This window comes from Notolabrus celidotus, chromosome 16, assembly GCF_009762535.1.
Source record: "Notolabrus celidotus isolate fNotCel1 chromosome 16, fNotCel1.pri, whole genome shotgun sequence".
Taxonomy (NCBI): Eukaryota; Metazoa; Chordata; class Actinopteri; order Labriformes; family Labridae; genus Notolabrus; species Notolabrus celidotus.
Genome location: NC_048287.1, coordinates 10669607 through 10811072, shown reverse-complemented (window position 1 = coordinate 10811072; position 141466 = coordinate 10669607). Strand labels below are relative to the sequence as shown.

Below are 141466 nucleotides of genomic sequence, written 5' to 3'. Positions count from 1 at the left end.
ATTGGGATTAGCAATGTGTGGAGATTCCCTTACTTGTGCCAAAGTAATGGAGGAGGTAAGCAAGGATGGAGAGTGTATAGAGTTATCTTATGGCTTAGTTGTAAATTTTCAAGTGGATTTTCAAGCCTTTCATCATCCTGAGAAAAACTGACAGTGTTATATTTTTTACCCTTTTTAGTAGAGGAAGATGTTTAGATCAATCTGTTCATTCAAAGACAATTATTGGATAATTGTTTGAAAGATTATGGTGTTGTTAATGTGTTTTATACTTTCCTTTGTTTGAAATATCATTGTCCAGGAAGGAGGCATATTTTTAACTGGTGTTAAGTGTATTTGAAATCTGAGTTATATACAGTGGGACAGCTTTCTAATGCTAATGAAAGAGTTACATCAGCAGATACCTTTAACTAGATGTTATGCAATCTTCTAAATGCTTAGGAGTAGTAGAAATTGGATAGATACACATAGGACTGAACACAGTTTTGCATTCTGAGCAGATGTGGCATTGCATAATGGCTTTGTGGAGTTAAAAAACTAGTGCACCTGATAGTGATTTCGATCAGCAAGTAAACAATTTCCCTTCGCTCTCTAACACTGTATGTTGTAAATAGTGTCTGTTCTCTAGGCGATCCGAGAGAGACAGAGAGACAAGTCTTTCAGGGCGTTGCTCCTTTAAATGCAATTAAAGAGGTCAGCATCTAATGTTCAGTGTAAATCTTCCCATAACATTGTTTCAACAGTGTTGTACAGTTGATTGTTGCACTTCCAGTTTAGGTTAATCATTAGTGATCTTTATCCATACACTAGTGTGATAATGCGGCATACAAACGTGTGCTGCTGATGAGTATTGTCAAAAGAGTCGACAAAGACAGCCATAAAGAAATGGTCGGAGGTGAGGAATGACCCATTAAAAGAGTGCAGTGCCAGTGTCAGGTACATGGCTAGAAAAGCCAGACGAGGAGCTGCACTGCAGGCAGACTCAATCTGGTAACCCCTTGATGAGTCACATGTACTCTGTGAATGTGTATGTGCTATTTCATCTATCATAAACCCTTCGACCACTTTGTGCTGCTGATCTAACACCAACCCTGGCAAGAAACATTGGATCAGTGAGATCTTGGATCTAAATGGAGGCCATTTTTCCAAGCCTAAAGTGGCCACAGTAGGACCAGAGGCAGAATTCATATCTCTGATGTCATGCCCCAATAATTTGAGAAGGTTGCACTTCAACCTCCAGCTTTTTTGGAAAGCATGGTCTGGCTCTGAAAGTGGAGACTGTGACAGCAATACCTTGGGATTAGTCAGGGTAAGCACTGACATTAGTCTGCTATGATCCGTAATAACACTGGCAAATGCCTGCAGAAATGCATCACTTAGGTTTTTGATGGTAGCATTCATGCCGGAAGATTGCAATGCCTGTACTATAACACATCACTAGAAAGTCATCTGTAATGCAATACTGTGGTCTTTAATAGCAAGCTTCAGGTCTGAATACCTCACCCTTGACACACCAAGGGTGGCAGTAGTTGCCTCTGCAGTTGGCATCTGGCCCAGACCATAAATTATTGATTCAAGCATTTAAGCAAAGGCTCTTCCACCAGCTGGCAATATAGGGACTTCAGGTCTGTCCAGCTTTTTTGGAGCTTCTGTATAAATGGTTTGGAGGGGCAATATAAATAACAATAATAAATAGAGTTTCCAACTCAAATCATGTCACTCCTCACTGTCTTTTAAATGCACAGTGCAATTTTATATTTATGTTATTTTGTCTCATGGGCCATTGCAGTGTGTTTGCACTTGACAGTCTAATAATAGTGATGTTGAAAAGCTTGATTAGTATAATTATTCATTGTTACCAGGGAGGGCGTTTACTGCGTTGAAGCTCTAACCAAACATTATACTCAACATTTTGTATTACCCTTTATTTTAACATTTTTTAGGTTAAATCATGCTGCTGGTCATTAATTTTCAGGTGCGTTTATGATCCTCTACTTGATCCTGCTGGTGCTGGAAGGAATGCCTCTCTTGCTGATGGAGTTTGCCATTGGGCAGCGTCTGAGGAAAGGCAGTGTTGGAGTTTGGAGGGCTATCAACCCTTATTTGACTGGTATTGGTAAGAAAATTACACTCTTGTGCAGTTTCACTCAAATTTAGAGGCTAAAAGAACAATTCACACCCAGCTACAAAAAGCTGTAAATAAATATTTGGCAACCAATGAGCTGAATATGTCAATCATTGTCTTCATTTATAAAGCGCCAAATCACAACAAACAGTATCTCAAGACGCTTTTGCAAATATAGCAGGTCTAGATGGGCCGGGTCCAGGCTTCAAAGCTGATATCATTAATGTTTTCAACCAGGAAAAGCCGGGGCCCTGTGGAATTCAGGTAGCCTCCTCAATTCCTCTGTTGGCAGGAAATAGAAAAAGGGTAAATCTGCTAAGAAACAGAAGATACTCGACTAAATCTGCCAACTTATTAAATTTAGCTCCACTTCCTCGTCAGCCACAAACAGCTGTAAAAAATAACACAACTGGTTTTAACTCACTAAACTTAGCTTTATTAAATATCAGGTCTCTGGGAGGCAAATCTTTTTTAATAAATGATTTTATTATTAAACACAATCTTAATTTTATGTTTTTAACAGAGACTTGGTTAGACCAAGATAACAGTGCAGCTGTACACATTGAATCATGCCCTCCAAACTTCTCTTTTGTGAGTGAGACTAGAACGCATAAAAAAGGAGGAGGTGTTAGTATAATTTTTAATGAGTTATTCAAATGCAAGCAGGTGTTTTATGGAAATTTCACTTCTTTTGAATATGTGGCTCTTCAGTTAAATACATCCTCTCGGTCTATATTTCTTAATATTTACAGACCACCTAAATACTGTACTGATTTCTTTGATAACCTTGTTGAACTACTGTCTCTTATCTGCACTGACTTTGATTCTGTTTTAATTGTTGGTGATTTTAACATCCATGTTGACAAACCTGAGGACAGAGTGACTGAAGAACTGTGTTATGTCCTTGACAACTTTGGACTCACTCAGCATGTGACGCAGCCCACACACAACAGGGGCCACATCCTAGACTTGGTTATCTCCAAGGGTCTAAACATTTCCAAGGTTCTGGTATCTGATGTTGCTCTCTCTGATCACTGCTGTGTTTTCTTTGAAAGTGATTTATCTGTGAACACTAATGTTCAAACTGAGGTTATCTCAAAACGTTACATTACTGAAAGTGCCAGTGATATATTTATTCAGGCTTTCTCTTCCATAACCCCCCTCTCTAGGTTCTCTGCAAATGAACTTGTAGAAGATTTCACTTTAAAAATTACAAACATTATTGATTCCATTGCACCAACTAAATTAAAAGTGGTCTCCAATAAGAAAAAATCGCCTTGGAGGAATACCATGCAGGTCAAACATGAAAAAAAGGAATGTCGAAAAGCTGAGCGCAGGTGGCGTAAAACAAAGCTTCAGGTTCATTATGACATTTATAAAGAAAGACTTCACATGTTTAATCTAGAACTGAAAAAGTCAAGGCAGACCTTCTTCTCAGACATTATCTCCAAAAACAAAGATAATGCACGCGCCCTGTTTGCTACAGTCGACAGGCTAACAAACCCCCCTGTGCCAGTGGCCTCTGAACACTTATCTACCAAGGCCTGCAATGAATTTGCATTCTTCTTCACCGCCAAAATTCAGAAAATCAGACAAGCAGTCAGCACTACTGTACGAGGTACTGGGAATGTGTTATCTGTGTGTCCACCAAAAAACAACTCAATCACTATGACACAATTTAATCCAATAAATTACAAAAACCTACAAGATATAATACAGCATTTGAAATCCTCATCCTGCTGCCTTGACATTCTACCATCACCATTTTTCAAAAAGGTTTCAGACTGCATGACCTCGGATCTGCTTCAAATTGTCAACATGTCTCTTCTTACAGGTGTCTTCCCCCAGGCCATGAAAACAGCAGTAATTAAACCCCTCCTGAAGAAGAACAATTTAGATGCATCAGAAATGAACAACTATAGGCCGATATCAAACCTCCCTTTTTTAAGTAAAATTATTGAAAAAGCTGTTTTTCAACAACTGAACAATTATCTAATGATAAATGACTGTTTTGATGTCTTCCAATCAGGATTCCGATCACATCACAGCACAGAGACCGCTCTAGTCAAGGTCCTCAATGATATTCATTTAAACACAGACAACGGCAAAATCTCAGTTTTGGTATCACTTGATCTCAGTGCTGCTTTTGACACAGTTGACCACAAGATACTACTGGACAGACTTGAAAACTGGGTGGGAATCTCTGGTGCAGTACTAAATTGGCTTAAGTCCTATTTAAATGACCGGGACTATTTTGTGTCTATAGGTAAATACACATCTGAGCGGATGAAAATCGTATGTGGAGTACCTCAAGGATCCATTCTGGGGCCTCTACTATTCAACATCTACATGCTCCCCTTAGGTCAGATAATAAGAAACAACCAAATAAAATACCATAGCTATGCAGATGACACACACATTTACATCACCATATCACCAGGGGATTATAGTCCCATACAAACACTGAGTAAATGCATTGAACAAATCAATGACTGGACGAGCCAGAACTTTCTTCAGTTAAACAAAGAAAAAACTGAAATGATTGTTTTTGGAGCCAAGGAAGAAAGGTTAAAGGTTACTGCTCAGCTCCAATCTGCAATGATGAAATGTTCAAACCAAGCCAGAAACCTTGGTGTAGTCATAGACTCAGACCTTAATTTCAGCAGCCACATTAAGACAATTACAAAGTCAGCCTACTATCACCTTAAGAATATATCAAGGATTAAAGGACTTATGTCTCAGCAGGATGCAGAAAAACTCGTCCATGCATTTATCTTTAGCAGACTAGACTACTGTAACGGGGTCTTTACAGGACTCCCTAAAAAGTCCATCAGACGGCTGCAGCTCATACAGAATGCTGCTGCTCGAGTCCTAACAAGGACCAAAAAAGTAGACCACATTACTCCAGTTCTTAGATCTCTACACTGGCTTCCTGTCTGTCAGAGAATAGACTTTAAAATCCTGCTGATGGTTTATAAAGCACTGAATGGTTTAGGCCCAAAATACATTGCTGATCTGCTACTACTTTATGAACCACCTCGACCTCTGAGGTCATCAGGTACTGGTCTGCTTTCAGTTCCTAGAGTCAGAACGAAACATGGTGAAGCAGCGTTTAGTCATTATGCACCACATATCTGGAACAAGCTCCCTGAAAGCTGTAGGTCTGCTCAAACTCTCACCTCTTTTAAATCAAAGATTAAGACTTTTTTATTTACCTCTGCCTTCCTATCTTAGATTATTTTAACCCACTTTAAATTAAAATTTTAATGTAATTTTTAATATATTTCTAATTTTCCTTTTCTTTTCTGTTTTATCATATTTGTCATTTTAATTATGTTCTTTTATGCTTGTCTGAATGTCTCCAATGCTTTTAATGTGTTAATGTAAAGCACATTGAGTTGCCCTTGTGTATGAAATGCGCTATACAAATAAAGCTGCCTTGCCTTGCCTTGCCTTGCCTTGCCTAGACCATACTCTATGTTGAATTATTAACATATGTGTTCATGTCTTTCCTTCTCAGGTATAGGCTCTATGCTGGTGTCATTACTGATTGGATTGTACTACAACACATTAATAGCCTGGATCCTGTGGTATCTCTTCAATTCCTTCCAAAGCCCGCTGCCTTGGGCCCAGTGTCCTCTCAATGACAATAGGACAGGTACTTGTAAATATATACAAAGACACTTAAGCACTTTAACCCTTAAAATGCCATTCATGGATAAAACATTTACAGAGGACTGTTATTTGCCCCTCCAGGCTTTGTATCAGAGTGCCAGAGGAGCTCAACAATGGATTACTACTTTTACAGAGTGACTCTGAATACCTCGCCCTCTATAGATGACTCTGGTGGGATTCATTGGCCCATAGTGGTCTGCTTGCTAGCTGCCTGGTCAGTCATCTGTATCTGCTACATCCGTGGGATCAGTACCTCAGGCAAGGTTTGTCAAACGTTTGCAAAAGCTTGCAATAGTTTGTAATATCTTACTGTTTCATGATTTTCAATTCTTGTCATGATCCCAGGCAGCATACGTCACGGCCATCCTGCCGTACATAGTGCTGTTAATCTTCCTGATCCGAGGGCTGACTCTTAAAGGCGCTTTAAGTGGACTACGGCATCTCTTTACTCCAGATGTACGTTTTGAATTTGAACCCTTAAAGACCTGATACATCTCAGAAACACAGAGACATTACAACATAGTCCTCTCTCTTGCAGGTGCATATGTTGACCAAACCGACAACTTGGCTGAATGCAGGCGCCCAAGTGTTTTATGCCTTTGGTTTAGCATGGGGAGGCCTCATCTCCTTCTCAAGCTACAACCCTGTTCAGTAAGAAACATTTACACATGCCCCCTTGCATTTCATAGCTACAAAGCAGTTCAAGACATATTTTGCTTAATATCAAATATCTATCAAATATATGGTGTGTCCTTTACTTTTGTTTTTCTTGTCCTTTACCAAGCAACAACTGTATGCATGATGCTGTGATCCTGACAGTAGTAACTGGCTTGACTTCAGTCTATGCTGCCATGGTCACCTACACCATCATTGGCTTCAGGGCCACAGAGAGATATGACAACTGTATTAGCAAGTGAGTATTCAAAAGGTCTGGTTTTACCTCTTTATTCTAACAAATACACAGCAAATGTACACTATCTTCATATTTTAAAGAACATTTGAAAGCCACAATCTGCAATTAAAACATTAACAAAGGAGAACCCCTCTGACTAACTACTGATGAATCTATATGCCCTCCTATCCATGATTTAAGAGACTTATATTAAGTTTTAGGTTCATAGGTTCAAACTCTAGTGGCGCCCCCAATGCTGTCCATGAGGAATAAAGACAATTAATTTACTTATATTAAGTTTTCTTATCCACCTGCATTTTGTTCTGTGTTCAGTTATTAATAAGTAACATATTTTGTCCACAGTAACATCATGACATTATTAGATGCATTTGGGCTTCCTGAGGACAGCATCACTCCAAGCAACTACGAGGCAGCCTTTACTCACCTCAACAGTACCTCTCCTGATATTATATTTGGATTGGGCATTAAACTCTGTGACTTGCAGAAACATCTCAGTGAGGTGACTGTATTGATGTATTGACTGTTCATGTTGCTATTATTTTATCTTCTACTTGCATAACAACAACAGTTTGTGCGTTTGTGCAGGGAGTGGAGGGAACAGGTTTGGCCTTCATCGTCTTCACAGAGGCAATCACCAAGATGCCCGGATCCCCTGCCTGGTCTATCCTATTTTTTGTGATGCTTGTCTGCTTGGGAATGTCTAGCCAGTTTGGGACCTTTGAAGGAGTGGTGGTCCCTCTGAAAGACCTGAATGTTTTCCCTAAGAAATGGCCCCAAGAAGCAATAACAGGTAGTCTTTTTTATGGTGAAACAGATCTACATATTAGCTTTTAATCACAAAAAATGGTTATAGGATTTTTCTTTATTATGCAACCTGAATTGTTTTTGCGCATGTGTGTTTCAGGAGTAACATGTTTTGTTGCCTTCATCATCTCCCTCCTGTTCGCGCAGAATTCAGGGTTTTACTGGGTAACTCTCTTTGACAACTATGCCGGATCTGTTCCACTTCTCATCATTGGATTTTGTGAGATGATAGCTGTCATTTACATCTATGGCTTGGACAGGTTTGTAAAGCTAATATATTTGCTGAACAGGGTTTTCTATGTATGTATATCCTCTATAGTGCTATAGAAAAAAAACACATTTTTAGCTTAACATTACAATTCATTCAAAAGGGTAAAACATATCTTTCTATTAACCAAGACCAACTTTGATCTTTTTCACCTTAAACAATGATAAATGTTTTATTTCAGAGGTCCATTGCTAATAAGGTGATAAGAATTATTAATAGTACACTCTCATAGATTTAACCATTTATTGCTGAATGGAAATACCGTTATGCATTGTGCTAGAAGCTCTGGTTTAGCGCTACCCGGGTTAGCCAAGCAGCCTGCTTTGGCTTTCCAGTGCATTTACAAGGGTAAAACGGACTAAACAGGAGGAGGCTGGGTTGGAGGAGGCAAAGTTTAACCAACAGCAGCAGAGTGTGGGTAGCAAAGGTGTTGTAAGGATTAGCAAGAGGGAAGAAGGCCCAATCTCAATGTCCACACTCACACACTCACTGACTTTTTGAAGTCCATGAGGCCTTAGGTCTGTCCCACTGTCAAATCATCAAGTGCATGAGGGATCTCTCTTAGACTTTTTGAGCCTTTTCTGCCCCCTTTCTGTAAGTGGGCATTTTTACAGAATTAGCCTAAGGGAATTACCCAGGGTTCAAAGCTGATGTGAAACGGGGTATTCCCAGGGGAAGCCTGTGAGCATGGAAGGCTGAACAACACCGCAAAATTTACAAAAAGAGAGATGGTAAACAAGAAGCATGAAAGGTAGATTACATTACATTAGATTACATTACATTAGATTACATTAGAGAACTTTATTAATCCCCTATGGTGGAAACTCATGTGCCACAAGGGTCTGTTCACAAAATCAACAGACAATAAGAACAATACAGTCACGAAACACGACAAATAAATAAATAACACAGTCACACCATTTGAGGCATGATTAACAGCTGGTTCAGATCCATGACTACAAGTGTTCACAACCAATGTTGGCCTTACAAAAAAGTTTGCATGTAAGTATAATTGTAGAAAAGAGTCTTAATCAGCCAAAGTCTATTTATTTTCACATACATGTGTATAAACAGTATAATTTATATATTTATGTATTTCTATATTTTAAATTGTGTGGTCAAGCAATCTGTATGGTAAGAGACTGGATCACATGGCGGTCAGTCAGTCAGTTCCTTAAGCGCCTTGAATTTGAGGAAAATAAAAAATCCTAATGCTGCTAAGGTGAGCTACGTGATGTCATGCAGGTTATGTGAGAAGTCGTGAAGTGCTGTCCCATTCCCAATTATACAGTTTTGAGCCCTTACAGCCTCTTGCCCTCAATCACTGTACAGGTGATGTCAATTAAGTCAAGATGGGAGCAGGTCTTAGGGTTAAGGGAGGACATTGAGATTGTGTGTCTTGCATGAACTAACGTGAAGCTTCATTTGTCACAATGGGTAAGAATTGAGGAGGACCCCAAACATTTTTTTAAAGAAATACCAAAAGCAATTGTTAACTCTACATTACCGAGGAAAAATAAAATCCAAAATGTCCAAATGAAAACACAAAGGAACTGCAGGAAACAGTAAAGGTAATAACAAAGAACACAGGAAGCAGGTAAAAACAAGTAACACAAGAAGACCTTACTATCCAACAACACAAGGAAAACAGAGTCTAAGGACACTAACAAGCAACAGGTGTGGACACAGGAGAGAGGTGTAACTAATGAGAGTAATCAAAATAAAGGGAAACACAACAGCAGGAACTAAAACCAAACCATACACTCAGTGATCAATAACTTCAAAATAAAACAAGAAACAGAATACATTTGACAAAGAAACACAAGTGAAATATATACAAAAGCAATACAGCACAAGCCATGCATCACTAATAATCAACACAAGGAAGACATGGATTACTCATAACTACCACAGACAGGAAGGAAACAAGACATTAAAAAAACACAAGGTACATCTACAAAATTAAACAGGAAATTAAAGACAGATTACAACACAAAGAAATGAAAAACTAAACAGAAGCAACTCTTGACAGCTGTAAACTAAAACTTTGACTGTGTTGCAGGTTGAATGAGGACATAGAGTTCATGATCGGATATAAGCCCTCCATCTACTGGCGGATTTCATGGAGATTCATCACTCCTTTAATCATTCTGGCTATTTTAGTTTTCTACCTGGTCACACTAGGACAAGATGAGCTCACCTACTTAGTCTGGGATCCAGAGTCTGTAAGTAAACAAACCATTATCTGTTGTTTAATCATCTTGAGCATCCTTTCATCATGTTGGCTTTTCTCTCATTTTAAAATGCGCTAAGTGCTTGTCATTGTGAGATCAGTGATTAACAACTTGTGAGTAGATAACCAAAAGCACACCACTGGATAGCCGTCTCATATACAAAACAATACAGATGGATCTAATGACACTCTTTTGTGATTCACAGGATACTTTCCCAACCCTGGCATTAGTTCCTTACCCTGCATGGATAAATGTGATCATCTTTATTTTGGCTGGGATCCCAAGCCTTGCATTGCCTGCATATGCATTATATAGGCTGGTCTTTGATAAGTATGTAAAAAAAGAAGACAACTTTCCTTAAGACGTCTTTAAAATGTCCATATTTTGGGTAAATTACCGTTTGTATTTTAATTTTTTATTGTTTCAAAAGTCCTTATTTAAATGCAAAGGTTTTTTTCTTTTTATATACCCATGAACATATTTTCAAAGCTTGGTACTAATTTCTCATGAATACTTGTATTTCTGCTGATGTTTGTTTTGCACAAATTGTTGCTTCTTTATAAATAAATTGTACGTAAAGACTACTAATACGACTATTGAGCCTGCTCATATGTTTTGTTGTTATAGTATAACTTTCTAAATAAAGAAACTCTAGAACACACTGTTTACCATTCAGGTTTCAAGTTGTTGCAATATTTTTCCCAGTCAAGTCTGGTTTGAGTTAAACTTTACAGTGCCTAAATTGCAAAATGCCTTGCAATAGCTGGACATCTAAAGAAGTCTTTACAGCTTAATCACACATCAATTTTACTTTAAAAAAATGGACGACATTAAAGTGTTGTCTGAAATCTAGCTCTAAAGGCAGGAAGTTGCTTCTTTGAAAACTGGAAGAAAAAATAAGCATTCCTAAAAGACACAAAAGACAATGTGGCAATACAACAGCTCTTGATATCACTTGTGTGCATGTGTCAAACCTACCCTTAAAGAATGTTTTATGAAAGAGAGGATGTGTTTAAAGAAGGAGAAAATGCAGGGAGGCACATTGGCCAAGAGAGGGAGACCTCGCAGCGACAGATCATAACGTCAGTGAATGGGATGCCTCAAGCACAACCACAGCTGCTGTCCACACGTTCTAGATATGCAGTCCATGGGCTTTACTTAAAGATGCTCAGTGGTACAGGAGGGTCACAAATTTGACTTTCCTGGGACCTCTTGAGAACCACCTGTAGTACCTTGTCCACACTTTGGGAAGCACTTTCTGAATACTTTTAGTATTGTTTAGAAAAACATCTGATTGATTGAATGGTTGCTGAAGTATTGATACTATGCAGAAGGAGACATATAACTGACATTTTCAGTTGTATGAAGTTACTTAAATAACTGGGAATACCTAAAACACAGTTTGCCATATTCTTTCTGGTATGTTTTGGGTGAACTATGATAATTCTATACCGGGGTACAGTCTTGAAGTAATAGTCGCATGCAGGACCTTGATTATATCTGATAAAGAAAGATAGGGTTTAACCTCAGAGATCATTTGAGATCACTCAAATTTTAGAAACATGACTGTACACCTTTCCTAACTTCAGTAAAGTAAAAAAAAACATTTAATAATAATACATAGATAATAAATGATGAGCAAAGATAACTTGCACTTTAAAGAAACGCAGTATGCAGTACATACTGCATACTATATTCGTAGTTAGTATGTAGCAGGCGGTTTTGAATACAGCTAGAGACTAAACACACATAAAGTATGATACAAGACACCGATGACACTTATGAGGTTCAATCAAAATGGAGGGAAACACACAAGTTCAGGAGGTAAATCTAAACCAGACACACAGGGAGCAAGAATAATAAAATAAAACAGAAAACACTCTAGACTTAAGCAAAATGGATGAAAATACACAAACAAGGAATACAGTACAGAGTTCTTGCCCTGTCTTTGCACTGACCCCTAGTTGTCACTTTACAGTGCTCAGTCGTTCTTGTCCTTTGGCCTGCATTTTGTTCCTTTCTGTTCCCTCTTCAATACAAACCCCCATCAAACCATCCAAGTGTTGTTGGCATGGAAGTCTTGAGGAGGTTGTTATGACTTTGCCTCATATTTTCATGTGTGATCATACTAAGCACTGTAATCAACTTAACATGATGATTTATTAATTGAAAATGCGCAGAAGTGTAAGACTAGATTTGACATAAGGTCATATATTTGACATAAGTTCTTCAAGGTAATGAATGCCTCAAGATAAGATAATAGCAGGACCCACCTCAAGGTCTTCATCAGTTAAGCTGATATGGTGTTTCAGTGCTAAATTACTAAACAAAGCCGCAGATAGCTTAGCATATACAGTAAGGGTAAAGTAAGACCGTAAATCTGGATTGCCTAGGAGCCAGTGGCCTTTACGAGGTTCCATCTTGCTTTCTAGGTACAACCCTGCTTGGAGAGAAAGTTGTGAACCCTCTGTTCAACAGTTGCCTACCTGTGATCTCATAGTCATCATGACTGACAACACTCAGCAGTGTTTATCTAACCCATTATCTGGCTTAGGGTCATACAATAATATGACTACTCCATGGGAGAGTTAGTTTCAAAATGGACAAAAAATCAGTTTCTCCTTGGACCTGTTGATTCAAACCTTTCATTTTCTTGCCTTTAGGTGACTGTGCTCTCTATAATGCTGCTGTTTGTTATTTGAAAAGTTTGATAGATGTTATGACTGCATGCCTGTCTGAAAACATAGTGCAGAGTATGCAATGACTTATCATTTCCCGGCACTAGATAAAGAAAAGGACCATAAACTCGTCAAGGCACTGCCATGTGCATACACTAAGCCTTCACTTTGCCTTCAAAGAAAGATAGTGTAACATCTCTGCTTCAGCAGTGGAACAATGAAACTGGTAATCCCCAACCCAGGACTGGATCATAGGATCCCTTCTTTGGATGATCTGGAGAGAATGGATAAGGAGGAAGCAGGAGACAGGCCCAAGTGGGACAACAAAGCCCAGTACATCCTCACCTGTGTGGGCTTCTGCGTTGGGATTGGCAACGTGTGGCGATTCCCTTACCTGTGTCAGAGTCATGGTGGAGGTAAGCTAAATGAAAAGGTAGAGACATCATATGACCTACTGTCTGTCAATTCTTAAATGCCTTTTTGATAAACTATTGGTAAATGGACTTGTACTTATATAGTGCTTTTCTAGTCTGTCTGACCACTCAAAGCGCTTTTACATACTACTCGTTGCATTCACCCATTCATACCCATTCACTCATTGATGGTAGAGGCTGCTAATGCTAATGTAAGGAACCATCAGTATTAGCTGTACACATTCACACACTGCTGAACAACAGCGGGAGCAATTTGGGGTTCAGTGTCTTGCTAAAGGATACTTCAACATGTGACTGCCAGAGCTGGGATTGCACTGTCAACCTTCCGATTGTAAGACGACCGACTCTACCCACTGAGCCACAGCCGCCCCTAATGTAGTTTTGGTAGCTAGGACTAGCTAACCTGGGGAGGCAGATATGAACCTTGCTAAAACAAACAATAAAAGGCTATTATTAGATAAATAATCTGCAAGCCATTCTCTTTCAAAATCCCCCTATCCTATGTGCATGAATTTATGTTTCTTTTCAAAAAAAGGTTCATTTAGGTGAGGTAGGAACACTTGAAATGCTGTAAACTGAGATGGTGTTCCAAGGCTTATCTACCTGAATCTCTTATTCTTTTTTAAATCAGTGCTGAAGTGTTGTTTTTTTTTGTCTATTGAACACGATATACTCAGAGAATTGCACACAGTGTAAGTCCAGCAGAAATTCAGTTAAAGGAAAACTTAATGTCGCTGGAAGCTCAGCACATGTGGCAAATAACAAACAGCCCATCCAACCACCTGCAGGGTGAAAACAGACCAGCCTAGCAGGAGGAGTCATTATATACTAACACCTATTAATATTAGTATGAATTGTGCAAGGACATGTGGGACAGGTTTACTGCTGGGATTACACATTGATTTGCTTGCAAAGCAATTCAATTGTCAGCAAGGTCAGTATTGTCATAAATGAAACAATATATTTGCCTGATAAGGCTTTTTATCTTCTAAATTCCAGGTGCTTTTTTGATACCATATTTGATCCTGCTGGTGCTGGAAGGAATGCCCCTCTTGCTGCTGGAGTTCGGGATTGGCCAACGTCTCAGGAAAGGCAGTGTCGGAGTTTGGAGGTCCATCAACCCTTATTTAACTGGCATAGGTGAGAACATTATGTTCAAGCTTAATTTGCCAAAAGCAACAACTAAAAAGACACCAGCCTTATGTGGCATCACAGCCACAGTTAATAAACATCTTGCTTCCTGTGGATGTGATAAGTCTGTTATTCTGTCTTTCACAGGTATAGCATCCATGCTAGTGTCCTTATTGATTGGGCTGTACTACAACACATTAATAGCCTGGATCATGTGGTATCTCTTCAACTCCTTCCAAAGCCCGCTGCCTTGGGCCCAGTGTCCTCTTAATGAAAATGGGACAGGTAATGTAAATTATCACAGAAATACTCAAGCACCAAACCAAACTCCATCCATGATTGAAAGATTTGCAAATGACTGCTTTATGTCCCTCCAGGATTTGTACCAGAGTGTCAACGTAGCTCAACAGTGGATTACTACTATTACAGAGTAACTCTGAACAGTTCTACCTCCATATCTGACTCTGGTGGGATGCATTGGCCCATAGTGGTCTGCCTAGTAGCTGCCTGGTCAGTTATCTGTATCTGCTATATAAGGGGGATCAGTACCTCAGGCAAGGTTTGTCAAGTCCGGTCAAATTATTAGCATCCCTGAGTCACCACTGTTAAAAACATTTGATGATTTTAATTTCTTGTCATGACCTCAGGCAGTGTACATCACAGCCATCCTCCCGTACATAGTGCTGTTCATCTTTCTGATCCGAGGGCTGACTCTTAAAGGTGCTTTAAGTGGACTAAAGCACCTCTTTACACCAGATGTATGTATGTTTGATGAAAAAGAACCCCATTCTTAAGCCTCTTTCACATATGTAATCCTGAAAATGTATAGAAATGTTCTGCCCCTAAAGATTTCCAAAGTTGTTTGCCAAAGGATTCTGGATAAGCCCACCTAAGAATCTCATGACATTTTTGGAGTTTTGTATGCGAATACATCTGTGTAACTTCAAAATCATTAACACATCAGAATGTGTTCCTCCCTCTTGCAGATTGAAGAGTTGACAAAACCAACAACGTGGCTGGATGCAGGTGCACAAGTGTTTTATGCCTTTAGTTTAGCATGGGGAGGCCTCATATCCTTCTCAAGCTACAACCCTGTTCAGTAAGAAACATTCATGAAGCATTTACTAAGCAATTAAACCCTTATAGTAATAGAGGTCTGATTCTTTTATGGTGTGTTTATTCTCTTTCTTTGTCTTCACAAGCAACAACTGTGTGAAAGATGCTGTCTTTCTGACGGCGGTGACTGGCTTCACTTCAGTTTACGCTGCCACTGTCACCTACACAATAATTGGCTTCAGGGCTACAGAGAAATATGACAACTGCATCAGCGAGTGAGTGGATTTTTTTAATTAAACACAACATACTTGGACTCTAATGAAAATAATTTGAGCTGAATGAGGAACTGCTACCTTGGCCAGGCCAATGGGACTTCCTGCTTAAATAAAGGTTAAATAAAAAAAAAAGTGAGTACTGAGTGTTTCAAAATACTGTCTTGTTTTCTCCTCAGCAACATCATGAAGTTATCAAATGCATTTGAGCTTCCTGAAGACAGCATCACCACGAGCAACTACGAGGCAGCCTTTACTTATTTCAACAGCACCTCTCCTGATGTTGTCCTTGGATTGGACATCAGACTCTGTGACATGCAGAAACTTCTCAGTGAGGTGACAACGCTGATGACTATCTATCACTTATATTAGTTATCACTGCTAACCTGTATTTGTTCAATCATATATTTTGCAGGGAGTGGAGGGAACAGGTCTGGCCTTCATCGTGTTCACAGAAGCCATCACCAAGATGCCTGGTTCTCCCATCTGGGCTGTCCTCTTTTTCATCATGCTGTTTTGTTTGGGAATCTCAAGCCTGTTTGGCAACATTGAAGGAGTGGTGGTTCCATTGAAGGACCTGAAATTGTTACCCCAAAAATGGCCCCAAGAAGTAGTAACTGGTAATCTGTCTTTTTAGTTAGCATACTGCATATTTAGACCATGCAAGATATGGTAGTTAAATCATTTTTGTGTCTACAAAAATCAAATTTTTTTATGCTTGTGTGTTTCAGGAATAACGTGTGTTGTGGCCTTCATCCTTTCCCTCATATTTGCGCAGAATTCAGGGATTTATTGGGTTACTCTCTTTGACAACTTTGCTGGATCTGTTCCACTTCTGACAATTGGATTTATTGAGATGATAGCTGTTGCTTATATCTACGGCATAGACAGGTGAGTGAGTTCAGATAATCTGTGCAATGGGAGGTTGTAAGTAAGGCGAAGTATACATTGTGAGCGTGTTTTTATAGCAGGGATGCCACTTCATGGTGAGACTGGACCCCTCTCCTTTACGTTGGAGTCTGTCAGAGTTTCACATTTTAACAACCCGTTCAATATACATAGTGTCATACTTAACTAATCAATAGTTCTCCAGAAACCTTGTTTTAGAATTTTTTTAATTAGTTTAAATGTGATTATTAGTTAGAGCTGCTTCCATATGGCTAACTTCACTGTTGTTGCTCACATTCAACTGAATATTTCTTCAAATGAGCTTACATATCTATAAGTTATGAAACTGAGGGCCAGGCTCACAAAATTATTGCACGGCTTTTGCTCCCATTGGACCTGTGCCAATGAGACAAACGGAAACTAATTCTAATTCACAAAGCACTCACTGAGAGTTAAATGTAACTGGAACAACAAATAGTAACTCTTTATTCTGATGCTCCTTTGAATGCAAATGAAGCTCATTGCAATCAACGTCTCATCCGCCAACACCTGCACTGACAGCCATGCAAACAGAGTGAGGTTTTCACTGCCTGCTGAGAGTTGAGGGCACTAGTGCTGCAGTATTTATATGGGAACAATTCCATCCAATGATAATATCTCCAAATTAAGTCTTTTAAAGTTATGTTTACCACCAGTATTATAAAAGATGAGGGGTTAAATTAGTTCTGGGCTGATGGAGACTAACCTTAAAACCTACAGGAAGCATGTGCATTGCATTTTGTCAGCGCCTCACACTTCAGAACTGTCCTGGACGTCAAACATGGCATATGCCATCCATCTGATTTCCAAATACCCAATGAATGTACTCCTGATCTCCTGATCTGACTACTGAGTCCAGTTGAGTCCAGCTGCTCTGGGTTGCCCTAGCTTCAAACTTGCTTCCGGTGGGCCAATGTGCCCACTGTTGGACAGAGCAAAACCATGGCGCCTCCTTTTGATTTTAGAGGTCAACCCTGGCACAACCACAGTCACACTTTGTCCATGTGTGGAAATGGTCTGGTCATGGTCTGGTCCATCATGTAGGATTGGTGATGGGAGGGGGGGGGGGGGGGTATTTTTTTTGCAATCTGGTTAGCTATTCTTGCTGACTACACTTTCAGAGAGGCAGCTCTGTTATACATGGAGAAAATTCAACCAAATCTGTCATTCTATTCTATTCTATTTGTGGACAGATTCAAGCTCTGTGAGGAGAGCTCATATTAGATGTATTAATGTTTATTTTCTGCCCCCTATGTTGATCAGGATGTCCCTGTAAGAAACATAACAAGATTCTTTTATGTGGCAGGTTCAATGAAGACATCAAGTTTATGACAGGGTATAAGCCCTCCATCTTCTGGCAGGTTTCATGGAGATTCACCAGTCCTTTAATCGTTGCGGTCATTTTAGTTTTCTACCTGGTTACACAAGGTCAAGAGGAGCTCACCTACTTAGTCTGGGATCCAGAGTCTGTAAGTTCATCAAATCAATCTGTGTGCATTTGAAATGCAGTTATCTCTCTGAATTCAATGCCATCAAACATTGTTGTCCCTTGTTTTCACATATCTCTCAGAAGTAAGACAAATTAACAGTGTGGCAAACATTTTTCATTGTGACTGTTAATATTTAAGCAAATAGTGGTTATAGATATCCCTGTCCTTGTTTTACAGGAGGAGTTTCCAACTCTAGCATCAGTACCTTACCCGTCATGGATCAATGCAGTCATCTTTCTTTTGGCAGGAGTCCCCAGCCTAGCAGCACCTGTGTATGCATTATATCGGCTGGTCTTTGAGTGCTGCAAAGACAAAATAAAACCTAAGGAAAAAATGAAACAAGTTGCTTAAGTCAGTTTGAAAATGTATAGGTTGTGAAGAGGACATGTCGTCATAATTTTTGCTTGTAATAATCCTACTATTTTGAAGGTGTCTTCTTATCAGAAGTGTGTTTTTCTAATGTCCAGATCCCTAAAGTTTGTTAACTCGTACCTATGTTTGTCACTTCAGGCAAGCTATATTCGTACTTGAAAGTTGTAGTCAAACAAATTTACAAACACAGCCAATGGCAATCTAAATCTAATCTAATCTCTGTTTTAGGGAGAGCGGACTTGTGCCAGAGGTAGCACTTGCATGATAAAACTTCTGGCGAGAAAAATTACAAGTGTGCAATTTTGGCTTCCCCACTCTTCCCCCAAGACTTCCAAACTCTTTAACATTATTATGGATATTGTAGTTGTCAGCCACTGTGCCTCTGTTACAAGCTAACAAGCTAAAAAAAAAACAGCATAAGCTGCAAAGCACATAACCCTCTGCTACCATTCTGATAGAATAGAATAGAATGGAATATACTTTATTCATCCCTGAAGGGAGAAATTCCGGATGTTCTGACGCATCCTAATGTGCATCTTTGTCTGATAGAAGCTCAGACGTGTACAAATATTCATGTCCTCTGTAATGCATCCTGTATATTTGTGCCCTGCTCTTTCACTGGTTATCTGAGTCCGTTGATCTACCTTCAGCCACTTTAAGAGTTTTTTTTAAATGTATAGGATGAGATGTTTTGTAAGTAAATATTCACTGTAGAGTTATTTTCCCACACTGTAATGTGTGTCTGTAGAGGATTTTGAAATTATTGATACAAATATTTCTGTTTTGTGATATTTCATAACAAACCTTTGGTCTATATTAGTGATGGGCGGATGAAACCTATGAAGCTGTGAGGCGCTCTTTCAATGTGTGCTGAAAAGCAACAGTGATATCTGGTGGCATGGAAAACTTTCTGATATTCATGGTTTTCATCTAAAAGTTGATAAATAAAAGTCTGAGAAGCCTGTGCGTTATGAAATAAAACTTTAAAATCTGTATGTCTGCCAATTTTTGTTCAGATGTACTTTATGAAATATATACTGTACTTGCGTGTGTTTGTTGCAAATAAGCTACAAACTCATCATTGTCACAATATTCTAGTTTTTATTTCTAGTTAAGCGTTTCATCCACCCATCTCTAGTATATCTGAATAGTGTATTTCATTACTTGTGATTTAAAAAATGTACTCTGTTTTCCAGGTTTCCATCTTTACTGGAGTTATTAGCAATAATGATATATTGATGTAGCCTTGTTTTGAGCTTTGCAAATAAATAACTTTTGTTCCACTGGAATGTTACATTTATTTTTTTTACAGCGACTCTGCTTGAAGTGTCTGAATTGTCTCCTGCACGGAAACCTGATAAATTAAGGGCATACTCATAAATGGCTGAAGAATGCATGGCTGAAGATGGCTTAAGTGTCTGAGTTAAGCAAGGGAGCAGCTGTTTTTACTTTGTCATCTTAAGTACCTTTACTGATTTGAATCCATCTTCTACGAGGCTAGCAAATGATTTACGTTGATTATTGAGTTTGTTGGACTTTCATCTGCACTGAAACTTCACCAATGCTGATGCAAAGTTCTCTGAAAGATGAGTGCTTCAAGTCCACATAACACCAGTAGATGGCAGGAACAGATTACTATTAAAACTGTATCAGGACAAAAAGAGAGGAAAAATGTTGATCATATTTATAATTTGCTTTCCGTCTCCGAATAATGATAGTGATAATTATATCAGCTAAAGAAATGTTTTAAGGCAACACTTAGTTTTAAGGGGTGAATCAAACTCATGTAAAAGCATCTCTTTAGACTGAAGCATCTACAGAAAGGCCAAACAAACACTGAAAGAATATGGAAACTTAAACAGCCATACATGTAAATACATTTGTTGACCTGTTCATAGCAAAAACAGGTGCAGGTGTTTCAATTGTCAGAATTAGTCCAACAGGCACCACATTAAATCAAAATGTAACTTCTTTTTGCTTAACTAACAGCCATCAGTGTAATTATTAATCATTTGCAGGATAGACATACAGTTTGATCATAATAGTTCAACCTGTCAGTCATTTGTAATTTCTCTATTAGTCCTTACAAAACCTGTCATTACACAGTACTTTTTGAATCAACTGTATAAGCCTCTAATGTACAATCCTATAATTTCTGTAAGTCCTTGCTTCCTCTTGGTAAATTCAATAACAGGCACAATTATCAACTGAAAAAAAAAGTTTTGCAACAAAAAATGTATATATATATAGATATATATATATATCTATATATATATAGATATATATACATATATTGTTTAATTTAAAAAAAAAAATCTCTCAATTGAAATTTGATGCCAGCAACACATTTTATACAAGTTGGTACAGGGACAGCAAAACACTGAAAATGTTGTATGACACTGGACCTCTAGAGGAACATTTCCCAACACCCAGAAGATCAGAAGAGGTTTGTCACTCGGAGAGACTACGTGTGCAATAGCTCAAGAGCTATACACTAACGCTCCTCAGCGTACAATTAATAAACTATTGGGAATTTTTCCATCTACAGTATAGCACATAATATCACTCAAAGATTCAGAGAATCTGGAGAAATCAGTGGGCAAACGGGACGGCGCTGAAACCCAATACTGGATGGCTGTAAACTTTGTTCCCTTTGGTGCCACTGCATTAAAAACAGACATGACCCTGTAGTGGAAATCACTGCATGGGCTCAAAATCACTTAAAAAAAAACACCTGTGAACCCTGTTTGTGGCTGCATCCACAAATGCAAGTAAAGCTGTACCATGCATAGAAGAAAGCACGTTAACGTGATTCAGACGTTTTGGGTCCTCAAGCACATTTAAGATGGACTGAGGCAAAGTGGGGGTCCTGTTGTCTAGCAAATTTAAATTTGATATTTATTCGGAAAAAATTGATGGCATGTCCTCAATTCTGAAGAGAAGAGAGGCAACCTGGCTTGTTTTCAATGCACAGTTCAATAACCAACATCCATGATGGTCTTGGGATACATAAGTGTCTGAGAAGGCACTGTATCAATAATGATGATATACAGGTTTTGAGGAGCATTAGGCTGCCATACATAAAATGCCCTTTTCAGGGAAGTCCCTACATAATTCAGCAAGAAAAAAACAACTGACCTGCCTGCAGTCTCTATTTGTCATCCACATAAAACATTTGGTGCATCATGAGACAAGAATGGGGCATTTCACTTTCAATTTCTAAACTCCAGAAACTGATCTCTTTGGTTCCCAGGCATTTACCAGAGTGATGTAAAAAGAGAAGTGATACGACACAACGGTAAACATGTCCCTGTCCTAATTGTTTTGAAACATCTTGCTAGCATCAAACTTAAATTGAGCATATATTTGTCATACAGCAACACCATTTTCATTGTATATGTTATCTTTGCAATATTCAATTAAATATATGGTTTTATTGATTTGGGAATCATACATGGCTTGTCAACTTTTTGGGAATTGGGGTTTTCATATTTTCATATTTTCACGAGGAATCATCATTAGAATTAAAAATACTAGCTTTAATTTACATTGTCGTCCTCTTCACAAGAGCACTTCCGAAATTCAGATTGCTTTTATTGTTTGAGTTTTCACACCTACAGACTTGATAAGAAAAAAATTGTGACATTGCCTTTTGCAGTTAGGGACATTGACTCTGGAATGGTCTCTGTCTAAACTACTATTTTTACTTCATTTGCAGCTTTTATTTGAATATAAATCATCTTTTTTCTTTTTGCATGGCTCTATTTCCAGTCCTATCTGGATTTAATTTGAATGTTTGAGTGTTTTTAGTCTGTATAAGTGTCTTTCACTATTTGTAATAAAGAATTGTAACCAACTCCGTGATGTTGTGTAACATCCCAGCAGCTCCAATTAGGTCAGTGTACCATTAAGCATCACCAGGTTATCCATTATGTTAGGCTTATCACGATTCTCTACAAGCAGGGAGGTTTTAACCACTAAATTATAATGGTTTCATTATCATCTTGTTGGACTGGTTTAAAAAAACAAAAACACAATAAAATCAGTATCTCTGACTTAAAGCTGCAGCTGATTGGATATTGAAGGACAGCCCACAAAAAAAGAGGGAGCCAGAGGACAAGAGAGGAGATCTGGACATCACTAAAAATTAACTGATCTAGACAGCACTTATTTGGACGTACATCAAGGTTCGATTAGTTGGAGAATTCTGGACTACATAGAAATAATACTGCCTGACTGAAGTATAGGAAAATAACAGCTGCATCCTCGTCAAAGCTTTTCACCTTTTGCTACCTTGGGATGGCAAAAACAACTAAATCTGATGTGGAGGAGAGACCTCAGTGGGACAACAAGGTTCAGTACCTGTTGACATGTATTGGCTTTGCAGTGGGACTTGGAAATGTTTGGCGTTTTCCATACTTGTGCCAAATCTATGGAGGAGGTGAGATGCTGTTTTATGTTGCATTTATTTAAGCTGCATTTTATTCCCCACATCTTACATCGCACTAGAGTTTAATAAGGTTGCTGTTTCAGAGGTTTATCAATGTGGTATTTTTTCACCACATGGCATTTTTTCAGGTCATTTGATTAAGTCAAGAGAAACTGCAGTCTTGCCTAGTTTGTCTTAAGTTCAGTCATTAACAAATGAACTATATCAGTTATTGCCACTGTGCTGGGAATGGTGAGTCTTATCTGTACTTTCTTGATAACAGTGCACATCAATGCCGTACTTCCTCATAGCTTCCATTGTGATATCCAAAAGTACCAAAGCCACAGACTCCTAATCTGGGTCTATCAACTTCAGATATTGACTCTTGGATTCCTGATTCCCACAGGCTGGTACACTCAGCAGAGCCTCTATTTGACCTCAGCTTAGTTACCTTAAGGTCTAGATCTCTGTGATTTTTCAAACACACATTTTAATACATTTATCTGAATAGATATATAGGTAGATAGACGCGCTTAACTCAGCCAAATCCTGAAGATTATACTGTTACAGTAACGGGAGGTTAAGCATGGAAAATATAGGGGTAATACATTGTCAGTTAAATTTACAGTATGTAGAAATTAGCAGCACTTTGTACAACAGACTTGGTAGAAATGAAATATAACATTAATAAGTATGTTCAAATGAGTGTACTCATCTTGCACCACATGTTTCTACAGTAGCACAGAACAGACAAACTAGGCCACATATGACGAAGTAGAAGAGAGGGGTTGTTGTGCACAACTTAATTTGTAATAATATAAGTCAGGGGTGTCTTGTCCTCAAAGGCCACCATTGCTTCTGGAATTTCACAAGAGGGTGGGGTGAGCAAGGGAACATTTCAGCCTAGCCAATCTATATTGCTAAATATATCCATTTACACCCTGTACCTTTAAAGCCCCTGTAAGGAGTTTTTAACTGGTTGAGAAACAGACTGAAATGTGTCATGATGCCTCTTCATGTGCTATGGAAGTAAATGAAACCATCAGAATAAAGACTATTTCTATACTGTCTAATAATGTAATACCCATAAAAAAGAACCGCCTTTTCTAACAACCAGAAGGAAACAATAAAATATGATGATAAAACTATATAGTGAGGGGACACTGGTTTATCTCAGTTGTTAGAATAGACTCCCCATGTACTGAAGCTACAGCCCTGGAGGAATTTGGTGCATGTCATACCCCACTTGCTCCCAACATTTCTTATGTCTCTCAATCTATCCTAGCTGATAAAAGCTACCCCCCACCTCCAAAAAGACAAAAAAAACAACAACACAGATGTTAATGATGCCATGTGCATTGTTACTGATCTATCTATCTATCTATCTATCTATCTATCTATCTATCTATCTATCTATCTATCTATCTATCTATCTATCTATCTATCTATCTATCTATCTATCTATCTATCTATCTATGTCAGTATGTCAGTTTACAAGCATGTATTTAAATTTCTGATGATCTTAAAGTATGTCAGTTTACAAGCATGGCCTTAATATTTACTTATTATGTCTTCATTTATACAAGGGATTTTCTCTTGTATTAACCATCTTAATAAACGTTGACTGATATTTTAATCAGTCATCTCACATTTATTGAGAGCTCAAATAGTCCAATACTCATATTCATAAATTCATTTATTGTAAGATTTCTTTGTTCTTTGTTTTTTAAGTTTTAAAGACATCCTAATATGGGTTTAATCTTACTGAGGGTCACAGGAAATGTTTTTTCATGTCTCTAGGTGCATTCCTCATCCCCTACCTGATAGCTCTGGTGTTTGAGGGCCTCCCCTTACTCTACCTGGAGTTGGCAATTGGACAAAGGATTCGCAAGGGCAGCATTGGTGTCTGGAACTCCATTTCTCCATGGCTGGGTGGAGTTGGTGTGTGAATCCTAACTGCAATCTATTTGAGTTTTGTTTTTTTAATCAGATGTTATTCACCAGCAGTATTTCCTCTCTGCAGGAATTGCCTCCATGTTGGTGTCATTTCTGGTGTCTATTTTCTACAACACCATCCTGGCATGGGTGCTCTGGTATTTCTTTCACTCTTTCCAAAACCCCCTGCCATGGAGCCAGTGTCCGCTCAATGACAACCATACAGGTAACAAAACAACCCGTCATTCCATCCAGTAGTGACATGTTCATTGTCGTCCAATGTGATATCTACTAATATTTGCAAAGACAGCAGCTCAGTGCAACATGTGAAACTCTAATACATCAATTTGGTTTGACAAATTTGTGCACAAAAAAAATCATGCAAAGTACAATGACATCACCAAGAGGAGTTTATAAGCTTTACCTGACCGAGATTTCAGGTCAATTTTAACAGGGAAATAAAAGGATTGTTTTATGGCACTGGAAGATACTGCAGCACTTCATGAAATAAAAACAAGTGTGCTGTTTTTCAAGGTGTGTTCAAAAATCTTCCACCAATACTTCTGCTAGTTATGATTTAACTGTTTCCAAGGGTAGAGCTCAAGTTGGAACACAAATTCAAGCTCTCCCATAAAATGTCATAAACATGGACTGTATAAAACATGGACGTAGTGAGACTATGGCCTAGTCTCCAGTCACCCATTGTTTTAGGTTTTTTTTGGTGGGACAGGGAGAAGGGGATTGAAGCCCATCGAAGGCAACCACCCTGTTGAAAATTCTGACTCAGCCAAACTTTTGGTCAACTTAGCAAGAAACAGACATAGAGACACATTAAACGGTTCAGTGAGCTTGCTTTTCAGCCAAGTCAGCCATGTCCCTTAATATGAAAGCTTCTAACCTTTGCAACCTGTGTTAACATACAAACATGTTTAATTTTGCTGTAAAGGTTGGCTTTATTGAATGGTTGTGTGGACACTCGAGGAACTGCAGTTCAATTTTAAAAAACAGAGGTTGCTGCTTGGTAAAAACCTGTTGAGGTAGTTTGATCTTATTATGCTCAATTTTTCTCTGTGTAAGACAGAGGAACCTCAAACTCAAATTTAAGAACACAGGTTCATTTGTTTTCTACCCCAGTTGACATATGACAACCAAAAAACATATTTGTTTGTATTTGTTAAAAGATAAAAAAAACCATGTTCTTTTGATAGAAAAAACTTAATTCTTCAACTTCATAATTTCTAAATGTCACTGTCTTTTGTTTTTTTAATCGATAAAGGTTATAATGTGGAGTGTGAGAGGAGCAGTCCAGTAAATTATTTCTGGTACCGTGAGACCTTAAACATCACACCTGATATTGAGACCAGTGGCTCCCTGCAGTGGTGGATGGTCATATGTTTGGCCAGTGCCTGGTGTATCGTCTACATCTGCTTCATCAGAGGGATTAAGTCAATGGGAAAGGTCTGTTTACCTTGTGAAAAACATTAACTCATATAAGAAGGAAAGCGAAACAAACATTTCATGAATATATATGCTGTGTCTAAGAATCTATGTGTTTGCATGTTTCAGGCTGTGTACGTGACAGCCACTTTCCCGTACCTGGTGCTCACCATTTTCCTGATCCGTGGCCTCACTCTGCCTGGAGCCACTGATGGACTAATCTACCTCTTCACTCCTAACGTGAGTTCAATACATTTTGGTCCAACACATGATGGTATCTGTAACTGTGTCTTGATACCAGCTGAAATTATTGTGCTTCTTGTAGTGGGACACTCTCAAAAATCCACGTGTGTGGCTAGACGCTGCAACCCAGATCTTCTTCTCTCTCTCTGTGGCCTTCGGGGGTCTCATAGCTTTCTCCAGTTACAATGAAGAAAGGTAGGGACTAAAACTCCTTCAGCTGAAGATTCTGTATATCTTGTGTGATGAGTTTTAAAGATGTTTTTTTCCATGAATGTGTCTTTTAGAAACAACTGCGAGAGGGATGCTCTCTTAGTGGGAATAATAAACAGTGCCACATCTCTCTATGCCTCCATTCCTATCTTCTCCATCCTGGGATTTAAAGCTACAACTGCCTACAACTCCTGCCTTCAGGAGTACGTGTACATGAATATTCTATGTAATTCTAAAGCTTCATTCTCTTGCTGATAAAATAATGCAGTTTTTTGTCTTGTATCCCCTCTACAGTAACATCTTGACTCTGACCAACCACTTTGAGATTTCAGACCAGAACATAACACTTGAGAACTATGATCACTGGTTCCAGTATCTAACTAATACAGCCGCAGATGAGGTTGCTAAGTTGCCCTTGTATACATGTGAACTGCAAACATTCCTTGACCAGGTAAGGTCATTTAAAATCACCTTGAAGCTTGTACAATGCATTCTTTTGACCATCTTTCATATTTCTAAAATCCCTCCTCTCTTACATCCTGGATGTTCTGTGCTCTCTCCTCTTTCTTCTCAGTACACTGTGTTCCGCTCAAACATTTACAAACAGTTTGTTATACCTTACTCATTACTTTCTTGGCTCTCTTTCATCTTCTTCCTGCAGACCGCATCAGGTACGGGTCTGGCTTTCATTGCGTTCACTGAAGCAGTGATAGAAATGCCAGGCTCACAGGTATGGGCTGTGCTATTCTTCGTCATGCTCTTCAGCTTGGGCCTCTCCTCCATGTTTGGGAACATGGAAGGAGTTCTGACACCCATCCATGACCTCAAACTATTGCCGAAGTGGATCCCTAATGAAGTTGTAACAGGTACCTGCAAAATCAGCTCATTGTAAAGTCAAATTGATGCTTTTTTTTGTTTTGACTTCTCTCACTGAAAAACCTTTTTGTCCCATCCTCAGCAATCGTCTGCCTGATATCCTTCTTGACATCCCTCATCTTCTCACTGGGCTCAGGGAACTACTGGGTGGAGGTCTTTAACAACTACGTGGGCTCTGTGCCTCTGCTCGTCATTGCATTCTTTGAGTTTATTGCGGTCATTTATGTCCATGGAATGAAAAAGTAAGAGTTATGGTGCAAAAGAAAGATAACAAAATAGATTCTAGCATGTTTTAACATTTTCTCTGGTCCCCTTGTTCATTGACAGTTTCAGTGAAGATATCTATTTCATGACCGGGTCAAGGCCCAGCATCTTCTGGAAGGCATGCTGGATGGGTATCAGTCCACTGTTGCTCCTCTGTGTGTTAGTTGCCTACGTGATTGTCCAAGCACAGAGTTATCCAGTCTATCCTGCATGGAACGCAACTAGGGTAAGTAATTCAATACAGATAAGGAAAGGCCATTAATATGTAATTCTGAATCCATTACATTATACATACTGTCGCTGTCAAGGCTGTTGTGTGATTCATCAAGTGGAGGGAAAACTTACAAAAGACAGTATCTAAATCTGCCATAGTCTTTATGTTGATAGAAACACTAGAAATCAGAATACATGTGATAGAGTGCCAAAACTTGAAAAACCCAGAGAGAAAAAATACTGTCCAACTTTGCAGTTCTCCTCAACCTAACTGAAAGATTTAACATTGATTTATATATTTTTACTCTTTTAACTTTTTGGTGTGTTTACTCTCATCACTCAGCTCATCTCACAATGTGATGTAAACTGGTCCATACATGAAAATGACCAGTTAGGAACTAGCCAGCTACTTTAGGGAGCCTCTTGCCTGTTGGATGGGAAATTCCCTCTATTTGAATGCTAATGTTTTCACAAAACAACCACTTTTTTCGTCTACTTCTTCTTCCAACCAGTGCATATCGTGCAGCCAATCACTAAATGCGAAATCACACGATACTAGTTTGTCCTTTCTGTACTATGGGGGAAACATGGTGGGGCAAGATGGTGGCCTCTGTGGAAGGGGACTGCTCCTATGTAGATATAAAATTTTAACATAGTAATATAATATATAAAACATCTACCAAGTCTGTTCTGCTAGTTGTTGCTATATACTATACACTGTACCTTTAATACACTGAACAGAAATATAAACGCAACACTTTTGTTTTTGCTCCTATTTTTCATGAGCTGAACTCAAAGATTTAAGACTTTTTCTATGTACACAAAAGGCGTATTTCTCTCAAATATTGTTCACAAATGTGTCTCAATCTGAGTAAGTGAGCACTTCTCCTTTGCCGAGGTAATCCATCCACCTCACAGGTGTGGCATATCAAGATGCTGATTAGACAGCATGGTTATTGCACAGGTGTGCCTTAGGCTGGCCACAATAAAAGGCCACTCTAAAATGTGCAGTTTTATCACACATAACAATGCCACAGATGTCGCAAGTTTTGAGGGAGCTTGCAATTGGCATGCTGACTGCAGGAATGTCCAGCAGAGCTGTTGCCCGTGAATTGAATGTTCATTTCTCTACCATAAGCTGTCTCCAAAGGCGTTTCAGAGAATTTGGCAGTACATCCAACTGCCCTCACAACCACAGAACACATGTAACCACACCAGTCCAGGACCTCCACATCCAGCATCTTCATCTCCAATGTCGTCTGAGAACAGCCACACAGACAGCTGTTGCAACAATCGGTTTGCATAACCAAAGAATTTCTGCGACCAAGGAGATGTGTTGCACCACGTGAGGCAAATGGTGGTCACACCAGATACTGACTGGTTTTCTGGGATTATGGATGGATTGGATTATCTGGGCAAAGGAGAAGTGCTCACTAATTCAGTTTGAGACACATTTTTGAACAACATTTGAGAGAAGTAGGCCTTTTGTGTACATAGAAAAAGTCTTAGATCTTTGAGTTCAGCTCATGAAAAATAGGAGCAAAAACAAAAGGGTTGCGTTTATATTTTTGTTCAGTGTAGATTGAATTTATTTTTCCTGTTTACACTCCACATAGTATTGTTGTGTTAGAAGAATAATTGGCATTACCATGTCCACTGTAATGCAAACGTTTGTCATTGAGTCTGTTATGGAACAAAAAACGTGCATAAAGAATAGTGACCACTGAACTTACATTTTACAGGTTTTCTAAATCATTGCTACATGTTCTTGATGTGTTACTTGCAACTGTTTGCTACAATTTTTGCTACTGTTGTTTTTTAATTCATCTGTATGAGAAGTAAATAACAAAAAGCAGACCTACAGTTGATTTTGGCTTGGCAGAATTTAGCAATGGAAGCAAGGAAAACAGCTAACCTGGCTCCAACACAAATGCAAAAAATATATCTGCTAGCTTCTCTATGTTTTACTAGTCAATGTAGTTTCACTCCCGTGTTAAATCCATTAAAACACTATAAAGTTATACATACTTCTCATTCAATGGTTAGTAGTTAATCTGATATAGATTTTGTGATATTCTCTAACTTTTTAAAGTAAATGCATTCACAAATGGGTTTTTTATGTATTTAATTTCAAACATACTGTTATACTCCATACATAAATTTGTTTCTTTCTATTTCAAGGAACCCTTCCCTGGCAATGAAACAGTGCCTTACCCTGACTGGGTATACGCCATCATCATCCTTCTCTGTGTCGTACCTGTGATTCCCATCCCTCTGGTGGCGCTCTTCAGACTGATCTTTTGTAAAACAAAGAAGTCTTCCACTCCCATTGACCCAAACCCCTACACCAACGATGCCTTTGAGATTGAAACACAGGAACCCAAGAACCAGGAGCACAGACAATCCTGAAGTGTTCCTGAGTCGGTGGGACTTCCATTCATTCACAGAAGAGCTGATGGATAATCTTTGTTGTGGAACTGTAATATTCTCCAATTCTATTCGATACATAGTTTTTATTATGTGTCATTTGTACAACAGTGAAATTATATTCTTGTAAAGTCTTGTTTTGTGGATATGATGTAAAAAAAGATTTAACAAAAACAATACTGACAAAGCAGTCATTTATTATACATTCACAGAAAGTTTTATTTGAATCACTCAGAGTTATTTTAGCAGTCACACAACATCAATGCATTAGGTGCTAAGGTTCCTGTCGTTCATCCGGAGATCTTTTTAGAACTCAAAAAGGGTCACATGTTCCTTGTGGAAAAAAACAAGAAGTGTAAATCTAAGTCCAGAGAGACAAACAGCCATAGGGATGTTACAGTGTCTTGGACAGTAGCAGGGTGATTGTCAGCTAGCCATCTTTATTGATCTGGTCCATGTTGTTTAATTTTTGTTTTATTGGGTGTTTTAATGGCTCAGGTTTATAACCTAAGTGGTTCATATCAGTTGACTAAAACCAGATTTCCTGTCACGGCATGACAGAAAAAAATGGCAAACTGACAGGCTAGATAAATCCACGACCAATCTCAAAGCGTTGCTTCTTCCACTCCTTCAAAACCTAAAGTTGAGTCAAGAGTGAAAAGGTTTAATTTTGAATGTGCGTACATTTCAATAAGTTTGAGATACATAGACCAAATTTGCAACATAAGCAAAGATGGACAGTACAGTTTATGCATTGTGTGGTCGTGTTTAACAATGTAGTTTGAGCAAGTTGGAGGTCTACACCTGGATGGCCAAGAAATCAACTGGGATCCTGGGATTAGTTGCTTGTCGCACCCTGGCCAGCCTCAGGTCCCCCAAACGCCACTCTAGACTGCGCTTCCCTGTCGAAAGGATGAAGAAATGTTTTTCTTCTTTACCAACTTTAAAATATTCAACTTTTTGACGCCTGTTAAATAATAAAAAGTTAGCAATAAATTCACTGTACAAACTGTACTGTACTTTGTACATACTTCTGTGAAGGTGTGGGAGAAGACTCCTGTAAAGTGGACGGTGTTGTGACAGCACCAACGAGAAGGAAAGACAGAACAGCAGCTCTACTGCTTCATACTGCAAAATACCAGTCTGAGCTTTGCTGCCTAAACTCAGTCCTGAATCAAGAGAGAGATTAAGAAGTGATACAAAATAATTTATGAAATACATATTTTTTGAGAAAAAAAAAAAATTTATAAAGGGAAAATGATGCCTTTGTTGCTGATCCTGATGAGCTGATTTGCGTACTCTGCCATGTCCCATATCATCTGCAGGAAGTACGCGGGGTTCTTAGCAACCGTCTGACCAAAGGGCAAACTCTGAGCACACACATGGTACCTATAAAGAATTTGTTTGTTGTGGGTAATGGAAACTAGCTATTCACAGTGCTTGTATGATGTATTAAAATCTAGGTGATAAAAAATAACACTGTATTAAAAGACAACATTGTAGAGTCAAAATTGCACTTTGTTTTTTAAAAAATGGTCAAAAGTAAGACTTCTCTTTTCACCTGCATGCATGAAGCAGCACCAGCTTGTAGAGGTTCTTGCAGACTGCCTGAAGAGAGTTGGTCTAAGAGGGAAAATTAATCCATCAGTATCTACAAAGCACAAGACCAGAACTCAAGCAATCTGTCTTCTATGCATTCTGCTTCATTGTATCCTCATTACTTGAATCGTCATGGCTCATAAAACCAGCAATTGTTAAACTTGACAAGTTTACAACTCTTTCTAATCACTAAGTTGCTGTTTGAGGCCAAATTCCAGCTGGTCACCTTGGATATTTTTTAATCTACTTGTTAATAAATGCCATCTGTCTGTATAATTTGTGAGAGAAAGTGCAGGCTCAGGTTTCAAACCATGTACTCTGAAGGAGGAGGCCTTTTAATTGGGACATGGTTAATTTATGTTTGTAATCCAGCTGATTGGACATATAAATGACCCAAGACGGTGGATGACCTTTGCCTTTGTAGAGGACCAGTAACTTGACAAGCTCTTACTGCATCAAAAACAGAGACAACTCTGGTGGGAATCACCACATGGTTAAAAATCACTTCAAAAACCAGTGTCTGTGAATGTTTGTTATCAGTGCCTGGTTCAGAAGCCTGCATCTAAGGTTGTATGGGGATATTGTACATAAGGGCCAGTGACATGATTAGCTTGCACATCTTGGGAGGGCACCATTAATGCTGAACAATACATACAGGTTTTGAAGCAACATATGCTGCCATTCAGACAATGGTTTTTTCAGGGAAGAGCTTGCATATTTGAGGAAGACAATACCAGACCACATACTGTACATATTACAACAGTGTGGATCTGTCATAGAAGAGTCCTGGTGCTAACAGAAGATGAGATTACATTTTTTTGTTGTTTTCAATAAAATATGAGGTTTAAATTATTTACTTATTTTTTGTATTTTTTTTAACTAAAACTTACAAGTCATTGAATTAATAGAAAATTGTTTAGGGGATTAATTGGGATTATTTACAGCCCCCCCCCCCCAAAAAAACTTTTAAGATCACCATGTCCCTGACCTTTAGGTCCAAGAACAAAGCGTGGAACTTGAGTCTTAGGACAGCCATCAGTTTTCTCCTCATTTGCTGTCCAGCCCAATGGCAAGAGCCCAAGGTAAGGCTGTAGCGCAAAGACAGGCCTGCATAGCTGAGAGAGATTGAAAAGTAAGTCAAACAACAACAAAACTAAATACTGAATGTGTCCTTAGCAAGCCCATGAGTCATACATGATAGACAGGGAGGCATCTCAAAACTGTTTATGAGCAGGTACAAAGTACAGGGGCTTGTTCATTGAAGTTACAGGAAACCATAAAGACTACCAAAAGTTCAATAACTTTTTATGTAACAAGCACACCTAAAGCAATAAATCTACAGTGCAATCACAGCTGATGGGAGACGTCACCTGGAATAATCTTTGTAGACGTCAAGTGATTGCGTGTCAAGCAGCAGTCCACACCAGGGGAAGAGGCAGTGAGGGGGCAGCACGCGGATGTCAGGACAAGAGCTGCTGCTTCCTGACACCTCAAAGTTGACCACCACTTTCTGTGGGTTGACCACCAGACCATACTGTGGTACCCCGGCCAGCAGGACCCTACACAACACACAGACCAAATCTACAGCTGAATCAAAAATCAGCTGGATGATGTTAAATCTGTCTCTTAACAATCTTTCTTAAAAAATAAATAAATAAAATTACAGAATTGAATCATAGTGGAATAAACTAGTCATGCATACACCTTTTATTTCTTACAGTATTTTATATGTTTTGGTTTATTGCATGCTGTTGCTAACAAATACTCTGCATACGTCAAGTATGTGAAAGAATGTCTGACTCAGTTTTCAGTGGGTTATTTTTATAACTCAATATCAACCTCACTTTATTATCTGCAGTATTTGGATCTGTTTTTACAGCAGCTGAGCCACTTGAGGAGGAAGCTTGATGTTCATAAAATGGTGTTCCTAAATGATCAAAACCACAGAGGTAATGTTAATGAATTACATCCAGTACAACCTGTTTCACTTAAAAACAACATCCAGTTCATGTGTCTCTAGTTAGACAGCCCTGCCTTTTGTGATACAATACCACCTTTAAAAGAAATGAAGCAAAAAAATAAAGGAGATGTCCTCATCCATGGTTACTACAAACTTTAAGGTCACATAATCATGTTTCTGTAATGGTTTATCATTTTCCATAGCAGCTTACACACCAAAGAAGCAGTTGTTACATTTGACAGCACATATTTGGTTACATTGAACAAATTCTGCCTAGTTTCCTCCTGGAGCAGATCTAGCCTTGTAGCAGGAAGTTTTGGTGTTATGATTTCTGTTAATTTACCTAGGCTAATGTTTACTCTAGTTATGTAAGCCGCATATTACAAAGATTAAACACGTTGTGACACAAAGTGCATTCTTTCCTGCTTTACTTAAGTATTGCAACAGCTTCCTCTTAGCCCAAGCTATAATAATAGGCTCCATAGTGTATACTGTGGTTCCCCACACATTGACACATACATTTAAGATGCAGCATCATGTTAGGTTAAATGTGTCTCTCAGCCTTGTACTGTCAGAGGCTATCACCTTTAAAAAATGAAACGCAAACTAAAAGTAAAAAACTTCAGCTCTGTAATCAAAAATGTTGCTCCACCTAAGAAGCAGTGACAGGTTTTCTCAACTCATTTTCATTTATATAGCACCTTGCATACATTCGAGCATGCAGCCCAAAGTGCTTCACAAAAGATCAGAGACAGAAAAAAACAGCAACAGATAAAATGATACAAGACTAAAACAAGATGGAGGAATGTGATATGAAATACTTAAAAATGTAAATCAAATAAAATCAATCAATTAAATAAATACCAGAGAAATAAAATAATTAAAAAGAAGATCGAATCAGATCGTATACAAATAAAATTACGTGGATTGATTTGATATTTATGACATGTGTGATCAGGTTGTACCAATCAGAATCTATTATTTAACACAGCCGGGTAATTAATAAACAAAACTGGGTGATTATATAGTATAATAATGGTATTATAAGACTAATTATTTATTGAAGTGAGAATATACTTTTTATTTTTTTTACTAAATTCATGTTAAAAAGAGGGGAGGGGGGGTTAATGTATTGTCTCCTATATAGTGATTATGGTTTTTGGTTATAATTTAACCACCACTGGAAAAAAAAGCACCTTTTTCACTTTTTGTCTTGGTTGATATTGTCCTAACTATATTGAAAAAATCAGTCTCCTCTCCCATGGTTTTGTTTGATCATTTAGCTCATAAAGAGATATCACTATTGACATTACTCTCCTTCATTACCAGCCAAAGTGTCCTCACAGGAACTTTAATCCCAGTGACGACAAATTACCAAATTTAATGTGATCCAACTTTCCTGTATTCACGATGCACCACTGTGTATTGTAATAGTTTGTTGAAATAGGTTGAGAGCTCTTGTGGCATTTTATCATTGAGTTGTGAAAAACTTGTTGTGTGTCATACCTGAGAAACCCTTGTGCTTCATGTAAGTCTGGAGTTATCAGAAGGAAGTCATCCACCAGTCTCATTAAGCATCTGAAAGTATGGACAGAGGTAATCAAACATCACAGTAAACAGAGAAGTGCTTCCGAATGGAAATGCTGCCCTCTGCTGTTGCAGATGTGTTACGACAGCTTTAAAGTTGACTGAAATACTTCTTTACTCCAATGCCTTCTTTACCCTTTCTTTTCAGTGATGTTTTTCAACAGAGTGTTCTCCATGTGACCATAACAAAGACAGCAGAGCAGACTGGACACGACAGAGCCCTGAGGAATCCCTCTGCACTGTTGGTACGTTCTGAAACACAGCGGGCCAAAAAGGAAAACAAAGGGACTTAAGGAGTCATACTTTGTGGGAATTGCGCCATTTTTTATTGTTGTTATATAAACCCAATCACAGACAAGCTGCTCACCTGTCAGTTTGTGTAATGTGTATCATGCTTACTTTTTCCCAAACTGAACAACACTTCCAGTTATCATTTGGGTGAAGAACTGCATTGCCTCTCTGCCATGCAGATCTGAGCTGAAATGCTGAAAAGGAAGAAAAAAGAAACAAGATGCTTAGGTTTAAACCGAACAAGCATCTTTATCTAAAGGAGAAATCTGAGCCGGTCACTCTGACCTGCTCCACCAGTATGCTGTGATGAACTTTGCCTTTCTCCTGCAGTGACATCACAAAGCCTTTCATGTTGGTGGATCCCATGTTATCCTCCAGGAAATCTGCCTGTGTTAACAAACATGGCAAATGAATAATGTGTGTATATTGTATTAACACCCACAGGCAGTGTATTCAGCATGTGTGTATGTTATGACACCTGGCGGGCAAAGGACTTTTTCAGGCCTTCGTGGGAATCAGTCCAGATCCTGGCATAGCGGCGGATGGTGACGAGTTCATCTTGGACAGGGGAAAGAGCCTGGCCTATCACCTCAATGAGTTTGTCATGAGGTAGACTCTCAAAGGCCCCACTCACATCCACCTTAAATATAAAAAAAAATACCGGAATGAAAGAGAGAAAATTTTATTTAAAAAGAAATTAATTATATTCTTGACTGCAAGTGTTGTAACTACAGCTGTCGATGAGTCTGGTTCTGCTTGAGCTTTCTGCTTGTTAAAGGAAGTTTGTCCTTGCCGCTGTAACTTGCTAAATGCTGCAAAGAGCTCTGCTCATGGTGGATTAAGATGAGATCAGACTGAGTCCTGTCTGTAAGATGGGACTGGATCTTATCTTTTCTTGATCTTGTGTCTTTGTTAATAATATAACATAGAGTACGGACTAGACATGCTCTGTTTGAAAAGAGTCTTGAGGTAACCTTTGTTGTGATTTGGCGCTGTAAAAAATAAAGATTGATTGATAGATTGATTGATTGATCAGTTATGATAACACATGCTGGCACAAAACAGATCATCAACTCTGTGTTAGTTCCTGCCAGGACAAGTAGATGAGGTAAAAATAACAAACCTTAACAAAGTAGAGGGGTTGTGGCTTCTCCTTCTGGGCTGGAGCTACAGAACCCAACTTCTTGTGGATATCTGCCATCCCCCAAACTGTGGAGCCCAGGAGAGATGGAGAGGAGCGCACACAGACCTGCAGCACGTCTAACAAGTCACGCACACGGCCCTGGTAGAGCTGTGGGGGCAGAGAAAGGACCTGTAAAATGTGCACACACTCACAAAATGGGATATCTTATTTGGTCATCATCGTTTCATTTTATCATACCTATGCCAATAGCTCCATCTTCATATTTTATCATTTGAAATGATGTATCTTACTTTAATTATTCTTTTGTTATTGACCTTTCTTTATTTATCAAAATTAATATTTAATATAATTATTTCATCATGTTATTGTTTTACTTTATTTCTTTATTTTCTCCTTTCCTTTTACTTCTTTTTTTTTTTCATTTCTTTAGCATTCACTGTGTCTCTTTTCTTTTTCTCTACCCTAAAATAATTACTTATAACCTCTGAACACACAAACCATTAATGACAAATACATCTGTCTCCCATACAAACACTCATGCATTTACTGGCATACAGTATTACCCAGAAACCCCTACTTCTCCTGTGTTTTCAGCTTTTTACTTTGAAAATTAAATTTTAAGTTTCATCCAGACTCTGCTGCTCCATATTCATGACTGCACTTCATGTAATGTCTTATTTGTCACATCACTTGCTTCTGCAAAAAAAATACAATAACACAATCTCATGAACTTGCAAAGAAGAACATTGAAATCGCTGTCAAAATGTACCCTTGTTTTAGCATCTGCTCCCATGACTCGTGTGATAGGCCTCATGCTATCTGTCTTGGGAACAAAGCGCAGGCGAGAGATGACCGTGGATTTGGGGAGGGCTGCCACTTGGGCTGTAGTCAACTCCTCCATCTGACCCTTGGAGAGGTGACCCCTGAACCACAAAAAAAAGGTTCAGTCAGGACCACACTCGTCAAAATAATTACTTATTTGGATGCAATAAGTTATATTTGGTGGTATGGCTCTGTTCTGGGAGCTCCCTGCCCTTCTGCATGCGTAAGTGGAATGCCAAAGCCAGAGGTGGGGAGAGCGCACCTCCCCTCTCTTTTTAATGTGCATATATGAAAGGCCATGGCAGGGAGAGCAGCAGCAACAAAGAAGGGGTCTTTAGCTCTAGCTGCTGCTACTCTCCCTGCCTTAGGGGTACAGAACAGAGCGAGCATCAGTAACAATACATACACTGGTTGAATCAGACACAGCAGAAAAAGAAGGAGCTGGGGTGGAGGTGGATTGCAAAGTGGTGTGCAGGGGAAGCAGCAAGAGAAGGCAGGATAAAACAGTTTAAATAGAACGCCCTTTTCTTCCTATTTGCCAATCGGATGCGTAGATGTAATCAGCTGAGCCGTCCACTGATAGGGGTTAGCGTTAAGGTCAGCTGATGCTCTGTCGGCTGAGCTTGACTTCGTGGCCTACCTGAACTAACGCTAGGCTCAAATTTGTGTGATCATGGTTGTTTGAGCACAGGCCTTACATAAGTAGTGTGTCAGTATGTGTACCTGAAGGCCAGGTCTTGCAGTTTTGACCAGACTTCCTGTCTGTAGAACCTGATGGAGTTCTTCTGGCCTACAGTCTCTGTGGCATAGAAACAGGCTCGAACAAGACCTACAACATAGCCATCCAGAAGCCAAGCAAGGAACTGACCCAGGATCTGAGTCCGGTATGAGAGCTCACTGGGCGGGATCCTGCCTAAAGATAAGAGTTTAGGTCAAGTAAAATACATGTCGAAGGCAAAACACTATATGCAATCTTACCTGTTTTACTGATCTTCAGCCAATCACAGTCATTCACCCTCATCTTCCACATCAGTTCAGCCAATGAGAGCCTTTCAGACTTGCCGCTGTTCAGGAAGCCCCTGACTCTGCATAAGAAATTAAGCCGGTTGTGGTCGGAGCCCCACAGCTCGGGGGGGATCACACTGGAGAGACACTCCTTTAGAAACAGGTAAACCCGGTGAGGCGCACATTGTTGAGCCAAGAGGGAGCTGAATTCTCCTCGTCCTGCATTGCTCACCCCCATCACTGGGCAGACCCTCTGCAGAATTCTGCTGTAGGGACATTTTCTATGTTGATGCAACATCTGGCTGAAAAAGGGGACCATGCTAAAAAAGCGACGGGGAAGTTTCTTTGGCTTCCTCTCCAGCCCGTTTAGATAAGCCAGTCCCTCAAAAAAGACAGTACGGACCAAATCCTGCCCTTGTAGTCTTTTGCATCCATCAGCACTCTTCTTTTTCCTGTTAAGTAGAAAGCCATGCATACCCTTTCCCCCATACAGGAGCCCAAGAGTTCGGATAAAACATTGCGAGGGGGGCAGAGGGGGGAAAATCCCTGACCTCCAACTGGGACCTCCCTCCAAGGCAAGTGTGTTTGTTTGCATTTCAACAGGTTGTTTGAAACTGGTGGCAACATTTTCCAAAGGCTTCATGGATGGTGTTGGATCCACCGACGTTGGATGCTTTTTTTCCAATGTTGCAAAACTAACTTGTTGTGTTTCAGGGGTGAGTCTTTGCTGTCCTGCTCGTCTCTTCTTCCCTGAAAAAGTCTTAATGTCCTGCTCATCAGTCTGATCAATTTCTCTCTTTCTTTTCCTGTTCCTTAACCTCATATCCTTTCTGCTATTCTTCTTACCATTAGTAGGCCTCTGATTTTCCTGTGTCCTTGTCAAAGTCACTGCACCTTTCCTTGCAAAATAACCTCTGTTATGTTTCCTGGACCGAGGCTGAAGACAGAACCACGGGGAGGCAGTAGTCACTGATACTCTATCATAGACAGGAACACCGCACACCTGGAAAAGACATGACGGAGGGACGGCCACAAACACAGAACAGCTCTCCAGCAGGTATCGTGTGATGTCAGTGCCAAGGCGAGTGGAGATTTTCCTCCACAAGTCACTTCCATGGATGTAGGCAGCACTCTGTGTGATATCTCCCTGGAATTTGAAGTGGTCTGCATCCCGCTTCTCCTGAGCCAGAGACAGAAAGCTGTAGCCGTGTGCCAAGACGTTCCTTTTTCTTTTTCTTTTCAGAGTGTTGAGGACAAAGGCCAGAAGTTCAGGCAGAGTACAAATCTGTGTAAGAAATAAGAAGTCATCACTTGAATTACATAGTAAATTGATGTCATGTGTCTTCTCTTTTCACATCAATACAAGATAAGGTTATGTGCCTAGGAGCCTGATACCTTTCATTTTTTCAGTATTTGACTTTTTAAAAAAATATTATTTTTAAATCAATGCAGCTTTGTCCAAACTCCTATACAACAACAAAAAAAATAAGGGGCATGTCACGGTATATAAACACACATATTACAAAGTATTTTAACAACAAGAAGGTAAAAATAATAACTAGTATGACATTTACCAGAGGTTATTGTCAACTCCAAGAAAATAACAACTCGTAAAGCTTCTTCTTGAGGATAAAGTTACCTGGTTGCAGCTCGGAACTTGTTGTAGTTCCTTGTCAGAGCACACAAAAACACCCTGGACGAAAGATTTGAAGCGGTTTGTATCTGACTGTTCAACAAGCCCAACTCTCCGTCCTTCAGCGAACACGACGCCTTGTACAAACTCCTCCAGAGTCTGGGTGTGCTGATACAAAGACCGGAGGATGTCCAGCGTATGGGAAAAATTATTTGTAGACATACTGACGGCATGAAACAGCCATGCTCTACTTCAGTAAACACAGAGCGGCTGCTGCACACCCGACCGAGTTGTCAAACTGTATTTGGTATTTGAGGACCCGCGTCATCCTCAGCCAATGAGCAATCAGTTTATTGTCACTGTCTAATCAGACAGCCGCTTACTGAGGGAAGTAATAGTCGACCAATAGCTAACAAAAATAGGAACGTTGTATATTTCCCATAGACTGTATGTAAAAATTGTCAATTTCATGTGCTGGATAGAACAATAAAAAATTAATATTCCTGGTCGACTTTTTCCCTAGCATACCATTGAAGATTAGAGAAATATGTTTAAATATGTTTGTAACTGTTCATCTCTTTATTTAACATAATGATTTTAGTGAATTCAGAGATGATCGAAATAATCATGAAATCAAACGATTATTAGTTCTCAATATTGTCTTTGTTCCTCACTTCTGGAAGGCTACCCAGTCTGAGTGCTGTGGGACCAGACTGTACATGCACAGTCTATGTGTGGGACCTGCACTGCGCACTTTGGGTTCTTATTTTATACAGTCTATGGTTCTTGAAGGCGACATTGTGGTTCTTTGCTGCCCTCTGCTGGTCATCACGAGCTACGCTCTGATTGGTAGTTGGACGCCCCCGTTGCTTGGACTGAGCGCGCGAAGGCTCCTACGTGTGTTTCAGTCCGCTGCCAGTGCTCTGCACACAGCTAGCTAATCGGCGCTTGGTGTTTCAGACAGAGCACAACAGAAGAGAACCTGAGACAAGGTTCTTCGACATTCACCTGCAATGGCCGACAAGGAAGGTAAAGTGACGACTTATACTACTGTCAGGGACAAACAGCGCGGATATCTGATGGGTGTTACATTAGCTCACAGAATGGCTAGCTTAAATAGCTGCTAGCTGTTGTAGCCTGCAAGTAGGCCTTCAGCACTTATAACAAAAGCCGGGTAGCTCAGTTTTTGTTAAAACCGTAACAATCTCAGTTTCATGTCGCATTTGTTGTTTCTGCATTGTTTGACCTCGGTTCACGTTGTCTAATATAAAGCATGTGCTAATAAGCTGTATGAAAAAGTACGCTAACGTTAGCGGGACCATTATGGATGAGGCATAATGATGATGGCAACCAGGTAACAGCAAGCTAACTATGAAACGAGTCTGAAGAGATGCTTCCGTACTGCGACATACCAAACACAAGCCAGACTTCTGCTCAATGAATGTGACATTTGTCGACCTCATACAGCTGGTTATTGAATGACTGTCTGTAATCCATGGACCTGAATATAGAGACACCTTATACTCTGATGTTAAACTGACACCTGTTGGCAAGTAGAGCTGAACACTTGCACAGCTGTAAAGTTAGAGAAACTGACATTACCATCACTCTCTGTCTCCTCGCAGCAGGCGCATTTGATGATGCGGTGGAGGAGAGGGTTATAAATGAGGAGTACAAGATCTGGAAGAAAAACACTCCTTTCCTGTATGACCTGGTGATGACCCACGCTTTGGAGTGGCCCAGCCTTACAGCCCAGTGGCTACCTGACGTCTCCAGGTACATATGTATATACATTTGACTAGTTGCTTATATGAAACCAGCTTGCACTTTAACAATAATTGTAAATTGCTTTGATTATTATGACCAACCTTTTTTTCCTCTACCAGGCCAGAAGGGAAGGACTACAGTGTGCACCGACTTGTTTTGGGCACCCACACATCTGATGAGCAGAATCACCTGGTCATCGCCAGCGTCCAGCTGCCTAATGATGATGCCCAGTTTGACGCCTCACATTATGACAGTGAAAAAGGAGGTTAGATAGCTTTGGAGTTATCAGTGCACATAAGAGTGAATATTTGATTGATTCAATACTATTAAATGAGATCAATGGACACTGTAAGTTATTGATAACTGTTAGTCGAGCAGACAACTTGGTAGCATTCAAATTACATTGTTCCAAGTAGCATTGTTGCCTTTAGATCAAAGTGGTGGTTCCACTGTACTATTGTGCTTCTTTTAATCAAACATGATTGGTGTCCCCCAGTTAGTTCCCTGAGATGGAAAAACATGCGTTACCTTCATTTTTACCCTCAATAACACATTTCTTCTGTTTCCCTGCAGAGTTTGGAGGCTTTGGATCTGTTAGCGGCAAAATTGAGATAGAAATCAAGATCAGCCATGAAGGAGAGGTGAATCGAGCCCGCTACATGCCCCAAAACCCCTGCATAATTGCCACCAAAACCCCAACTTCAGATGTGCTTGTCTTTGACTATACCAAGCACCCCTCTAAGCCAGGTAAAAAGATCACAAGCAGTTCTAGACACTTGAAAGTTAAGAGTGTTAACTGGTACCTTTTGACCAACTGTATCAACTTTAACACAAATTGTTATTGTCATTGTCAATAGATCCTTCAGGAGAGTGTCGCCCAGATCTGCGTCTCAGAGGTCACCAGAAAGAAGGCTACGGCCTGTCCTGGAATCCAAATCTTTCTGGGTCTCTGCTTAGTGCATCAGATGACCATGTAAGAGAAGAATCTGGTTTCATCATATTTTATCTTGCATATTACTAACTATTAGTTAATAGAAAACACATTCCTAACAATAGGATACATGCTCAGTCTTTTTTAATAAAGCGGTAGTCAATTGCGAGATCTGTAATGATGTGATTTTTTTCATCTGTCATTCTGCTCTGTAGACAGTCTGTCTGTGGGACATCAGCGCAGTACCAAAAGAGGGGAAGGTGGTAGATGCAAAGACCATCTTCACTGGTCATACTGCTGTGGTGGAGGATGTGTCCTGGCACTTGCTTCACGAGTCGCTCTTTGGATCTGTCGCAGATGACCAAAAGCTCATGATGTAAGACCTTGAAAATGAGTCGAATCTGACAAACAGATCATAGAGTACATCTGAAAAGTTGTGATCCTGCACTGTTCACATGATTGAGTCGGCTTTTGTTTTGTTTTTAAGCTGGGACACTCGTTCGAACAACACCTCCAAACCCAGCCATGCAGTGGACGCCCACACAGCAGAAGTCAACTGTTTGTCATTTAACCCATACAGCGAGTTTATCCTCGCCTCTGGCTCAGCAGACAAGGTAATGTAATACACCATTACAGTGTAATTGCTTTACTTTTATAAATGTACACCATTAAGTTTATCTGTGAAATGCATTCATTTTAAAACTCTTTGACTACTTCAATGTATGAACCAGTAATATCAACGTTTAGGAACTGCATTGTTTACATACATTGTTTACAGACATCAAAAGAATCTGCAGTTTTATGTAATTTATTTGTCTTTCTCACAGACTGTGGCTCTTTGGGACTTGAGAAACTTGAAACTGAAGCTGCATTCCTTTGAGTCGCACAAGGATGAGATCTTCCAGGTGAGACATTTATCCCTAAAGATCTACATCTTAAAACACATGCAATATGTTATATTCAAAGCTATAAAGTGAGTTTAAAAACACTGGAAGGAAGAAGGTCACCATGATGCTATTTTAAATTGTTACACGATAAGATCTGCCACGGTGCCGTTACCCAGTCCTGTCAAAACATCTGAAAACAAACATTTAAACCTTCCTAGATTACTCTTCCACACAGAGAGTGCTGACATTTTTATGTTTGTATGTCTACTTTTTTTTTATTCTGGGTAACCTAATTTGAGTCTTTGACTTGTTAATACAGGTTCAGTGGTCACCTCATAATGAGACCATACTGGCATCCAGTGGAACAGACCGTCGCCTCAACGTCTGGGACCTCAGGTAGAGACTTGAAATCTGAATTCCAGTGTCCACTGAAAGCAGCGGTCTCTTTTTTTAAGATCCCATTGCAGGTGCGAGGTTTGATCAGTGCCATTCTAGCCTGTCTGTTAAAGTGTAAAACTTCTGTCTTATTGATGCAGCAAAATCGGAGAGGAGCAGTCACCAGAAGATGCAGAGGACGGTCCACCTGAGCTCCTGGTATGTCATATAAGCCTGCGGAAACTTGAATATTTATAAAACGCCAAATCACAACATCACAATGTTATCTAAAGATGCTTTTACAAACAGCAGTTCTAGACCATACTCTGTTAAATCATTAACAAAGACCCAACATCAAGACAGTCTCAGTCTGATCTCATCTTAATCCACCATGAGCAGAGCACTTTGCAATATTTAGGTAGTTACAGCGGCGAGGACAAACTTTCTTTAACAGACAGAAACCTCCAGCAGAACCAGACTCATGTTGGACAGCCATCTGCCTCGACTGAGTTGGATTTGGAAAGAGGGATAGCGGAGATTAAGATTTAGACTTAATATCATTGGTAGCATTGTTTTGTGTCAACAAAAAATAAAACTGTTGCTTTTTATTGTTTTTAGTTCATCCATGGAGGCCACACAGCCAAGATCTCTGACTTTTCTTGGAACCCCAACGAGCCCTGGGTCATCTGCTCTGTGTCGGAAGACAACATCATGCAAGTCTGGCAAATGGTAAGACCTCTGAAAACACATTTCACTGAAACATGACAGGAAAAGAAACAGCTGTGCACTTTGTTTTGTAGTGTTTAAAAGGGAACGTTCCCACAAAACCGTTCCAGAGAAGGGAACTCTGCCATCAGGATCCTTTTTTCCTACCAGAACTGTGACATTGTAATCAGAGCAGGTAGTGACTAATTTGCAAGGAAAGTTATGTCTTTGGCGGAGACTCACCGGCTAGCTACTAGCTACGAGCTGCTCAGTTGAGGTCACCTCCTGCAAACGGAAAGGCAACAGTTTGCAAGATTGAGTCAATTTGAGGCAGAAGAAAGGGAAAGAGAAATCGGTAAGTAAACTTAGCCAGTTGTCTTTAATCTTTAAGCTAGGGTTGGTAGTCATGGAAAACTAGCATGAATTTGAATGTAGCATTTCCTCAGGACTCTGTCTAACCCCTCCCCCCTCCCCTCGGAGCTCCTCCAAAACGACGCCTCCGCTCACATGCATGAGCGCCGCTGATTTCGTGACCATATGATCATGACTGATTCAAAACCAGTCCTCAGCACATTGTTTGTGTTTTGCACTACGTCAATGTCTCACTCAGCGGTAAGAAAACACCAAAACATTATCATAGTGAAAGTTAAAAACCCCACCAACCAGACATTGTTAGTACTCACAACCGTCATGCTAGCATTATCCAGTTGTACCGGTGACACGATATCAGGAGAAAAGCTATAATACATATAATACTGTAACAGCTCTACTGTTTGTTAAACGTGTGCAGTGTAGATGTTCTTAATTTCTACAGTGTTGACAGTTAGTGAAGGCATCAGGAAGGGGGCGGAGGTGTGAGAAAGTGTGCGAGCGGGAGGGAGGAGAGACAAGCAGGGGAAGTTCTTCATTCATTCAAACATTGATTGTTGCTTTATTGGTTGGCGTGATCACGGCCGACAGTGACTGGTTATTAAAGCTCAACGTGTTCACGAATCGGCTCATCATCCCTACAGCGTCCGGACGGATACTACAATACAATATACATTTTCTGTAGGACTTACTAAATGTATTGTATCTTAAAATCTTATTGCTTGTCAGAGCCCCGTGGTGAGAGCTTTTTAGACTCTGACAAAAAGTGTATCTAAATCTGACTACCAAACCCGTACAGCAACAGGTGTTAGAGAAGTTGACATTTTGCAGTGACCTGTGGTGTTTTCATGTCAAGATTCAGCTTTTTAAAAACCCCAGGTAATTTTTTTCCAGGTTGACCACATAGATAAATATGCTTCTTACATGTGAATGTTTAAACCATCTGACACTATGTGACTGTATGATTGACTCTAGTTCTGCTTTCTTTAAGGCGGAGAACATCTACAATGATGAAGATCCAGAGGGTTCCACAGACCCTGAAGCCACAGCATAATGAGTCCATCTGCTGTGTAACTTAACCTACAACCTCATCATGAACTGCCAAACTGCCACCTCAGTAGTTCCGTGCAGCTACTTCTACTCCTTCTTACCATCCCTCTTTACTTTACTGGTGACACACTTTGTCGTAAATCACTGTAAATACAAGACCGATAATGATCATGTGTAGACCGTCCCCCTTTGAAATGCTCAATTTGAAGAACTCTTTTAACCGAATCATTTGATGCCTGATGAATCTTGTGTTTTTCACAGTGCATAAAAACAGTATTTTCAGATTGGCTCTCTCTTCCACACTGATGTTTTAAAAACAGCTTTTCCAATAATAAATAAAACATATTTATAGAACCTAAGGTTTTGATCACACTAACAATAGTAGGAGTTTGCAAATTACCTTGTCAGTTACGAGTGTGTATAGCTCCCTCTGAGCATGTTGGAAATGTAGCAGGAAGAAGTAAAAAATTGCAGCCAAGCTATAACATAATTCATATGGTGGTAAGAGTTGTGCACAGACATACTTACTGTCAGAAGGGTTTCATATATTTTCTTTGCTGCTGTGTGTCTGACCTGAATTGTTCAAGATTTTGATTTCCTCACCAGCTTGTTTTTTTTTAATGTTACAATTTTGGAGTAAAACTGTTTAAAATGTCCATTGATGATCCCACCTCCCCACACTTTAGTCATTCAATAATCATTTAACAGTTTTTGTGATATAGATTAGTGGTTGAACTTTTTACATGTTCAATATTTGTACAGTGAGTGCATTCTTAATAAAAATGTGTTTCATCATCTTTTGGTCCACTGCTGTTAACATTCTCACTATGACTGTGCTTCTGACATTTCAGTCATAGGAACAGCTAAGCCTAAAAATATTCTAAACAATCCTAAGTTATCCTTGATGGAGTTGGTAATGCCTCAAGACTGCTAAGAACTTTGTGTCTGGCATGACGTCGTGGTGCTTTCAAAGCCTCAGAACGTATCCTTGCTTCATAAATCTTCCGTCCATTGTTTAGTTCTTCAGCCCTGTTGCCCTTATAAGTACAGAAACCATCTCCACACTTCATGCAGGGACATTAACTCATCAGTTGCACTCAGATTACAGCAAACAAGAAGTCTTTATTCATAAAAACCTTACAAGAGGCAGTGTAATTCATGTTCAACGCTTAAAACATCTACGATTTTTTTTTCTACAGCATGTCTAGTAAAATGTGTAAAGTGCATAAATGGAACCCAGGAGTCAACAATGTGGTAGAATAATATGATTGTCAGAAATCTTTAAAAGAAAAAATCATCCATCACTTTGTTTCTGCTCATCATCACACTGATGGTCCTCAATGGCTTGCCTGTGGAAACATGTTTTAAAACTAAATTCCTCAAAGATTATTTCAAATCAGGACACAGTATAATCAACAAATCTTACCTGTAAAGCTGTAAATGTTTGTTTAGAGTATCTTTCAACTCCTCTATTTCCTTAATTTTCCTCTTCTGAATCTTTAACTCTGTCTTCAGCTCTCTGCTCCTCTCCTCCAGGGTGTTAACTCTCTCCTGAAACAAAGGCATGTTTTTTCAGTGCTTCAGGTATCAGGTGACTGCTTTTACTTGCACACACTTGAACAGTTTTTCTCATCAACTTAGTTTTTCAGCATCTTCTTTGTCCATTTTTCTCACTTCACATCACTTCTCATTCTGCTTACCTTATACTGCCCCACGTCCTCTCTTCTCTGCATGCAACAAAGTCGGATTTTCTCCTCCAAACAAGTCCTCTGTAGATGCAGCTTTTGGATTTCCTCCATCAGGGGAGTCAGCTGAGTTTTCAGCACCTGGGCCTGATCTTTGGCTTTCACCAATGCTTCAGCTGTTATCTCCCTTCTCTTGAGCAACGCGAGCATAATAGGTTCGTATCTGGCCAAGACAACCATCAACAAGTTTGATGAGAAAATGCATTAACTGGTATGAAGTTAGGTATTGTGTCCCAATAAAGACCTTTTGAAGTATGATTAAAAGCGAGGGAGAAACAGTATCAGTTATAACAGTACCTGCTCTCAAGTGCTTTCAGTCCCCCCTGCAGGAACTGCTGAATGTCCCCACAGGAGTGCCTCTTGCACTGGGTCATCTCATCCTTGGTGTTGGAGGGCAGACTGGTGCCCTGGGCATAGAGCTCTGCTTGTAGGCCTAAGAGCTGTTCTTGTTGGTCTCCTCTTAGCTTGGTGCGCTCTTCTGTCAGCTGGAGCACAAGTGACTTCATGTTCTCCTTGAAGACAAGAATAAACAATTTTTATGAAGAGATTTTCTGTAAAATTTAGGGACAGATGGAGGTTGTTCTCAGGGAGTTTATTACCTCGTCCCTCTTTAGCAGCTCCATCTCTCTGCGCTGGGTGTTAAGGGCAACCTGGCTGTGAGCACACTCTCTTGCAATGGCGAACAGCCTCCTTTTCAGCTTTCTTAGCTCCCCATGAAGCCCTTGCCTCTCCAGATTTACCGTCCAAATCCTTTTCTCCTCGTCTGCCCTCTCAACCCTGAGGCCCTGGATCTCTTTCTTCCTTTCCTCTCCTCTCCCCTCTTCTTCCATCCTAATTGCGTTCATCAGCTCTGCCACTTTACAATCTATCTGCTCCTCTGTCTCCTCTCCCTCTTCATTGCCCTCCTTTAGCTCCTCTGTGTCTTTATCCCCTCTCAGCTTGAGCACCTCTGCCAGTAGTTCCTTCCTCCTCAACTTTAACTGCTGCACCTCTTGAATGCACTCCTCCATCTGAGACCCTACTGCACTTAGTTCATTCATGCCGGATTCCAGGTTATTGGAGTCCATTCCGAGCTCTTGTGTGTCATCAGCTGGACATTCACTGTTTACTTCAATCCCTGTCATATCTCCCTTTGTGAAGGTGTCTTCATTGGTAAACATACATCCTGTCTTTGTTTCCTCACAGCACATTGGATCATCTTGTGGGCTATCTAATGGCAATGATGGCCCTGAAAATCTGAACTGACCATCAATACCCCCCTGTGCTCCTTTTGAATTCTCTTGGCCCTCAAATCTTTCCATTGAGAAGCCATCTGTGTTGTCAAAGCTGAGCACAGGACCCGGCTGGCTTCCAATTGGTGCTGAGCCAAATGTCACCTCATTTCTACTTTCTCTGCAAACTGCATTCCTCTCGTCATGTGGACTAACACAGGATTCAAATTTCAGCGGATGGGTCTCCAGCTTTGTTAACCTCTCTTGCCTAATGGGAACCAGTGTTGTACCCCTTCGGAGATTAGATTTCGTACTAATGTGTACATATTCTTGGGTTCCATCTGTAGCCCAGTCTTGGGGCTCAAAGTCCATCCCAGTCTCTTCCATACAGCTCTCTAGCATGGCCAACATTCCCACTAGCTGGCCCTCATACTCAACCATGGAGTCACTGAGTTTGTTGCCCGCTGAAGTGAGAGGCATTTCTTTCTGGTGACAAATGTCTGTGGTCACTCCACACCTGTTGATGATCTGGTCCAAGCCTTGAGCTTGGCCTTGTGCCGGCTGGTCCTCGTCTCCAACTCCATCCATTTGTGTGTCAATGTAACTTGTAGAAAGGTATGCATGGGGAGAAACGCTTGTTTCTTCGTAGCTGTCCATGGTGACTTCTTTTCTGTGGCATTGAGTTGTTTCAGTCAGGTTTGTCTCATCATAACTTGCAGAGAACTTCGAGCCAAAAGGGATGCCGGTAAGCTCTTGACAGTTCCTCAGTAATTCATCCATCTCCTGTAAGTATGGCTTAATCACCGTTGACGGATTCAGTTGTGTTCTCGTGAAGCTGAATCCAGATTGTGCTGGGTGACACTCATTTTGTTCCATGAATGTTCTGTTTGGATCTGGATCCTCTTCTTTGATGAAGAGTGGCTCAAATCCAGTCGAGGAACTGTCCTCCATGTCCTCCATTGTTTTAACTGATAGAAATATTGTGAGCAGGTCAGATCTAGAGTCGCCTTTACACCTGTGTCATCCCTTCAACAACAGAGGAAAATGTTAGACAGGACAGCTGATGCATATTAGGGGTGGACAGGTGTGGTAGGGAACATGCTAAAGAAATACAAGACCTAGCCTTCATTGATAACATGTCAACAGAGTTGTTTGATCCATACTTGTACCAGACATCTGTGAAAGCTCTACTGGTGCAAATAGCATATGCAGGCATGCAGAGCTGTGTAAGGGGACAGTTTAGCAGAGAATATACCACCAGCAGCTGTTCTGCTTGGCTGTGTGCCCCAGTGACATGCTGAGCGCTTGCAATACTGAGACACAAACCCTGAACAAGCTTACTCATGTGTGCACGAAATCACAATACACTACCAATAAAAACACATGCAAACAGCTTTCGTCTGTAGATCTAACAGGTGGCATTGAACAAATTACATTAGAGAACAAGTTATCAAAACATGTCATCGTGACGATGGATGGGCGATGGGACTCATCCCTTGTGGATAAGCGAGCCATGATTCCACCCTCTGAGGTGTTTGCCAAGACTGGGCATGAACTCTCAGTGGAGTAAATTTATCAAATTGACCCAATACTGTCATCGCTTGAAATAAGTAACGTAGGAAGGGCATGAAGATGAGTGTGACATTCATTTAGTAGCAGCTGCTTCCATGCCAAAATGCACTTCAAGCAAAATGAAGTCCTGTACATTTCTATAAAAGTCGGTTGGATGATACAAATAATTTAGAGTACTAAAAATGACAGCACCAGCAACTCCTTTTTGCTAAGCTCTATTTTTCACAAGTGTCCATGGTGTCCCGGATAAACAGTGCTATTCTCTGCATTGCTGACCAAAGCTCTAGGGAAGCTAGGATAGTCACCAGCTGTCCTGCTGCAGGGCAGAAGTGGACACAAGTCACATTCCTTTAGACCTCCACCAAACAGAGACAGCGCTAGCCTGTATTTGCTATGCACTCTGAACATTTACTTGTTTGTCTTAAATGAATCAAAAGATGTTAAGTCTTTATAAGCGTGTTGTTTTATTAACTACAAAATTAGCTCATTATTATTTAACAGATGACTCTGAAAAGCAGCATTCATGCTTATTGAAATCTTTCAAGAACTTCTAATCCGAATAATCAACATAATATATCTCATAAAATTGAAATATACTTACTTCTTTGCTTGTGTCTTGTGCCCTTTTATAGTATCCTGTGGATGAATCAGTTAAAACTGAGTTGAGATGAAGAGTCAAAACAAAGTGAGCGGCTAAGTGTGAGCGGGAGCAGAGTTAGCAGATGAACTGAGAGAGGAGGGGGAATTCAAGACAGTTGACCCAGCCTCTCTCTCAGTCAGTTTGCTGTTATGCGTGGCCATGGCTACCTCAAATCTGGTCAGGTTTATTTTTAAACACTAGGCGAAAATGCACCCTCTAAGAAAGCAGGATACCTCGTTGATACCATATGGTGTTCATCTAATTATATATCTTTGTTAAAGGACTGCAGAAGGACTTGCATTTCTATTGTCAGGAAACATGCTTCTTTATGTATCAAGTTACATTTTCTTGACACACAAGAAGCAGCCTGCTCTATTTCAAGACATCAGACTTATTTTAGATTGGAGGTAAAATTGCATTTGACAGTTATGCAACGGCTGCGTTAGAGGCTAGGTGGTATAATTACTTTTTGCATCAGTAGAACTTCACAACCACCTTTTGGTTTTTAAAACTGTAACCCCATGAAGACTTGAGGAACTACAGCTGGATGCATTTATTATGGCTTTTGAGTGGCGTGTGTATGTTGAGGGGTTTATGGTGTGTGTGTGTGTGTGTGTGTGTGTGTGTGTGTGTGTGTGTGTGTGTGTGTGGGTGTGTGTGTGTGTGTGCGTGTGTGTGTGTGTGTGTGTGTGTGTGTCTGTGTGTGTGTGTGTTTATGATGAAAGACGACATGGCTCCAAGATTCCATCCATGCCTCTTCATTATCGAGTAGTCTTTAAATAGACCCCTGCGCTTTTCTGGCAGCCTCTTACAGAAGGATTGGTTTTCGCCTAAACTTTTGACCTCAACAATGGACCACAGGTGGTCTTGTGTAGTCTGAGGAGGGCGTGAGACAGGGTTGGAAAGCACATGAAAGTATGTGGAAGGTTTTAAGGAAAGGACAATGGGATCAGAGACAGAAGAGAATGACAGTAAAGACAGATTATATGAAGCAAACAAGTAACCAGTAAAGGAAAAGATTACTTGTTTATTTTTTAAATGCTAGCACTATGATTTGAATTTTACTGCCTTTCTTTGATTAACAGTTTATTTTTCATTTGTGAACATTTTCATGACTCAGGTTTTAGTTTTTGCCTTTTCATATTTCATACTTTTCACAACAAACTCTTTTTAGATTTTTCCAAATATGTAACAGAACAGAGTAAAATAGTCAGTCAACACTAGATGGCATCATAGTTTAGTTTTAAGCCCTCTTCTCCTCAGGCTGACATAGGGGAATGTTGACGAAACAGTTTGAAACCATCACCCAAGTCTGTTTGCATGTTTCTCTTTGAACACAGCTATCAACTTTATGAGCTGTCATTGCAGTACAGTTGTATGCTGCAACCAAAGAGGACGATGCAACTTGTACTGCAGACACAGGATCTTGTTTTCCCAAATTTGAAAATGATGGATACTTTTTATTCTGTTTTTGCATTAAAATAAAAGTATCATAGGTTATATTACTGCAAGTCTCTCTTTAGAATATTTACATAACCCTTTTCCCTGGGTACACATACTTGCAGTCTTGCAGTGAACACCCTGTGAAATAGTGACGGTCATCTCTTTGACATTCTGAATCAGTGTTTCCATGATGAGATTATGTCCCTTGTGCTCAAGCAAAGATGTAATGTTTATCCAATTCAGCCATCTTGACTACCGTGACTCGTTGTTTTGGCAAGTCTAGGCTTTGAGAGGGAGACAGTAATTTACATGGAGCTACGTCCCAGGATTATCCATCTCAAAAATACTGTGTTGTCGCAGGACTACTTGGATAAAGAGACAGACTCTGATGGTTTTCTTCACTTGTCTGCCTTAAAAATAATCTCTTCAGCTCCTCTTATGTTTTTTCTCTTTTCCTAGACAATGGTGAGCTCACCAGTGTGTATGTGTGTGTGTATGTGTGTGTGTGTGTGTGTGTATGTGTATGTATGTGTGTGAGTGGGGGTGTAGAGTAGGACTAGGGGGAAATCAAATATTTTAGGGGGGCGTTGTGGTCTTGGACTGAAAGTCCCACTGAGATAGGCCATATGCTGGACATTCATTTGGACAGGTCTGTTACTGCCTGCTCCAATCTGTAGTTCAGTCCAAACTCAGCAGAACATCCTGTCAGTGTGTCCTCCTGTTTCTCCTCTTATTTTCATCCCCTATTATTTCTCAAAAGACATTTGTGTTTTTATTTTCATGTGTTGCTAGTTTTCTTTGTCAGGCTTTGTAGTGGAAATGTGAAACATGAAGTCAAAATGTGTCATATCTTCTGTCATAAAGTGCTGGAAGTTTGGTTGTGTAAGCTGAAAACTGGCTTTAATGGAGGACAACCTTTGCAGAATAATATGTAGTCCATTTTTCATTTAAATATGTTCTGGGGTCAGTTAAGTTTTCTTGTGATCATATGTTACTCCTCTGACAACTGTTATTTGTGCACTGCTGGACACTTTGTCTCAGAACTTTCTGAAACCACACTGTTTGGCACTTCAGACTTTCTAAAAATGTGCATGTTGTCCACTTTTTGCTGTTCAAGTGTTCCAGGAATAGTTAAGAGTCCCTAATGTTTTATCTGAAATCACTCAGGTGATACTTACAGTTTGGTTCCATAGTGGTGGGATGTGAACACTCTGCATTTCGTGTTCTACTTTGATTAGTTTTCTTGTGTGATTTGAAATAGCTTAGAGTTAAATTGTACCTGATGAGAAAAAGAAACAGTTGGAGTTAATATAAAAAGCACATAAGTAACACTCAAACAAACCACCATAGATACACCATTTGCAACCAGAACACAAACACAATACATTAGCAGTCCCTGTTTTGCTGAGGATATGCATGTTTTTGTTAAGTCTGAGCTGCGGTGTGGCCACCACTCACTTGCTGGAGATGGAGCCGTGGACAACGGTGCTTGCCATAATGCTGTTATTCCCAACAATGCAGATGTAAACAAGCACAGATGACAGATGGCAAGTCACAGAGCAACGTGGTTTAGCAGTTTGATTGAGGAAATGGAGATGAAGTTGTATGTTGGCTGTGTCTGGTTCACAGAGCAGTGCATACCAAGCACAACAAGTAGACGTTAAACTGCAGAGGACGGAAGGCTGGGGGTGCTAGCTCTGCTATGTGTAGTCACTCATGTGTAGTCACTCAGCAAATCAGTTTGGCATGATTTGCCCATTGACTCTTTGTCTGCGTTTAGCAGTGTTGAATAAATTGTGCTGAGTTTTGACAGTTTCTGGGGTTTATTACATTTGGCGTGGTAGCTAATCCGAATATCAATTCCCATTTAAATCAAATTAGTCGTTCGGAACATCCCTTGTCTTTACTGCATCTAACATTCCTAATCAGTGTTACTTAATTATCTTGCCTTCATATCTGTGGTTATACTGGTGACACTATGACAGACCATTCACATCTTTGAGCACAAACAAACCTTGACAATCATCCCCAAGCCCCCCCCCCCCCATTTCCTGTCTCTCTTCAGTTTCTATCAAATAAAGGCAAACATGCCCAAAAATATAACTTGAAAAAAGAAAAGAAAATACTGCTCCTTCATTTTCCATTGACACATTTCTTTTATGGTCATAGTCATGCAGCACATAACAAAACCCATTTTTCCAAACCCTTTATTGTGTCCTCTTACTTTGTTGTTCCTTCCCTGGTCATGTTCTGCATCACAGAGAATTGTCTCACTATAGTTAAGTGTGTCTTAATGACTGTAACCTTTTAGGTGCTTATTTTACAGAGTGCCCCGTCTTCATACTTGTCAGCCAGCATCTTCTTACTATCATCAGCCACCCAGTGTTTGTACCAGTTGGCATTTATGTTCTTCAGGGATTACTTAGTATAATGGAGTAAGGGGCCCTGTGTTCTTTTTTAGTGTGTTTTTCCACTGTTCTGGATTAGGCACGTTTCCTCTATTTAAAGATGGTGGACATTCTTACCCCTAAAAAGACACAGGCAGCTACAATTTGTTCCCACAGCTCTCTGGTGATCTTTGTTCAAACTCGTGGAAAGCTCTATTTTTAAGGAAGCTGCTTCTGTTGACAAGAAAAATGTAGTTTACTTTGTTACAGTCTTTGCAGTGTTTTGGAAATAGCTCTCTTTTTAAAGTGTTGAACAGATCCCAGGTTTTTCAGTATTAAATCAAATTTTACAAAAATGATGTTGTTCATTGTATCACCTGCACAGTCTTAAACAGCCACAACCAGTTCCCATGAAGGGACACTGTAGATCAAAAACAGCTGATGTGGAGAGATGAGACACACCGAGATGAGATCACATGCTCAGTCAGTGAGGATCACAGTGTGGTTGCAGTCATGGATGACAGAGTTGATCTGTGGAGGGAACAGTGTCAACATTTAAAACACCAGGAGATATTTGATGTTAATCCATATGTCTTTAACTGGAAATCTTGGGACTCTGGATTCAACTAGATATTTTTTTTATATCAGTGTTATTTATTTATTTAGAGTCAAGGTTTTATGAGTATTTTTGTAAGTATGTCAAGCTGCTTGAGTAGGCTATAGTATTTATTTAATGTAGGCCCAAAACATTCCCTTACGAGAGGTTATTTATCTGATATTTATAGTTTTTAATATTTTTCCAACTAGTTTAGTCAAAAATGCATGTGTTACGTGTTTGCATCATTAGTTGTGGGGCCTTTGGGATCTTCGAGCTGTGTAAGATGCTTGATTCTGATTGGTCAAAACCCCTTGACAACCCCTTGACACCAGTTATTAACTTTTCTAATATGAGCAACGCCAGAAGCAAACTGATCACACGTCAGGTCAAATCAATCCGCACTAAAGAGTTCCAGCACATTTTGCTTCTACTTGTTGACACCATAGACCGTAAGGTAAGATAAAAACGTTAATTTTCGTTAGCATCAAAACAATGTGGCTAAAACGCTTGTTTCGGTTAGCATACTAAATCGGCAGCACACGGACACTTTCGTATTGGATCCTGTCCAACAATATTTGCAATGGCCTCTGCTTCGCATGGTTTTCTCTCACCCTGTGGGGATTCTATTTCCCATAACTACCTGCTATCCATACATTATCCCTCACATATTTTATTTCATTGTTAATTGAAGCCATGTCAGCAACTTCCAGGATGGTGCTCTCTGTTGGTTGGTGTTGGTTGGTCATCAATTATTGGATTGATAGCAATGAAATTTGTGTAAACATTCATGGACCTCAGGGGATAAAGCCCTTTGACCTTTGTAATCCTCTGACTATTCCTTTTGCACCAACATGACCATGCCTGAGTAAAACTTTTCATGGATTGTTGTACAATTTGGGATGGAAATCCATTGTGCCCAGAGAACGAATTCAAATGACTTTGGTGAACCCTTTTCATTTCTGAAATCCCAGGTGACATTTTTTGATTATTCTATGAAATAACTCAACATCTACAAGACTGGTGGATTGACAGGGATGTACTGTCAGAGTTTTGTTATGGTTCCCATATAAGTGTATCCTCTAGCTTAGTTGACTCCCTGCCTTTTCCTGTTTGGCCACCATGAGATTAAAATGAGTTGTTTTAAAAATTGACAACTATTGGGCGCATTGACATTCAGTTTTATTCATGTGGAGATGAATGTATCTAATAAATCTTAGGGAACATCATCCCTCTGTTAAGTCCTTTATTTCTGATCAGGTGCCAATATCAGATCAGAAAAGCTTGACCACACTTGAAAATCTGACAGTATGACTATCGGCCTCAGATGTGCAATGAACCATGTGCTATCTACATTAACAATTGTGATTATGTTAACACAAAACCATGATGTCTTGGACATTTTGGTCAAAGCAACACTATGCCAAAGCCCTGCAGAGCTCCATGGTTTTTAAAGTTTTTCTACTGGTTCCAGTATTAAAACACTAAGACCTCCAGCTAAAGGAAGAGACAGAAAGTGCACATACACGGTTTTATACACCAAACCAGTCTTTATATATCGTAGCATTCCTGTTCTCTTACTCATCTTCCTACAGTAAAAGCTCACCCAGGTCTTCCTGGTGCCACTATTCATAAAGACAACTTTCTTAAAGGCTCAAAGAGGGCACTCAGTCCACCTTAATTAAAACTAGGATGTAAAGTCAGTGTTGTTTATGCTACGAGTCATTGGCTCATGTGCAGTCTTAAAGCCCTCAGCTTAAACTGCACAAATTTGTACTTGAACCCTGTTGTTTTGAGAAATTTTCACCACCCTGTTTTCAGCTCCCCTAATTAGATGTTGTGAGTTCCAATCCTGTTTTGTTTTTTTATAGAAATTCTACAGAGGTCACCTCAGGCTTCCTGTCTGTGGTGTCAGTGCCTCATTTAAAAGACCCCCCCAGAGAGAGGGTGAAAACAGGCTGATAGTTACCCTGCAAATGGAGAGAGGGAGAGACAAAGGATTAGTGAAAGAAAGAGAAAGATAGCTGGATGGATGGAAAATTGTGGCCTGTTTTTGTAAAATCCCAAACAACACTGCTGCAGCCACACCCTCTCAGGAATTCCTGCTGCAAAAATATTTCTTGTCATGTTTTTAAAGCAGCAGTTCTCCACTATAATAACCACTGTTTTCCATATAAGGAAATGTACACATGGAACTCAATGCAGCCACATATTGTAAGTTAAGTTTTAATATTTAGAAGAAATCATTGGTTATGCAGATAACTTCATTCATGTTCAATATTAATCTAAAAGTGGGCAGCATCAAAAGATGAATAAAATTAGAAAGATTTAAATGTAGTTAAGCAATGAGAGCAAAGATAACACACAATAGCAAAATAATTTTTAAAAATGACAGTGGTCCAATCATCTTTGACATTTGTTTTGGTTTGAAGAGGGAAAACAATCTGTGAGAATTGCCAAGCATGCTTTTTGATTTGGCTTCTCAACAGCGACCATACTAAAAAGACTGCCTGCGGTAGTTGCAAACATTATTCTGCTATTTTTCTAATCGGCCTCATGAGCACAGGCATTGGCCTATACCAATTATGTCAAAACGCCATTAATTAGCCTGATTAACTGACCGACCAATGAATTGGTCTATCTCTACTCTAGTTATGACTAAATATTTCCATTTCTACACATTGTACCTCTAACTTATCCTAACAGAAGGTATGGATGCTTCATTGTGTTAAGATAGTAAAAAAATATCAACAATCAGAGGTTAAATGGACGGAATTGCTTAAAAAGTCAGACAGTCAAACTTGTCCACATTTTCTGTGTCTTTTCTTGTAGTATTAAAAAAGACTTGCATTTTGGCCTTGAGAGTTATGCATGGTTTTGATTTGAGGAAATCATGTCTATGAATCTGTGTGTGTATCTTTGTGTATGAATTCTTGGCCGGATGGCTCGATACACAGCCAGTGGGTCTTGGCCCTAAACCCTCTGGATTCTGAGAAATACTTTACTGTCCTCTGTGCAGACGTTTCCCTCTGAACACAGAAACACAAGGCTTTGTGTGTTTACTATGACTGTTTTATTATTTTATCTTTAAGAAGGGCCATTTTCAACAAACATTGACCATTTATACCATTCACTGTGTCTTTTATTGAATAACGCCTATGAATACATCCAAAAAGGGCCATGTCAACCAAAAGCAACAACATCAAAAGGCAGGTTTCAACATGTCTAGGGAGAAGCATACACCCTATGGCTAATAAAGTTTGATGGACGCCATGAGGGTCACAAACGTGATCTATGACAGGGTTACACACACATGGAGACCCCACCCACCTCCTGTTTTCACTGACTGATAGAGATACTGATCTAGAGTCACTATTTCAGTTCTTTTACTCAAACTTCTCCATTACATCACAGTTCTTAAGTTCAAAGTTAAAAGCACTGCATCCAGCAACTCCAAACTTGTGTTCAAGAATCAATTGGTGATAACAGAAAACACACAATAGAATACATTGTGGCAATGCCTACTGCATTATTTAGGGCTAATAGGCATATTGTTACTTTTATTACCATGATTAAACAACTCACCTATGGATCGACAGAGTTTTGAGCACTCCAAACATGTTTACAAGAATTTGCTGTGGTTTAGTGTAGAACTAACAGCTCGAAAGAAAATGACCCTCCCATAACCTATTGTCTCTGCTGTCTCACTCTCAGACAAAATAGTTCCCCGGAGGCACCATAAAGCACAGAACAGACAACTGTAACAGCTTCATCTTCAGCAGGTTCGACCCAGATGTTCTCTCTCGTCTACCTCATCACACTTAACACAATCACCAGTGACATGACTCAACATTATATCCTCTACCTCCTTCCTTTCTCATGAAGGTGAAATGAAATGGACATCTCCCTCTCGCTCTAATAACATAGTCTTTGTGTCTCCATTAAAGGAAGGTCAGAGGAATGTTGTAGGAATGGCCATTCACTGTCCACCAAGGGCAATAACTTGCCTGGACAGGGGTAACTTGAGTAGAGGAGGGTCTTTACTTTCCCTTATTTTGGACATTCTCACGTGATATTCTTTGGTTCATGCACTGCAAAACTGGCATCCAAGAGAGATGAAATACAACTCCAATTCCAAAGAAATTTGGGACTCAGCTGAAAACATAAAAAAATGATGTTTTTTTTCAAATAATTTAAACCCTGTGTTTAGTTCAAAAATAATTCAAGGACATTTCATTGCTGAAACATAACACATTTTAAATATGCTTTATGCTCATATTAAATTTTAAGCAAGCAACATGTCTCTTAATGGTTAGCACAGGGGCATTTATAATATTGTGTTGTATCACCGCTTCATTACCAAAACTCTGTACATGTTTGGGAACTAAGGAGAATGTCCCATTCTTGCCAGATATAGGATTTCAGGGTCTCCTTGGTTGTATTTCTGTTTCCCAATATGCCAAATGTTTTTAATGGGTGACAAATTAGAACTGCAGGCAGGCCAGTTTGGCACCTGGACTCTTCTACTAAGGAGCCACGAAGTTGTATAGCATGCAGAAAGATGTAAGTTCTTTTCGTAAAAAAACGCCCGTCACTGTTGTCTTACACAACTGTACAGTGATACAGTATTCTTATAGATATACAAAGCAAAGGCGAAATACATTATGAGTCTTTGAGTCATTGTACAATTCTATTACATTATCTAATTCTATGTTAAATTCTGTAAAAATAAATGTTGGACAATCATTTCTTTCTTTCAGCTATCTGTATCATTCCTAGAATTCCGTTTAGAAAGAATTACCGGAATATCCCGACTATAAGTCACACTGGTGCAGTATAAGACACACTCTATTTTCCCTCTTATTCTTTAAGAGGGAAATATGTTTACTCTCTTCAAGATTTCCATTGCATTTAGCAAAGTTCACAACCTGTACTTTCTGTGCTGCTTTGTAGCTCTGTTGTCACCATCCACCCTTGAACACTTTTCAGTCAAATTAGTATTTCCCAGGTTTTGTTTACTAAATAGTTTTCTTTAATGTATGATTATGATCTAATACATTACAAAAGCTGTCTCTATCCCAGCATGCTTTGCACTGGGAAGCAGCCAATTGCTTCTTTGAGTACCACCTTTGGGGTAAAGTACCGTAACACAATAAAAGACCTTTCTCTGCATTTCCAACTGTATTGGTTGCAGCTGTGTTTAGGACACATCTTGTACTGTTGGCATTGCATGCACTGTGTTCTCAGTGATGTTTTCCTGATTGTATCCCCTTTTTCTTGAGTGTGCTGACTTTTTACAGGGTACTCTTGTTCATTCCTCTTTGGAGACCACTTTTTCAACCAGAGCTCACTGCCAACAGTCTAACATCTATCTAGCCACAGGCTGGTGAGACAAAGCTGTCTCTGTTACACAGAGGAATCCCCTCTGCGATTCACAGCTGAGCGTCAACCTGGAACCTCTCCCTGTTTTTTTTTTATAAAACTGTTATTACATGCCATGATTCTCTTTCTGTCCCCATTTCTCTTTCTCTCACTTCTCTTTCCACCCCTCCCATCCTCTCAGTTGGTTGGTGTTATAAATAGTTGACAGGAATGCAAGTTTGGAGAATTTTGTGCTTTTCAGAGCTTTTGATTCCTCAGTGGTTCTTAGAAATGCATTTTCAACATTTCATTTGAATATGTACACATATGTTTAAGTTATGAACAAAACAGGAAAACAGTGAGGTTGAGACCTGATCTGGTATTGTTTTTGCTGTAGTTTTAGTGTAGTAATCCTTTTGTTAGAGAAATGGACGGAGAGCAGCAGCCGGTGCAGAAAGAATGTGTCTGGTGCAGGACAAAAGCAGGTCGGGAATGATAATGCCGGTCCGAGAGAGCTGGGCTTATCCCAGTCGGTAGAGTGGATTTCCTGTCTGCAGTCACCCTTTAGTTACATCCAACATACACACACTCTCTCAAACACACACACAGGTCATTGATAGAAAGTTTGTGTTGCTATTGTTATGATTTGATTGTGGTACCAAATAGTTCAGTGCAATTTCATTTAGCCAGTTGCTAATTTCTCCACTAACTGAGGATGTTGTAGTAACCATAACATCAGCTCTTTACATTTTAGTGGAGCACTGATAATAAAACTGAATTAATCCTTAACATTGAGTTGCTTTTGCAAGAAAACACTTAAGTTAGGGTTAGGCAGAATGACTTCACATTTCATGCAACACAGCTAATATTTGTTTGGCACTCCTTTTGAGGTTTATGTTACACATTTCTGAGTTACTTTGCACAGAGCATACTAGTTAGGTAAAGATCAGGAATATTCTAGAACTCTTTATCTATGACCAAAAAGCTTCTTTTTAAAAATGTATTTAATTTGTATTTGTTTTTCCAAATAACAAGAAAGATGATAACAGGGATAGTACACCGGATTTACAATAACACTAAAACACACACAAAAACAAAAACAAAACACACATACATACAAAACAATGACAACAACAACAACAACAACATGGCCAAATAGCTTAAGTAAGGGACAATGTATGTTTAGCAGGTAGTTATGGGAAATAGAATCAGGACATGGTGAGACAACACCCCAACAAGAAGCAGAGGGGTCTTGTCCACCCTGAAGGCATTGTATTACCAATAACTACCTGGTAACTGTCTATTATCCCGCTTATTACACGGCTACTAACTTAAGATACAAACAATGCGCGGTTCACACACCTTTAAAAAAAACAAGGCAAATGTCTGACTTTATCACTGCTACTTTACACCGCTCATGGTTTAAGTTTCTTTGTAGCAACCGGTAACTTAAAGTGTCACTCCCCTGCTCTGCTGCCATTATTAGTACTGCTGGATAGGATACAATATAAAAAGTCTGTAGCCTGCCGATTAAGCATGCTAACCGAAACTAACGTTTTAGCCACATTGTTTTGATGCAAACAGAAACAGTTTCATCTCATCTTACGGTCTATGATGTCAAGAAGTAGAAGCAAAATGTGCCGGAACTCTTTTCAGTGGATTGATTTGACATTACGTGTGATCAGCTTGCGTATGGCGTTGCTCATGTTAGTGAAAGTTCATCACTCTTGTCAAGAGGTTTTGACCAATCATCAACCTCTGGTCTCAAAATATGAAGCCCATACGGAAGTGTTATAAACTGCAGTTCATCAAGCGTCCGCTTGAGGCTTGCTGCAGAAACACAGGAAACCACATACACACCAATTCAAAAAGGACAATCTTTACAGCAGAAATAAACATGTTTACAGCCTGGTTCCAATAAACGTTTAAGGTCTGAGTAGCTAATTTCTATTTCAGCCCACACTGTATGGGGGTTGAATCTTTTCTAGTGCGAAGGTTCAGAAGATATTAAGATTACGAGTTTTGCCCATGTAAGGACATGACTGACTTCACTGACAGGCGGGAACACTGTAGCTGTTGGCGAGGAGGCTCAAAGCCCGCCTCTTTACCTCAAACTAGCTCGCCAGCAGTTGGGTCGAGTTCAGCATTTCCAATTTGGCTGACGAATGCCTTCAAAACAACGCTCAGGAACAGTTGGGTGACGTCACGGATACTACATCCATTATTTATACAGTATATGGTTTTGACCAATCAGAGTCAAGCATCCTACACAACCGGAAGATCAGTAAGAAAGCTGGATAATAAAAACTAATAACGTTCCCATAAATCTCAAATGTGTGTTTATGCTAAAACTCTCAACTAAGTTGGCAATTTTCTGCAAAACAGTGTGCATGTAAGTGATCTCATTGTAAGCTTACTAGTATTAGCAATTAGCCTTAATTGCAGAGCTGCTGTGCCTCAGTGAGCTAACACAGACTTGTATTTTCAAGATTTACTTATATAAACATACAGTTCAGTTTAACATTACATCATCTCTGATATTAGATTGTATCCATACTGACAACCCTATCAGACATCTTGGCTCCCCTTGCTTTGATTAATGTTTGAGACTGGTTTTCAGTCTAAACTGTGTTAGAACCATGTAATTTTCAAACTGATCTGCATTTTCTATTATTTATACATAGGTTTCTATACAATTATATCACAATCTGTTCTCTGGCAGGAGGACACAAAGCAGGAAATATAGAGGGAAAACAGAGTGAAGGGAGGATTGGTGATACATTCCCCAGTAAGCTCACAGTGTTCTGGACATTAATGATTTTGTACCTCTTGCTGGATACACACAGACTGTGCTGCACGTTTGTAGACATACAGAGTGGCTGTTTTGTATCACCATGGAAACAGTTAAACATTTCAATCTGTTAGGCATGAGTGAACTAAACTATGACTCATTTTAACCCCTCCCAAAACACCAGTGCACCCTCTCAGCACGGATTCCCCAACCGCATGCACAAAAAACCCCTCATCACACACGTAGAAATCCTGAATCATCCTCCCTCCAAACTTTGAACTGGTCGGGTTTCTGTGAAGAGAAGTTCATCAACTTATAGATTTTAAACCAAATCTGCCTCAATAACTTGATTTGAAACATAATCTGGCATTAAAGCAAATTGACTCCACATGTATGACTCCACTCTTTGCTGTAAATGATGATGAGGGAGATACAGAGAAGCAACTTCTGGCTGGGATATATGAGGATATATGATCTGCATGATGGATTCAGCTCATTAATGTGAAGCGTATGACTTCCATACTGACAGTGATATCCTGAGGACGTGCCAGAATTAGCCCAGGAATCCCAACAGACAGGTAATTTAGCTGTCTCATCTCAGAGGCTAAAAGAAGTCAGTGACCCCATAGCTCACCGACAGAAGATGGAAAAGATCTTGTAAAAGTGACAGAGCAAGAGTTAAGTAATATTCATCACAAATTGGCAAGATTCACGTTTAATTTCTTCTTGATGTCATCTCTGGATGCTTTTTTTTCCACTTTAAATCTGTGGACCAGCTGAAAACGGATGTAAGTGTGAAATCTTGTCTTCCCTTATTACCATTGTTAGTAACTGTTGCTAAGAATAACAAGTTGCATTATTATAGCTACAGTTTGCATGTGGATGTTCTCTTCTCAAAATATTTATCTTGGAACTCTTCCCTTTCTTTCTGAGCATTCCTCTGTGATGATTGTTGGTTATGTTGTTACCAAGTGGCAACCAGCCTTGAGAAATGAAGCTGATGCAGAAGTGCTACAAACTGCAGTTTCATTGCTAACTGTTGCTGTTAGAGAGGAGGCTCAAAGCCTGAATCAACACCGCCTCTTTGCGTCTTGCTAGGTCGACCATTAGATTGAGTCAGCATTTCCAATATGGCTACCGCCGACAATAGACTTCAAAACTCAGCTCCAGGAACAAATGGGTGACGTCACAGAGACTACGACCATGTATTATACAGTCTATGGTTGTTACAGACTACTTTCACAAACGTTTGTTGAAAGAGGTTAACATTCTTAACCAGTGCCATCTCTGTTGGTACACATAGTCCTCTATAACAAAATATAGGGTACATGAAGTTTTTTGAAGTCCTATAACAGTAATGAAGAAGTTGTATTGTAGACTCTTGTCCAGGTGTGTCTCTGTCCATTCCATCCCCCGGGGCTGCTACACCTCCTCCACCTCCCCCCTGTCTGTCCTCATGCTTCCCCCTGTCTTTACCCCAGTGGGTCCTCTCCACATTCAAACCAGAGGATCCAGTCCCACAAGATACATACGCAGTCCACCCACAACTGACATGAGCCCCCCCCCCTCAAAACCCACCCACGCTCATATGGTGATGTCACCCACCACTGTGCAAATTGAAACAGGCGTCACAGTTCAGTGGCGGAGCTTGTGTGCTGAGGATGAGTACAAGTGGACCAGACTTAAATGTGCCTGACCCCTGTGGCTACTTGTTTGCCTGAGTGTGTGTGTTTGTCATGTTAACAAGGGGTTTCAGGTTTCCACCTGGCTGCAGAGTGACAGGAAGAAGCCACTCCCCTTTCAGAAATAACTGCAGAGTGACAGGAAGAAGCCACTCCCCTTTCAGAAATAACTGCTGAGCCTCTTCACCTTTGCCAGGCCACCTTTCCAACAGCTGGACTGCTCTGTAGTTTCTGCTGAGACCTTCCAATCAAAACTCATTTTTTTGCCTGTTTTATTTATTTTTTTATTTCAAATTTCACCTGTCTTTTGTTTAACAGCTACGGGAGAGTTGCAGTGGGCTCTCTGTTGATTAATACTCAGTTCCAAGGTGTGTATTTTCTTCTTTCCTAGCTGCAATGATGCCTCTTGGCCCAGGGGTTACCCTCCCGAAGGAGTGTGGTACGACTGCACCTGATCCCCGGAAAGGAGGCTAAGATATAAAATGAAAAGAAAGCCTGCAGACACACAATGTAGCTCAACTTAAGGATTCAATACTGCAGCTAATATGCTAAATACCAGCTGTCTGGAACGTGAGGGGAACATCTTGCGCTGGAATGGTGTGGCTAACTTCTAACAACACTGTGAGAGGTGGGAGGAGAGGCTGGCTCTCATACAGAGGGTGGGACTCTGGGACCATGGAGCTTCATTCACTCTGCTGAACACACATACACACACACATGCTGCACAGGACTGTTCTCAGGCTGAGAGGAAAGAGGGGAGCAGAGGGGAGGACAGCACGCTCGCTGAGTAAGTTATATACAGTTATGTTCTGTGTATTTGATCATTGTACAGGAAGTGTTTAGCATTATTAGCTATTATGGCAATAGAAAGAGATTGTGCATGTGGTCATCTGCGTTCTTTACATGCGTCTTTACAAAGTAGAGCATTTCCTTTTTTTCTCCCTCTGCTTGTTTTATTGAATTGAGCTTTCTTTTCTCTAACTCACCCATACACTCTTTTCTGCTGATGTGAACCACATGTCACACATGCGTGCACGCGCACACACACACACACACACACACACACACACACACACACACACACACACACACACACACTCACCAACAAACATACACATACAGAGACGCTGAAGAGATCCAGCTTCCCTCCTTGGGGCTTCTCCTCTGCATATACAAAAAATACAACAATAGGAATAGAGGAAAGCACAGGGCAGATGAGTGAAGGGGAAACTTAAGTAGGGCAGTGTAAGGAGGCCTCTGATACTGTTCAAATAAAGACTTTTCACTGCTTTTAATTTCCTAATGCATTGTTTTGAATCCTTTTTTATGTTCTTAGTGTCCCATGTTAATTAGATGTATTCCAGCAAATATCTGTATTTTAATTAATCTGCTCTTGTTCTCTTCATTATTTCTTGCTTTCTCATGCCTCTATGTACTCCCACTGGTTTCATTTCAACCCTATTCTTCTGATTTTCCATCTCTCTCCCTCTCTCTCTCATCCTGCTGATCTCATTGTTGTCTCAGGTGGTGACAGGCAGGAAAAAAGAGACACAGAGCGAGGCACAGAGGTACAGAGGGGTACATCAAACCCTGAAGAGCAGAGAGGTTTCAGATTCAAGGTGTAGTTCCAAGACATAAGACACACTGATCCGGGGAGCAGGTACCAGGCCTTAGATCCCAGGACCAACCTCCAGGATGTCCCGGAGGAGGTCTACAGGGGACTTGGTGCCTAAGGACATCACTGAGATCTTAGCCCGGGAGGCAAGGGTTCAGCGTGGGCAGAAGAAGTCTGGAAGCTCTCTGGGACACGCCTTTAGCTGGTTCAAAGGGAGCAGGAAGAAAAAGAACATTGGAAATGGGTTGAACCGAGCTGTTACTGGAGTGACGGATGCCAAACTGGGACTACAGAACCATGAACCTGCAAAAGGTGAGTGCTTCAAGACTTTGTACCCTCTGCAAAGGTGACCATTATCTTGGATGATAGCATCTCATATCAACTTTAAATGACTCTGAAAATGTTGAAAGCTTTTGCACATTTTTTAAATGTATTGACCAATTAATTTTTTTAAGGCTCCTTTGGGGAGTTTGTAGCTTTTTAGTAAACAGACTGAAATAATATTTAAGCCTCTATGAGACCTACAACAGCAACAAGACCGTCAGTGGCAAGATGGATAACTTTTTTATTGTCATTTTTAATGCTTGAGACCAGAGTGGTTGTAAGATGAAGTAGCTTTGTTTACATTTTCAACAACAAGATTCACAGTGTAGGTTATGTTTGACAGTTAAAACACAACAGAATGAGATATTTCATCAGAAATCGCTACTAATGCATGCGAAAGACAAAACCAGCATAGAGATAAGAGCTGTCGCTTTGTGCATGGGGACGTTAAATCATCAAAAATTAAAGTTGAATAAAAGATGTCAGTAAGGGAGGAGCAGTGTTCCTTGGGAAAACTTAGAGGGATAGTTTGTTCTTGGTTGTATAGGTACCTGTCAGTATTAGGTGTCACCCAAAGGGAAAAGGGGTCAGCCTGCCTTTTGCTCTGAAACTGGCTACAACTGCTACACATCATTTTTGTGTAAGTGTTCTGTATTTAGACAGTTTTCCGAGCTTTACTTTGGAGTGAGAAAGCCCATTTGGTTTTGCACTATTCTCAGCATACTGATCAGCTGATTAGGTCTATGATGTTTAAGTCAACTTGATTTTTGCCCAGTACACTGATATATTGTGAATTTTTACATTTTTGCATCACACTTTGAGATAATGTTAACCAAAAGATGCTGTACATTATCCGTCTGACCCAGTATTGGCTGTATAGTTTGTTATTTCTTTGTGTTTTATTTTGAGTTATGTTTTGGGGCATTTTTGTCTTTATTGGATAGGAAAGCTGGAATGAGACAGGAAATGTGGGGAGTAGAGAGTGGGGGACTTAGACTTAGACTGCTAGGCCAACGGCGCCCAAAGAGTTTGTCATTTCAGCTCAGTTCCCCATCAACAGCTGAAACAGTGATGAGGTAGACATATTCCACGTACCATGGGTTGTATAATTATTATTATATTATATTTATAAAGAAACTGGGAGAGCCAAACATGTACTGTAAAGACACACTTCCATTCAGCTTTTTGGTCTGATTTATCCTCTGAAAATTGGTGAAAGTGGGTAAAGCAGCACTTAGAAAGGTACTGAAGTACTGTTGTTACCAGCTAACAGTATGTCATCACTGATTTGTTAATTTATTAGTATTTTTGTCTCTTTTGAAGCCCACAGACCTGAACAGCTGATCAGTGTGCTGCAGGCAGAGGAAAGCGTATGTGTCATCAGCAAATAGCAAAAACATTTGGGCTTCTTGACAGTAAAGTAAAACACTGAAAATGTCCAAATAGAATGTACACTTACACAAACACTAGTGTTTGGATCTGACATTCTTAAAATTAGGTAAATTATTTGGTGTAGCCGATCCAGTCTGTAAGAGTTTACCGGTGAGTTTCTCAACAAGGAGGCAGAGTTACTGGGATCCCCTGTTGGTAAAACACTTACTATTGAGAAGTACCTCATACAAAAAAGCCTTGAAGATTTAAAGCTGTTGTTCAGTCTGCAACTATAATCACTAAAAAGGCTTTTTCATGTCTAATCTGAAAAAAAAAGCAATTGCATTAATCTGTGATCTCTATTTTGCCTTGTTTACATCCACTATAGCTTAGACGTATAATCTGAAAGCTGTTTCTTCTACCAAAAACCTGCAGAGATTTATCACCACACTGTGCTTCCCTGCTGCATTTAGTACTCTTTCAATTTTTGTTATTTTGGTTAAAAGGCTTACAAGTTACTGATTTACTCGCAATGTTCTCATTAACATCATTTGTTTGCAAACAGCTGTTTTTAGGAAGTAATCAAAAGTGAAGCAAGATGTCAAACACCAAACAACAAGCAGACAAAGTTAACAACAGCTGGTGAACATTTAGAAAGTAAAATATGTCCTCTGTGAGTTTGTGAAGACCAAAACAATTTAAAAAGGAAAGAGGAACTCAAATGTGTGACATGTTCTCTGGCATGCTGCAACCTTCTCTAAACCAGGAAGAGGATTTTGTTTTTTAAAGTACATTCACCAAGGTTATTATTGCTCTGTCAACACAATTGCTCTCAAAATGAATCAGTGACAGCTTCCATCAGAGGAGTATGGATGTTCTGCCATGATGGATGTTCCTTGTTCTGTTTAAATTGTGTTGAAGATTCTAGTTTTGAAGCATGGTCTGCTTGTTTTGCAGTTCAGCTTATTATTTCTGTCTTTTTTGGTCTCTGATGATCACATGCAGTAATCACGATGTGTTGACTTTTGGATTAAGATGGTAAGGTAACACTGATTTTGTTATCGCCAGGACATCAGATCAGTCTGGACATTTCTACCTCAGTGAAAGTGAAACAAACGCACACACACACACACACACACACACACACACACACACACACAGACACACACACACACACACACAGAGGTCTAATCCCTCTTTCTGTTTACTGATGCATTTGCTGGGTTGGCAGCTAAGAGATTACTCCAGTCCCCATTTCCTGTTTTTGTTCCACCTTTAAAGCCATCGTTTTCTCTTCTGTCATTGTGTGTGTGTGGTTGTGTGTGAGTGTGTTACTGTAGTAACTATTAAACAACTTCAAGAAATCCATATACAGTCTTTCAGAACTTGCTCGCTCTTTTGTGGTTTGGTGCTCGCTCCGCCTATAAGGGACTTCCATGATCTCTTATTATTCCTTACATTGTGGTTTTGGAAGGTCCTTGGAGATCCATGAATTCAAGGAGGGTAATAGCTGATGAAGTCAGTTAATCCATTAAAAAAAGATTACCTTGTAGGGCTAATATTTTCCCAGCAGAGCATGTGGTCAAAAGCAGATGGTGAGAATGTGTGGGAACCATATTTTTTGTGCATAGTGGTAGTCTGATTTTAAGACTGTTTCTTGGAAATAGACCCCAAATAATCATATTCACGCAGCTAGAAATGTTAAAATACAATAATTCCCTTCCCTATACTTCTTCTGATACCTTCACTGGAACACTAGCCAATACTGAGTACCCCTCTGATACCAGTAAGATAAATAGATACACATACTGTACACACGCACTGATTTCTCACATACACAGAGCACATTTTATTATTTTAATTTAAACGGAAGATGCAATTTTTGTTTTTTTAATTTTTTTATTTAAGTTGTGTTTTTTGGGTATTTTTTGCATTTTTTTTGGCGAGAAAGAAGAAGCGTGGGGAGTAGAGAGTGGGGGAAGATATGCAGCAAACTAGGATAGCCTCTGTAAATGGGGCGGATGCTTAGACCACTAGGCCCACGGAGCCCCAGATGCACTTTTAATATCTTTTTTTGTAGTCCATAAAGTTGGCTGCTTATTCACCAGTATGACCAGTACACCTGTAAAAATGCAAAAGGATGTATGTCACTGGGTTAGGTTTTTTTTCTTTTCTTAAAAGTTACATTTTTGGTCTGTTTTTGCCTTTAATGGATAGGACAGTCAAAGAGAGAGGGAAAATGTGGGGAACTGCTAGCGGGGGGAAGACATGCAGTAATTGAGCGAGGCCAGGAGTCGAACCAGCGACCACTGCGATGAGGAATATAGATTTCATATATGGGGCGCATGCTTAGACCGCAAGGCCAACGGGACCCTGGGTTACGGTATGTTAGCCAGAGCAGCAGTACGGCAGTGGGGTGTGCTGTGGATGGACAGAGAGGCAGACTCTGCTAGTACCTTCACTTTGTTAAAAGCTTTTCTCCTTCGTTAAGACGTAATTATCCATTTGAAGAAACAGTCAGTTCTGCCGTTGGTCAGCGTGTATGAATAGTGCTTTATTAATAAACTTGCCTTGCCTTGCCCTGCCATGGCACAGACAATGTTTGTCACCAGGAAGTGATAATGAATATGAAATCAGTTTTTTTGCCGTTCTAAAGGAGTATATGCTGGTGGAAATGGACTAATATATTGTCATATACAATCATGTGTGTTCTGATGAACCTTCTGGATACCTTACTTTAGGTGTTAGCCATGACATTTCCCATTTTAATATTAATGTATTAGAAACAGACCCTGTAAGCCAGGAGCTGCATTACTGAAAATGACCTTTTATATTAGAAACTGGAGTCTTGCTGGTTCCCTCTATTCTGTTTTTTCTTTCTGTTGTGTTCAGTTGCAGGCAAATGTTTGGTTTCAATGTGATTGATTTAAAGTAGGTCCTTATGTAAATGCAGATACATGAACTAAACTAGTTTAAAGTTTTATTTTGGGCAGAAATTATTGAATATCTGAAAAGCAGAATTTTCTTTGGAGTGGATCTTATCAAAGTTACTTTACACATGAGGTCTGCAGCCTGGAAAGTCCCAAAGTATTCAACCAAAAAGAACAATTAGACTGTTTCACATAATAATTAGTAAGGTATATCACCAGCGTAGACTAGCTAGACCGCCTCCTGTCTCACCTCTGCGTGTGTAAACAAATTCTATGATGTACATCGTCTTGTTTTCTTTGGCACTTTGTCTCCTGTACAGAAAGTGAGGTAAGCCTGTTTTCCCACCAGTAAATGATTATTATTATTTCTCTTGCTCTTGCTTTTGTTCATTCTTCCTCAACCTGCTGGGTGACTTCAACAGCCTGGTGAGACAAAGCAGAAGACTGTACAAAGACACTTTTCACACACAGGGACACATTGTCGATTCTCTAGACACACATACCCACATCATTCTTTTCCCCCTTACTGTTTTGTTTAGTTATTTTTATATTTCTTATTTTCACAGTCAAGAAGAAAAATTGTTAACTGTACAAATTCACTTCCACATCAGCTCACCCATCCTGTGCTGTTCTATTTTGATACTTTAGTCATGATACAGCTGTATCAGTCGCCACTTTTTAACTCAGTCCAAATACGTGTAAGAGGCAAGTCAAATAGTTAACAGCAGTTTTTATTAACACAGCCTTGTTTTATGAGTTGTAGATTTGTGGAAGTTTACAGACATCTCACACAATCCTTTAACCCCCTCAACACATACACCACCCCAACACTACACAACCAAAAACAATCAATCCATCCTCCTCCTCCCTACAATAATACGTCTTTGCTGGTGGGTTCACATAGTCCATGTCATTCCACCGCCTCAGATCTGCTCGTCCGCGATCCAGAGCTCTGCATGCTATCCAGCACTTGACTACCTGCTGTATTTTACAGACATTCCTCCCTTATAAAATAAGAAATACTCTTTGATGTTCTGAATTCTTGGGAGCCGTGTATCACAGTGGTTGATGTGTGTGTGTCAAGGTCTGTTGGCGTGCATGTGAGCATGCATGGCAGCCTGGATGCCAGATTGGGCCTAGAGTTATGCGATGGAGGGGAGAGATTACAACAAATCACAAAGCCCCATTCAGCCTTGAGAGGACTCTTAGGGAACACTCTCTCAATGCTTTTTTAATTGGAGAGACTACTCAGCACACACACACACACACACACACACACACACACACTAACACACACACACACACACACACACCTTTGTGTCTTACTCTCAGATTTATCAGTCTCTTTCATTACTGACTAATACTATTACTGTTTTTGATTTGCTCCTCAGATAGCTAATCACTCCCAGTCCAGCAGTACTGTATGTGTGTTTCTTCTTATTGTGTAATCAATGTGTGTTTCAAGTTGTTTGTGGATGCCTGCAGAGCTTTGTGAGGGTGTGACCGAGTGTTGCCCCGAATCAGAGGGTATCTCTGTGTTTGTGTGTCAGCAGCATATTGACTAGCTTAGGGAGGCGCTAACCCAGCGGCAGCACTCATTACATCACCCCATGCGCACGCACACACACACACACTAACGCGCACACACACACACACACACACACACACACACACACACACACACACACACACACACACACACACGCGCACACAAACACACACACACACACACACACACACACACACAAGGGTGTATGGAGCCCCCGCAACTACCTGCTTTGTCCAGCACAGCGCATCTTCGGCTGCGGGCTGGATGAGTGGTGAGCTCATTTTGCACAATCCCTGGGATTCCACATGTGCGTCAGTGTGTGAAGTCATTGTTTTCGACATGTGTGAAGCTGTGTGTGTGTATGTGTCCGTGTGAGAAGACGTTTTATTGTGAAAGAACTGTTTGTAAAAGATCCCTAAAGTTTCTCCATCTGCGTTTGTTGTAGCCTGTGTGTCGGGCTGCCACATCACACACAAAGTCAGGGTGTGGAAAGTCGTGCTATATAATGCAGATTAGAGACCCAGCAGGGGAACTGAAGAGCAAACATCTCATTACACTGAGAACATTGTATACAGCCTGCGCTCTATTATAGGCCACAACTCAGGGCTACTTGAATACAGTTTGACAGGATTAAGGCAGTAAGTGGAGGGCAAAGAGAGGCATGAGGTAGACAGGGAGGAGTGTGAAAGTTTAATGCAGCCGTACAATGTTCCCTGCAAACGTCTTTCACCGCTCACACACACTTTGACGATGGAGGTAATTTTACCTGGGTAAGCAGATACCTCCTGCCCTCATCCATCAGTGCAGACCCAAAGCCATGCAGGTGAGGTAAACGTCTCCCAGGCAACGGCATTGAGAGGGGCGCACCGTGGCGGCACTACCGTGAGGCAACAATAGAGCTCGGCCATGATGTGGGAGGGAAACGTAAATCATTCTGCTGGTGAGAGAAGCATGCAGAGATGTGTTAAAGCAGAGGAGAAGAACGAGGAGCAGCTGGAGATCACAGAAACACAGAGAAGCACAGGGAGGATGAGCTCCATTCCCTGCTGTTCACATGTCTGTTTGGGTGGCAGTATTTTCCTCCTGGCATTACAGCCTATCCACCCACACACACACACATTATAATTTTCTTTATAATTGGTTTCTGAAGAGGTGTTGTGAAGAACAGCAATGACTGTCGCCATATTGGAATTTCTGACTCAGCATAAATATTGAAAAATCTAGAAGCAGACAAAGAGGTGGAGCAGAGGTGGGTCTCAAGCCTCCTCACAAGCAGCTACAGCTCACCCACCTGTCAGTCAGCAACAACGCTTATTGTGCCTTATGATGCAAAACTCCTTGAGGGGAATTCACTAAGAATGGATTGCAGATGTTTATAGTGCCAAGAATTGTGCATCATTTGCCCCCGCTCTCTGCTCCATCTCAAGACCTCCACCTTTGTGAATTAGACCAAATTCACAAAGCAGATTGCGCTAATGATATTCAAGCACAAAAACGCTCTGCAGCTTTGTGCAGTTTGCTCCAGTTTTGCAGCCAATTTTGCAGCGCAGAGCTCTGCTGTGTGCTCTCATCCTGATACTGCTCAAATCTATCCACATGATGCGCTGGATTGAGAGGGGAAGATATTACCATTTTATTTGAGAGTTGATTAATGACAGATGTGACTCAAATTTCATGATTTATAGCCAGATTACTTCCTGGAGTGAGCTAGTAGGAAGGAACTGTTCAAATTAAAGAGATAAATAAAAACCTCTTGTGCGTTGTTGCACAACTTATGTCTTTGGGGATTGATCCTCAGACAGCTCCGGTCTGATTTAACCCCTCATTATTAAAATAAAAGTACTATCAAAGTAATAATTAGAGACTTTACGTACATATATGTTATTTTGAGGGCATCCAGAGGTGGAATCTATGTTTTGATCACTGAAAAGTTTGAGAGTAATAATGCCTATAAACACTGTGCAAAGGCACAGTTAGCATTAGCTCTCAGCAGAGGTAAATATTGTTCTTGACTGAACTGCGCAGAGCTGTTAGCACCAGTGTTTATGAATTAGGTATTTTTGGCAAGGAGACTTGTTTGAATAGAAAAGGGCCTGTTTTGCTGCAAATGAATGTGTAATTGCACATTTTGCACAGGTTAAGTCACAACAAAAGCCGCACAATCCTTTAGTGAAGCAGGCTCTCAGACCTGGGCTGTTTTCAAAACCGTCTACTATACTAGCAGTACATAGGTACTGATTTGGCCAAAATTCAGTATGTAGTATGCAGTATGTGAACAAAAGCAAAATCTGCAGTATGCCAAAACTCCCCGGATGTCGTGCTGATTTGGGAAGATGTCTCAGCATGCAGCGGACCAGTCTCCCTTGCATACTGTTTCCCACAATGCACTGCGACGACTATCCATTTTTTTTCCTTTTTCTTCTTTTTTGATGGGGGGCACTCTGTTTTTTAGGTGCTGTTAAAATAATCAAATTCCATATAAACCCCTTCTTAACTTTTTATTTATAAGTGGACACTAAAGACGCAGTTTCACTATCAGCTTAGTCATTGTTTACTTTCGCTTTCCTAAACTGGAAATCTAGCAACGCCTGACCCAGCATACTACAAAACAGATTCAACAGAACAGACCTACTACATACATGTAGTATATACTGCATACTACATTCGTGGGTAGTATCTAGCAGGCGGTTTCAAAAACAGCCTTTCTGTATTATCTTTAAAAGGAATAAGTTATAAAAAATCACCCCTATACAGAGTGTATGGATGGAGAAATGAGCCGTACAGAACAAACCAAATTTGGACCAGGCTTTGGACATGTTTATTTCTGCTGTGAAGCTGGTCGTTTGAACACAGATGCTGATGTGGTCTCATTTGCTTTTGGAGCCAGCCTTAAGTGCCGATCCAGGAACTTCAGTGGTTTGCACTTCTGCATTGGCTTCATTTTCAACAGCAGCAGTTACGGCTTTGATGTCACCACATTTGTTTGTAATTATAATCCTTTATAATAATATGGTCATCATCATACTGCTGATAGTAGAGCATGATATAACAGTATTTGTTTCAGCATAACTGTTTGTGAGAGTCATGCACACACCCTTGTAAAAACTCTCAAATAACATAGCAACACTAACATGAACCACTCATACAGAAGGAAGGGCATACTGATGTTACTTGCAATCAACATGCACAGAGGTATTGTTTATGGAATGAGAGCTAATGGATTGTTTTATAGGACATGTGTGTGTTTGATGTGGCAGGGAAGCAGCTGGAAGACATCAGGGTGGGTCTGATGGAGAGGGACTCTGAACACAAGGATATACAACTGATTCACCCTCAGGATTGTGCGTGTGTTTGAGTGATTCCTGTTACGTAACTTGTTACAATAGATACACCTGTCAAACAGTGTTTACCTGATCCAGCTGTGTGTCCTCTGTTTCAGAGAATACATCAGACAATGACAAAGTAACTGAGGAATTCAGACAGTCTTGAGAAAAGAGACATTTGGAACCATATATGTTCTGACAGCTCGTGTTGTGTGAAAAATCTTGGATCAGTGACCAGCGTCACTTTGTCTCAAAATGTTGGTTTCTGGTTTTAGCTGCAGTGCCGCTGTGTGATTTTAATCTGAATGGCCATTTGTGTCCTCATGAGCTCTAACTCACATATTTATTTTAAGCATGGTGCAGTTTCTCCTTTAGAACTTGTCAGTACTTTTTATTGAAGTTTTACCCGTACATTCCCACGCCACTGGTAAGAGAAGAACGCAGCAGTCTCCTCCTGTTGACATATTTTAAACTTTTATTGTGACTTGAACTTCTGCACAACTTGTATTCTTCTGTAAACAGGACTTCATGTCAGTATACTACATTATCGAAAGGCTGGGTTAAAAAAACAAACATTCATTCGTTCATGCCAAGCGGCAACCTCCGGACGCGAGAATTGAAGCCAATGCAGAGGTGTTATAAACTGCAGTTCCTTGAGTGTCCGCTTGAAGCTGGCTCTGGAAGTACCTGAAACCACATACACACAAATTCAAAATAGACAATCTTTACAGCAGAAATAAACATGTTTACAGCCTGGTACAAAAAACAAGTGTAGTCTGGCTAGCTCATTTTGCAATCAGCACACACTGTATGGGGGGGGGGGGGGTTCATAATGCAAAATTTTGAAGATATCAAGATTACAAGTTTTCCATTATGAGAGGCACAGCTGGCTTGATTGACAGCCGGGAACACTGTAACTGTTGGTGAGGAGGCTCAAAGCCCGCCTTTTTACCTCACACTCGCTCAACAGAAGCTTGGTTAAATTCAGCATTTCCAATATTGCTCCCGCTGACGATTGCCTTCAAAACAGCGCTCAGGAACAGTTGGGTGACGTCACAGATACTATGTCCATTATTCATACAGTCAATGGTTCATAACTAGGTTCCAGTTCAAGGTTCAAGGTTCAGTTTATTGTCATTCAGTCATGTTGAAACCAGGAAGGAACAAAAAATGTTACTCAGGTCCAGCAGGGTGCAAAAACAAGCTAAAAAAAAAAGACATTATAGGTAAATAAGATATATAAAGACATAACCTAAAAGCCCATTGTAAATTAATTAAAAACATAGTTGAAATCCAGTATGTTAAAAAGAAAAGTGCAGTAGTGCTTGCATGCTTCCACAGCAGTAAAGTGCAGAGGACAGACTTGAGTAGAGAGTTCACAAGTCTCACGGCTTCTGGAAAGATACTACACCTAGTGTTGTGCACAAAGGATCTAAACACAAGCATAGAAAGTAGAGTTGAAAAGCCTGGTGTAATAGACAGAAGCACGATGCTATTGTTTTTACTGATGTGGGATTGGTTTGATGCTCTTACAGACTTTCTTTTTGGACCACATATACTTTGTTGCAGCAAGTTGTAAACCAGAGAACTGACCCCATGCAAACCACTGCATGAATTGTGTTTGACTGTTCCTTGATCCTTGAAAAATTACAGTTTGGGACACGCCTGAGCCAATGCTGACACCTTTAGACATCCAACAGTCACTGTTAATGAGAAGCCTTTGCATATTTTCTTGTGGAAAAGTCTACAATTAAGATATTACAGGGCTCTTTTCCTTCGTTATTTTTTTCTACATTTGAGCTTATTGTCTAATAAGGACCAACAGAGACTTTTCTGTGTCTGTGAAGGCTCTCAGTCATCCAGGCCATGGTAATTCAAAGCTTGATCCAAAAGTCGTGAAGCGTCTTCAATCATTTCTACCAAGTTCAGTTGCCTTTCTGATCAAGCTTTGAACAACAGAGACCTACTTTTACAAGAGTATGAACTCCCAAAATTTCAGCAGAAAATGTACCAAAGTTAATAGAACTCTAAATGTTATAGGTGGATCCCTCAAACACATTTACACACCCACAAAAATGGCCGCTACAACCCAAAAAAACACTGCAGTAACACTTTCTTTCCCTGTAGATGGTGCACACTGGCACCTCTAGGTCCACATCTTTCCTTACTGTATGTAGGTGGTGGTATAAAAAGACTGGATTTGCATTTGAATTGCTGAAACTTCAGTAAATACTGACCAGACATTTTTCTGGTGGCATTGTGTTCATGTCACTCTATCATCACAATGCTTTTTTGTGCTGGCAGTGCCTTGCCACCAGATGGGAGTGCTGGGCAGATGTTGGCAGGTACACTGGATGCTGAAAATACACTGAAAGAAAGTCTACTGAGCAGGGAAGATGTCATCAATGCTATGTAGGTCAGTCTATAAGGGCTGCACATATAAGATATTGAATTGTCTTAAACAACACCACGTGTCAGACCCTCCTACTCTTGGGAACACACCATTAAGGGTACTCACAGAAACATGTAGAAAGGTGGGTTCCTGTATCAGGTCTTGAGGCTCCTGTGGTGGTCACCCTGACAACCACCTCCCCTGACAACTACTCCCTGACAACAGCATTCCTCTACACAAATGTCCTTTAATGTCTTTATGCATTGGTGAACACACACACACACACACACACACACACACACACACACACACACACACACACACACACACACACACACACACTCCATCTCGCTCTGCTCTCCTTTGAGTTTCCCACAGCTGTCACATCCGAACATTGCTCCTGACAGTGTCACACACTTTGATCACACTCTTATTTGAATGTATCTGGGGCATGTTTGGCACGATGCACTGCAGCTCAAAGGTGAAGGCAGGGTACAGAGCATCCAGTGTACACACATACACACACACACACACACACACACACACACACACACACACACACACACACACCCACACACTGAGTGCACTCATAGCTGTATGACAAATGAGATAGTGAGCTCAGAGAAGTCTTGCAGCGTAAATGGACTGGGTGTGGTTCTGGTAAGGCCGCATTAAGAGGCAGCATCTCTCCGTGAGCGTTTTATTGCGGATCATTTTACACTCATCTATTGACGGCTTGAGCGATAACATCCTCCCCTTACTTCATTCCTCTGTCTTATACATCTATAAACAACGCATTGCATGCATTCAGATCTCTATTTGGAATTTCCATTGAACTCCTCTAAAAAAAATCAATTCCTCCTCTAAAAAACAAAGGGTTATAAATTCTTCCTCATGACTCCCTCGGTCAGTAAATCTGCTTTTATGGTCGGATTTTTATCTTTCAGCAGGCCGCACATCAGAGGGATAGTGATGGTGGGGGGATCTAAGGGTTGAACGGCACGTGATCACAGTGACCATAATGAACAGTGTGTGGTTTCACTTTCTTGTGTCATCTTCATCATCACACTCCTTTTCTTTTCCTCCATTTTGTTCCTGCGAGGGATCACAGTTTCACATGATGTTGACGACACACTGATGTTTCACTGGTGTCATTTTTTCTTCTTGCGTCTCGATGACCTAGTTTTGCACAAAGGGACTGCTATTGATCCATAAACTCTTAAAGTGATGTCGCAGTGATGGCAAAAGTGTGGCATTGTTGTTGGCATGTCTAGTCACGATTAAATCAGCGACTGCTCATAATGCAGAGGACAGAAATAGAACATAAGGGGATGAGAAGGTGTTGAATCTTTTCTTCAATATTTGCCTCCTTGCGCCTGCTGAACATTGTTTCAGATCCCTGTGTAGGTGATCCAACAAATTCAAGCAATGCTGCTCATCTGGAATCCTCCATCGTCCCTGTTGCTGTGACTCACCCATCTGGCTCAGCATCTGTATTTTCTCTAAGCACAGCAGGAATGTGCTCATCAAAAAAAAAAAAGAAGCTTTGATCCATCCGAGCCGTTGACTTCTCTTTCTAGTGTTTCGCTATGTCACAGTGCATTCCTAAGTTCAAATGTGTGTGTCTGCGTGGGTGGGTGAGTGTGTATGAAGAGGATTTTCAAAAGGTGCAAGACAGGAGAGCTGCACCTTTGAGGAGCACTTGAATAATTGAGCATCTCTCTGTTGTTTGAAGTCAGTTTTCATCCCCTCGTTTTGCTACACACTCCTATGGGCAGAGCAGATACACTGCTCTGTTTCCCATCTGCTGCTTTCCCTGCATGTGAGTGTTGTAGAGCAATCTGTTTCCTCTGTCGCTTACATTGTGTTGACAGGATCTGTCAGCTGTGATTATCATAGTTTGCTTCAAAAGGAGCTGATTCCTGCTCTCTTTAAGAGGAGGGCAGACGCAGCTGAGGAGCGTCCTGTCTTTGGAAAGGTGTGTGAATCATCTGATCTACATTATAGAGATAAACGTCTGTGTGTTTGCTGTGTGAGTGCTCACTCTAGTGCTTGACGCTTACAGGGAAAGAAAGTGGGAGGGGCACTTGCACACACAGTCCCACACATACACACACACTCTTGGTAGTGAGCTTGTCAGTGTTGGATGCTGCCGATGCTTCAGCAGCTGGATGTAAAGGAGAGGGAGCATGTCAGCTTGGATGATAGGGCAGATTTGAGTGTGTGTGTTTAATTTTTGTATCCTGGATCTGTGTGTGTGTTTGATTATAAGGGTGTGCTTGTTTCAAAAGAATGGTGTCAGTGGGTCTTTAGCACACCGACACTGTACCGTGGTTGGTATGTGTCGGCAGCACTGAATCAGCAGGAACAGCTTGACCACAGGGATTACAGGTTATTGACTTTGACTGAGTGTGTTTCATGCGGGTGCGCGAGGGACTGTGGGAAGGTCCTAGAAGAACTACTCATGTAATATTGCAAGAGTACAAGATGTAAGACCCTCTTTGGGGGCTTCAGGACTGCCCCAAAATGGGGAACAGCATCCAGAAGAAGAAGAAGAAGGTGCAAGCGGAGAAAAACTTCTCCCCATCACACTCCTCGTGCTCGAACCGGGAAAAACCTAAAGGCTTGTGGCTGTTTGGACGGCAGGACAAACTGAAAACAGGTAAAAGAATCGAGGGAGGGATGTTTAAGTTGGGCGCTTTGTTAACAGGCATCATAAAAAGTGATTGTGTGTTGTTTCCTGAAAGACTGAGTGATAGAAAATGAGCTGTTTCTTTGCTTTTCTAAAGTCAAGCAGTTTGAGGAGCCTTGAATTTGGAGCTGATTTACGTCGTTTGCTGTGTGTGCCTTTACGAGTGTGGTCATCTGTGGAAACGAGCTCCCACAGTAAGCTTTTTAGATGTAGAGCGACCATATTCCCATGCTGACTTTACCGTAGTCAGCTTCAAGGCTTCCTGCTTATTGCACAAGTGTGCAGAAGAGGTCTGTGTGTGGGCTAGAGTTTGTTTGTGTGTTGTGGTGATTTGTCTCTCCTTCTGACAGGTGAGGAGGATGACAGAGGACTTTAATTTAAGACTGACTCTGACTTTGCCTGTTCCCCCCAAAACCTCCACGCCTAACATCCCAGTACCACACCGAACAAGTGCGTATTGGTGTATGCGCGTGATCCTGTGGACATGAAGGGGAGTCAGTATTTGATTATGTGAGTTGTTTTTTCCAGAGCTTTATGCCTGCAGTGGAAAACAGAGTTTAACATGTCCCACACTGATCTTTGTCTCTGTTAACAGCCCCTGAAGCAACAAAAAGCACCAGACAAACAGGTTTAACACAAACTCACACTGACATGGACAGATCAACAGATAATGCTCTGCTACTGAGATTTGTCTTACACAGGACTGCTGTTGATGCTTTCTGTTTCTGTTTCTTTAGTTGTTTCATGTTTTTTTATGTTCTATCGGAGGACTATTTTTAATCTATCAGTGTTCATCATCACATACCTCAACACCATCTTTCTTCTACCTGTTAAAAGGTGACCTTTATGCTCCTGGAAACTTGTGCATCAAGTCTGGCCTTGGAGATGAAACCATCAAGATCCAAAGAGAGTCATCACTGGACTGACCAGTTCCCTCCAGTTTTGGAGTTTTGCAGTTCTTACATATTTAAGATTATTGGGCTTGCAGCCTCTTTTTGGTGTTGCAGCAGGCATGCTTCCATCAACAAAATCTATGAAAAACTCACTCTACATACTTGTAGACAGACTAATTTGATAAGCAACTGATGCATTTGTAGCTAAAAAAACAGACATGTCCCTAATGTTGGTGACAGTCCAAAACAAATCTGCACCCCAGAGAGACCAACATTACTTACTGTTGCTCTAATAATGCATAATTAGGCAGTGGAGTTTGAATTTACTGATTTCTCCGGCTGCACTGCTTGTGTACAGAAAATAAGTCAAACACACTTCTCTATTACTCTGGCAAAGACCGTTTAACTCGAAGCAGTCTGCTGGTTTGGTTCTCAGTAATTAAAGAAAAACAATAGTTTTAATCCCAAAGGCTGAACCAGTATTTGAGAAAACATGGCCTATCTTGCAGCAACAAATTGTATGTTTGCTTCAAGCTTCTGATTTGTGTTTAACGTTGTTTTTTGATAAACACATGCTGATGGAGTCCTTTTCCACACGATCCTAACTCAGATTGGTTTGTCTTTGTCATCAGACTGCTGTCTGGCCAGTAGTTGTTGTTCGTGCTTTGGAATATCAAATCCATGCATCTGCTTGTGTTATTAGGTAGCATGAAATATGACCAACATTAGCTGAAATCAAATAGCAATAACAATAAGACCAGGACCAATCAATTGTTTACAGACGAGCATTTCTCATGTAGCTGTATTTTGTGTTCGAGTCAGACCTTCTGGTGTCATATTGCAGCCTGTGTTTTACGAAATGTTCACATATGATTGCCTTGATGGTTCAACCCAGCCTTTACTGCATCTTGTTTTTCACCAACTGAAGTTGTTCCTTAATGCTCCTGGTTTCCATTGTAACAGCTGACCTCCCTGAACTTTGAGTTAATGGTATAGCAGTATCCATTATCTGTCTCCTCAACATGACTGAGCGATTTCAGAACCTTCATTATCAAAACATGATGTCGGCGTCTCTCTGTTAGGTGGACTTTGGTCATTCCAGATAATGAATGAGTGTGTGTGTGTGTGTGTGTGTGTGTGTGTGTGTGTGTGTGTGTGTGTCTGTGTGTGTGTGTGTGTGTGTGTGTGTGTGTGTGTGTGTGTGTGTGTGTGTGTGTGTGTGTGTGTGTGTATACAAACACATCTTGATTTCATTTTCTCTCAGGGTGGTCGGTAGTCGATGTGGGTATGTGTGTGATTGTCGTCCTCTGTTCTTCTGCATTCAGCGCCTCATTCATGGCGAGTTTATTCAGAAACTTGGGGTGTGAATGCATCCCTACATTCCAGCCCGTTTCCTTACGCATGGGCACCCATCCAGCTCCCAAACACATCAGCTTCAGAGAACAGCTTGAAATGGAGCTCAATTTCTGTTTTGTTGCTTCTTTTACTTCATAATACCCCACAATAAAGACAAAACAAGGAAAGAGGGCATTGTATTACATAGAGTTGCCATTTCAATTCTGTATTGATGCGACACTCCTCAAAGTTTGATTTGTACACCTGTAAACCAGAGCTAATGGATTAAAGCGTCAGTAAGGCAGCAGCCACACAGCACATAGTGTCTCTGGTGTCTCTGTGCTGCAGTAAAGCAGCTCCTCTGTGTATGAGGCTGATGAAACATGCAGAAGATGAACTCAGTGCCTGGATCCTCTCACTCTGTTCTTCTGAAATATGTGTCATGTCTGTGGTTTTGGCAATTTCTCAAACCAGGAACCCTGCCTGTGTCCTTCATGACACCTGAGAGGTTGTTTATTTTGGTTGTATAACACGTAACAGACTGGGAAATGGCTGGATGTCACACATTGAGCGCTTGGCTTGTCGGTATTCTTAGTCAAGGTCATCCAAGGGTGTATTATTTTCTTTACATTATGTTTCTCTGACGATCTCAGTTTGAAGAGGGATGACATTTTGTCCATATCTAAGATGGAAAGTTAAATATTTTCACTAATTATTTGGTCTGTGGACCGAGTTAGTTGTCTAGGAGTCTGTTAGGAGTCTCCACTAACTAGTGGCAGAATTGTCTATGAAGTCCACCTTTCTGTGTTTACTGTTGGAATATTGGTCAAAATGTAAAATTAAAAAAACAGAGCTATATCTCAATTACTTGATTCTAGTTACTCTTATCATACTAATTTATGTCCAGGTGTTAAGAAAGAGGTTTGTTTATATAATTACTTATTAAATGCATAGACTGTAGAAAATATGGATGTAGTATCCGTGATGTCACCCATCTGTTTCTGAAGAGCTGTTTTGAGGCAAATCGTCGGCGGCAGACATGTTGCTGCTGTGGAGCTAGTGTGACGTAAAGAGGCGGAGTTTGAGCCTCCTAGCCAACAGCTACAGTGTTCCCACAGGCAGCTGTGCCTCTCATTGGAAGACTCATAATCTCAATATCTTCGAAATTGCCGCGTTAGAAAAAAATTCACCCCCCTCACAGTGAGAGGACATCGAGAAATGAGCTATCCAGACTACAGTCGTCTTTTGTACCAGGCTGTAAATATGTTTATTTCTGCTGTAAAGATCGTCTTTTTCCCATTCATGTGTATGTGACTTCCGGTACTTCTGGAGCCAGCCTCAAGTGGATCCTCGATGAACTGCAGCTCTTAACACTTCCGCATTGGACTCATATTTTTAGACTGGAGGTTGCGGCTTGATTAAATGCTAGAAAAGAGGGAATAAGATTTGATTGAAAGCTCTGTCGGAAAATCGGACTGTGCCGTGTGCATCAGATTAATAGTGTAGAAGAAATAGCGTGGAAAATGTAGCAAAACACAAACATGAGTGCCAGTTTCATTAATCTTTCCATAACTTATGAGTGTCTGCACATAAGAATCTGTCATGTCTTGGACTGTAGTAACCAAAGCAACATTCATCATTTCCCTAGGAAGTTAATAGTGTTAAGGTCAGTGAGACTATTGTACTGCTGCTCCACTTTCCAATCTCTACTTCCCTGACTGTGACTCCAAAAAGGTTGTCAGTGCAATATGTCAGCAGCTGTGGCAGGGGCTATTTTGGTTTCACTTTTGTACATCTAGAGGGTGTGGTGGCATGTTGCCCATCACTGTGTACAGCGTCATCTCTGTAATCAGTGTCACATCTGCTTTCTTTGGGAGGAACTGGTGTGATCACAGAAACCTGTTTAAGTAGCAGATATTTAGAGTCCAGCAAAGTGTCTACCAGGAAGTGAAGACGAAGGAATAAGGTTCCAGAACATGAAAATGTCAGACAGTGACAAAAATTGTAAAAACTCCCATCACAGTGAGCAAGGATACATCCTACATAGCTATTTTTGCTCTTAAACTTACATTCAAAAACCCATATACATTCCAACTACTACCAAATAAAAATAGTTCAAGAAAATTTTTACAATTGAACCAAAACATGAAAGGTATTTTTCATTTGTCAAATAGATTTGTCAAGTTATTGTTTCAAATGTAGTAACTACAAAATGTTTTGTTTGTTTTTTCTCGAAGAACCTTCTTTAAAGCTAATCTGAGGAACTTTATTTTTGTGTCAAGTTTTGAGACAGCTGTGGATAAAACAATATTTCATATATCTCCGTATAGCAAGTAGAGTCTTGTACTGCAATCAAATGTATCACTTATTGTGGATTTTTGCTGAAGAAGCTTTAAACTCAATGTTAAAAGTTAGCCAGTCCTCTTTCTGATAGTCTCTTGATTTAATTGGTCAAATAGAGGCATCAGTATTAACTTCAGTTTAATAACCAGCTTTAAAAAGGAAACTGTCTTATAAGTGACAACAAGGATAAAGTTAAATGTTTTGCATTATAAACTCATCAATTCGCTCACCTTGTGTAAACAGCCCCTTTTACACTGCATGTTAACGGCAGAACTGTCACAACATTGGTCCACCACACTGTTTTGTGTAAAAGATACAGAGACTCCTGTCATTTTATGTTCCAGCCCGATCACTGAGGTCCTCGAATGCTTCCCTTTTAAATGTTCCTCGTGTGTCCCACACAGGTACCGGCCAGAGGGCTTTCTGTTTTTATGCTCCTAGGCTGTGGAACTCTTTGCCTCTGGACATGAGAACGGCGAGCTCTCTGGGTGTTTTTAAAAGTAAACTTAAGACTTACCTTTTTAATCTAGCTTTAAATTTGGAGTAATTTATTTTAGCCCTGGACTGCATTATCAGTATCATTATTATTATTATTTTTATTATTATTTTATTATTTTATTATCATTTTTATTATTTTCATCATTATTATCTAAACCATTGTTTTAACATGTATTTATTTATCTTATTTATTTATTGTGTTCACCTGATCTCGTTAACTCTACCTTATTTTTAACTTTTATTTCCACTCTTACTTATTTTATTAATTTTACTGTGTTGTTTTTCTTTTCTTTTTTAAAGTATTTCTTCTTTTTTCATGCCTTCTATAATTCTACCATTGCTGTTGTTTTCTTACTGTCTGTTACTCTGTGAAGCACTTTGGGCTACATGTTTCTATGTATGAAAGGTGCTATATAAATAAAGTTGAGTTGAGTTGAGTTGAGACGTAATGGGGTTATGATGTCGTTTCATGGATAAGCTTGAAGGAAAGATAGGAACAGAGCTGTTTGAAGCCTGTGTAAAGGGGGGATTGGCAGGACAACACAGAGCTGTTTGTTTGTATGTGTAATGACGGCACTGTTGTTTACACGTCAAGTTTCTTTTACTTCCAGAAAGCTGGCATGCTATCTTGAATAACGCACACGATACAGCAAAGTGCAGGCGCTGTTTGTTGCAGATTAAAAAACAAGAATACCGTAGAGATGAAGCTTCTTTAAGACTTTTTTAAAGGGTCTCTGTTTTAAAGGTGTAATGATTGGACGTGTCAATCTACACACAAACTGCTGAGTGACACAGTATGAGGTGCAGAGTTGAGTTGTGTTGCCAGCTGAGCTCTGAAAGTACAAAGGTTCTTTTTTCATCTTACGATATGAGCAGGAGGACAGCGACAGATAACAGGAGCTCATAGAGATCCACATTATAACATCCACAGGTGATCAGTCCGACACACAAACCAACACAAAGATCTCATTGAGACACTGTGCTGTCATCTGTTTTTTCAAACTCAAGCAGCTGATTGGTCTCCAGATGTTCCATATCACCATCTCATCACTGTCCACTCTGCAGGAACTGACTGACTTGCTGTGTCCCTGCACATATGTCAGTATGATCCATCTAATGAGGGAGTTTGATCTGTACTTGAAACTGAAATGTTAGGGCGTAATGCTGCTATCACACTCCTTTGCTACTTTTTATCTTCGCCCCATTCCTCCACACTCCCCTCTTTTTCCTCTCCTTTATGCTGTTATCTGCCTGACCTTGGATTATTCGCTGGTTATTTATCTCCCAGCATTCCAAAGATGGAGATATATTGGATATGGTAAGATGTACTGATCTTTGTTGACAATGAAAGAGTAAGATGTGAAAAATGATGACAGAATTAGGGAGGGAGAACTATTAAGGTGACTTTAGAGAAGACAAGTAGAATCCGTTGTAAAAAGCTGTATATATTTGGAGGAACAAGGCTGATGTTCCTCCCATTTTTCTAGCTGTCCTGTGCTGGATGTGATATTCCGTATTCCATTATTCTGCCGGGTGAGGCTGGCCTAAGCCTTTTCATTTCTGTAACCAGAGCTAAGACACTCTCTTCTTGGTCCTCCTTTGAAGATCCCATTTACTGTGTGCCACTAACTCCCCACAGAGAGCTCAGGCAATGTACAGCTGGATAAAGAGAAGATGACTTTGTCTCAGCTATCTTGCCCTCCTACGCCTTGCCTCATCTCCTCTTGCAGCTCTGATCTTGTAGGTTCTGTCACTGTTAGTCTCTGTGCATCTCACAGCTGTCCTCTGATTTTTATGCAGTCCAGAACACAAGTAAATCTTGACAAGATAACAGAAATGTCCCACATATTTTTAGTTCTTCTGCTTTGTATCTGTATTTCCTGCAACAGGAGATGAAGAGTGCGAACAGTGAGTTTTCTTTATTGTTTGACCAAACTCTGTCTGCTTGTTTACCCCTGTTTACCTTTCTCTTCCATTGCCAACTTTCTAATTTCTGTCTGTGCTGGTAACATAATAAGCCTGTGATCTGTTTAGAGTCAGTGGAAAGCCCCATCACCCATAACAGCCCCCCCTGCCTTCCTGTGACATTATGCTCCCATTACCTTAATGGCCAGTTGTCTATCTTGAATCTGACAGTTTTAATTGGCTTCATCTGTTTTTCACCTGTAGCATATGTTATCAAAGATTTCTTTGGAAATGAAGACAGTCATCTCTGCTCTCTACCCTGTCCTCCTATGGCCTTTAGCTTGTGTAGTTTGAATGTTTTGGCAGCATGCAATTGTGGTTAGTGTGCAATTTTGGGTCCTGAATGTAGCATGGGAATTTTTTCAGCAGTTGGATGGCATCCTCATAGCAATTCCAAGTAAGGATAATTATGTCTAAATTTCTATAACCAGTTAAAAAGTCCAATGCATGCAAAAATAAAGCCAAAGTGGAGTGTATTTGCACTTTATAATTACTTGACCCAAATTCAACTTAAGCTGCCCCTGGAAAAGAAATCCTGTTATTTCAGCCATGGTTAGGAGCAGTGTTGGGCTCATTACTTTTCAAAAAAGAAACAAAAAACTGTTATTAAAACCTGAGGGCATTAATACATTACCGCATTATTGCAAGAACTTTTCACTCTAATCATTTTCTTAATTAAGCCTTCACTTTTCTACAGTTTTACATTAACCGTAGAAATATTAACTTGTGTCTTGCAAAAGGGGCAGTTCCTACTAAATGTACAGGGGCGTGAAATCTGAATGCAGTTGTCAACTTTATGGGGCCTTTGAGAATCTTCCAGCTCTTTGTATTGATTGTCCAACCATCCAACTATGTTCAAATTGGCCATGCGGGTGTTCTCAGTTAATTACCTGCCTCAGCACCAAGCAACCAACACAAAGTCGGTGACTGGCTTTTAAGCAAGTGGAGCGTTTAACAACTGAAGACCTATATTTTTTAATTTTAGCTGGTGGAGACCAAAAGCATAGCAAAAGGGAACATTTGTTATATGATTGCATGCTAAGTTCGATGAACACAACATCAACTGCAAGTGTTTCTCTATACACAAGGATGTGTAAATAGGTTTGTTTTTATTAACATCAGCAACAACTTTACAACGTATGTTAGTGTATGCTACAGCTTATTTTTGCCCCCAGAGTGTTTAGAAACATCAGTTGATGTAGCTTTGAGTTTAAGACAGATAAGCAGGCAAGTTTTAGTGAAAGAAATGTAAAACACTGCGATTTAAATGTGATGTCACTGACATAAAAAATACTTATTTTAAGTAAAACAATTTTGCATATGACCATGTAAAAGCTATGTTTCTGCACAAAATATTAGCTTCAGTGTATCACAGCAATCTCACAGCCATGTATAAAATGACTCAGTGTTTGGATTGCTCAGTAATGGTTATTGGTCCTGTAGCTTCCTGCATTGCCAACATAATTGAATAAGAGCATCAGATCATACCATTTAACAATGCACACACACACACAAACGCACGGACCTGTGTGTGACCTGGCCATTCAAAGTTCATTGTTTGAACTATGGTCATGGCTTGGATTTACGTTAGTTATCTTGAAATAGGAATAAGTCATGTTTTATTCCTGATGTTAGGCTTGATTTTCAAACATCACTGTGTCCAATCTGTAATCTGAAACTTGTGACAGTCTTAACTCAGCATGTCCTGCCCTGCTGGTGGAGAAGAGAGCAACATCAAACAAAGATAAAACCTCCCTGAAATTACGTTACAGATCAATTAAAAGGCTTTTTACTTGTCAGCCAAAAATTCTCATTGAGTTTTCCTCTGATTGATAAATCTGGTTTGCTAAGCTCAAATAACCAATTGTGGTATGTTCTGTCTTAGATTACCAGCCCTAAGCCAAAAATTAGGGGGAACATTTCTGGTCCTTTACCAGTTTTACAGTTTTTCTAAACATTAGCTACATTTTGGAGTTTTCATAAAGTAAATACATAAAATGTTGCACATTTATTCTAGCCATAAAATTAACATAAATGTTTGCACACAGAAAGACCTAGACAGCCACCTGTGGCTGCTTGTTCTTAAATGTTTGATAGGGTTTGAATCGCTAATCCTATCAACAAGCTTTAAAAACTCAGTTACAGTCATAGACTGTATAAAATATGGACGTAGTATCCGTGACGTCACCCATCTGTTCCTGAGAGCTGTTTTGAAGCAAATCGACGGCAGCAGCCATATTGGTAATGCGGAACTCAACTAGGCAGAGTGTGACATAGTGTGAGCCTCTTAGCCAATGGCTGTGTGTTCCCGACCGGGAGTCACGTCAGTCATGTCCTTATTTGGGCAAAACTCGTAATCTTAACATCTTCTTAACCGTCACGTTAGAAAAAAATTCACCCCCCGTACAGTGTGTGCCATTAGAGAGATTAGCTTTGTAGGGCCAAGACGTTTTTTGAACCAGGCTGTAAACATGTTTATTAATGCTGCAAAGATCATCTTTTTCCCATTCATATCTATGTGGTTTCCGGTGTTTCTGCAGCCAGCCTCAAGCGGATTTTCGATGTATTGCAGTTTATAGCACTTCCGCATTGGCTTCATTATTTGAGACCAGAGTTTGCCGCTTGGTTACAGTGGACATTCTCAGCTTTCCATTGATACCACATTTGTCTCATTCAGCATATTCAAAATAAATTCAGGAGAGTCTGGCGCCCCCAAAGATGGTCTAGAGAGTTAAGCTACTTATACTTCTTCCTCTCTTTCAAGCCCAAGCGACTGCAGCACATGTTTGGTTCTGCTTAAGGTTTCTGCTTGCTCAAAGATTATTATTTTTTTGCCACTGTTGGAAATTGTTACCAAGTGTTTTGATAATGGTGGGTTTATGTTAGGTCTCAAATAATATAACGGATTACAACCTAATCCTGCTCTTTTTGTCAAATGACTTGAGATAACTTTGTATATGAATTCGTACAGAACTTGACAAATTAATAAAACTGAAATACACATTTTCAGAGAGTTAAACAGACAAAATTTGTACTTAAAGTTACACTTTGCAGTTTTGATCTCTTGTAGCTTTGTTTAATAGTTAGCAATGTTTGAATTGCATAGTAGCCCAAGGGTGCATGCGCAGCCATACAGAACACAAAAGACTAAAGCTGCACGCAAAGACTGTATAATTCATTGAATTTTAAATACATAAACATGGACATAATCTTAATGATGTCACCCATTAGTTTTTGTAGTGTGTTTTGAAGGCCAGTAATGGCTGTCGTTAAATTGGAAATTGCTGGCTCAGACTAACTTTCAGGTCTAAGTTTTTTTCCAACACTGAAGGTTATCGATGGCTGCAAGCTAGCATAAGTGAATGTCAACGAAGAATTGAAAAAATATACATATTTTAAATATATATATATATGTGTGTATATATATGTTGGGCATAAATCCATTTGGAAGGCTTATTAGACTCCGTAAATACACAAAAAAGATTTTTTAAAGTTAGTTTAATTTATCTGTAATATTATTTTTCATTAGTCCAACTTTTTTTATGAAACTATCTGTCATTAAAATTTAACATTTCCTATTATTATTGCATGTTCAAAAAGTATGACCTACTTATTTATTAGCTGTACATCTCATCAATGAGACTTTTCTTTCTCTTTACATGGAAGACCTGTAAAGTTGCAACTGTAGTAGCTAAATGTAGTATAAGGATCTCTACTCTTGATTAAGTATTTCTAGATGAACCCTTCATGTCTAATGAATTTAATAAAAATCATATCAGCATGTCAATCGGTGTAATACTTTAATGACCCCAGCTATAATTACCCTCAAGAACTTCAGTTATGTCATTTTACTGGTCGGTGAAGAGGTTACACTCTGGAGCCAAGAATCTGTACCAAGCAGATGGTGTGAGCGCCAGCCATGGCCACCTTTTGTACTTCAGCATTTGGCAGCAGGTTTACTCAAACAAGCTGTCCTCTTTTCATGCAGATTTACAAGTGTTTTCAAACTGATTGAGTCGAAATGGTTTTGACTTGTTTTCCAAGAGGCAAGCTTAGCTCATTGGCCGTGCATAATGGGATTTCACTGAGGAAGAGTGACGAGGAGGAGTGTGTTTGGGAGGGGGGGAGGGGTTTAATGAAAGCTCACAATTTGCAGAATGAGATTTTGTTTTCTGGTGCACGAGTCAACACAAACTCACACAACACGCTCATTCTCTTTGTTTATCAGTGTACACACACACACACACACACACACACACACACACACACACACACATTGTGGTGCTGTTTTTGCTGACGAGCAAAGTAGTACTCACTGCCTGTGCATTTATGTGTGTTACATCATGTGTGGCGTGTTGACAACAGGGTGCATCTGTTCAGGCCTAATGTGTTTAGTGTGATTCAGATGACACTCTGTCAAATGAACTTTAGGTTGTCAACTTTTCACTCCTGTTTACTGCTAAGCAGAAGTTGTTTTATAGAGTTAATCCACACTTTTCATGTGAGGATATCCATGGTCACATCCTCTTGAATGCAGTTATAGCCTTTATATTCTGTGTTTGAGTGTTTTGTGGCTGAATCACGTGACTTACACATTCTAATAGACAGAGACACCATGTACAGAAAAGAACAAGCAGGGATTGTCTACAGTAAAGTTCATGTCTGGAAATCTTTGCAGTCTGTGTAACCTCTATAGAAAGACAGAGGAATGTAAATTACGTTTAGTTTGAATGAAAGTCCAATGTAGATATACAATCTGATTCCAAAGTGAGACAAACCAGAATGTGATGTTTTAATTTTGTGTCTTTATGGCTATTGAGGTACGGTCAAATAATTTGGAATTTGAGTAGCTGTTAATTGTGAAACAAAGTTTTCCTATGAATTATCATTATTTGATTTGATTTCTATTTGAAAGTAATTATTATCTCATTCAAAGTTTATTGATGGTGGTAATCTATGCCTCATGGATCTAGGACAGCAGAGATACTGATCATCTGTTTTTTCGTACATCTGTCTAAGTCTTGTGGCAGTCGACGGCTTTATAGATAAACAGATGCAGGAAACCACTTACTTGAACAGTGACTGTCCTGAAGCAGCTGTGGGGCCTTCACAAACTAAAGCTGAACACATGATCTCGCTTAGATCTAAATAGTTTATACAGTGCATCGTCTTAAACCTGGGCCACCCTTAAAGACTTTTAAAATCTTAACTGATGTTGAAAATTAAAAGGGACACCACTAAGGACAACAGACAATGACAGATTCAAGAGTTTTATTCTTTTAGTGTGTTGAGTTAAAGGCGTGATGATGTCTCAAAAATCTGGCATTGGGACTTTAGAGTCAACAAACATCACAGACGATAATATAGTTGTCTACCTAAACTTTACTAGCTGATTAGCTAGTAGAAATTTCTATTAAACTCCTCTTGCCAATTCTATTTTGGTATGATTTGCAGGACATGTTGCTTTGGTCCTGCCAATCAGCAAGTAAGTTCCTCATTTCTGACGTCTGTGTAACTTAAAGATTTGGGTTTACTACTGTCTCCATGCCTGTGCTTCTGGTGCTTCCTTCTTCAGTCAGCTTGCTTCCTGATCTACTATCATTTCATCCCACAGTCCATGGAGAGTACATGCTCAGCTGTTCTCAAGGTTCCCCCCTCACAACAAGATATCTGATCATAAATATTAAACATGTTTATTATTTACTTTTTCAAATTGGTGCAATCGTGCACTTCTTATAAGTCGATCAGGGGGAGTACAATCACTCTCAACAAACCCCAGACCACTGAATAACCTGGAAAGGTAGTCCTTAAAATCATCAAAACATTAGGAAATGACTGACTTTTGTCGGAAGGGGGACATCAGGGGGACTCCACTTAAGTAGCGTGTAAAGGAAGGCTAAACGTCTTTTTATTACAGTTTACAACACAGCCAGTGGCAGATCTGTTTAATTAGATTAGATTAGATTAGATTGTACTTTATTCATTGCCGAAGGGGGAAATTCAGGAATAATATATGAATAATATATCTTTTTTTGTAGCTACCATGTTTATAACTGTTGCAACTTTTGTAGGCAACCCTCTCTTTGCATCGTCAAGGGTAAATGCTCTTGGACTGAAGAAATTTAAGAACATAATGTTGTTGCCTTAGCTGCCACCTTTCTGCTATGTTTTGTTGACTTGTCACTTCTGGTTGCTGTTTTGCACACAGAACTCTCCACAGAAATAGTTAGGATATGAAATTGCTCACACTTCAGCAATTCAGCTCTGAAAAACAATGTTCTGTCTGCTCACAGCGTGAAAAACCCATGCAATGATGTAACCAACAATTTATCAACCATTAGATTGGTTGGGAACTTTGTCATTGACTTTTTGTAAACATTGTCCACTTATTATTGCACTCCTACAGGAGACTTCCTGTCTTTAGTTTTCAGTTCACTCGTCAGACTTGCTGGAGGAGGAATTTGAGGTCTGACAAAGGAGTAAGACTTGGGGGCGTCAAGCCTGTCCTGTCCTGCACAGAGTCTGTGCGGAAGCTGACTGTCTCTCATTAGCCCATCAGTCATTCTAAATGAGGCCATTTACTATCAGTGAGACATGCCCTCAAATAACCTGCAGCACCTGTGCCCTTTTTTTCTATACCAGCTGTTGACTTTCTTTGTTTCTCATGAACTTCAAGTTTCTGTGTGGTATGTCTCTTGACTATGTTTCATTATAAAGCCTTTAGTAGAGCATGAGCTGTTAAACTTTCATTTCTGAGGCTAATTTGTGTAACTGGAAAGAGATTGTTATCAAACTCACGCCTAATATGAGTTGAATTTGAGTATTAATTTCCTTTTTTTAACACAGTGGGCTATTTGTCAAATTATTGACATCTGTCTCTGAGACTCTGCGTTTGACGCACACGTAAACTAAGTTGAGACAGATTTATTTGCAGTATGCTTTGTACTTTTTCTCTGTCCGTCCTCTCTCTGGGTGGCTTTGTCTGGAGGCTCTTGAGTCTCTCTGTACCCTCTAATTTTCCTAGGTCACTCAGAGTACTCCTCTGCTCACTCCCACACAAATTGGCATCAAATCAATTTGTTATCTAGTTATAAGACAGAAGATGAATGCAGCAAACAGTGGCTCATCTGTATCTCCAATATAATGCAGCCATATCTGTAATCGTATTTAGAGAGCTTCTGCTCTGCTTGCAAAAAAAGCTCTTAAGTTTAAACTACAGGGAGCAAAAGCAGCTCCTTGTCTGTGAAGTAAAAAACCCAGAATTACCCGAGCATGGGGAGTGAATGAGTAAGAATTATGAAAAAATCATAGGTACTATTTTTAAACTGAGTGGTTCATGTAGCAGCTTATGTTTCTCTCTTTTTTCAGCAGTACAACCAGTCACCCCAGCTCAGGGATACAACCTGCTTCAAGTGAGAAACTAGAACAGCTGTGAAGATGTAGAGTAGATTTCTACACACTTCTAAATAAGGAAGTGTCACACTGACATCCATGAAGACTAAATATATGAGCAGCAGTAATATTTTACATGTCAGCCCCACACCCACCGACATGGGTAACTGGGATTCAGCTAAAATATTCATATTAAGTTAAAGTTTGAGTTTGAGCAATTTCTAAATTAATTTAGTGACCTGGTTGTACTTTTTTGTGTCACAGGTGATGAAAAACAAGGAGGATAAGTATCATCAAATGTCCCTCAGAGAAAATCCAACAAAACACTAGAGGAAGATACACCAAAAACAGGCATAATCACCAGAAAACAGTGGAAGGAAGACACAGGGTAAACGGGAGAAGACACAATTGAACCAACACAGAGGGGAGGAAACATGGAGATTAGTGCTGGCTTCAAATGGAACTTGTAAAGTTGGTGTTCAAGTGGTAACTGAATGGGAATGGGAACAACGGCAACATGGACCCCCTGAAGATCAATCGTTTCCTTCTTTGCTTTCTATTTGGAAATGCAAAAATTAGTATTATTGCTTTTTGCTTAAACGCCACGTGGAGAAACAGAAGACAAGACAACAAAGTTACCGTACGTGGCTAATGTTAAACTGTGTTGTACAAGTTGCGCTCTTGCTAATGCTAACTTAGCTGCTCTAACTTCAGACCCTGTTACAAAATAACATATTGTATTTATGAGAAACTGGATTCCATTTGTTCCACCATTTCTGACATCATCAGACACGTCGCAACTCGTGAACTTGAATCTTTCAGAAAGATTTGACTTAAGATTTTGTGAATGCAATAAGACAGGGCGATCATTTGGTTTCTTCCCGTGAATACAGCAAACAAGACCCCATCGGAAGGCACCATTTATACACAGAAGATAATCGGGAAAACTAAAACAAGAAGGATTCAAAACTAAACAAAAGCAACCCATGTCATGTTGTATTAACCTAAATGTAAGCTGCCTAAATTCAAACTTTATCAGAGCTTTTTGCAAATGATTTCTATCTTCTCCTGTATCTAAACACATAGTCTACAAGTAGGTAATGGTGGTGAAGTCTAATATTCACATGATATGTCCTCACAAGGTAACCTGGAGTTCAGAATTGTATCAAATTGTGTTACCCTCTCTCTTTTTATCCTAATTTTGCCCTCCTTGTTGTTCGCACCAATTCACATCAACCAACACACTTCCTATTTTGTCCACTCTTTACCTCCCTCCCTCACTAAAGCCACCCAGAGGAGCTCAGAAATGCAGAGGGCTCATGGGTAGTGACAGTTACTGTACTCTGTGATTTATTTCCTCCCCCTGCCCTGTACCCTTTCTTCCTCCTTCCTCCTCCTATTTCTCTTCCTAAACCTTCCCTCAGCCTCCACCGTCTCCTTCCTCACTCCTGTCATCTTCACACTATCTCAGTACCTTAGAGATGATTCTGTTTTTATGCACCCTCTTTCTTTATTAGCTCCCATCAGATAGAGACAGTAACAAACAAGCCTTATCACACAGTTCATGTTTCATTTTCTGCAGGCCACCTAAACAAATGGTGCCGTACCAGATAGGATCATAACAAGGTACATGAAAAATTCCTCTGAATATGTACAAGGAGGGTGGAGGAGAGCATGCCTCACTCTCTCTCTCTGGTTAATACTACACCAGTCAATGTGGTGGAGCTCATAACTCAAGTCCAGCACAGCAGCCATAGAATACAAAGCAGGAGAGCAGCAACGAGCTGAATAATGACACCTGTGTGTGTGTGTGTGTGTGTGTGTGTGTGTGTGTGTGTGTGTGTGTGTGTGTGTGTGTGTGTGTGTGTGTGTGAGTGTGTGAGTGTGTGAGTGTGTGTGTTTGGAGGTTTATAGCTGGTCACATTTTAACCCTCTCTTCCTGTACTCTGGCAGTTTCATTACCTCTGTACGGGATGGAAAGAGCGACTGGGAGTAGAGGACATGCAGTCAATCGTTGTGGTCAGCAGCAAACAAACACACCCCTGTGGACCACCTCTTCAAATGTACGGACAGAACTAAAGATGCTGTGTGAATCACAAATTGAAATTTACGTTAACAGATTAGTACTAACCTTCTAGATTTTTCCATAAAAATAATAGACTGATTCCACAAGATCAGATCGGAGCAAGAGGTAGTATGATTGTTACTGCAATTTGAGCATTTGCAATAAACACACTACAAAAGTCAGAATTTATCAGAGTAAGTAAGAAAAAGTATTTTCTGAAAATGAGCAATGCTTTCTCACTCAGCATGTGTACACGTTACCTAGTATGGAGGCCTGACTACACTGTTATAAAGTACTCAGATGAAGCTGACCTCAAGTGAATCACCAAACTAGCCATCAATAGAACACTTTTTTAATTTGACTGGATTGTGTAAAACATGGAGAACAGCAGGTAGATATATCAATCATTCAATGAATCAAGCTTTATTTATAGAGCACCTTTCATACAAATCAAATGCAATTCAAAGTGCTTTACAGGGATAGACAAATATAACTAAAAATCTAAGGTATCATGACTAAACAAAGCAGAAAGTAGAGACTAAGTAGACTAATGCACACCAATTGCAATAAAATGTATATAAATAAACAACAAAATAAATAGTTAAGAAATAAGTTATTAAAAGATAAAACATAACTAGTAAAGATAATAAAAAATAATAATACACATTTTTAAAAAAGGTAAAGTTAAAAGTGTAAGATAAATAAAAGCACTAAAATAGCAATAAGAAACTGAGTTACAGATATTAAGCACTCTTAAAAACTTGTTTCATATTGCACTTCTTACTGTTATCTCAATATTATTCCATAGAAAATAAATGGAAACTGTGGTGAATGTTAATCAATTGACACATGCTCTTTTGATGCACCAAAAACAGGAAGTAAAGAGAAGCTGTGGTCTCTTGATATGAAAAGGGAAGCCAATGCAGGAGTGTGTTAAACCGGCATTCTTTACAATAGCCAGCAGGGGGTGATTCTACCGGCTGCAGAAAGACTCCCTTTTAATGGAGTCACAATGTTTTATATGGGTAAAAACGTCCCTCATGACTTTTTGGTACTGATGCAAGTTTGAAATAAGGGTGCTATTTAGTCTTTTATATTCAAACGATAAAGCTTATGATACAACATCATGTGATTGACGAGTTGCTTCTAATTCAGCCTGTCACCCAGGATGAAGATGTAGTAAGGGATATGTATGCTCCTGCCAATATTTAGTCACCTTCGGTTCCAGAGGGGAAAAAAGAAGTATGGTCAAAAAACATGCAATAGTCTTGGCTTTAAATTGATGGTGCTTAAATAAAATTGGTTTCTCATTTACAGTCATGGTATGTTCACATTTGAGCATTTAATGTGTATCATTGCACAACTGAAAAAGTCCCCCAGAATTCAACTATCTTCTCCTGTTTGGGTATCATTTGATAAAAACAACATCCTCCAGCTGGTTTTGGAAGCTCTTTCGCAACCCTTCGAATACTGAAAGTAAAACTTTATGACTCTTCAATGTTTTTATCTTTGGTCTGTATGTCACAGATCAGGCAGGAGAGTGAAAAAAACATGTTTAGAGAAAAGTGTCTGTTTGACATTGTTGTGTTCATATCATTGATTTACCACAGATCATTTTCAAGAATTATTACATAACGATGAGGCAACCTTAAGTCTCTGTCTTGAACAAGTGGCTGTTGTCCTCAAGTCTTCCACAGCTGTGATGTTGTGTAAAGCTGTGCTGGCTCTGCAGGTGTGTCCGAGACCTTCTGCGAAACACTCCTCCTACTTTATCTCTGTTTTCATTTATATGCTCACTCCTCCTTCATGACTCTGTCTCTCCCTCTTCATGTTATATTTCTAATGAACAAAGCATGCATGTTCTGACCCAAACATCTTTAATATGCAGACACGTGGTGGTTTTCATGCTTATCTGGGTATAAAATGGTAAACCCTGTTAGGCTCACCCAGTACTGCCGCTAAGGTTATGACAAAGGCGTAATCTTTCCCCCTGCTTCTCTGCTAACATCCTGTCTCCCCTGTGCAACAAGTGAGAGGGTGAGCCTGGGACATAAGATGACATAATCCTCACAGTGTGGTCACAGTGTTTAGTTTTCCAGTAAGTGTGTGTGTCTCTCAGTGTGTGAGTTTGGGCTTGGTCAGTCCACTGGGAGTCTTATTTTACATTTAGCTGGCTGTATGTGTGTATAGTCAACGTCATGATCGGATGACCTGTTGTTTTTGCAGTCTCATCTTGTCCAGACAGGCCGGGTTGGTAGAGCACTCTCTAGTGGAGTGAAAGGAAACATGCGTGTAAAAGGCTTATCAGTGAGATCTTTCCTCACAGAGGGGAGGTTGGCGTCTGCTTCGGTACAACTGATATCTTGTATTTATTAAGTCTGGCTGTGTTGTGGATGACTCAGCGGTGTAATGTCATATACCTCTTCTCTCTGCTGAGTAGGTGTGGTGGGTCAAGTTATCCTGAAAAGCTGCAACTCCCTCTCATATGTCTTGGTTTAAAGGGATGTTACACTAGTTTTACTCATGAACTTAAGTTAACTCATCACAAGAGTTTGTACCTGTCCTGAACACACCTTTGATTTGTACTCTGTGGTTTTTGCGTCACTTGTGATAAGTATCTGTTAACTATCATCTCAAAGCTCTAGCTTAAATGCAGCCTGCTATCTCCTACAACACATAGGGGCACTTTTTTATCAAACAAGGTACACTATTGCAACAATCCCTCCATTGTCTGGTCCACCACTAAACCTCCAGCATCTGTTAGAATAAACGTAGAAATTGATCGCCCAAGTGCTGACGAGAACCAGATGGTAGCCATATTTATTTATATGTATCGTTCTTTTGTCTTGTATGAAATTCATCGTCTGGCACTACCTCACTTGTCTTAAATGCTTTCTAGTCAGGATGTCCCTCATAACACTTTTATCGATTGTTTTGAAACGCATTGTACAACATTTGGGTGAGGCTGCTTTTAGATTTTACACTGTCAGCAGTCGAAAGAGTCTGACAGAGAATATTTAAGAAGAGAGGTGAATACCTTTAAATACACCTTTAAATACACATCTCTTTAGGCATCAAGATTTAAATGTTTTGTTCTCTCTTTTTAGTTGACTTATTCATTTCTTGTGTTGATGATTTAAAATGCTTTCTTTCTCCTAAATCAGTTTGTTCATTTTCTTTTAGTCTATGTTTTCACATTTAGAAATTCACTGTCTCCAAAACTGAGTCAACATGATGAGGTGTAAATCAGAACTAAAAAGGAAGGATATGTCAAATCATTATTGTTAAAATGGATGGGGCTCCTCCTAACAAGGCAAGTCTTTTTTGGCCTTTGACATTTTAACAAGTCTGTTTTTTCTTGGCTGCCTGAACTGTGATTGTTCTCCAACAGGCTGTGGTACAAGCTCAAGAAGTCAAACAGTCTGGCTCAGCTGATTTATGATATTTTGATACGCAGGATGCTATAAAACATCTGAGAAGCCCGTAAAAGCTGCAACACTTTATTAAAAATGATTGAAAGGGGTTTGTTTGGCAGTCAGCAGTTCAGTAATTTCAGTTTCTCTACAATCTCTTTGTACCCAAAAGAGAAAGTCTTGGAAATCCACATTAGCATGAATTTAGCATGTGCTACTCTACTCTATTGTAATGCATTGTGTTCCTTGCTCGTGCGGTGGAATGGTGTGTTGTGTGAATCAAAGGCATTTGAAGCCCCTCTCTCCCCTCTGGCCTCTCCCCAAAGACCAGATGGTGACTCTTTAGGTCTTCTAATGAATATTGATATGAGGGGTCTTGGTTAACAACAGGGGGGTGCACAGGCTGGACCAGAAACCCCCAAAATTGGCTCTGAGTAAAGGTCGGTATTTAAGGGACTGGGTGTGATTGAGATATATTTCTGAAGAAAAGGAGTGTTTGAAACATGGAGGATCATATCACTGCAGAAGAAAGCGGTTAGGCACATAAGCATCTATATTGTAATTGTTTTGCACTAATTAATCCAGATTTGGGAGTCAGACATGGTGTCAGATGTCTCTACCTAAAGGCTGAAATGAGATTACGAGGCGGATGGAGGAAAAACAAAAGTCAGGTGCGAAGAAGACAGGTTAAGCCACCGGTAGAGTTAATCCTCTTGCATGATTCCCTTGTTCAAAGCTGCTCTCCTCAGCTCATTCCAGGCCCCATGTAACCTCAGGCTGAACCACGGCCAGCACCCCAGGCCAGGCAGGCTGACCCTGGACGAGCCCTATATCCCCAGTTTCCTTGCATCATGAGTCACGAGTTAGTTTAGAGGGATGGCTGGTGTGTGGATGAAGTTAATTGTGTTACCCTCCAGCATGTTCCTCCAGCTGGTCCGTATGTATGAACCAGCTGTACCCCCCTGCTGTGCTACTTTATTGAGGATAAACACCCTTTCAGAGGACAAGTGGACCAAAGTGCTCCTTCTCTAGCGGTGAAATAATCCTGAACACAGCACTGGGTGTTTGTTTAGCAGAGAGTCAGCCTTTTTAACGCTTTCTTTTTCCCCCACATAGCAGTGTTGTATTTCATACCCTCTGCAGTTTGTCAGGAAACATTAGTAGGCACACAGAAACTCATCCCCACACAGAGCTCCTGATGCTCCTGATGATGAACCTAGGCTGCGTCATCTATAAATAACTCAAACAAGACCTCTGTGGCTATAAGGCACGGGGCAGACAAGAAGAGAAAGGCGGTGAAACTGAAAGATGGAGGGAGGAGAGAGAGAACTGTGAAGCAGTGATTAAAAAAAAGAGGGCAAGATGTTTTAGTACATCGTAATGGTTCTTCAGCGTCTCACTATGAGGACACAACCTTTACTGTCAATTGTAGCCCCTGTAGTCTTCAAATAATGAGACGGAGTGCCAGACTGATACATGATGCTGGAGGCTCTCATTAGGGAGGGGACAATGACAAATAGAACCATCCAGCCCTGAGGTATATCTCAGATTATGCTGCTGTGTGAGCTTTTATTATTATTAAATGGAACTGATAACAATAAACATCAAGAGGAATGCCTCCGCTATGGCACCCTGATCCATAAAAACCCAGTTTAATGAACACATTTGAACATTGCATCATTTAAATTACAGATGTGGTCCATTATTCTTAAAAATCTCTGTTTTCTTTTATCAAAAACAAATGCTTGCAGTTCCTAAGTTTGTCAAAAAAAGGTTGATATGATCTGTTTAATTATTAAATTAAATCGATTTTAATTAATATAGAACAAAAAATAACAGCCTTTTCATACTACTTGTCTTAGAGTTAATTATGGTAATTAAGTACGCATCTGATTCATCTGGAGACCTTGATGCCATATTTTTTTACACATTAATTATGTTACTTTCCCACTTCAAATGCCATTTAAATGCATCACATGGGGCCTCGTTAGCCAAATTACAAAATTAAAAACATTAAGTAATGACAAACCGTGATCCAGATTGAGAGCAGAGCAAGAGAGACCAGATCTTGTGTCACTAAGCAGCAGAAAGTCACGGTGGACAGCTGTGGTGACATGATATTAAACTATTTTTGATTGTAAAGCTTGATGTTCCTGTGCAGGCCTGTGGTTTATCAGGGAAATATAAGCACTACGCTTCAGACTTGAGTCTGTTTGTACCATAATAAACAAACAAAAGATCTGTGTAATGAACTCACAAATAGTAAACATCTATGCTAGCTGGAAAAACAGGCGCCTTCTATTGCTTTAGGTTAACCATTGTCTTCAATTCATTGGCAGTAATGGAAGACTGAATGTACGCTGATGCTAGAACTTGGGTGTGTGGGAACATCTGGCTAAAGTTGTGCAAAGTGCAGAAATTAGAATGGTATTGTTGTTGGGGTTTGAGGCGCCTCCGTTTGCACAGCGGTGTGCACGATGAGCTGGATGGGCTCAGGTATAATTTTGCCTGGGTGACAGAGGCGGATCCAAGGGTTAGCGACAGTGGCCCGGTCCCCTCTTGAAATCTGGCCACCCTTGTGCCACCCCAAATTACTAAATAAATTATTTGGGCTATGTCGCAACAAACTGCCATTAGACTTCTTTGTAGTTCAATGTGGCTCATTTTGAGTATTCCAAATTTTTGAACGTTAACACTGGTATTTAAAAACTATGAATAATCATGATTAATCACAACCCTTAACATAACAGGGTTTTTTTTCCTTCATGTTTCTTCCAATTAGGTGAATTTTGTTTTTAGCAAAATGTTTTATGCTCGTGTGTTACTCAGCCCAAACTTAATGTAAGCCCATTAACCCCACCAAAAGTTATTTCTAACAAGAGAGTCAGAAAGACAAGATTTTTAAAAATTATAAGACAGAAGAAGAAACATTCTTGGTACATTAAATTGTGTTTTATTTAAGATTCCTCCTGTCACCTCTTAAGCTGATTTTTAAAGCTATAAATTATATTCAAGTAAGGAGGGAAATCCATTCTCTGTTAAGTCTGCATTGACACAATCACACGTGTTGGTCTGTATTGAGTGAAGTGGGGGTGGAAGTCTCCTGAAAGCCAAACTTTGACAGCCGTTTTGCCGGTGGAGGGAGGAGGGGTCCCTTAATTTGGCAAAAGAGGCAGAATTGCAATAAAGAGCATGTGTGAGCGACAGAGAAAAATAACAGGGGGAGAGAAAGAGCAGAGGGGGGGAGGAGGGAGGAAAGTATCAGACTCGGGGATAAGGCAGCTGGGACAGGCTGCTTGGCTGGGAGCAGATCTCATTGTGCACTTGTCCTTCCCAAGTCACTGAGGCACTCTGCAGAGGGAGGAGAGCTGCTCACTCTGACACCAGGCCGTCTCCAGGCACTCACACAAACTGCTGTCACAGTTTTGGGAGAAACTGGATCTTTTCTGTCAAACATACTGAGATGACTCACTGCTGACAGAAAGAGGACTTGTTGGACTCTGTTTGGCTTTACTACTTTATCTGGATTTTTAAATCTGCTATGGCTCTGGTGTAGGCATGGTGATCTACTTAAGGAAGAGCATCCACTCTCTGCTGTCTGTCTTCAAGAAGAAGGGTGAGTGCTGAGTCATGTGCAGGCTGTAGTTTTCACTTTAAGCTGCTGACAGAGGTGATTCTGATTTATACGACAGTAATACTCTAACGTTACTATAACTGAGGCTTCTGGTGATAAGATGACATTTTCCTGTAAATCATGTATCCTCAAATGTTTGTGGTACACAGCTGAGGGAAGGAAGTGATTGATTCATGACGTTTTTTAAATCAAGCTCAAAGATGGGATGATAATTGTAGAATCAATGTGATGTGTGTGATGGTCATTGTATCTCTCTCTCTCTCTCATGCACACAAGGAAGGAGGCACACAATAATTAGCATCAAGGCAATACGGGGGTCCTCTCTAATGAGATAAAGAGCTTAGCTGACTTTTCCAGCGATCATCTAAATTGACCAGAAGCCCTAAACCTCCTGCAGGAGTATGGCTGCATTAAGAGCTTCTCTTGCAATTAATCTCAACTAGTAGTAACAACACAGCACAGTAAAAGTGGAGATATGCACTTCTCTGTCGCCACTTTGTAGTGACATTGGTCTCTGTTCCTGAGACTGCTTTAGTCAGTCCCAGGTTTCCCTTTGACCTGAGATTTCCCACAGCAACACACAGGGGAGGGCATTGTGTCTGGACCGCCTCACCCGTGTGGAGGCAGGAGGGTAGGGGTAGGAGTGTTCTGCCACACACACAAACACACACACACACACACACACACACAAACATGTACAGTGTGTACATTCAGAGTCGCACAGTGTCACCTAACCAGGTGAGACTGAGAGCTGCAGTGTTAGAAATGACAAAAGACGGAAATCAGACACCTCGCATTGAACTTTGATTCTCTTATGAGAGACAATACAACTTACATAACCTACATACCCTGCGAGAAAACAAGACTGTGACACCAAAATGAAAACAAAAATTAGAATCATACATTTATTTCTATGAAAATTCTCACATCTTAATTTCCTGCTCAGTCTTCATCCTTTCTAACAAAATGAAGCCATGGAAGGGAGAGCCACTTCTGGTTCCCACGCAGGAGGTCACCCTTCAGGGGGTCAAGTGGCATCCTTAAATGTGGAGATCCAGATAATCTAATCCTTAGTGGTCTAAGCAGGTAGAGAGATACTGCAGGAGATTAACCGGGCAATTTACTGTTCTAATTTACTGTTGAGAGAGAGGCTGATCAGGCCGGGACGTCTGCTCAGCTGAGGCGATTTTAAAGAGGGTGCTGCGTCACAGCAGGTGGAGGTGCAGAGGATTCGCTGTAAAGCTGATAAATGATTTGACCAATGAACACCTGTTGAGTCTGTTTACCTGTGTATTGCCGTTTGTTACCTTCCTGTGGAGTATACCTTCGGAAATGTATCTTCAGCTGCTCTGGTAACTCTGATGTGTTTGGCAATAAAGTGTGCTGTTGTTGGTCAGTAAGAAGTTAAATAGTTCACAGACATAAGGAGGGATGAGTTAGAAGCATCCTGAGTGTATTTGCATCATTACATCCTGTTAACGATGACGTTTCAGTATCTCAGCACATTCTGGTACATCTTTGTTAAAAGTTCTGTTTCCCCTGTCCTTCTTCACAACAGCTGGCCCGAAGGCTAATGATGACCAGAAGAGGTTGACCGTCCACTACACGACCTCTCAGCATTACCAGGAGAATGTGTTCATTGAGGGCAGCAGGCCACAGTACCTGGAGGACCTGCACATAGAGGCCCAGGAAGGCCTCAAGATACTACAGCAGGAAGGTGAGACACATGGCTACAGATATGACAACATATTTATGTTTATTTTGTGGGCTTTTGTGTCGAATCGAATCCCAGGCTGCCTGCTTTGAGGACTGTAGCCTCTGTACATGGGGAGCACATTTTAACCACTAGCCCAAACCCAAGAGATTTGACAACAAATATGTTAAAAGCAAATACATATTCAGAATTTTAAATAGTTAAACAGAAGATATCAACCCGTCTTGATAAAGCTTGCCCACTGCAAAGTCCCTGCAAGGAGTTTTTGAGAGGTTGAAACGGTTTGAAAGTTCAAGTGTTGACTCTTTATGACCTACAAATGCAAGGAAGACCATCAACGATAAGACTGGCAATTTCTATATGTAATGTTAGAAGCCTGTAAATACATGATGGAGTAGAAGTCAGATGAGACCATTTACAGAAAAGTATGAAATTAAAAAGACGTATGAGGTACTGCTTCGTCCACAGGGGAACATCTAGAAAAACAGAAAGTTTGTCACAGAAGCGTAAAAAACAACAAGCCAGAAAATTATTGTTGTATATCATTACCTATGATACAGTTACAAGTTGTATACTGAATATCGACACATAAATGATGTAAACAGTTTGAATTTCTATTCTGATCCTTGTCTTTTGCTTCTTATAGAACACAAGAATGGGCTGAACTTCCCCGACAATGAGAGCATCGCTGTAAGTGCCCCAAAAGCTCTGTGGATCATTTTCCCTTCACTTCCTACACACCCAGATACGCCTAACTAAATACTGTTGTTCATGTTCGTGTGTGTGTTCGTGTGTGTTTGTGCATGTGCGTATCTGTTGCAGTCAACAGACACTCTGCGTCCGGAGCAGGATATCAGCTCCAAGGACGGAGGTTTCTCTCTGGAGTCGAGATCCACCGCAGGGAGCACTGACACCACAGTAACCTCTGCTGTGTCGACAAGGCCTGTACTCACCCGCCAAGGTAAACGCTGGTTCTCACTGTTTGTGCTTGTTTAAAGTAAGACTTGGAGAGGAAGCATCCATATTTCCTTATTTTGGGGGGAAAACAGGAGCTAATCTTGGTGCATGCAGTTTGAGTTTTTCTTGAATTCTCTGCTTTTGGAACAGTCATAGACAGGTGCTTCTTTAGCATGCTCGTCTCATTCCCCGCTGCATGGTGCCTCTGCGGTTATGGTTTGAAATCAAAGGGAAAGGAACTTGACACACATTCATATACACACATAGAAACACACACAGCTGAAGATTTTTTTTTTGGTAACTCAAAACTTCTAAGTATTTGAAGACAGCACTGCGCTGCCTCTGCCTATCACAGCTGGAAGGTGAAATATGCCCCTGCGTGGATCTTTGTGTGTGTGCATGTGCAGGAAGAAAGAGTGATTGATATTCTGATCCATATTTCTAGTATAGTTATTTCAAATCCTTTGGAAAAGCCAGTTCTTTAACACAACTTTACTGGGTTTCAATACTTGTGTCAGTCAGTGCCCAATAAAGTTTCCTCCTTAAACTCAAGAAGACTTTCTTCTTTCTATTAGGTTCAACGTTCAAGCCTCTGAATCCAGTTAAAAGAGTAGACAGAAGTAAGAAAAGGAGCAGGAGGACCACCATCATGGGCATTCCTAACCAGGTCCACAAAGAACTTGGTATGTCTTCATCATCTTCCTTATCAATCTTCTAGCAATGGTTGTAAACATCGGAGTTTACTTACAGTGATCTGCTCACTTTCCAGCATTGCAAAGAACCTCAACCTTCCAGCAACTTGTTTCCACTCAACCCCAGGATCAGGATGGACAGATCAGACACAACCAATCAGGCGTTGTTATCATTCCTACAGTCGATGGAGGGACCGCAGTCACAAACAAGGAGGGAGCAAGGGTGCATCTTTCAGACCTGGAGGTAAAGAATTAGTCCAAACAAATGAGTACTACATTTAGTACATTTTCATTTCACTTATGAATAATCCTCTTTCTGCTTTATCCAAGCTGGCTGCATCCAGAGATGAACAGCTGCTGACAAAGCACTTCCAGGCAATGAGTCAAGAAGAGCAGCTCTTCAACCACCAGGGTTTTAACTCATACCTCGGGCCAAATGCAAATCTAAGACCCAAGTCTCTTGCAGTACCTGGCATGACCACTTCTTTCACCTTCTCTTCTTCAACAATGCTCAGCTTTCTCCAGGAACCCAAGGTAAGAACAGAATCTCTAATCCAGGAAAAATACTTTTCAGTTGGATTGGTTTTCTAAAAACCTTTCTTCTCTATCTGACAAATTCATGTCTGTGTTTTTTCTCTTAGGGCCCAGTGATGTCAATTTCACCACAAGCCACCTACTTGTCAACAATCATCCCAAATGCGGTCTTGCCAGCCTCGATCGACGTCATCGAGATAGACCGCAGCAGTAGCCGGGCACGTGGGAGCAGTGTAAACCATGGCAGTAGTGTCCGCACGATGAGCAAAAGCAGCCTGGCGTCTGGAGACTCGTCGGTCAGCCCTTTGTTGTCCAGAAGATCAGACGGTGATGGTTCCCAGGCAGACGTTTTTCACAAAGACTCTGGTCCAATGCCCACATCAGCGTCTGTACCAAACTGGAATGAGTCACCATCTTCAAAGACCTTTATTTCTCAGTCCTCCCCGGTATCATCAAAGGGCAGCACACACAGTGCTACTTCTCAGAGAGGGGAACTGAAAGGGCAGGAGAGCCAGGCTAGTGAGGACCATGACCGTGTCAGCCTCCGGAGCTCAGTTAGCATGAGCAGCAGTCGAAGTGAAAATGTTTTTACAGGTCAAGGATGTGAGTCTGGTATGTCAGGGTCGGTAGCTGCTGGAGAGGATGGAAAAACCAAACAGAATTTCACTCGTAGTCTGTCTGTTATGAAGACCAAGCAGCCCCCTGCACCTCCAAGGAGAACAAACTCTCTGCACAGTAACAGGATCAGGAGCAGCTCCAGGGTGCTGGTAGAAAGCAAAGTCATCAATGAATCAGTGTCTGGAGTGATGGTGAATGATACAGAAAATCTTGCAGCGAAAAACGATGCAAATTCAGCTATTGCAAACACTACTAAGATCCCCATCCCTATGTCAAAATCTACAGAATCTGTCACTTCTCCCACCAGTCCCTTGAGCCCCATTGAGGTAGGAAGAGCAACAGAGTCCCAGTCAGAGTGTGCAAACTTGTTCCAACAGAAGTCTTCCTCTGATGGGGTGAAATTTGAACGCACCATGTCTCCTTCCAGTGGCTACTCAAGTCAGAGTGGTACACCAACACTTTCCCCAAAAGGCATCTCTCCAACCTCCCCGGAGAAGCAGAAAAATAAACCAATTAAACCAGACCGATCAGTATCTCGGGCCTCATCTTCAGGAGCTTCTCCTTCCTCTTCTCTTACTTCTCTTTCATCCGGTGCATCTGAGCCTGCCCATCTATCCACATGTAGCCCCAGTCCACTTCTACAGGGTTCTTCACCTAATGTTGCTGCAGAAGAGCTCCCTCCTAAAAACGGCTCTCCAACTTTACCTTCCAAAGTGAGGGAGTTGTTGAACGTCCCACCACCTCCCAAAGTCAAAGCACCTTGTCCTCCTCCTCCAGAGACGTGGATTCACAACAGACGCTCCTTTGAGCTCCTGTGCGGTCCTTCTAATGTCAGCAACGAAACCCAGAAACCAGCAGAGGGGACAGACAGCATGGTTAAGCAAGCAGGAACCCAGACTGAAGACAGCGAGGAGATGCAAGTTTTAGTTGAAAAAGAAGCAACCATAGACAAGTCTGTTACAAAGTTGTTAGAAAGTGCTGCCAAGCCAGAGTCATTGTTAGAGGCAGCACCAGGAATCACTTGCAAGGAATTGGAGAGTAGCCATAGTCCTGGTAGCGAAGAGGAGGGAACGGAAGAAAGTGCTGACACACAGAAACAAGAGCAGAGTAGTAGCCCAGTAGTCAAGCTTCCTGAGAGTCAAGAGACAACTCCAAAGAAAGATCCTCCTCCAGTCATGAAGAAACCCATGACTGTGCTGCACAGAGAGGAACTGGTGTCAAAGGAGCCCTCAGTGGAGATAGAACCAAATCAGAAAAGCAGCAGTGCGACCACAGAAGCTGATGTTCCCGTTGAGAACAGAACAGTCTCATTGTTAGATTCAGACGATAAGACAAGCAATAGAGAGGTCACGTCCATGCAGACACTTTCTATAGAAGTCCCCAAAATTAGCAAGACCTCTCCACCACCAACCCCACCTCCAGCATACCACCCCACACCTCCACTGTCAAGAAAAACACCGACTCCATCAGTATCTACGTCACCGGAGGATCTAGAGAGGGTACAGGAAGAGAACCATGTCACAGAGTCTTGCTGGCCACCTCCTCCGCCTCCAATGGAAGGGGACTCTGTCTTTGATGGAGGAGAGGAGGTTGACTTTCCTCCACCTCCTCCACCTTTTGTGCCGGAGAGTGTGCCAAAAGTGACGGACAGTTGTGTGACGGAGCTGGATCCCACAAAGAGACCGACAGACAAAGCTGAAGAGACAGTCGAGGATTCAAGGGAAGCTGGGACTTCAGTCTGTGAACAAACTCCAGATGTGCATCCTGCTGTTCCACAAACAGTCAGTGACTCCAAACCAGAGGTGGATGCTCAAATTTCTGAGGCCAACACCTCCAATGAGATCCCTTGCAGGCAAGGTCAGACTACATCTGTGTTAGACAATAAGCAGCCTCTGCAAGTGGATGTACCTACTTTGCAACCTATTACAAAAGTTGAGCACCAAGTGTCTGTTTCTGCTTTGGTTCCATCAAGCAGTCTACTGAGTCAAGACTTTCTTGAAACTGAAGATCAGTCTCCTTCTGGGCCTCCAGTCAGTGCCCAACCTCCAGTTACAATCCCAGTAGCACCCCCATTACCAGCTGAGAATTTAACCCATGGCGTGAATTTCAGGAGGCAGCCCAGTGTAGCACATCGAGACACCAGGAGCAAGGAGCTCCTTTCTCGACACAAAAGTGCACCCATTCCCAAAGAGGATGCTAACATACCTCTGGTCACCCCTTCCCTGCTTCAGATGGTTCGCCTAAGATCAGTTAACATGACAGAGGATCAGGTGAAAGCTCCCTCAGAGGACAAATCAACAAACCTGGGAGCTCCAGTTCCTGAGAATTACCCAGTCTTAATCCCAGGACCACAAAACACACCCCAGAAGCCCATCCGCAAGTCACTGTCGCTAAAGTCTCCCCCTAAAGCAGTCAAAATGTCTCCTGTGACTCTTAACACCCCTACCATGACACTCAACACCCCTTCACTGCGCTTACAGGAAGCCATACGTATGAAAACTGCAGCCATGTCCTCAAGAGATGGTCTTCCATCCCGACTGGGATCGTGGTCTTCAACCCACAGCTATGTCAGTGAAACAGGGGCTCAAGGAGGAGACATTCACAAGTCTCCAGCCTCTGCCGCCAGCTTTATCTTCTCTAGGAGCACAAAAAAGGTTGTCATAGAGACTGCGCCTGCCTCTTGTCCCGAAGCTCAGGCAAGTCTGAAGCAAAGCTTGGCTGCAGAGCTCATGCAGATGTCTGACCAAACAAAGGCCGTCACCATCTCGAATGGTGGAGTGAGATCTGACAAAGTACCTCCACCTGTAGCGAAGAAACCAGCCCATGGGAGTACTACGCAGACTCTTCCTGCTTGTTCAGCAAAGATGGACCTAAGTATGGGAGGAAATGGAGCCATAGGAGTGCGGAATGTGAGTGGAATAACACAACTTGAGACAACAAGTAAGAGCAGCACTTTTATTTATAAGCATGCTTTCCTATCATTATATTTGAGAGTCATGCCTTCATCAGTGTTTTTAGTGTACTGCTGCTGAGTGTGTAAACTTAAGCATTGGTGCTGAGTCAGGGCAGGCATAAATCAATGTAGCCACTCTGTTGTCATGAAAAAGCAGAATGCAAATTCTTACATTCAGAAGCAGATTAATTTTACCTTGAAGAGTGATTTTTTAGCCACTCATACCAACAAGAGAAAACTGCACACACAAGCTTTCTGTCAGTACAAAGCTGCATTGAGTTGCTGTCAACTTCTTCCAGTCAAACATGCAAGCATGTTTCTCTATCAGCCGTAATCTAAAGCTCATGATCATGTCACCATGACAGAACACGCAGCATGTGTTTCTGTAACAGTATCATTTTGTCGGCATAACGTCTAACCTCCTCTTTTTGCCCCTCCAGCTACAAGAGTGACAGCGGACACAATTGAAACACTGTTTTAAGCGAGCTTTGAGGTGATCGGTGAAGGCTCTCGCCAGAGAAACAAGCAAAGACGGAAAGCAAGTAAAGGACGACCCACAGCAAGAAGTCACTGCTGAGAGACGTGTGTATTTCAGCGATCTGAGTGTCACGTGTGTTAAGTCTTCTCCTAAAGCCTTAGCCTGTAATGGCCTTCCTACATATTTATGCAAAAAAGCAAAACAAAGTGATGCTCTGAGTTTCTGATCAAAGCTTTATTCTGGAGTATTTTTCTAAGCTATAGTTCTCTTATCAAGGCCCCTCAGGATGAAATGTGTACAATGGCTGAACTGTAAATATTTGGCTAGTGTAATATCGCCTCCCAGAGGTCGAAGTAGGCAGTGCTCAATGCAGCTCAAAAGAAAGGATTTGTCTCACGAAGCATTTCTGTACAGAGATTTACAGTCTGTTAGGTCTTTCCCCCTGTTGTAATATAATGCACAATTTTCATTGGGGTTTAAATCACCGTTTTATCGCTTTTTATGCTTCAAGATCTGACCATAAGGTCATTGTCACGCTCGATTTCAATCCTGCTTTTTACTATGTTGATAGAGAGATAGCTTTGGTGTAGTGTTTGAGAAAAAGGGATGCTGCATATTCAACACAATAACAGAGATATTGTCTATTAGGACAGAGGCACTTTTGTAAAGGTTCAAATGAGGCATCAGGTTATTCCTAAATTGTCAAGATGCTTTTACATAATCTTGTTCTCGGGTTAAATAAAAGGTCAGCAGATTCTGAAACATCTTTTGAATAACAGTAACACAAGTATCATTTATTTATGTGTGGCTTTTTCCATTTGTAGCACTGTCATTTACCTTCTACCATATCTGAAATTTTCAACAATCTGTTTCCTCTGAGAAACACGTTCAGGGCTATAGGTGTGAAAACTGGCCTTGTTTGATTTGTTACACTGGAGTTGACTTTGTGTGTAATCAGTGTTTATTTTAAACACTTCCTATCTAAAACTTTTCTTCGCGGAAAATCAAGCTTCTCACTTTTTGCACAAAAATGCTTTTGCCCCCAGCAAAATCATTGGTGAGTGAATTTTACTGACTCTTCATGATGGGTCAAAAATCTACATCTTGATGATTATAAAGAATTATGTACAGTTATTACTTCTATAAATAAAATCTAAGTGTATTAAAAATGTGTTTTTGTGCTTTCTTTTTTCTAACAAAGACAGAAATGTGATGACCTTACACCATAGACTGTATAAAAAATGGACATAGTATCCGTGACATCACTCATCTGTTCCTGAAGCGCTGTTTTGAAGCCAAGTGTCAGCGGATGCCATATTAGAAATGCTGAACACAATGGCTGTTTTTGAAACCGCCCACTATACTAGCAGTATGTACTGATTTGGCCAAAATTCAGGATGTAGTATGTTAACTACAGCAAAATCTGTAGTATGCCAAAACTACCCAGATGTCTTATTGTTTTGGGAAAATTTCTCAGTATGAATCAGACCAGTCTCCCTTGCGTACTGTTTCCCACAATGCACAGCGCTAACGTAACACTTCTTTTTTCCCTATATGTAACTGTGGGCACTCAGTTTTTAGGTGCTGTGAAAATTATCAGCTTGTCCGTTGTTAACTTCCGCTTTCCAAGACTGGAAATCTAGCGACACCTGACCAAGCATTCTACGAAACAGATCCGACAGAACAGTCATACTACGTAGTACCTTCAGATGCAGTATGTAGTATGCAGTAGGTTTTGCATACTACATTTGTAGGTAGTATGTAGCAGGCCATTTCGAAAAACAGCCAACCTAACTTAATCCGAGCTAGTGGGAAAGAGGCGGCTCTTTAGCCTTTATGCTAACAGCTACAGTGTTCCTGCCTGTCAGTCAAGTCAGACATGTCCTATAATGGGTAAAACTCTTTAATTTTATTATCCTCTGATCTGCAGTGTTCTGAAAAAGTTCACCCCCCTACAGTGTGTGCCGATAGAGAAATTAGCTACTCAGACCTAAACTGTTTTTTGGACCAGGCTGTAAACATGTTTATTTCTGCTGCAAAGGTCATCTTTTTTTAATTGGTTTGTATGTGGTTTCTGGTCTTTCAGCAGCCAGCCTCAAGCAGACGCTAAATGAACTGCAGTTTTAAGCATTTCCGCATGGGCGTCCAATTCTAAGACCAGAGGTTGCCACTTGCACTATATACAAAGAATTTCTAACCCAACACAGATAAATCAAATTTTCTGCCGACCACAGAATCCAGACAGCGTTTATTTCATTTTAGAGATTATGCATTATTAGATTTTATGACAGATTATGACCAGACATTGAATTCTGTACACTTCCCCAAAGATCAAACTTCCTATTTCTTACAGTACATGACAAGAAGATTTTTTTTTATAAACACCTGATTCCTGTTACACAATACCAGCCGTATGCATTAGATTTGCAGCTTAGTCACTGCCCTGACATACACCATTAAGGCAATGAACACAGAGAGACTTAAACCTGGAAAATTAATGAAACACAAAGTCCCTTTCAAACACCTGAGATTCTTCCAGGAATGGGCAGCAAGTAGTGCAACATTCAAGAAAGCTAACCTCCGTCATCTTAGCAACACCATGTCTCTTTAGCATTAACTCATGAGTCATATGTTGATAAGTTACATCACTGTTGTTATGACTCTTTTTTTCTGATAAATTCAAAGCAAGGTAAGAGAATTTTTGTAAGCCGTCCAAAGCCGTCTGGCAGTTTTGGCATCCATGTCCATCATTCTTCCCTGAACACATCCAGGTGAAGTTTGAACGTTGTCATCATGGTGATTTGTTGATGAGAGTATTTTGGATGAAATGTGGCATCTTCAAAGGATAATTTGATAAAGATGTGTCTAACTGATGTTTCCTCCTTTGAGTGTCTTACATGTGATCTGTCCTAGTTTGGTCATCAGCTGCTGGTCTTTCCACTGAGCCACACACTCGTCTGAAACCTTCAAGTCCACCTATGGGACAGGAATACAAGCAGTAAGTATGTGTGCTTTAAATATTTCTATAGAAGACGTTCAAAAACAGTAACAGTGGAATCTGAGTGACACACACCTGTAGCTTCTCCCAAACTTTCTTCTTTGGGTTGAGTCTGTCGTCTGGTTTGCCTGTCTCATATCCCTCCACAAAAACCTGTTCTCCTGGTGACGACCCCTCTGGAGGGTCCAAAGGCTCTACCCTCCTCGGCTCCCCCTCACTAACCAACCAAAGAGAAATGATGAGAAATACACAAACACACAAAAAAAAGTAATGCTCGATTTTGCTCAGACATATCTAACACTCACATAGAGGCACACAGCAGCATGGCTTGAGACTCAATCCCTCGCATCTTCTGGGGTTTCAGATTGCACAGCAACAACACCATCCTGTCCTGTAAGTCCTCCTGTGAGACGTAGGCCACCAGCCCGCTCACTACCGTCCTTGGCTCTGGCTCTCCCACGTCGATCTTCTCCAGGTAGAGCGAGTCTGCATCTGGATGCTGAACACAGAGGCAGAGAGCTGTGAAGCAGACTGACACACATCAACATGAAATCTCTACCTTTACCAGCTTCTCAGGCGTCAAGTGTTGATTTGGATGTCTTACCTTCTCCACACTGACGATTTTGCCCACCCTGATGTCAAGTCTGGAGGGTGCTAGCTCATCATCATCTCCTCCTCCTCCTCCTCCTCCTCCTCCTCCTCCTGCTCCTGCCTTGGCACCTTTTCCTGCTCCTTCTGGTCACACACAAACACAAACATTCACACCAATTAAGACGGAGCTACTATCACAGATATGTAAGGGTTAAAAGGACCAGAACGATGAGCGAGAAACAGGGAGGATGATGGGTAAGATACTGACTTGTCTTTGACTGGCTGGGGTAGGCAGAGTTGGTGAGTTTCTTGAGTTCAGGTGATTCAAACTTCTTTCTGATTGGCTCCAGCAGTTGGTTTAGTGCTGCTTCCACTGACGCCTTCAGGTCTCCTGGATGGACTACCTAACAGGGTCAAAGGTTAACAACGTTAGATCAGATTATGGACTGATTATTTGACATAAAGATCAAATTCATTTCCAAATACTAATAAATAATGTACCTCCTCAGCAAAGTCCTTCTCCACCTCTTCAAAGTCTGTGTAGATTTTGTCTCCACCCCACTTAGCGTCCCTCTTAACACAGAACTCTGTAACACAATGTTCTCATTGATTCATTGATTCTTTGTTCTGTAAACAAGTAGAAGGAAAACTGACAGTCAACACCACAGATGGATATTAAAGGGGAGCGTTTTCTACCTCCACGCAGAGGGAAAACAACGTATCTCACAAAGGAGAGGACCCCATTGTTCTGGATGTTGCCTGGCTCACAGAAAGCCTTCTTCAGCTTCTTCTTCACATCTTCTTTGGAGTCCAGCAGATCAATCTTAGACTCCTACAGCCAAACAAAGTTAGGACAGATCATGAATATCCTCGCCACCAATCTTGATCCAATTGCTTTATATACATATATAATTGTGACATACTTCTTCTGATGAGCTCATCTTGGCTCCTGTCAGTCCAGGTACCATGGGGTTCATCAGGTGAGCACGTTTAGCATAGCCAAGAGAGGGGAGGTACTAGAGATGAAAGAAAGGCTACAGTTACACTTCATTTTAAAGATATTACTCTGAAAACTTCCTCATGGACTCACTTGCACAGAAATATTTTTTAGCAATGACGTCCAAATCTTTTATTTTGTCAAGACCGGTAGTCATGTGAGAAGAGACAGGAGCAGACAGGGTGAGTTGCTAACATGCTAATCTGCAGGAAGAGGGTACCTTCTCTGCCAGAGTGAAAATCTTCCTCTGATCAACTCCTCCGAACTGGGCATCCACCTTGAGGTACTCCTCATCCAGAGCCTGAGGATGAAGAGAAATCATGTTTAATACACATCAACACAATCCCCTCTTATACTGTGTGTTCAAGGCAGGACTGTTACGCCTCATCCACATTAGTGTAAGCACAGAGGAGTAATGGTGCGATGAAGTCTTTCCTCTGCTGAACCACCACTAAAGGTAGAAACAGATGATCTTGCTGGTGGTGTCACTGTAAACATCAGAATCAGCAGGATGGGTGGGACAGGGCTCTGTGTTTGTGTGTGTGTGTGTGTGTGTGTGTGTGTGTGTGTGTGTGTGTGTGTGTGTGTGTGTGTGTGTGTGTGAGTGTGTGTGTGTGTGTGTGTGTGTGTGTGTGTGTGTGTGTGTGTGTGTGTGTGTGTTCATCTGAGTGAGTGATAATGTGAGGTTCCTGGTGTTAGTTCTCAAGTCCTGCCTCTCAGGCTTCCACAACACTCCAAACAAGGGATGTAAACAATTAATCGAGTATCAATACATTGATTGTTAAGAACTTATTGTTTTGTGTTTTCGATTTTATCAAACATCACGTGGTCTCATAATTCGTTCAGCTATCAGGGAGGTGTTCTAAGTTTAAAGGATGTTTCGATGGGAGTCAGCTGACTGAAGGTGTCAGCTTGGGGCTGTGGCTGAGTGACAGGTCTCGCCTAGCGCTATTTTCCTCTGTAGGAGCCATGAAGGATTTGAGTGTTTATAGTACTGTATCTTATTTTGAGGCTTAGGGTAGGGTATTGTTTGTATATTTTTTGTGGTGTTTTTTTTGTTGTTTGTTTATGATATGATTTATTGTGGGGGTTAATTAGGTCATTTACAGGTCATGTCTTAGGGGCGGGGACATTCTGTTCATTTTTGTTCGGAGTGGGAGAGAGGGGGTGAGCTGGGTCTCCATACTTTTTGTTGACCGCTATTTTCGCTATTCTGTTTGTGCACTTAATCATGAGTTGATTATCCTTTTTCGTTAATAAAAGGTTAAACTTGTTCTTTTGTACATTAGTGATTTTTGCTTTTAGTGTGTCAGACACTTTACTAGGCCCAACCTCAGCCTCTCAGCAGCTTTTGGCACTTTGTAATCGCTACATCCTCTGTCACTGGTCTGATTGTGACCCGGTTGCGCTCCCGGCTGACAGCTGACCACATACACATGTTTATTTTTCTCAATAAGAACAAGTAGACAGAAAACTGGACACTGTGAGTCTGAAATATGTTTCTGTTCAGTTCTCTTGTTGCAGCAAATCCGCATGTTTTAGCCTGAGCCTTCACTTTATACGACAGTATGTCCACAGAGATTATTTTTGAGCCTGCTCCACATGTTGATATTCAGCGTGTTTAACATTGTGTACGGCTCAATATGATCCGTAGTTATTCAATACCATTGTTTACATTTACATATTACTGTTTGAAAGGTGCCTATAAATGAAATGTATTACTATTATTGTTATTATTATTATCATTATTATTATTAGTAGTAGTAGTATTATTAGTATTATTATTATCTAACACTGGGACAACAACATAATGCTGTTGCAGAGCTCAATTTAAAGAATGAAGGCAGACTATAGGTAGACTGACGGATGAGATTGTGGCACTAAAGAAGTTCCAGTTGTGAGTCTACACTCAGGATCCAGTGACAGTTCCAGTATCTAAACTAATTTCTCATGGAGCACTTTCATCACTATAGGCAGACAATTTGCAATAATGATCATAATAACTGAAGGTAGTTATATCCCAGAGGATCTGAGGACAACCAAGAGATCTTATCCCACTTCTAAGCAGCTTCTACACCTTCTTCTAGAACACTTTTCTTACCTGCAGCCCGGGGTACAGCAGACCACTCAGCAGGGGATGCTCCACCTGTTTGACCACCTCAGCTCCAGCCTTTTTAGCATCATGCTCAGTGACCATGGAGGACAGACGGTACACATCAAGAGTATACTCCCTGATATAAATAATGATACATACGGAAAACACTAGATCAAATATGGGCTGTTATGTATAGAAAATGGAAGGTTAAGACAGCATCTGAGCACTGCCAGCACAACTGACCTGCTGAGCTGGTAGTCAGTTCCTTTGACAAACTTGAGCTTGTCCAGAGGAACACCAATGCTCTCCAACATGGCCTTGATAACCTGCTCGTAATACTTCACCCTGAGCTCAAGCAGCTCCCAGGGGGCTTTCATGTTGTCTAGGTAGGCATGCAAGTCTGCAAACAGTATAGTGACCTAAGGAAGAAAAAATACATCAGGAGTTAAAGAACACAAGCTCTTAAACAACAGATAAAATACTCAGTAAGATTCACCCACTTCACATCCAGCCTTGAGGAAGTCTGCTATCTTGGACATGGGGACAAAGTAAGCGACGTGGGGTTTTCCGGTGGTTGCTGTGCCCCAGTACACCTTAAGCTCTCTCTCCTTCAGAACCTGTTTCACTTTCTCCTCTCCAAGGACTTCCTGCAGCACACACAAAACATATGATTGGAGATTAATGTGCTCCAGCTGCCAAAGGGAATTTAGAGAGTGTAAGTTTTGGTGTATTACCTGAAGGTTCCTTGAAATTAGGTGGAACTTCTCATCTGGACTCAGCTGGTCTGCCATGGTGCAGGGCAACCTCACTAGAAAAGAGAAATTTTACATCGTTATGAATTGATTGTAGATTTTTTTGTCTTTTTAGCTCGAGTATATAAGAGTTCAATGCTTATAAAATCACATCTAGTCTAATGTTACCTTCAGCCATCGACAAAAAGATAATGTGGGTACTGATGTTTACTTTGTCACCAAATATGAACCGAAGTGGACGAGCAGTAAGCAGCAGATGACTGTTTTAACTGTGCTATGAATGGAAATCAGTTTCTGAAGACATACTGAATTCATCAGAGAAACCACAGCGGTCAACAAACCGTATGACAACTCAAGTTTCACACTGAAAAGAGTGACGTAGACATTAAACCCAAACTGGGTACTTAAACACTTCAATATCGGGTGCTGTGCTGTCCTATGTAGGCTAATGTCATCATACAAATCATATGTCGGGGACAAGTTTACACAAATATGCACATTAGTAGCTACTTACGGGGGGGACCAACATGTTGCATCACGTTAATAATGAATGAATCAGTCAGCCAAGGCTAAGCTAACTAGCATCAAAACCATGTGCAGCTAACGTTTCCTAGCTCTGCTGAAATCTCCGAGGAGAGTTTTAGTCCCTAAATTTAGTATCAACATGTTCAGTGCTTTTGGCTGTGATATCAGTCTACAGGAAAAACCAGCCCACTTACCAGTAAGCCTGTCTTCTTACAGTGAGACGTGGGGGAGAGAAGCCGGTTGGGCGGACCTGTCAGTGTTGCATCAGCGATAGAATCAGCTCTGCCATCGACTCGCGTAAGATTCAGGGAGAAGCAGTCGAGTGCAGAACGTATGATTCCATATCCGGGTCCCTACCCATGGTCCGTACCCATGTCCGTACCTTACAGTCTATAGTCCTTACCCAGAACATTTTGAGCATCTAAACACTTAATTCCCTGCATCATGGTGAATGTTTTTCTGACCAATTGTTTCAAATTCAATTTCAAATTGAATTATGAAAAAAGAAAACACAAAACAATCTATTTCTATATTATTGATTATATTGCATAATTAACACAACATAATTTACTATAAGGGCAACTAGAGGGCACTTTTTTACATTTAATTCACTGGAGGGGCATCCAAAGGGCACTTTTGTGCATTTAATTCATAGATTTTATCCAACAAAGAGGAACCCAGAGGGCACTTCCTAACAATTTATTGACTGTACAGTATCCAGGAGTACTTTTTTACAATAAGTTCAAAAGAAGAACATCCAGAGGACACTTTTTTTAAGTGTTGTACATTTGAGATGCATCCAGAGAGTACTTTTTTTACGTGTTTTACATTGGGGGGCACCCAGAGGGCCATTTTTGTATGGGGTTTCCAATGAAAGAACTCCAGAGAAGGCAAATTGTAATGATTTATCTAAACCAAGAGGGTACTTTTTAGCGCTGTTTCTTTCTGACATGAGAAGAGAGCAGGATTGGCCACATGTGGATGAGGAGAACAGGGTAGAATTGCAGATATAATTCTCTATAAAGCACTCCAGGCACAGTCAAAAGCAAGTTTATATTCAGTACAGTTCATCCACGGGTTAATCTGAACGTTCTGTTTAATGATATCTACATTCTCTGAATAAAAAAACAAATAGAGCACATTTAGGGTAAAAATAAAAATAATACTAAATTGATCATAATAATATATTATGCAACATTTAAACACAGTATAAAGTAATTCAAATGTTAAAACTACTTTTGTTTTAAGGCTCTTCAAACAACTGACAAATATTAAAAAGTTTGTATCAATGTGCATACGCTTTGCCTGGGTCTCAGACTTTGAAGAATAATTGGATTTTTCCAGAAACAACTGTCTCGTGGAAAGCTCATTTTTTATTTTTATAGTAAAATCGTCCCATTGTTTTCCTGCTGGTTCCTTTCAAGCAGTCAGGGACTATACATTTCTTTAAAGTTCCTGCACGGAACTTTCAGTGTGACAATTTTGGCAACCCCTTGTGGAAAAAGCTAAAAAGCAGGGTCCCTTATCTCTTCTGCTATTATTATTTCTTTTTAAGTAAGCGAAAGTTGTTCCTGCTGCATGCTTAACCACATCATCTGACACCTTTACCCCATGTGGCAGCAATAAGGGGCATTAAAAAGTACTACATTCAAAAAATATATACATTTTATTTCTGATTGTGTAGTTTGCTTTTGTAGATGATGCAGCATCAATTTGAGTTCAAGTTCATTATACAATCAGCTGAAAATAGTTGGTATGTTGTGAACTTGCATGTTTTCAGTAGGGTACTGCTTATATTGATATTCTGTTTGGCTGGTAACAAGTGGAAAGTTGTCATTAGTAGCAGCACAGAAGATACAAATTCCCACTAATTCATCACAGCCAATAGAGCAACGCTGAATTGATTCACGTTTCTTTCTGTAACTAAGATATTTTTCTTTCTTTGCCTTTATCACCTTTGGACAAAGAGCGCAATAAAAGAGAGTCAAAATGTGTAATCTTTAATAATGAGTTGTTGTTAATGTCTAGTAATTGTCTGTAGTAATGATATGTCGGGCTCCAGCCTGGGTAGCACCGGGAGGATGAGGTTCCCAAACGAGGAGTCCTGAGTCATGAAGAACCCGGAGGAGTGGCCGTGCGCATGCTGCAGGGCGGCCTTCTGCTGGGCGGCGGTGTGCTGCTGCTCCGCGCTGTCCCTCACCTCCTTCAGGCTGGCTCTACACGACAGAGGGATGTTTGCACCGGGGTTGTTCATAGACTGGTTCTGCATCAGGCGCCTCTTCTCTTTATCCAGCTCCGCCAGGATGGCTACTCTGGTCTTGTCTTGAAAGCCCGGTGCTGGAGGGGGAGCGGCCATGTCAGCCTCGCGACGTTAGCGGAGACAATGAAGATTTCACGAGTCCATACAGCAACTAAAACAGACTGCAAGTGTCGTCCAGCTGAGCTGTTTGTCTGCCTCTTTTACTGTCACAGACACTGAGGAAAGCTCTTAGCATTTGCAATGAAGTTAAGTCGGTGCATTAGGGTCACTGCATGTGAACACTTCCGGTTACTGTATTCATCCTTCAAAATAAAAGCATTAAATATTGTACGCTACAGGGACTCTTTTTTTTTTTAAATCAAATTGGCTAAAGCTCTATCCACGTTTTATGTGTTGATGGTAAGAAGCACTAAAAACATTCATAACATGTACTTTGAACAGCATCGGAACATCTGTTCATTATACCTAACACTAACTTTTTTTATTAGACTGTAAAGTATCCAAAATGTAATATCGGCAGCAGACCTACTTTGACCAGTGGAGTATATACAATGACATAAATTTCTTATTATTATTTTTCGTTTGCTGATCAATTTTTAAAATAGAGTTGTAACAAAGCCCGGACCCGAGAGGGCGGTAGATCACCATGAAGGCACCTGCGGCAGAGGTCCATCTGAAGGGCTGCAGCATGCCTTCATGAGCTGTTATGAATCATGGCCGTTTGATTGGTTAATGTCTTGGCGTCGATGTAAAAAATCAAAATCTATAATGTTTGGCACAATTTTCAAAGCCAATTTTACCTCATTGTAAGTTTAATTTCATAGTTTTTGTAGAATGTGTTAGCACCAACAACAAAATCTGAAACATTACATGATCTCTTAAGTGGACTTAGGTTTGGTTAATTATGAGATGTGTATGCACTGACATTTCTTGAACATGTTTTGATCTTCTGTGATAAAGCTTAAGCTCCATACATAGAGGTTTTAAGAAAATAAATACTTTAGACTCATTCACAGTACACTTATTAGTATTTATTAACAATCTTTTTTCAATCTCAAAAATGTTTCTTAAATAACTACAGTACAGTGTACATAAGTTCGTTTCACTTGCAACCACAAATATCAAAGATATGTACAAGTTTACATACAATATATACATATGCACAGGAGGCATGTACAGAAGGCTTCTGTGAGTCCCTGTGGGATCAAAGCTCACACATTTGGCTACAGCCTCAAGAGTCATGAGATAAGTTTACTGACAGATCCATAGACCAAACACGGACAAACATAACAGGATGAGGTGTACAGGGTGTACAAGTAGTATAGGCTTAGTGGATGAAAATGGCTCCATGTTGGCATGTATAGTATCCTCTACCAGGAGTAGAAGGAACTTTGAGGGAGTAGAAGAAAAATGTAAATCAAATATAAACAATTTCACATTGGCAACCCAGTTGTCAGAAACAACGTGTCAAAGATGTTAAGAGTATGTATAACATATGACTGTATATACACATTTCCATATCAATAGATATGAAAAAGGTCAATCCACAATTTCATGACAGGGATTGAGATGATAAAAAAAAGAATCTTTGTTGTTCCTTCAATAAACATACATATATACAAAAATAAACATTCAAAAGACGAAAAAAAAAAAACCCAAAAGGGGAACTGTGAAGAGTTCACTTCCCCGCTATCCACTCATCTTTCTTCAAAATTATGTGCTTCCCTTTTTGAATGCATATATAGCAAAGACAGTAAGGATGGCAACATGCATTAAAAGGCGTGTGATTATTTAGAAGCTTGTCCCCCCATTTCTTTATTTTGACACCTCCAACTTATGACCTCACAGGCCTTAAATTGGTTTAAATACTGTAAGAAGCAAGACTTCCCGGCAAACATGAATTCAAAAACAGTAAAATCAATTCTAATAAATATTTAAATAATGATAGCACTAGATTAGTACCTGCTGAAGTCACCGTTTTGCTCACTATTGAGGAAATTAAAGCATTTAGAGAAGAGACAAAGATTTCCTATGTTCAGTAGCTGTCATTTTCAAAAGAACATAAATAATGTCTTTGCTGGATAAGCATTAGAGTTATGCGTGCAAACTAAATGCTTATACAGTTGTAGTGGTTTCAGTAATATGGTAGGGAAGTTAAAGGAGCCCTTTAGAGCAAAGCCATTGCTGTTTGGCCAAAAGTTCAAACATCACATTATCTTGGCTTCTTTGGAGAACAAAAAAAAGCCAGTGGGATGGGAATGAGATGGAAACTTACTGGCTGACTGCTGTATGTACACTATAAGGATTTATAGTACAATTCCAGGAAACACTTAAACTGTTCAAAATACACACCCAAGTCTATGACTCAAGAGCAGGTGACTGGCACAAGTTTGTCAGTTTTGAACTTCAAACCCCAAAATGAGGTTGAAATTAAGGCGGTATCACTGTTCAAGTTTCTCACAATGCTCACATCACACAGCTGTGAAGTTGTTTTTAGCGCAGTGCTCATGGTCATAATGCACAATGTTCTATGTACATGGATGGAAACTGCCCTGCTGCAGCGAGTAGCACCAATAATGGCAGCACTGACAATACATGCTCCCATCAAATTTCATGGTTTTGTGCATCTTTCAACCAAGACAAAGATCTATCTTAAGGAAAACATTTTCTGGCAGTACTCAAAAGTAGTATGTTGTACAAAAAGTAAGGCTTTTGAGATATGACTGAACAAGGAGATGGAATTTCATGCTAAGAAAATGTTTTGAAGTCAAATTCGTGGACTTAAAACAGCAGCAGAGTGATTGGACAAGGCAGTGTCTACACGATCCGACAGGTCCAGATCTGTTGGTCCCGCCAAGTGCAAAAATGCCAATCGAGCACCCGATTGGTGGATGAGTCCCTCAAAGGTGCTAGACCATGTTTGCTAGCTCTGTTGAGTCTGTTTCTGAATCTGCTTCATTTTCCCTGTGAGAAAACAAAGAACAATGTTAGTTTGAGTTTTTCTTTATGGACACAAAGAAACACAAAGCAGTAAAGAAACTCCTCTCTGCATGCTTACCTCTGTTCCTGGAGCAGTTTTCTGTTGCCTTGCCTCCTCTCCTCATCGATTGGATAAAAGTACAGAATGACCAGGCCGATTATGATAAGAACCACAGGGGCGGCAGACACCAGCAGTTTTAAGGTTACATCCACTGCCTGTGGCTGAGTGCAGCCTCTGCTGATGTACCCTGCAAAACTGGAAAAGAAACATCACAGTCATGAAAATGAAAAGAACAACGTTGCAGCAAATATCTTCTCTGGTCATGTATTTGTTAGCAGAATCAGGATCTTAATGTGAAGGGACATTTTTGATCAAAGGCCAACACTGTAAAGTCAGTCATGTGAAGCATGCACGAGCATGCATGTGCTACAGCCTTAATGTACTTACACTCATGAAAGAAGAAGGAATTCCTTGCTTTCATGAGGGATTAAGGTTCTGGGAGATTTGGCTTAGCCTGATTTTTTTTGATGATGTCCCAGTAATCGAATTAAACACATTCAAAACCTTTTTGACTCACATTATAGGCTACCTGTGAGTGTCTTCAAGGCAATACTTACTCTAGACTGAGGGTGGAGATGCCGAGGGAGACTCCAGAAGCAAACTTGGTAAAGAAGACGTAGAAGGAGTAGAAGAGAGCTTCGTGGCCCGTAGAGTCTGGATTCTGCACTTGGAAATCATCCACAACGTCAGGCAGCATGGACCTTAAAAAAGCAATAGAGCCATGATTGGTTGAACTTATAAAAGGTGTACACATGATAAGACAACAGTAAAGAGAGTCAGTAGAGGTCTTACCAGGGAAGCAGGAAGGCTGCAGCCACTCCAACTCCAGCAGCAAAAGAGACAATGTAGGTGACAATCAGGTTACTCTTCAGACACACCACCAGGATCATGAAGGGAACCACAGACTGAGAGGAACAGAGACACATTAGACCACATTAGTTCACAGAAATTATATCACTCTTTCATACTTCACATGACTTGGCTGGAGTTTTTGACTTACCAAAGTGCCAGTGTAAACTGCTGTCTTTTTCCCAAAGCGAGTCAGAAACCACTGCCAGAAGGGGATTGCTAGAGTAGCAGAGAGCTGGAGGGAAAGAAAACAAAGTATATTAACCAGCTGTTTGAGCTTAGTTATGACAAGAATCAAATAAGTTTCAGGAAATTCCAGTACAGGACTTCTATTATAGCTAAACGTCATACCCATGCAACAAGGAAAGACCCCTTGAGTCATGTTGTGTAACAATACAATCGCATGAGACTTGATGGATTCTCAAAATGCTCCAGCTTGGGATGAAAGTGAAGCGTGGTGATGCAGAAAACGTGGTGTTGCATATTTGACCTCTCATACCAGCCAAACACAACAGCAAGGGTGGAAGACAATATACTCTCAACAGCTCTTCACAAAACAAATCTGAGCTCAATGTGATGCAAAATTCCAGCAGGGTCATCCTGTGACTCCACAGGAGGGTCAGAGGTATCCGCCAGGATCCGTTTGGCCTCTGACCCCTACGTGTTTGAATAAGATAAAGATAACACAAAGTGCTGGTGCAACAGTATTTTTCAACCTTTTCTTATAGCGGTGAAACCCTGAGCTAAGAGACAAACCACCTACACATCCCCTTTTGTCTACCAGCACAGTCATCTCCGTCGCTGTGACCCTGTTTCCTGTGGTTTCACAAAATGCGTAAACTTCCATTTCATTTCCTTTCAAGTTTCAGGTGAAAGACTAAATCATGTAAATCAAAGTGTGTCAAAGGATTCCTCACATTAGCAGAAACAGCACACAGAAGGCCTTTAGCTGGGTATTTTTGTTGTTATTGAACTCTTTGTTACTCTCCCAAAAAGACAACCCTTTGAATGGCTGGTCCTTAGATAATGCCGGTTACTTTTACTTCATTATCTTTCCCCTGATCTTTAGTCTGACACCTCCTCAGATTACTGCAGGTGAGATTAAGATCATGAGTAACTTCAGGAGGAGTTTCTGTGAAAGTGATTTAATTAAATAAATGTACTCTAACAAAGGTTATCGCCTTGGTTCCATAATCCTTTCCATAAAGTAAAGGATCAAAGGGAGTAATCTTTCCAACCTCTGTAACCTGTACTCTCTGACACTGTACAGTCAGGCTGTGTGGGCTACAGGAGCCACATCTACTGATTAATTACCTGCCAGGCTCTGAGGTGACTCTGTGATTTCAGGACCTTTATTTGTACAGGGGTCAAGAGAGATGAATGGAGGGATAATCAAATGTGGCTCCTGTACTGTCTGTGGGAACAGGATGGCATTCAAGCAGAGCAGTAAGGGTGGACACACATCACTGAAATGTGCAGCAAGGAGACACTGCTTTCTGAGCAAGTACAGAACAGCTTTGTAATCGAGGACAATTTATATGTTGGCCCCAGGAGGAGAGCTTTTGTCTGCTCTCTGAGGCTAATGGCTGAACTTCTTCCACACAAATGGGCAGCTTAAGGTTTCATGTGCTGAGGGAAAAGTGGCCACTGCTATGGGAACAGGGCACCTACCAGGCTGAGAGACTGTAAATGCCACCTGTGTGTGTATGATGTGTGAGAGTGTGTATATGTGTACTCACCATGATGACCAGCAGGATATTCTGGAAGTCGTTTCTGAAGCCCAGTGTGGAGCTGCAGAAAAGGGCAAAGTTTCCCTCCAGGAGCTGCAGGGAGAAGCACAGACACTCACTCAGTCGAGCTCTACAACCCAAACAAACACAAACACACTGCGAGCCAAACTCCAATCCACTCCGGCTGGGAGCACAAAACAGGAGGGGCTTCCAACATTCAACATAAGAGGAGCTTTTTCTCTGAATACGCACCATGAAACCGAGTGAGGTGAAGAGGAAGACCATGACCAGTTTGGCATAGGGTCCATGGCCCATCACCAGCTTAATCCCTCCAAAGAAAGACATTGGCTCCGACCTGGGACGACAAGACTCTGGGAAAAAGAAAAACACTAGATGTTATTTATAAGCTTCAAAAATACATCAGCTCAAAACACTTTCATCTGTCTTTTATCCCAGGGAGCATGTATTTTCTGATTATGCATACACAAGGGGAGGCCTTTGAGGCTCATACTCTACTAGACAGTCACTTTTCTGGTCACAATGCTTCCATTTAGTGTGCTCACTCACACAGCCTGTCAGCCCACAGTCACACCACAGTGTTACACTAGAACTGAGCATCCCCATTGGATTAGAGAGGAAGCATCAATAACAATTATGTACCATTAAAGATGTTGATCTGATCAGGGAGTTAAAGTGAAGCAGCTGACGTTAACGGGAATGTTTCAAAGTGAGCAGGAGCTGTGTCATCAGGCTCATGTAACTCAATAAGATACATAATTGCAGAGATTGTTTAATTATAATATACACTTCAAAACAGAATTTTGATTGGCCTTTAATATATGATGCAATACACAAAAGATGGACCCACAATTTGACTTTTTTTTCTTTGTATGAGAGCTAAATATTTGAGTTTCCTTCTTGTTTTGGCCTCTAATTAAAGTCAAAGAAAGGCATCATAGGAGTGAAAATGTAATCTAATCTGAAGGATGGAGACAGGCTCACAGACAAATTAGTACCTCACCTTTTTTCTCCCTCACACCGAAGAAAAGAACAACAGCACAGAGGACGTAGATCATGCAGATGACACCAGAAGCAATCATGTAGGCTGCTCTCTGTGTGAGTAAAGATAAGACCCTTAGAGTTTCACATTTTTACGTATGTGTTCAAAAATCAGGAACTTATGAGACATGCAAAAGATCATCAAAGCCTAACAGGTCAAACATATGACTTCGCTTACCGTGTGCTCCAGTAAAATGACAGGCCCTGACTCATTTAGTCCACCAGACTTTATTGTGCTGTTCAGGTCTGCCATGATGTCAAGAGGTCCCGGGACGCAGGGAGCATTTGCCATACCCACAATCTGCCCCTGGATGGCTGTACCAACAACTGTGCCCAGAACCTCCACAGTCATCCCTGAAGGAGGGGACATGGGAGAAGTTTAATGGTTGAGGTGGTGACATCTGATTTGTCTTTTGTTTCAGATGACAGGAGACTTTAAAAAAAATCATCATTATAATAATCATGCAGTCGGTGACACTCACTGTATGCAGTGGCTGAGTCTCTTTCTTTCTGCTCTGAGCTGATGAACATTGTGAGTGCAGAATACGGCACATGGAAGCACTGCAATGAAAAGACAGAGAGGAACAAGATGAGCAAAGTTATCGCAGCTTTTAAATGGACTTCATGTTTTTGCAGGGAGGTAGCAAATTACTCTAACTGTTGGACCGTTTTGCGTTGCAAATTGGGAAGTTAAGGGAGTGTATTACTGCTTTCATGTCTGCAAAAATAGCTTAGCATCCTAGTCATAGACAGTATAGCCTTTGTTAGCACAAAGAGTTAAAACAGGTTGGACAAGCCAACATGGCCTGACTGTACTTTTAAAGAGGTCACGGTAGTGTGTGCGTGTGTGAATGTGGTACTCACAGTCTGCAGCGTCTGGAAGATGCAGTAGAAGAAAAGATACCAGATGACTTTGCCATCCTCAAAAGGGGGAACGTACCAAATGAGGAAATAGGCAAGCACAGCCAGAGGGGTCGAGAGCACGATCCTTCAGAAAGAGGATAAAAAAAGAGAGAGAAAAGAGACGACAACATCAGTGGCTGAAAACGTGATCCTACTCGAGCGTGAAACACTCTTACTCAGTAAACAATCAGGAGTCCTAATGAGGAGAGGGGCCACACACGTTACATAACAAACTGTGGCCGGTGAGGAGCATCTTTCTTTCATATCGTGCCACCTTTTCCACAGCTCAGCACTGTTTGTTGTTTCACTTGAGTTAACCGTTTCACACCATGATCATCATTAATAAGGACAAAGCGTTCCTGCTGCTCACATGCATGACACAGGTTGAGCTTATAGCACGGCTCAATGTGGGCGCTGTGGGAAAATGAGGACTGGGAATGCTGTGGAGCAAAACGTCATTCGATACTCGATACCATCTTGACTGATGAAACTTCTTTTTGTTTCATAGAAATTCAATTGATTAGGCGATGACTCATGAGCTAAATACACAAATAAGAATGTGACCTCTTAGTTCTGCTCTCACATCCTAGTTAATCAGTACTTTTCCTCTTCCTCAGGACATGAACATCCTGCAATGTCATCGTAAGAGGAAAAACCCACAGGAGTAGAATTCCTTCTGTCACTTCCTGCCTACGCATTTCCTTCGTCCTATGGTCAGATCGACACTCTCCAATCAGAAGGGAGATGAAGAAGACCACAACTCTGAGATGAGAGCCGGCTTTGTGGCTCACAGTCTGCTGGTCATATTCTTTACAGGAATTGCTAATCACTTTAACATCTTGTGATTCATCCTTATCAGCAGGGCGGGATATGAGGTCATAAAAACATCACATCAGACAATAAGCAACAGCATGCTTTTCTCTGGAACATAAATAAAATAATAACTTCTACCCATTTCAACTCACAGGGGTCTGTAAGAGAGCACACCTTAAACTTATACACTTGAACCTTTTTACAGAAAAACCCCAGTCTCAGCAGACTCTCTCCTGCGTGTTGTGATAAACTGTTCCCTTGTGTAAAGTCAGTGTAGGTGTGGCAAACAAGTTAAAGCAGGTGTTTTATCAACATAAGGCAGCACAGCAAGGAATGCATTTTTCACAGCTTATTTCCACCCTGCCAAACGAGACCAGCCCCTCTAAGACAGGCATGATACTTCATGAGGCTTTTTACAGCAGCAAAGAGAAACGCTGAATCAACTATCTTGTCACATCCTCTCATGCTCTTTCTCTGCACTGTACACTTGCAGGACCAAGATGTGCACTGTAGTTGCAGAGCTGCAGTGACACTATATACACCATATAAGTACCAGCCTGGTGCCCCTCCTAGAATTATATTTAAATGCCCCCTGAAATAGATACGCTGACTTGAGAGGGGTGATTTTATCTCTGCAAGCTTACTTGGAGGGTGACAGTCTAGGTCTGGTCTCTATTAACTGTGAGAGTTTGCTTTACAGGCAGACAGAAGAACATCAAATCCATGTTTTGGCAGCCATCGATGGGCTGGGCAGCGGAGCAGCTGTAGTTACAGATAACAATCACGTCAGTATTCTTGCTCTGACATCTTAAAGTCATGTTTTCACGCTTTGTGAAAGACATTTAGCTACAAGTGAGAAAAGAATCTGATCAAAATGAAGAAAAATGTGGATTTGGACCCTCACTACAAATGCAAGAGAAGACAGGCAGCATCATTTGAAATAGTACATACAAACTCTGAGTGATAGCAGTCAGATTACAAATATTGATGTTTAGGTATCAGCAGGAAACTTGCAGACTGTCACTTCAGACTCCTTCAATAGCTCTGCAGCAACAGTGCATCTCCTTCTAGCTTGTTTCTCAACTTGAACTATAGTAACCTCTTGGATTCCTCAGTCAGTCTTTTAAAAAAAAAACTATCAGGGCCTTCACAGCTGAGAGCTCACACGCCATTGGCTCATGTTTGTGGTGTGTTGTGGGCTGGACCAATGAGAAGCTAGCTTGCCTCCTCTCTCCCCTCCCCCTCTCCCTGCACAGGGTGCCTTTTAGATGGAGCGGCTCTGTCTGCGTCTCTGCTGCGCACACCCTGCTCTCAGGCGCGGCACTCACTTCCTCGCATCTCTCTGACTAAACTGACTGTAATGTGACTGAACATGCCAATCCTTCCAGCATCCTCCTGTCCTCTTCTGACAAACCCCCCACCCACCATCAATCCACACCCCATCTCTGACAAATGGATGAGATGCATCTCGCTGTGCAGGACCAGAGCCAGGCGTGACCCACTTTTTAGATACAAACGTCGGCATCCTGATGTCTGCTGAAAATTACAATAATGATGCACTACCCTAACCATCCTTCATTTCTCATAATAACCTCCTTTGTAGCGCTGTGGGGCTTTTTTTTTTTTTTTTTATAAAAAGGATGGCTATTCACTTATTATATCTCCATCTTTTCGGGAAGCTATTCTAAAGAGTTTTGCACATATGTTGCTTCCACATTTTGTTTTATTACCAGAGAGTTACATTTCCGACCCTCTCAGGAAGTCCAAACTACAGCTGAAGAGGATGCCCATGCTATTGTGTTCTAAATTAATTATGCAGGTGTCCTCTGTGCACTAGTAGCCAGGGGAACGTTGGCTCAAAGGGGAAGACCACAGGAGACCTTTGTGATCAGATTCATTTCCCAGTTGTGCCTTAAATCACACGTTTAACATATTTCAAATCAACCAGGGAGCAGGAACAAGCTGCTGTGGCACTGGGCTTTGCATCTCCCTGTTGTGCTCATTATAAAGCTGCCTGCACCCTGTGAGACATTTACCTTGTCTTGTCAAGGTGTCATTCCCTCTCACCTTTTAGTCGAAGCACCCAATAAAGGTCAGCATGTTCCAAAATAGTGAATGGACAGTATCTCTTAAATAACTTCTGTGTTGACAGGAGACCCCTTTCATAACCAGCAGCGACCACCGACACCCTACACTTCTCTCATGTAACAGTGTTAATTATAACCTTCAGACGTCTGAAGTTAAGCAAGATCTGCACTTTCTGACAATGCAGAAGTCCCTGTTGGTTGGACATTCAATATCAAGCAAACTGAAATAAATCCATGTAGGTTGACAAGAGATAGAGGCCATTATTTAGGGGGAGGGGACACAATAGCTTAAAGAAGGGCTCAGTAACCTTTCTGTAGAAAAAGGCCTGAAGCCTTTAAGGCGTCTCACTCCCTTAGCCGTGCCACCACCCACAGACAAAGATAGAAGGCAGCATTTGAACATTCCTTTTGCTGCAGGGCATGTTGGAAGTGCTCAGACAGGACTGTCCAAAATATTCTGTCAGTTTTTTTCAAATGACATCATTTTTAAAGCATGAAATAGTTTAAAACTAGCTTGCAGTTTCAACATGTAGTGATTTCACTTTCTCTGTCCTTTATTGCTTGCCAAGAGGAGCCCACTCAGTAGCAGGCAGGAGTTGTATTTGTCAATGCAATGCTAAAGGCCACGCTGTGGGAAATATGCAAGACCAGCACTGTGAGGGTCCCACTGTATTTGTTTTTAAAAAACAAGAAAGTCTTTACAGTTTGTCTTTAAAAAGGTCTGGGCTAGACTTTTTCTACCAGAAGCATTTTTTCAGCAAACTGTATTATAGTTTTTTTATGCATATAGCAACAGTTTAGGATTTTTCAGTGTGTGTGTGTGTGTGTGTGTGTGTGTGTGTGTGTGTGTGTGTGTGTGTGTGTGTGTGTGTGTGTGTGTGTGTGTGTGTGTGTGTGTGTGTTTAAGCAAAAGGGGAGGCAGTTCTTGAATGGTCACAGAGGCATGTGTTGGCCATGAGGAAGTGGTGCAGCAGAAATTGCATCAGCATGACCCACAGTAACCCTGCTGGGGGAGATGGAGAAATCAAACACAATAAGCCCCGCCCCTAAACACTGACACATGTCGAGTGCACGCTGGTTGGACACTGTCCCCTCACAACTCTGACTCACCCAGGCTGACAGTGGACCCCCGTTAAGCATTTCCGACAGCAAATAGGTGTCGACAACTTCATTGACATTACTGAGCTGATCAACTAGGTAATGAAAACTATCTGAAAAGAGTCAGAAACTCCAGCTGAGGACGGAGAGGGGGTCAGACCTGCTTGAAATGTACAAAACCCCATTAAAAAAAGTGTGTGCTGCTGAGCTGTGAGTTAAACCTACCAGGGCAGCATGCGTCCAAAACGGGTCCATGGGCTACGGGACACCAGGAAGCCCACTGTGGGGTCTGTTACGGCATCCCATGCTCGGCCCACAAACAAGATGATGGAGGCATAGAAGGGATCAAGCTGCAGAAGAAAACAACATTAGGATTAGTCCTACTGGAGCAATATCAGGCTGCATGCTTGTTTGGATGAGGATTCATATCAACTACTGCACTGCACTGCACTGCACTGCGTTTTCTTCCTTTACCAGAGATATTGTTGATACCAGTTACTTTCAGAGTAGTTGATTTTGAAGCTTCATCTGAAAAGTGTGGGTGTACAGTCTGTGTATCTAGGGCTTCATGTGATAAGCTCCTCTATCTAAGTTTCCCCATTCTAAGTGTGAAAGCATTCAGCATGTACATGATGTTTGCCATTTGTTTGTTTTGTACATTAACATCACAGGACCAGTCTTTTCCAGCCCTCCACTGAGCTGTTGAGTAAAGAAGTTTCATTAAAACATGACCTTAAACTCAGTATTGTTTAGTTATCAACTTGTTTTGAGTCAATAGTCAAAACGCAGCACCTAACAAGGATGAAGTCAAACAGTGAAGGTGCCACTTGGCAGATCATCAAGTCTGCTGTTCATCCAGCTCTGTCCAAAGGAGACAAGCCTGACTTGAGGCCAGGCCCGATGAATGCCTGACTCCTGACTGTACAGTGTGCACCATGCTGTGTCGGCCAATAGACTCCTAATCAACCATCTTGGTAGCTGGACAAAGCGCAACCCCTGGGAAGCTGTTGACTTACACGCTATTTTGGCCTAACCATCAGATTAGTGTCAAAGCCAATTAAAGCGAACCCCTCCTCATCGCGCTACCGTCGTCCCCCTCCCAACATTTTTGCAGAAAAAGCCCTGTAAGCCTTTTGATACAGCTGAGCCACATCATGGAGTCTATTATGGAAACTTTTTCCACCTCTTCATTTTTCTTGGATAATCGCCCCCTTTGTTAGCAAGCTTTGGCAGTCACAATGTCCTGTATGTGCCCTTATGGGAGAGGTGGTTTGAGGGCACAGAAAGGATCATGTACAGCAGCACACATACCGAGGTAGGACACATAGAGTACAGAGGAGACAGCAACAGGGGTACAGTGTGTTCTCATCCTGGGGAAAAGGTTATCCTTAAAGAGTGGTATGTTGGCTATATTTAGATCTGTAGTATGGAAGTGACACTTAATCCTGGACAGATGTAATTATGATTTTTTTTTTTTTTGTAATATTCTCAACCAACTCACCTGAGCTACATCCAGTAGATAGATCTGCAGAAAAAAGCCCAAGGCACATCCTGTGATCTGGTAGGGTGCTCCACCGACTGCATAGCATAGCTTGTTGCAAACTGATAACCTGTTCCGCTCATGCTGGGGAAAAAAGAAACAAGAACAGAGAAGATAATTAATCAAATTAACCTTTCAACTACATTAACTCTGATGGAGAGTATGAGGAGTTTAAACAAGTGCAGAAAAACAGCAGACATGAGATCAGTTTATTAATAAATAGACTGAAAACATTTAATTTAACTCCTCAGAGTGGACAGCAGCGGCTAAATCCGACAAGGGGAATAGAACTGGATGCACACAGTTACATATCCAAGCATAATACAAAGTTATTTCTTCTTAATCTGAACCTATCCTTCCTTCATTTTTTTAGAGTCACCTTGTTCCTAAACGAATGCATTTTGAATGCCTCATAAGAAATGTGGTTTCAAGCCCTCAGAGTTTTTCGTCTAACTGGCTGAAAGCTAACTATCATGCAAAGTATTTGGCAGACATCAGGGACAGCCACTGGGAAACAAACACCCATTGGTTTTCTAACAAGTGCTCATTCTGCCACATTTTCTCCAGTGAAGATGTGATAATTTCCTCAACAGAGACTCTAAACAACTCCTCTGTAAGAAATACAAATCTCTGCAAAGTAGTGCCAGGGCATGGCATCACCATGGTGTCTCACACACTAAAGGACAGGGTGACAGCACTTTGGCAGCATTCTAAACCGACTTAATATCCACAGTGATGTCTGCCAGTTTGACCACTGCTGCCCACAGAGGGATGACAACACACCCTCCTCCCTGACCAATCAAACTTTGAGTATAAAATGAAGGAAGGGTTACATTTATCCTCTGTTTCAAATAGCATCAGAAGCTTGTGAAATGGCCTTACACAGGAGGCTTATGTCAGTGTTAATATGTCAGGGATATGAGAAGAAAACAAACACTTCCCCATATTAAATCAGACCATCACACAAAATGTCCCTGTGACTGTTTCTGAATGAACTAGCCTCTCTGTCTTGTTGATACACCCAACCTGCCTTTTGTTTAGGTGACAGATCCCTCTGTGGCTGAAATGAGAAACCTGCACCATCAAAACACAGAGGCGATTACCGGTATTTAAACTTTAGGGTCAGATCACAATGGTTGGCAGTGCAACAGTTGGACTACCCAGTGATTTAGGTCAGGACTCCATGGAAGTGAATGCAAGGTCTCAAACTTGACCCAGACATATGATGCACATTACCCATCAAACCAAACAAGACAGATGTAAACTGGGAAGAAAAAAATGGCAGCTAAAACATCATTCACTGTCAGTTTGTGTCACTAAATTTAGCTCCCCTACACCTGTTCTACCTGAATGCAAATAATCTTGTTGTCACTCCTTGTTTCCAAAAAGGCTTTGCAGTGAGTGTGTCATCTCTGATTAAACCATTAGGAATGTGTGAATGAATTTCTAAATGCCTGTCTCTTTTGATACAAAGAAACGTGAGCTACCCTTCTTTGTACAACAGGTTATAATGAAATCAATAACAACAGAGTGGAAGTGTACTGCCAGCCTCACCCAGGTTATTAAAGGAAGTGTGTGTAAACCTGAAATCAAAAGTCCTTCCCTCCAAAGCCTCCTGCTGCTGTTATCACTGCTGCCAGTGATGATGACATGCTGTAGACTGATAACTTGCTGGGGCCATAGATAACCCTTAAACAGTTGGCTTTTTAATAACAACCGCACCAGAAACATTTGTATACAATGTTGCACCTGTAGATTTTGACAACCCCAAGACTGAACGCAGAGGAGAAACAAACATGTAGAAATCCTTCTTTTTAGGTGGCATTTTCGTGTATCAACCTGTGCCTGCTCCAGCTCTGTGTGTGACACGTTGCCTTGGTTGGGGCTTCCTGCTGCATTCAATGCTATCGGAAACTTCACTTATGTGATATGATATCAAATGAACAAGGCGAATTTCTGAGATAGAAAGATTACACGGCCACAAGACTGAAAAATGGATGCTTCTGACTTGTCCTCCTAATGTCGCTTCTTTAATGCAAACGTTGCGTTAGATCATATCCTAACCTGTCTGAAGAGAAAGACAATAGCCAAGTAATACATCTCTGATTGTTCTACCATTTCCTAACAATATATTCCATTTAGGCTTTACTTTGTGGTTTTCCTTGCCTTAAACGTAACAACGATGAACATTTTCTCATCGGTCTGCGTGCTTCAGATGAGCCCCTGAACGCAGCACCACCTCACCCATTAAATGTGTGAGCCCCTAATGAGCTGATTTAAAGATGCAACGCTTGCCTACATAGCTGCATCATGCTGCTTCATGTCGGTAACACTGAAGTGTCTTTAATAAAAGGACTAAAATAGCTCGTGTGACTGAACACTTTGATCACATGTATTGTAATCAATCAGACTGACAATTAACAGGCAAATAAGAAACCACGGTGTAGTTCTTTCTTTAATATCCAACTGACTTGAATGTTGCTTTTAACTATATTTGAAAAAGCATCCAGAAGATAAAATGAGGAGCATTTTCGGTATTTAAGTCAGTTCTGTAACAAACGCTCCCCAAACCTGTTTCGACACAGTCCTGGGGATAAAATAATGACTGAAACAAAGGTTATTTCACTGCGTTTAAGACCCCCACACAGCCGCGGTATGTCTAATTTAAACGATATGGAGAATATCTCGAAATAATCAGGGATGAGTGATTGGTCTTGCTGAGCTCAGCTCAAGTATAAATGTCCACCCATCATACACTGGAGGGTTAAGCTCTTTACCACAGATTTCATCCATTTAATAATTCATTAAGTCACTCTGGGAACATATTTCGGTCAGCTCCTGCATGGAAATGTCACAATGAGCCGTGCGCGCCTGGCTAACGCGATTCACTCCCTTACTATGTCAGTCTACCGGTGTGCTCGATTCATTGAATCTGTAGGACCAACTCCCCTGAAACCCTGCCTCGCCCTTCTCGTGTGCTGTCTGGGGGTTAAAGAAAACATTGAACCGTCGATGAAACATTTTTTAAAATTAACAAATGAACATACCTTTTTTGCGAGCGTGATGCCATCCGAGCTGGGCGGTTTATTCAATAAACTGGCATTAGAGTATTGTTCACCCCCCTCTCCTTTTGCCATAGCAGAGTAGCTCGGTTAATGTGATGAACTTGACAAAAACACGTATCAAACAAGTCTTCCGATAAGATTTGAGGAAACACGTCCAATGGTATCGTCGTGGTCTTTCAAAACTGAGGAGATGTGGGATGTGGATGTAGTAATTTTTTTAGAGCTCCCCGCCCCTTCCAACGTGCCATTCACCCCATATATGACCCCGCCCCTCCAAGGCGGGTCACAGCCGGGCTGGGAAGTTCCTCATGCCAGAGTCATCGTCACATCAAAATGCAGCTGCCGTCATGGAAACAAGACACATTTGTATCAGTAAAGACATTCAGATTTTAAAGACGGCGTCTTAAATCTTTTTAATCAATATGGAGGAAGCTACTTATTATTTTAGTGTCCAGTAGAAATAGCTCGTTGCATATTTATGTAAATATTGGCTACTGTTCAGTCAGCCTTGTAATGTGAAGGTGACCATTGAGCACAGGCTACTGATACAGCCTATGACCATGCACATTTACATGGTATAGGATATCGAATTCAATGAAAAATAATCATTCGATTGAAAAAAAAAGTATTTATATACAAAGTCATAATGTATACTTATTATTGTAAAATTCTTACAAAATGTCCATTCTCCTGAATCTTAAAATTCCCTTAAAATAAGTCCTGATTTTGTATTTCTTTATAAATCTATATTTGTGTTCCTAATTTATGTTTTGCAAATATTTTCAAATATTCAGAATGTCATGAACATTGCAGCAGTGTCTCAGAATCCAGGGATTCAATGTCATCTACATATACAAATATCTTTTGAATAAATTGTTTACTTTGGCAAATGATTGACTCGTGTAGGTGTGTTTGTTTACAATCTCTGGTCAGTATTTACTTCCTCACAGGTCCAGCATACTGCTGGCAGCTCAAAGTAACCAACCCCATCTGTACTGACCATTCATTCCGACAGGTCATAACCACTTTTTTAACATCCCCTGATATGGACCCATAGTGCTGAGCTGTTTAATCTGTTGCCTGCATACAATTTTTCATGTGTGGTAGAGCTAAAAACAACCTTTTTCATGTGGTTGATCAGCCTGCTGCCTGAGGGTTTCTTAAAACTCTGACTGAGGTCTTTATTTGACAAACTTGTTCTACTTTGGTGAGAGGTTGTACATGTACACGTGCTTATTTTAGCTGGACACATATACACAAGCCGACAGTATATATACAGTATTCATACATTTCCACTGGTGCCGAGTTTGAATGCTCATCTGTGTGTCAAGCAGGAGCCACTAGGCTGCAGGACAGGTATAGATGTTTGATATGTTTACTCACGTCCACACATGCACAGTCTTCACAACCTCACACACACTT

General features: G+C 40.6%; 10 protein-coding genes and 1 long non-coding RNA gene across 14 annotated transcripts in view; 5 read left to right on the top strand and 6 right to left on the bottom strand.

Annotated features, from left to right (window-relative positions):
- Window positions 1-10616, top strand: part of LOC117828048 (sodium-dependent neutral amino acid transporter B(0)AT1-like) — a 12276-nt gene extending 1660 nt beyond the window's left edge. The window contains exons 2-13 of the mRNA XM_034705022.1: window positions 1-55; window positions 1973-2113; window positions 5643-5780; window positions 5879-6060; window positions 6143-6253; window positions 6336-6448; window positions 6582-6710; window positions 7053-7209; window positions 7296-7500; window positions 7615-7774; window positions 9845-10007; window positions 10222-10616. The exon at window positions 1-55 is cut by the window's left edge and continues 182 nt beyond it. Coding sequence (XP_034560913.1) covers window positions 1-55; window positions 1973-2113; window positions 5643-5780; window positions 5879-6060; window positions 6143-6253; window positions 6336-6448; window positions 6582-6710; window positions 7053-7209; window positions 7296-7500; window positions 7615-7774; window positions 9845-10007; window positions 10222-10377 — 1710 coding nt within the window. The 3' untranslated portion in view covers window positions 10378-10616. The remainder of the gene's footprint in view (window positions 56-1972; window positions 2114-5642; window positions 5781-5878; window positions 6061-6142; window positions 6254-6335; window positions 6449-6581; window positions 6711-7052; window positions 7210-7295; window positions 7501-7614; window positions 7775-9844; window positions 10008-10221) is intronic.
- A 2295-nt stretch (window positions 10617-12911) lies between these two features.
- Window positions 12912-19418, top strand: LOC117828082 (sodium-dependent neutral amino acid transporter B(0)AT1-like). Its single transcript, XM_034705067.1, has 12 exons — window positions 12912-13110; window positions 14128-14268; window positions 14407-14544; window positions 14637-14818; window positions 14907-15017; window positions 15246-15358; window positions 15462-15590; window positions 15767-15923; window positions 16003-16207; window positions 16319-16478; window positions 17821-17983; window positions 18182-19418. Exons 1-12 carry the CDS (start codon window positions 12912-12914, stop codon window positions 18353-18355), a joined length of 1872 nt encoding a protein of 623 aa, XP_034560958.1. The 3' UTR covers window positions 18356-19418.
- Window positions 19419-22533: 3115 nt separating this feature from the next.
- slc6a18 (solute carrier family 6 member 18) lies at window positions 22534-31921 on the top strand. Its single transcript, XM_034704683.1, has 12 exons — window positions 22534-22817; window positions 24606-24746; window positions 24829-24966; window positions 26017-26198; window positions 26307-26417; window positions 26503-26615; window positions 26705-26833; window positions 26925-27081; window positions 27292-27496; window positions 27589-27748; window positions 27834-27996; window positions 30165-31921. Exons 1-12 carry the CDS (start codon window positions 22676-22678, stop codon window positions 30390-30392), a joined length of 1869 nt encoding a protein of 622 aa, XP_034560574.1. The 5' UTR covers window positions 22534-22675; the 3' UTR covers window positions 30393-31921.
- tert (telomerase reverse transcriptase) lies at window positions 30588-40775 on the bottom strand. The gene is made up of 17 exons (XM_034704682.1): window positions 40458-40775; window positions 38792-40103; window positions 38537-38726; window positions 37761-37914; window positions 36971-37138; window positions 36326-36487; window positions 36133-36234; window positions 35956-36041; window positions 35692-35808; window positions 35476-35547; window positions 33380-33568; window positions 32998-33124; window positions 31972-32033; window positions 31675-31799; window positions 31442-31579; window positions 31215-31312; window positions 30588-31047 (listed from the first exon to the last, which is right to left on the bottom strand). Exons 1-17 carry the CDS (start codon window positions 40671-40673, stop codon window positions 30994-30996), a joined length of 3372 nt encoding a protein of 1123 aa, XP_034560573.1. The 5' UTR covers window positions 40674-40775; the 3' UTR covers window positions 30588-30993.
- Window positions 40776-41306: 531 nt separating this feature from the next.
- rbbp4 (retinoblastoma binding protein 4) lies at window positions 41307-47330 on the top strand. Its single transcript, XM_034704935.1, has 12 exons — window positions 41307-41480; window positions 42077-42227; window positions 42338-42483; window positions 42792-42965; window positions 43076-43191; window positions 43365-43525; window positions 43637-43763; window positions 43977-44054; window positions 44356-44432; window positions 44573-44630; window positions 45030-45140; window positions 46477-47330. Exons 1-12 carry the CDS (start codon window positions 41465-41467, stop codon window positions 46537-46539), a joined length of 1278 nt encoding a protein of 425 aa, XP_034560826.1. The 5' UTR covers window positions 41307-41464; the 3' UTR covers window positions 46540-47330.
- A 317-nt stretch (window positions 47331-47647) lies between these two features.
- sync (syncoilin, intermediate filament protein) lies at window positions 47648-56013 on the bottom strand. Its single transcript, XM_034705335.1, has 9 exons — window positions 55911-56013; window positions 55672-55767; window positions 54325-54425; window positions 51665-51699; window positions 48880-50517; window positions 48578-48792; window positions 48236-48443; window positions 47962-48086; window positions 47648-47884 (listed from the first exon to the last, which is right to left on the bottom strand). Exons 5-9 carry the CDS (start codon window positions 50449-50451, stop codon window positions 47830-47832), a joined length of 2175 nt encoding a protein of 724 aa, XP_034561226.1. The 5' UTR covers window positions 50452-50517; window positions 51665-51699; window positions 54325-54425; window positions 55672-55767; window positions 55911-56013; the 3' UTR covers window positions 47648-47829.
- Window positions 56014-66359: 10346 nt separating this feature from the next.
- kiaa1522 (KIAA1522 ortholog) lies at window positions 66360-114805 on the top strand. 4 transcript variants are annotated; one of them, XM_034705332.1, is made up of 10 exons: window positions 66360-66749; window positions 67487-67889; window positions 107255-107413; window positions 108057-108100; window positions 108233-108371; window positions 108943-109050; window positions 109137-109303; window positions 109390-109593; window positions 109701-113120; window positions 113605-114805. In XM_034705332.1, the coding sequence occupies exons 2-10, from the start codon at window positions 67658-67660 to the stop codon at window positions 113614-113616; spliced, it is 4485 nt and encodes a 1494-aa protein (XP_034561223.1). In that variant the 5' UTR covers window positions 66360-66749; window positions 67487-67657; the 3' UTR covers window positions 113617-114805. The 4 variants fall into 4 exon arrangements, with proteins under 4 accessions (XP_034561223.1, XP_034561222.1, XP_034561224.1 ...); XM_034705331.1 differs by having other exon boundaries at window positions 66361-66749; window positions 109701-113151; XM_034705333.1 differs by lacking the exons at window positions 66360-66749; window positions 67487-67889 and adding an exon at window positions 81593-82128 and having other exon boundaries at window positions 109701-113151.
- LOC117828297 lies at window positions 77529-79668 on the bottom strand. The gene is made up of 3 exons (XR_004634384.1): window positions 79593-79668; window positions 79312-79442; window positions 77529-77761 (listed from the first exon to the last, which is right to left on the bottom strand). It is a non-coding gene; the product is annotated as an uncharacterized LOC117828297 (long non-coding RNA).
- Window positions 114806-115854: 1049 nt separating the features above from the next.
- On the bottom strand, window positions 115855-121949 carry yars1 (tyrosyl-tRNA synthetase 1). Its single transcript, XM_034704713.1, has 14 exons — window positions 121795-121949; window positions 121058-121131; window positions 120824-120970; window positions 120567-120742; window positions 120330-120459; window positions 118449-118529; window positions 118155-118247; window positions 117928-118063; window positions 117733-117818; window positions 117500-117635; window positions 117245-117375; window positions 116946-117139; window positions 116716-116857; window positions 115855-116618 (listed from the first exon to the last, which is right to left on the bottom strand). Exons 2-14 carry the CDS (start codon window positions 121112-121114, stop codon window positions 116508-116510), a joined length of 1620 nt encoding a protein of 539 aa, XP_034560604.1. The 5' UTR covers window positions 121115-121131; window positions 121795-121949; the 3' UTR covers window positions 115855-116507.
- A 1298-nt stretch (window positions 121950-123247) lies between these two features.
- LOC117827879 (SOSS complex subunit C-like) lies at window positions 123248-124152 on the bottom strand. The gene has a single exon (XM_034704714.1). It carries the CDS (start codon window positions 123954-123956, stop codon window positions 123618-123620), a length of 339 nt encoding a protein of 112 aa, XP_034560605.1. The 5' UTR covers window positions 123957-124152; the 3' UTR covers window positions 123248-123617.
- Window positions 124153-124869: 717 nt separating this feature from the next.
- mfsd2ab (major facilitator superfamily domain containing 2ab) lies at window positions 124870-140270 on the bottom strand. The gene is made up of 14 exons (XM_034704958.1): window positions 140027-140270; window positions 136941-137063; window positions 135665-135789; window positions 131403-131526; window positions 131021-131099; window positions 130717-130892; window positions 130501-130591; window positions 129732-129850; window positions 129489-129572; window positions 127901-127984; window positions 127693-127805; window positions 127458-127601; window positions 126919-127095; window positions 124870-126824 (listed from the first exon to the last, which is right to left on the bottom strand). Exons 1-14 carry the CDS (start codon window positions 140114-140116, stop codon window positions 126770-126772), a joined length of 1584 nt encoding a protein of 527 aa, XP_034560849.1. The 5' UTR covers window positions 140117-140270; the 3' UTR covers window positions 124870-126769.
- Between the last annotated feature and the right edge of the window lie 1196 nt (window positions 140271-141466).

Excerpts from the sequence above, each read along its gene's own strand:
- sync (XM_034705335.1), bottom strand. The coding sequence starts at position 50,451 with ATGGAGGACATGGAGGACAGTTCCTCGACTGGATTTGAGCCACTCTTC. Across the intron at positions 48,087-48,235 it reads AGGACGTGGGGCAGTATAAG|GAGAGAGTTAACACCCTGGA; the intron begins GTAAGCAGAATG and ends CCTTTGTTTCAG. Across the intron at positions 47,885-47,961 it reads AAACATTTACAGCTTTACAG|GCAAGCCATTGAGGACCATC; the intron begins GTAAGATTTGTT and ends ATGTTTCCACAG.
- LOC117828082 (XM_034705067.1), top strand. The coding sequence starts at position 12,912 with ATGAAACTGGTAATCCCCAACCCAGGACTGGATCATAGGATCCCTTCT. Across the intron at positions 15,018-15,245 it reads AGCACCTCTTTACACCAGAT|ATTGAAGAGTTGACAAAACC; the intron begins GTATGTATGTTT and ends TCCCTCTTGCAG. Across the intron at positions 15,359-15,461 it reads TCAAGCTACAACCCTGTTCA|CAACAACTGTGTGAAAGATG; the intron begins GTAAGAAACATT and ends TGTCTTCACAAG.
- kiaa1522 (XM_034705331.1), top strand. The coding sequence starts at position 67,658 with ATGTCCCGGAGGAGGTCTACAGGGGACTTGGTGCCTAAGGACATCACT. Across the intron at positions 107,414-108,056 it reads CAAGATACTACAGCAGGAAG|AACACAAGAATGGGCTGAAC; the intron begins GTGAGACACATG and ends TGCTTCTTATAG. Across the intron at positions 108,101-108,232 it reads CCGACAATGAGAGCATCGCT|TCAACAGACACTCTGCGTCC; the intron begins GTAAGTGCCCCA and ends TATCTGTTGCAG.
- mfsd2ab (XM_034704958.1), bottom strand. The coding sequence starts at position 140,116 with ATGGCAAAAGGAGAGGGGGGTGAACAATACTCTAATGCCAGTTTATTG. Across the intron at positions 130,893-131,020 it reads AGACTCAGCCACTGCATACA|GGATGACTGTGGAGGTTCTG; the intron begins GTGAGTGTCACC and ends CCCCTCCTTCAG. Across the intron at positions 127,985-129,488 it reads ATATCCTGCTGGTCATCATG|CTCTCTGCTACTCTAGCAAT; the intron begins GTGAGTACACAT and ends CTTTCCCTCCAG.
- yars1 (XM_034704713.1), bottom strand. The coding sequence starts at position 121,114 with ATGGCAGACCAGCTGAGTCCAGATGAGAAGTTCCACCTAATTTCAAGG. Across the intron at positions 120,460-120,566 it reads ACTGACTACCAGCTCAGCAG|GGAGTATACTCTTGATGTGT; the intron begins GTCAGTTGTGCT and ends TATTTATATCAG. Across the intron at positions 116,619-116,715 it reads AAGTTTGGGAGAAGCTACAG|GTGGACTTGAAGGTTTCAGA; the intron begins GTGTGTGTCACT and ends CCTGTCCCATAG.
- slc6a18 (XM_034704683.1), top strand. The coding sequence starts at position 22,676 with ATGGCAAAAACAACTAAATCTGATGTGGAGGAGAGACCTCAGTGGGAC. Across the intron at positions 26,616-26,704 it reads TCCAGTTACAATGAAGAAAG|AAACAACTGCGAGAGGGATG; the intron begins GTAGGGACTAAA and ends TGTGTCTTTTAG. Across the intron at positions 27,997-30,164 it reads CTGCATGGAACGCAACTAGG|GAACCCTTCCCTGGCAATGA; the intron begins GTAAGTAATTCA and ends TTCTATTTCAAG.
- tert (XM_034704682.1), bottom strand. The coding sequence starts at position 40,673 with ATGTCTACAAATAATTTTTCCCATACGCTGGACATCCTCCGGTCTTTG. Across the intron at positions 38,727-38,791 it reads GCTGAAGATCAGTAAAACAG|GCAGGATCCCGCCCAGTGAG; the intron begins GTAAGATTGCAT and ends TCTTATCTTTAG. Across the intron at positions 31,313-31,441 it reads TCTCCCACACCTTCACAGAA|GGAAGCGCAGTCTAGAGTGG; the intron begins GTATGTACAAAG and ends TCCTTTCGACAG.
- LOC117827879 (XM_034704714.1), bottom strand. The coding sequence starts at position 123,956 with ATGGCCGCTCCCCCTCCAGCACCGGGCTTTCAAGACAAGACCAGAGTA.
- rbbp4 (XM_034704935.1), top strand. Across the intron at positions 44,055-44,355 it reads ACAAGGATGAGATCTTCCAG|GTTCAGTGGTCACCTCATAA; the intron begins GTGAGACATTTA and ends TTGTTAATACAG. Across the intron at positions 45,141-46,476 it reads TCATGCAAGTCTGGCAAATG|GCGGAGAACATCTACAATGA; the intron begins GTAAGACCTCTG and ends GCTTTCTTTAAG.